We start from the raw sequence: 143314 nt of genomic DNA, 5'->3' as shown, positions 1-143314 counted from the left end.
AACTCTCTTGTTTAAAACGTATTTTTTCTTAAAAATTTATTTTACATAAATACAAAACAAAGTGTAGAGTTTAAAACGTATTTTTAAATATAACTAATATAATGCATATAATCCTTAATATAATTTTTTCATTTTTTCATATGTTTTTTATGCTCAAGTGATAAACTATTCTCCAAATTTATTGTTACCGTTTTCTTAATTTTATATGATGATTTTGAAATTTATCTTCCCAATTATAACAAGCTGTATGTTTATGATAATTTATTATAACACAACTATTTATTTTTGTATAATTTTGGCATTTAATAACTTGTCTTGTTTGCACAAAAATAAAAGCAGTAGATGAGAAGATCATGTTATAATAATTAATAACTTTAAATAATATACTATTTTTGAAAATATGTTAAGGCTAAAAAATTAAATAAGTAAACAAAAACCAGAAAAAAAAAATTAATTGATGTATAATGATGAGATTTCCAAAAGTTAAACCAACTTTGAATAATTCTAAGTGAAACGGTTACAATTAATAATAAGTTATACATTCTCTCTTTTTTCTACAAACTTTATATTGCAATAATATATTTTTCACAAATATTTTTTTAATTACCAGTAATTTAGATAACCAATGGGGTTGAGTCATTTGACAAAGACAAATTCCTTAAACATAACACCTAGGCTTAGTAGGTCTTGAATTCAAATCATACAAATGACATGAATTAAAAAATTGTTATTAAAAAATAACTATTACTAAGTTTTATATAATTATATATTATATAACCAAAGAAAGAAGAGTGAGATTAAATCTTAAACATAGATGATACTGAGATTAAATCCTGGCCGTATAAAAGCATTCAAGTGTCAGTTTTCATGGCACTTACCAGAGGTTTCATTCATCCCTCTTTTTTCGTCCATGTCGTCATGGGTAACCAACCTTCAACCCTAAATATATCTCTACATCTAAATCAGTCCTCACTTAACATTCTCGCCGGTCTTCTGAGGGTGGAAACGTCGCCTATCTCTCTCTGCCAATGAATTTGACCATCTCTTTCTTGATTAGTGTAATCGATGGTGACTCATAACCAATTTATTGTATTCAAGGTAAATATACTATAATCGTGTTAAAATATTTTTAATTATAATTGTATTTATTTGCTTAATTGCTCTAAACTTGCTTAATGTGATAATGTCCATTGTTTTTGAGTTGGTGGGATTACAATTCTACAGTTGGGTTCTTTGTTGCTCCATTCATAATTAGGTAATTTCAGAACTATAATGAAATCCAATGATTGTTTGCATACCATTGATTTTTTATATTAACTTTGATTTTTATTTTAATTACTTTAGGCTATCATACACAGGGGCTTATGATGAGAACACGATGAACAAATATGCCAAATTTTAAAGGTAGGTTTTATTGTTGTAATCCAATAATTAACCTTATATGATATGTGTTTATGACTACCAATTTTTCATCTACAGGATCCCGTTACTGTTGTAGGGTATTCACTCGGTGGAGACACAATTTCAGTGAACGTAGGGGTGGATTGAACCTCGAATAGAGGTTTGTCATATTTTAGTTGTTTTCAGTTTTATATTAAACATGTGTAGAAAATAGCATGAGTGGGTATTTTTAACTAAACAGTTTGCACCATGGCCACTGATTGTATACAAATGGGTATTTGCATCCGAAGAGTATTTTGAGAATTAGAAGCGCAGATTCGGGGTATTCCCAATTGCGTAATTTCATATAAGGGCAATTTAGGAATTTGATCATAAGGATTTGATTGAAACAAAAGGTTAGCAGAAATTAAAAACGACCAATTTGTCTTTGACCAATTGAATCTGGGCTATCAACTTAGGGCATCTCCAATGGGGTGTTTTGAAACCCATGTGGAGGTGTCTTGAAATTCAACACAAGTGCATTATACCATTAGAGGTGGGTGCAAGAATTGAAATGTATTGAAAACACAAACCAGTTTTTGAAGATGAAATAATTCACTATGGAGGGAAAAGTAGGTGATGAGGTGGCAGTTTGAAACACAAACCAGTAATAACCATTGGAGTAGAAATAAAGATTTTTGTAGGTTGGTTTAAAATATGATGTGGCATGCTGAGTTGGCGGTTTGAAACAAAAACATATATACAGCATTGGAGATGCTCTTATGCACAGTATGTGTATACATTTTTTAGATATATTTTTATATTCATTTTTGAGATTGCAGTAGATATATATAACTTATAAGATGATGTATAAAACTCTTGTAGCACTGCGATTTTGTAAAGTATAGTCACCTAAAACATATTGCTCTGCCGGTAAGCATTTGTTTTTTTATCTCTTACCACCACACGAGCTAGATTGTGAATATTAAGTGATAAAAGATTATATTTGATGTGACAATAAGCATTGGCTAGCACGCTTGTGAAGAAGAGATATCTGATCTCAAAGATCAATTTCATGCCATTGATGTAGACAACGGTGGTTCTATTAGTCTTAACGAAATGAGACAGGTCTGTTTGTTTCATATTTTTTATAATTTCATTGTTTTTCTGATTCCATATAAATATGTGATTGGCAATAAATTCTCAAATCTGCACAGTTTATGGTAGACCCTCGCTAAGGATGTTCCATGGAAGTTGAAAGTCTCTTTTTGTATTAAACGGTTGAAAATGGAACCAGTGGCCTCAAGAAGAAGGTCAAATTATTCTTTTGGATTTGCATGTAAGTGTGATGTGTGTGTGCCTTAATATAACCTGACTGCATTCTATGGGTGTACATTGTTCATTTGAATCCATGAAACCGTGTATTGGTATAGGTAAATAAATAATTCTTTTTTAGACTCAAGTTATTATCGAATTTCAAACAAAATCAGAACCTAACTGTTGGTAATGGTTTGGTTAGGTTTCAATTTTCAACGCTTCGGTTTCAGTTTTCGACGACAAAATAACGTTACTAACGACTTAGCTCACGGTTTAATTTAAAACTATTAAAACCAGACCACAAACACCTATATATATATATATTTATTCAGCTCAGAATTTAAGTTGTACACAGTAAGCATACAAATGATAATAATTGGTATATTCACAGTTTATATTCTAATAACCATGATACAAAGTACTAAAACTGAGAGGCTTCTGAACATGAAGGTTATCCTATAGAATACAAGTGTACTAAACTTTTTTTCCATACTCATTGATACCCTTTACTGTAGGTGTGTCTTAAACCATTTAATTTAGAATTAGTAATGCTGAAACAATCTTACTTAAAAGTAATTGATGTTGCTGCTATGTTTGTCAAACTAAGGATGCTCCCATGGGCTTGGATTTGTAGTTGGAGTATGCTAATCCTATGTTCGGGCCAGAAGCAGGAAAGACAGGCGTAAAGATCTAAGTTTTATGTATGGAAGAGTCAGAGTAATTAAGGGATGAAGATTCGTGCTCATGTTTTCTTCACATTTTTTAGTCCGAGGTAAAATAAGATTTTTCAACAAAAAACATACAGATGCCTTTGTTTTCATGGGTTAATGTCAGACTATCTTATGTCTAAATTGCCAAATTCCACATGTATGCTTCCATTTTCTACTTTATATGTATTATATGAGGTTCATATCTATATTATTCAATATGTAGTTAAGTTTTTGACTTTTCTAATTTTTACTGCAGACATTTAAGACTGCACTTTCTCCTTATCGATTTTGAGGAGCATTGGGAGTAAGTGATTTTGACCACAAAGGGAAAAAACAATGAAGTATTGTTTTTATATCAATTAAAATTGTTGTTATGTTTTGTTGTTTATATTTTGATCTATATCAATTATGTTTGTAGAGTATGCACTTCTTTCAGAGCTACATGAGTGAGTGGTTGGGAATTACCGAGTCGACTTATGGCTATGCGTGGAGCGACTTGGGATACAAGAAACCGGTTATCTTGGCGTGCAAGTAATCGGTTATCTATGGATAGTTTTTTTATGGAATAATCTATTTTAGGTTTAGATGGAAATAATTATCGTGTTTATTTTATTGTATCCTAAATATATTCTAACGTGTTTAGGTTAGTCTATATATACCGTGTTTAGGGTATTGGATATTGTATCAAGTTTTTGAGTCAGATTTCTTGATCATCAATAAAGTTTGGGTGTTAGCCATATTGTTTGTGTCGATACGTTCATCTGATTACCATAATTGGTATCAGAGCGGTAAAGCTCCTTTCCGGTGATAAAGCACAGTCGATCAAAGTCGTGATCGTTGTGGAGAAATTAAAACTGGCGATTGTGTTCTTCTGTTGTTTCGGAATCTTGTTGCAAAACAGGAGGAATTGTGACTGTGAATTCAAGAGTGCAAAGAAATTGGAATTCCTCTGTTGGACCCCACCTCCACGTAAAGTTGAAAAAAGAAAAGTATTTTCATTCATTGTTGCTTGGAAAAAACAAGAAAAAAAAGGGAAAAAGGCAACGTTTAAAGATGGGTGATCGACCACCGGCCAAAGAAACGAACACGAACTCGTTTCAATGTCCGAAACTATCAACAACGAATTACACGGTTTGGGCTATGCACATGCGCGTGCTGATGAATGTGCATGGCGTGTGGGACACGATCGATCCGGGTAACGGCGATGCAAAACTAAACAATATTGCAATCGCTTTGATTTTTCAGTCGATCCCTGAAGCACAGATTTTACAAGTGGGTAATCTGCGCACGGCGAAAAAGATGTGGGAAGCGTTAAAGACCCGACATCTAGGTGCAGAACGGGTGAAGGAGGCGAAGCTCCAAACCCTAACGTCAGAGTTTGACGGGTTGAAGATGAATGAAACAGGGACGATTGATGAGTATGCAGCCACGTTATCGAGTTACTCGTCAAAAGCCGCCACGCTCGGAGAGATATTCTCGGAAGAAAAAATTGTAAAAAAATTCCTTACGAGTCTTTCGAGACGCTTTATTCATATAGTTGCATCACTCGAACAAGTTTTAGATTTAAAGACGGTTGGGTTCGATGATGTGGTGGGTCGATTAAAAGCCTATGAAGAGAGGATAAAGGAAGACAATCTTCAAACCGAGAGCAGTCAAAGTCGGTTAATGTTCACCAAATATGAACCGGTTAGCAGGGGTCGAGGTCGAGGATCCTATGCTTCAAGAGGACGGGGACGCGGTCGAGATGATAAGAAAGGAAAAGGTATGGAACGAGATTTGTCACATATTAAATGCTACAGGTGCGATGAATTTGGGCACTTTGTTTCGAGGTGCCCCGACCGATTTCGGAAAGATGAAGTAAATCTAACCGGACAGAAGAAAATAAAACAAATGGTTTAGATGCTTCGTTTTTCATGATGGAAGGTGTCCGGGAAACCGTATACCTTAACGAAGATAAAGTAATTCCGACAAAGTACGATACCAATTCGGGCGAGACCAACATGTGGCACTTAGATAATGGTGCGAGTAACCATATGACGGGAAACCGTGAATATTTTGCGGAACTAAACGAACAAATAGACGGACGAGTAAGGTTCGTAATAAAAGTTCTAAATAAATAGACGGAACTAAACTAAACGAATAAATAAATAAAGTTCTAAAAATGTTGAGTCGGGTTCCCGTAATAAAAGTTTACAAAACGAAAACGACTCGAGACCCGAATTTGACGGATGTCACAGTATCCCCAACTTTTTAGAAATTTCGTCCCGAAATTAAAATAAACTAGAAAGAAAATAATTACTAACGAATACTGTCTTTAGTAAGATAATTGCAAGCAAAAAACTTTTGACAAAAGAATAACGTCAAATCCTTGGATGACTCGGAAAATGCTACAAATGAGAAACATAATAAATGCACTTATATATAGGATGTACCGGCGGCGTATCCACAATGTCCTTATCATGACTTCGCATTTTTATCGTTTTTCTGCCATCATGCTCGGGTCTGAGTAATCGCACACAACCGTACTTACTATGGCTTCCATACGGGGATTTCATTAATTAAGTGTGCACCCATAATTATTTAGATCGTCGTATGGTCCACATGGTTCATTCCATTGTGTGGTTTAAGAGACATATTTATTTGAATTCTTTAAATAATAGATGTGTAAATAAATTTGTTGAATTTTTACCAATATTGACAAAACAGTACTAGCGGTTGAAAATTTCGGGATTGACTTTTTAATAAGTAGGAAAATGGGATACATAAGTGAAACAGTTTATGGTCTTAGAATATAAACCAAGGCGAAAATAACAATTCGTCTTAAATTAAGTAAAGACGATCAAATAGATAAAAAAAATTAGGGTAAACAATATGAAATAAGATTCGAAGTCAAAAGTCATCAAGATAGTTACCAAGGTTTATAAATCGAGGTAATAAGTAAAATTGATAAGATGAAACTCGATAAATAGAAATGAAAAGTCCAATAAATGATCACATAAAGTTGGGATAAAGGATTATACAACTTGAAATAACGTCGTACGATGAATTTCACACGTGAACAAACTTGAGGTTATAAGTATTTGAGGATATGATTACATGAAATGTGATAATATAAGAATGAGGTGAGTTTCTTTGGGGTGACGCATACGTGCATCAATATAAATAAAATAGTATTGATTAACAACCAAAACAATCGATGAAATGTGATAAAACGTGAATACGACCACTATTGTGAAACCATTTATATAATCGTCATTATAATAACGGTTCCTAATAGCGCCAAAACTTGTAGACAGCCACACATAGGCCGTTAATAGATTAGATAAAATGATATAGAATAACGTATAAAATCGTGTTTACATAAATGCTTAAATATAAACAACATAGTCATGAAAATATCGTTTAAAAGATAAACGAGATTTTTAGCGAAGTTAAAGTTTTAAAAGTATTACACAAATTGTCATAGAATAACTTGAATTCGGTCATGAAAATTCAAAACACAAAAATGAAATCTCATGTGCATAATATTGAAATCGAAACATCTCATCAAAAGAAAAGAAAAATCGCAATAACAGTGAGACTTAAATAAATGACGAAATAGGTAAATCGCGTTTTATATGTTCATTGAAAATATAAGAATAACATCGAAAATGAAATCTCTAGTAAAGTCGTTTTATTATTTCCAAGAAAATGAATATAATAATATCAATATACCGCGGTATTGCGTAGCTAAAGAAACGTTTTGATCATTATCAAATGTAAACCTTTTAAGTCCAGTTTGTTAAAGGAGTTTGTATACATTGAGTTATTGCGATGAAAATAAATTATATAAAGTGATGATGGTTGCGATAATAAGAGGTAATAGTCGCGTAAATCGTTATTGAGCAAAAATTTGTGTAGCCATAAACGCGTCCCAAAAGATTTGCAAGGCCATGGTCATTTAGTTTATGAAAAATGATGAAAGCTGTAATTTGTTATTGAATAAAACTTACATTGAACATTCAGAATGAAACCTCGTATTTATAAAGTTATTAAAAGATTTATCACCGTAGGTGACAATATTTTAAGCCTTGAAATTATACATATAATCGTTTAATAAATCTCTTTGAAAAAAAATCCTCATAATCAAATTTTTGTTGTCATTTCCGTATTACATTTTACAAAGGTGATTTATAAAAATGTGAGTATAATAATACGTAAATCATCCCCTTTTTGTAAAAGTTTATAATTTAAAAGCGATTATTTGAATACATGAGGTTGTTATAAATACATTAGTTGTATGTAGGTATACACACACACACATATATATATATATATATAAGAATTAAGGATAAAACGAAGCTTGTGTGTATATGGAGAGGTTTTAGGCTTCGAATGGTAAATGGTTTGGAAATTTGGTGAAGAGTGAGTATGTTTCGGTTGGCTTGGGTAGTTGGGTTTTCTTGAGTTGGATTGATAAGGTTTGTGAGTTTAGGTCGTTTGAGTGGGTTAGACTTGGATGATTTGTGTGAGTAGTGGTTGGGCTAATAGGTGAGGTTTGGCTTATTTAAGCTCGGGTTAAGTTGATGGGTTGGAAAATTTGATCTTGGCTAGCTTGGGTTGAGATTCGGTTTATTCATGTATTTTGTAAGGAGTGTTTGTCAGTGTATTTAAAGTATTAGGATAGTAAGTTTGATAGGTTTTGTGGCGCGGAAGTGTCGATAGTTACGGCATTTTGTTGGGTTGATTTTTGTATATCTTGGACTTGCATGGGGTTTGAGTAGGTGTGGATATACTTTTGGATGTTTAGGTTTCGTTTATATTGAGGAAAGATTTGAGTGCGCGGGAAAACTTTTGACGTGTAAGGATGGTTTAATTTAAGGCGGTAGTTTGAGATGGGATACGGGTGTTTGGGAAACTTGTGGTTGTGTATAGGGAGGTTTTTTTTTTTACTAAAAATATGTATTAAATTTTAAATATCATAATTTATAAATAATGTTTGAAGTATCCATGAAATTTTGATAATAAAAAAATTTACAAGTTAACATATATATGAAAATATATATTATATAAACTGAAATTTTATTTTTTGAGATCCGAGCGTGTGAATTACACAAAAAAATTTTATAAAGATTAAAATAATTTTTTTATTTTTTTAATTTGTTTTTGCTTATGAGGAAATTTGAAATACGTAACTTGAATGTTAAAATTTGTTATGGGGTTTCAATATTAAATGATGAATGTCGTTTTTGGGAATGCAAAGTTGCGAAAAAATCTTTTTTTTTTTACCAAGTCCATTATTTAATATCTTGTGACGAAATTATTATAGTAAGTTAGAATGACCGGCATTGTAAATCGAGAAATCAAAAGTAAACGATTTTTGTCTTTTAAGTAAAATTTCTATGAAGTTTTGCATGAGAGTTTCAAGAAGATTACAAGCTATAAGTTTGTGACTTTCTTGGAAGATCATGGCAAAACTATCGTAAGAATTTTTATTTATTTATTTTTTTTTAAAACGAGTTGTATCATAAGATGCAAGTTTTATTGGTGAAAATTTATGATGAAGCAAAAATGCATAATGAAAGTTGTTGTAAAATAGATTTTAGGTAATGAGAATTCTACCATGGATATTATGTAATATAATTAAAACATCGTGAAAAGTTTAAATAATCAATGTTGTGAAAGGATCGTTCAAAATAAACGGAATAGTTATAAAAATGAAATTTTATACAAAAATTTTTTTGTAAAGGACTTTAAAGAAAATTTAAAGTTTATACAATAGGAAAATTTACTTGAAATGTTGAGGTGAAATTATCATAAAACCTTCTTAATATAATGAAATTTGTATGTAAATCGTTTTAATGAAAATAAATGGCATATTAAAGATCATTATGAATAGATCAAACTATATATATATATATTTATTTATTTATTAATTTTTTTTAATAATAAAGAGATTTTAATGAAAGAAATTTGCAATAAAAATTCTTGTGAAATCAAAATGAGAAAATTGGTGTAAAACTTTGCCATATAAAATTGGGATATGAAAGAATTATTAACAATAAGAAAAATATAACATTTATAAATGAAGACTTGTGATAAGAATTTATAACAAAATAAAGGAAAAATGGTATAAATTTTTGAAATTTGTAAACAATGTCTTAAGAATTTAAAGATGGAAAAATCGTGCATGAACCACCATGACTTGATATTCCAACTCTAAAAAAAATACATTTACAAAACACCACGTTGGAGTCCAAACATGTGCACGAACCACCGCGACTTTTCATGTTTTTGACTCAAATAACAATAATAACACAATAAATCGAGATACAACGTCATGTCAAAACACTAGTCCACGAACCACCACGGTTCTATTGTTTCAACACCGAAAATTAGGATGGCGAGCGGAACGCTCGCATTCGACTACTTAAAGTGGTCATCTCATATGAGACAATATTTAAGGAGATTTGAAACAACGGGATCCAAGTTAAGCTCGTGATCCATAATACACAATAAAAATCTAATGTTTTTGCGTTTTAAGGTAAGGATGCCTTGGAGTACTATGAAAGTGTGTGTATGTGTATATTTATGATTTGATAAAATAAATAAGTATATAAATAAACAAGTGCATTGAACAATCAAGTATATTAAACACGTATAGACAACACGTATAAGGACCCTGAAGTAAAGGCTATACTAGGTCGTTACGTCTAACCACCTATCTTATAGTCTTGTGGCTCTGATACCAATCTGTAACACCCCGACCAAAGGCGGCGGAACATGCCGGGGTGCAACGTGATTGGACAAATACACAAGACACTATTTAAAGTGACAATATTTAATCAACTCATTTATTTCATAAACCAATAATCAACACATCTCGTTCACACAAACAAATTGAATGCAAGTAACAATTATATTGTTCGTTTTACTAATATCCTAAAGGTCTTGGTAACGTTCTCATCAAGTTCTCGAGTCAACAAAAGTCAAACCTGTAACATTTCATAAAATAAAGTTTGTCAACACAAAGGTTGGTGAGCAATTCATAAGTTTGAGCATATAAGTATATAGTAATAAAGAGCCACAAAACTTGTATACAAAACAATAAATATAAGCTATAAATTTGGATAAAATAGTTATCGCTAACAAGTTAGCGACACCCAACTATAAGGGGTTGCCAAATAGTTTAGGATTTTATAGACAGTTGCTAAACACATTAGCACCACCTAGCTACAAGGGGTTGCCAAGTAGTCTAGGATTTAATAGTTATCGTTAATTGCATTACGTTAACGACACCTTGCCATGAGGGGTTGCCAAATGGTCTAGGATTTATAGTTTCACAATCCAAAAGCGATAAACACAAAAGCATAAAAGCATGTAAGCATAGAACACCAAATCGAGCAATTATTCAAGTAAGGTATACAATCACGTTTGTAGGTTTAAGATTCAAGTATATAAAGCATTTAGTTTGATAAGTATGAAATGTCACCCCAAAATGAAAGATGAAAAAAGGGGTATGAAAGTACTCATCTCGACTGATGAACCGAGAAATAAATATATAAATAAATGAAGCTCGAACGGTAAACGAACAGATCCGACTTGAAACGATAAACACCTTAGCTAAAATAAATAACGTAATATATATTAATGAACTTGAAAGCATAATGAAACTATATTGGAAACATTGAACGATGAGGTTCGGTTGTAAATCGGATTACCGGTTAATTTGCTAACGATTAGGGACTCACACTTAATTAATAGTTTAAAATAAAATAATATTATTTTATTTGGGCTTTTAAATAACTAAACCAATATTAAATAGAAACAAGACGAGTTTAATTCAAGAGTTCGGTTTTATAAAAAAAATGAATTGATAATAAGGTTTATAATAATATTATTAATGTTTAAGATAGAAATGATAATAATGATTTTTAAAATATGTTATCTATATATATAGATATATAAGATAATGTTGATGATATATAACTATACTACCACTTGAGGATTGTTGTTAAAATTAATAATAATAACAATATAATAATTACTTTTGTTGTTGATTACGTTATTAATGGCTTTGAATTTTACTAATAATAATAATTATATGTGTCATATAAATGATAATAACTAGCTTATAACATTTTAATACTAATAGTATTAGTGAGAAAAATGTAACTCGAGTATTAATGACGTGAAACGACAACTAGGCTCGACATGGGTTTTGGTTCAATAAAAACAAGTGGATAATATTAACAACAATAGTAATAATAATAAAAACCATCTAGTTAATAACAACAACAATAATAATAATAATAATAATAATAATAATAATAATATTGTTAATAAATAAATGATAGAAATATGATTTTAATAATTAGTAATATGATCTTTATAAATAATAATAGCAACTTTAATATTTATAATAATAATGATAATAATAATAAATATAATAATAATCGTTATAAATAATGAGTTTTATATATTAAATGGTTTTATACTAATTATACAACTTTTAACAACAATAACACAAAATCGGTTTTAACGGGGGACTCGAACTCGGGTCTTGACGAGACGACTCAAAAATCTAAATCCCGAGACACAATATGTTAACAAACCAATTCCATAATTTAAATGACAATTTAAAACCAAACTCGTTCCCACAACGTAAACACCCGATAATCGATATATGGAGTTTAGTAACACCAACACCCAAATTATATACCTTTTTCGTGTTCACGGGTCGTGGCTTGATACCGGGAATGAACCGAGCCGAAATCCACCGGAGATGAGAGAGAGACGGGGAGAGTGAGCCGAATAGAGAGAGAGACTGAGAGAGAGAAAGAGAGAGAGAGAGGCCGAGAGAGAAAGAGAGAAACCGAAAGAGAAAGAGAGGCAGAGAGAGAGTTGCGGGACTGAGTAGGCGGCGGCCGGTTTTTCGGTCGCTGGAAAACGAAGTCGAAGGGGAAAGGGGGAGGAGGGGGCTGCCGGAAAATCGTGGAGGGTAAAAGGGAGGAGGTGGTGGTGCGGCTGGAGTGATGGCTGCGGTGGAGGTGGTGGGTGGTGTTCGGAGGTGGTGCTCGCCGGAGGAAGAAAGGTGGGAGTAAGGTGGCCTGAGGTCGCCGGATACCAATTCCGGTCGCCGGAAAATGGCAAGGAAGGGAGGGTGGCGGCTGGTGTGGTTTGTTTGTGATGTAAATGTTAGGTTTAGGGTTTTTAGTTATATGTATATGGTACATATTTACATAAAAGGTCCCTTAAGTTGCAAACAACGTTTATATGAGATTTAAAGATTTACAAAGCCTATAACGACTTTACGAAAAATTAGTTTGAATCCCTTATGTTCTTTAACGACACTATAATATGACAAAACATCGATTCATTGGTGATCGAAATATATAATATAATATTGTATAATAAATAAATAAAGTTCTAAAAATGTTGAGTCGGGTTCCCGTAATAAAAGTTTACAAAACGAAAACGACTCGAGACCCGAATTTGACGGATGTCACAATTATATTCCAGGTTTGCAATGTAATGTGATTAGTTTGGGTCAAGCAACCGAGTCGGGTTGTGATATTCGGATGAGGAGTAACTGCTTAACGATGCACGATAGTAGTGGAAGGTTACTAATGAAGGTCACGAGGAACTCCAAGATGCTTTATAAAATCCGATTAAATATTGGGAGCCCAACGTGTTTACAAGCAAAATTACCAGGTATGATCTCCGGTGTTTGCGGGCCAATAGACGTCGGATCTGGACGAGTGAAATCGAACTCAACCCTAACTGACAGCAGCAATAGCGACGGTTCAGCCTACAACAGCAACAACGACACAGTCGTCGCTAACGGTAGCCAAACTGTCGCAAACAGTAGTGAAGCTGTCGCAAACAACAATAGCAGCGGCAACGAAGGTGTCGCTAACAGCAGCAGCTTTGTCGCAAACTGCAGTAAGGTTAATAATTCCAATGAAGAACTCGAAGAATTACTAGTGTTATTGAATGATGAAATGAGTAGTTTTGATGAAGCGAAATTGAAACCCGAGTGGATGAAAGCGATGCGGGCCGAGATCAATTCAATCAAGAAAAAGAAAACGCGGAGTTTAACGAGGTTACCAAAAGAAGTTAAACCAATCGGTAAACGGGTATTCAAGGTAAAACGGAATCCCGGCGAGTCAATAAACAAACACAAGGCGATGCTTGTGGTGAAAGGATGCGTGCAACAACCCGGGATTGATTATGACAAAGTGTTCGCCCCGGAAGCACGAATCGAGAAGATACGGTTTTTGGTTGCTCTCGCGCGGATTAAATTCAAGGAAATGCACGCCTTGTTAAAGTTGGAAGATCTCCCTTGTACGACTCAGAAATTCAGGGGATGGTTGTTGGGAATTACCGAGTCGACTTATGGCTATGCGTGGAGCGACTTGGGATACAAGAAACCGGTTATCTTGGCGTGCAAGCAATCGGTTATCTATGGATAGTTATTTTATGGAATAATCTATTTTAGGTTTAGATGGAAATAATTATCGTGTTTATTTTATTGTATCCTAAATATATTCTAACGTGTTTAGGTTAGTCTATATATACCGTGTTTAGGGTATTGGATATTGTATCAAGTTTTTGAGTCAGATTTCTTAATCATCAATAAAGTTTGGGTGTTAGCCATATTGTTTGTGTCGATACGTTCATCTGATTACCATATGAGTTGTGCCGATACATCAGTCCCGATATAAGGTACTAAAATTTAGTTTTATTGCTTTCAATTTTTTAATGCTAAATTTTTAATATTTTTTCATTAGTTGAGATGGTGTTGGTACTCACGAAATTGCTTCTCTCAAGTAACCCAAAATTTTAGAGGCTAAATTATAACCTGAATGACCAGGTTGTCCACAAACAGGTCAAACTGTCTCCTCTATTTGCTCCTTTTGGGTGTTGCATTTATTTCTTCTTTTCTCTTTTAACATGTATTTATAATTTTTTACTTGAATTTTGGTTTGTGTGGTCTTTTGTATGATCGTGTGCTATCTTTATGCAAGTAGTGTTGCATGCTTGAGACTTAACTGGTCCAGTTCAAGCTTGAATATGAAAGCCACTGGTTAGCAACTTGTGAGCTTTTGCATTTTATATTTTGCATCTTTATGGTAAAAAAAGTGTTAATTAAATTGTTCTTTCATAGCTTTTCTTTGCAATTTGCATAACTTGTACTTGTAGACATGAATAAGGGACTAAGGTTTTATACCAAACGGTATTTAATTTTTGGGAAATATCTATGGGGACCACTCATTCATTTCTTCCCTCTAATTACCATCTATTTACTTGCATAATGGGTTGGGTTTATTTTGGGTTATCCTTTGGTAGTTATTTTTTCTTGTATAGTTCAAAAAATGTATAGGTGATGGCCCGACTTTAGATTTATTAATGCCTAATCATAAGAAGACTAAAACATTGAAAAAATATGGCAATTTGGGCAATTTGATGACAAAAAGAGAAGATTAAGAATTATCAATGATCATTGGTTAAAACTTTTGAACTTGATAAACAAATTTGTTTTCCTTTATAATATAAAGATAGCTATGGTATTATGACATTAAACAACTTGTGTGAAATGATTTTTATCATACATACATTCATGCATTAATATGTCATACATGTTTTTATGATGCCTAATGTTGGGTAAGGCAAAAGCATACAACCCATTCACATACCACGGGTTAGATAGTGAAGTAAGAAACAGACCCAAATGATACCGATTAACACGTAAAAATATAACCATGCATACACTTATTCTTCCTCACAACCTCAGTATCTCATCCAAACATGTCTTCTGCCCATTCATGTTACTGAATTAATGTAGCCGTCAAAGTTGATGCATCATGCATTGTGCATCCCATTGTTGCAAAACATAAATATATAAATATGATATGAAGTAATTGACTTTAATTGCTATTCCCGTGAACCCGTACCTCTCAAAATGTGTTAGTAGGTAACCAAGCCGTCACATTTGGTACTAAATTGATGTAGTCATCACATTCCTAAGTTCATATTCCCGTCCACCGGGCGGGTCAACTACTAGTTATTCACAGGAACATAGTAGATTGATCTCTTTCATATTTCATTTACTCTATTGTATTAATGTTTTCAAATAATGAAACTTATGTGCTTAGAAAAATTTAATAAATGTATTATATATATATGTATATATATATATGTAGATACAATTTCACATCTAGAAGAATCTATATCATTAAATTGTGTAATAAAATATAATACTATATCATCAATGTTTATGACTCTAGCCTATATAAAGAGCTCTCTAGTTTGTATTTAAGCACAACAATCATCAAATACTCATCATATAAATTCTTCCCTTCTCTACTTACATAATCTTAAAGGTTAGTTTTCTTTATTTATTTGATTTTATTTATATTAGCTTAATGAATTATAAATGTTTCATGTGCTAAACATCATCATGAGAATTAAGTTCTAAAACACGGTCGAGATAATGAGTCGTCATCAACAAATGTATGCTAGGGAATGCTATCTGTCATTCTTAATTCCTTCCGGAATGTTTGGTGAATTAAACTTGTTTAATTGGTAAGAACCATTTAAAAAGAATTTTGGAAATACTACAAACTTTGAAAGTCTAAACCTCTAATATGTTGAACATCATCATTAGAATTGAGTTTTATAACAAGGTTGTGATAACGAGTTGCCATCAAAAAGTGTATGCCAAGGAATGCTATCTGTCATTCTTAATTCCTTCCGGAATGTCTGGTGAATTAAACTTGTTTATATGGTAAGCCAACCATTTGAAAAAATTAGGAAATACTTGCTAGCTTTGAAATTCTAAACCTCTTATGTGTTGAACATCATCATGAAAATTGAGTATTGAAACATGGTTGTGATAACGAGTTTCCATCAACAAGCGTATGCCAGGTAATGCTATCTGCCATTCTTAATTCCTCCCGGAATGTCTGGTGAATTAAACTTGTTTAATTGGTAACAAACCATGTGAAATAAAAGTTTAGGAAATACTTGCTAGCTTTGAAAGTCTAAACCTCTTATGTGTTGAACATCATCATGAGAATTGAGTTTTGAAGCATGGTTGCAATAACGAATTGCCATCAACAAGTGTATGCCAGGGAATGCTATTTGTCTTTCTTAATTCCTTCCGGGATGTCTGGTAAATTAAACTTGTTTAATTGGTAACAAACCATTTTGAAAAATATTTAGGAAATACTACCAACTTTGAAAGTCTAATCCTCTTTTGTGTTGATCATAATCATGAGAATTCAGTTTTAAAACATGGTTGTGATAACGAGTTGCCATCAACAAGCGTATGCAAGGGAATGTTATCTGTCATTCTTAATTCCTTCCGGGATGTCTGGTGAATTAAACTTGTTTAATTGGTAATCAACCATTTAAAAAAAAGTTCAGGAAATACTTGCTAGCTTTGAAAGTCTAAAACTCTTATTTGTTGAACATCATCATGAAAATTGAGTTTTAAAACATGGTTGTGATAACGAGTTTCCATCAACAAGTGTATGCCAGGGAATGTTATCTATCATTCTTAATTCCTTCCGGAATGTCTAGGGAATTAAACTTGTTTAATTGGTAATGAACCATTTAAAAAGAATTTTGTTTAAACCTCTTATATGTTGAACATCATCATTAGAATTGAGTTTTAAAACATGGTTGTGATAATAAGTTGCCATCAAAAAGTGTATACCAAGGAATGCTATCTGTCATTCTTAATTCCTTCCGGAATGTCTGGTGAATTAAACTTGTTTATATGGTAAGCCAACCATTTGAAAAAATTAGGAAATACTTGCTAGCTTTGAAATTCTAAACCTCTTATGTGTTGAACATCATCATGAAAATTGAGTATTGAAACATGGTTGTGATAACGAGTTTCCATCAACAAGCGTATGCCAGGGAATGCTATCTGCCATTCTTAATTCCTCCCGGAATGTCTGGTGAATTAAACTTGTTTAATTGGTAAAAAACCATGTGAAATAAAAGTTTAGGAAATACTTGCTAGCTTTGAAAGTCTAAACCTCTTATGTGTTGAACATCATCATGAGAATTGAGTTTTGAAGCATGGTTGCAATAACGAATTGCCATCAACAAGTGTATGCCAGGGAATGCTATTTGTCTTTCTTAATTTCTTCCGGGATGTCTGATGAATTAAACTTGTTTAATTGGTAACCTACCATTTAAAAAAAATAAAAAGTTTATGAAATACTAGGAGTTTTGAAAGTCTAAACCTCTTATGTGTAGAACATCATCATGAGAATTGAGTTTTGAAACATGTTTGTGATAACTAGTTTCCATCAACAAGCGAATGCCAAGGAATGCTATATGTCATTCTTAATTCCTTCTGGGATGTCTGGTGAATTAAACTTATTTAATTGGTAATGAACCACTTAAAATAGTATACGAAATAAATCTAGTTTTGAAAGTCTAAACCTCTTATGTGTTGAATCACAAGAACTGAGTTTCAAAACATGGGTTTGATAACGATTTGCCATCATCAAGCGTATGCAAGGGAATACTATGTCATTTTAATTCCTTTAGGAATGTCTGGTGAATTAAACTTGTTTTATTCGAACGAACCATTTAAAAAAAAGTATATGAGAAGTACTATCCGATTTGAATGTCTAAAGGTGTTAATTATCATCATGAAATTTGAGTTTTAAAACATGGTTGTGATAACATGTTGCCATCAACTACGTATGACAGAAATTTGCTATTTGTTATTCTTAATTTCTTCGGAATATTTTGGTGAATTAAAATTGTTTAATCGGAAATCAACCATTAAAAAAACCCTTATATTTCACGTTGGTTTCAAACCTGTAGGTAAGTTATAGATTTGAACATACTTGATGTGATTATAGTGGTCCACATAAACATTTTCATATTAAATTTTATAAAACATTTTATATTAAAAAAGTATTAAAGAATAAACAAAATTATATATAAATTAAAGTTTCCTTCATTGTCGATATAGTAAAAATGTTGGTGTGAATAAAATAACCTGATATGGCAAAACACCAGTGTTTTAAAAACCGGTCGGTTGAACTGGATTTCGTACAACAAGTCGGTATTTTTGAGCCCGGTATTTTTGACCGGTTTGCTAGATAGTCGTACCAGCGATTTTTTTCTAAAATACCGGTTTTTACCGGCAAACCAGTTTTAAGTCTGAGGAATTTTTGATATTTGCGGCCCAATTTTTTTCAAAATTACTTTTAACCCAATAATTAACATTCAAATGTGTAAACTCTATTTATTTAAAATTGAGTGCTTTTGTATTATTTATTTAATACCGATTAACGTTTGGGTTATTTTTTTGTTATGGAGTCATTTACATTTGAGTTATTTTTGGAGTTGGAATTGCATTTATAGGAAATTATAAGTTAAACTATTAAACTGGTTGAACCTCTCGGTATAACCCGGTTCAACTGGTTGTACCATTTTTTTAACTCAATTCAGTAGGAGTAAAAAACCGGTTTTTAAAACATTGAAAAAGACTAAAGTGAAGTTTCAAAATATTTTTATTCTCATCCCTAAAGAAACAATAATTCTTTACCTCTTCCTTGCTTGAATATATATTGTAGTTTGAAACATATGTGTAGTTATCATTACTAGTTAAAAGGTTTGAAACTGCCATATCATTATATCACACTGTCTAAGGTTCGGCATAAGTCTCTAGATAAGAGTTATCTATCCTCTAGTAAGCTCCAGTTCAAGTGCTAAACTGCTAATCCATTTATATATGATAGTTTAAAGTCACAAAAGACAAAATACAATAAAATTTATTTTTATGTTACCCCTACCATACAAGAGTATCGGTAAACCTAAATATCAATCCAATGACACAATAGCTTTCAATACCAGATTCTTGTTGTTTAGTTAGAACAAAAGTTGAGAGTTTTTGTAATAAAGAGACAAGACATAAAAGTAAATGAACGTAAGAATGAAATGGGAGAGAATCAATCTTAGATGGGTATTACTTTGTCTTTGAATCCCCTTTAACTGTTAAATGAAGTGGTTAACATGATTGTATTTTTTATTTTGTAAAGTGTAAATACCGCCAATTATGAGCAGTGAGATTCGACAACTTCTCGGTGACCAACTAGTTGGAGTTAAGGCAATCTTAAAACATGATTATACTTAAGCGTAAATGTTAAGCATATTCCACGATCCCAAAAGGATTGACATTTAAAACTTACAGTTAGGGTTGAAATATACGAACATTTATCAATCAAAGGTGAAAATGAATGACATTTCAAACTGACAGTCAACACTCAAAATTCAAAATAGCGTCATCTTAAACGGCATAAAATTTGTAGAGTCATCGGTCATAAATTTTTAGACTCCACCTCTTAGTCATAATTAGTTACAAACTTTCTATTTATACACACATATTATATATATAAATATTAAACTAAAAAAGTTTGAGCAAAACAAACTGAACCGAACGCGATGCTTTTCTTATTCTTGGCTTGTTTTTAAATTGAACCAATCGATTGGCTCATTTCCAAACCGAGCCGAACTCAAACGAGCATTTTCAGAGAGATTTTCGAGGAAGCGGCGAGCAGTTTGGAGTTCGGACAACCTTAAGTTTAATGGGCATGGCTGGTTATTTTTGGGCCTACAACAGATTAACTACAGTGGCCCAAATTGGGACGCCCAATGGTCATGGAAATTGAATTTTATACTTTTAGTGTATTTATTAATTATGTTCTATCTATTCGTTGTTTTTAATCCAAACTAAAGCCAACATTAAAAGTTCACAAAATTAGCAATAAGAAGCAGTTGTTCCTTCATATCGTCTACTAAGTAACATTTTATTTGAAAGAACACATCTATGTCGTCAGAAAGAGAGGACCCAAATCGACACTAGGAACTTCGCTTCTTTGAATCTCGGCTAGACATACCAAAATCTAATTCACTTATTTTCTTTCTTTGAAAAATCTCCAACAAAAACATCAAGATCTTGATAAACCGATCCACTTTCACCAACGCTTTCTTGGCAAATTACTTGCAACTTCTTGGCCCTTGCCATCGTCTTGATCCTCGCAACACTCTCTGAGTCCATAAACTCTTTTACAATCTCCGCAATATTATCTCTTTTAAATTCTTTAATTTTTTCTCTCATATTCCATCCAATCTTCCAATCTTTAACTATCATTTTACTGTTAAGCGGTTGGTCAATCAGTATAGGAAAAGTCAGCATCGGTACACCCGAAAACAAGCTCTCTTTCACCGAATTCCACCCGCAATGCGTCCAAAAGCCACCTATAGAAGAGTGTGACAAAACCCTAAGTTGCTCACACCATTCCACCACCATCCCATTCTCCCCACATATTTTTTTTAAATGGGGGGTTTCTCCTCTAGCCACCCACAAAAAGTTGACACCACTTTGTGTTAACCCAAAGGCGATTTCGGCCATTTCAACACTTGAAACTGAGAGGTAACTACCCAAAGAAACATACAAGACGGTTCGTGGTTGTTTGGAGTCCAACCACTTTAGGTAAATTGGTTTGTTTGATGAGGACTTTGCTTCTATTTCTATTTCTATGTTTGGCCCACATATATAAAGAGGTATTTTTATCCTGGCTCTAAGAGCATCAATGGCTTTAGATTCTAACTCGTAAATAGTTGATATCAAGACATAATTTGCTTTTACGGTTACATCGAAGAGATCGGGTAGAATGTCCTTAAGCTTATCACCAATACCCCTATGAAAGATCATTGGAATGTCTCCTATTGTTAATGAAGATAATCCAGGAATATAGTTGATGATATCCTCTCCTCTTTCTGTTCAAATAAGATAAAGTGATCGCTTTATGAAAAGTTTATAGCTAAAAGGATAAATGAATAATGTCTACCATGACGTTATTTCAAGGAATCACGCTATCATCATGAAGGATTAAAAAAATACACATTTTTAAATCTCATGTAATACATTCGTCATGCTTTCAATAAACATAACTAGTTATTATCAAATCTTAAATTAATAAAAAAAGAACTTCATATATTCATTATCAATATTAATTATATAAAACTTCAGTTATGTTACCGGTAGATAATAATTTGGGTGTTACATATGTCAACAATTCACAACTTAACCAGTTGAAGTAAGACAATCAAAGACTTTATTTTTTTAAAAAATGGGTATTTTTTCACTTGTGACAAAAAGTAAGGGTTCTAGGTGGAGCTATGTTTTTTTTTCACCGATGATGTGTTTCGTTATGAATGTGAAATGGTGAATCAATAACCCATCAACGATTCAAATGGTCGTTAAATAAAACAAAACAAATCTAACATTCCAATTAGAATATCATATTTTCATACCATAAAGTTTCAAGTTTGAACTATTCAACGCGTGTAATACATGACAATTTTAAGACAAGTGAAGATGTTGACCCAATATATAATATATATTAAAAGTTAAAATTGTGACTTTTGTGCCGTCCTTTGGATATTTTCTTTGTCTAGCTCTCATAACTTTGTATGCACCGGTAGGGGTGTTTAAAATTTGATTCAAATTCGAAACATTCGAAATTCGACTCGATTCGAATTCGATTTCAAAATATTCGAATTCGATTCGATTCGTATTCGAGTATACTAATCGAATACGAATTCATGATTTTTATTCGATTCGATTCGAAATTCGAATTCAAATTATATAATATGTTAATATATATTTAATTTATTAATTTGGGTCAAATCTTACATAATAAATGTCAAAACATAATAATATATCCCAACAACTCATACTGATATTTCTTAATTTTGCTAATACTTAATTTTGAACTTATTTTCATGTGGTATTGTAGCTATTTTAAACTTATATTTATGTGTTTTACATTGATGATTATAATTTTTGAAGTTTTTGACATATGTGAATTTGTATCAATTCAAATTTATTCGAATTCGATTCGAATTCGAGTTTCAAATACGAATATAATCGAATTTCGAATATGGGATGTAATACGAATACGAATACGAATCAAATAATCCAACTTTTAAACGAATACGAATACTATCAAAAAAATAAATTATTCGAATTATTCGATTCGATTAACTTGAAAATTCGTTATTCGATTCGATGAACACCCCTATGCACTGGTTTTGTTTAGTTTCAAAGAAACCGAAATTGATTATGTTAATTTATACTACTATTTTCATTATTTTTTCGTCAATAATTACGAATGAAATACTTGGTTTAAGCAATTAAAATTTATTATTAAAACACACTATGTTGTCCAATAAACCGAAAAAAATCAATATGAAACTGAAAAAAAAAACCCGAGGGTTTGGTTTTATATTATTATAAAAACCAAATTGGCGATTTGGTTTTGGTTTTGCATATAAGAAAAACCGAAAAACGAACCAAACCAGTCTGAACCGAATTTCTAGATTTTTATTGTTTTTTATTTTTTATTTTAAGTATTTATAAGAATTTAATAAGTATGTAGCTCAAATACTTTTGGCTGAATGCATAATGCTCTGTTAGTTAATAATTAACAACCTATTTATACATAAATTCATTATTTTCGACCTAAAATTTTCAAGTTCCATTGCAAAATCGAAAAAACCCAGACTGAACCGAAACCGAAATCGAAAAAACAAAAATTAAATTTGTAATGAACAAAAAGAAAAATCAGACCTGCTACGTCAAGGTAAAGATGATTATGCGATTGCAAGAGATCAGTATGATGCATGACCGAAAACATGGAAGCACTCATGGGCGAATACGCCGCCACCGGAATACTCCTCCTGTTGGCAACCTCAAACGGCCAGAGCATATTAACATCGGCTATGACAAGCTGTACCTGACGATCAACTTCCATCTCAATCCGATCAAGCACCTCCACAAAAGGCCGTTCCATTTTAGTTTGAACCGCAGCGAGGAAACTTAGCATGTCGGACCCACGGTTGAGCTCAGACGGTAGGACATTTGGGATGGTTGCGAACCTGATGTTGTTATGATGCTCCTGAAATGGATCAATTAACCCGAGCCACTCCTCGGTTACAACGACGGTGAAGATGGTGGTGTGAGTGTGGTGGTTTAGTCGGGAAGAGAGGGAGTGACAGAGGTTGAGTAGAGGTGTTATGTGGCCTCTGCCGGGGTAAGGTATGACGACCATGTGGTTCATGGTTCCGGTTAATTGGAATTATTATTATTATTATTATGGACTTACGGTGTAGTGGGAGGTTTTATAGGGAGTAAAAGTAGACTTTGGAAGTTGGTCATACGAATGTCCTCCGACCACTTGATTTGGTTTGTTGGGGATAAGGGGTACCCGGTACCGTAACGGTTTGTTTTCATTAAATTAATCATAAGTTATGTCCCTTTTTTTTTTGTTAAAAGTGTATCTTGTAAAATTCATTTTTTATTTCTAAAGTTAACAAGGCAAGTAGGTAGTTTTTCACTTTTTTGTATCCTAGTTAAATCTTTTAATTATATTAAGGGTATGTTTGGCAAAACTGACGGGAAACTGCTAATAGGGTTGGCATATCGTGTATACCCGTATACGATAAGACACGAACGCGAAATGTGTATACTCGTACACGACACGAAAACTTATCGTGTACTTGTAACCCAAACACGAACATGTTACCACCTGGTATACACGATAGTACACGATAATAGTTGTTTAGAAACACATATTTGACCCTTTATACTGGAATGATGGCCGGAGAGGCGCTGAGGATGGATGAGAGGCGACGGCAGGGATATAATATGAATAATGACGGGATGGTTGTAAGAATGAATAGGGTTAGGGATAATGGGATATAATATAATTATATAGACTTTATATATATATATATATATATATATATATATATATATATAATATATATACATATATATTTAATTTTAAAAATAACCCGGTATTAACATGTATTAGCAGGTAACTAACAGGTAAACAAGTATTATACCTGTTTAGACACGAAATTTAACAGGTAATTTCGTGTCTACTTATTTAGTACACGAAACCTGTTAAGGCCTTACCTGTTAAAGTCGTGTAGGTACGTATCGTGTATTCGTGTCTCGTGTATAAATTGTCAGCCCTAGTTGCTAGCTGAAAGCTGTAGCTTTTTAGATATATTTAAATGTTTGGCAGAGTAGCTGGAGCTTTTAATAAAATATATAAAATTACTAAAATGGGCATAGCTAAAAACTCCTAAAAGCTTAAAGCTTGAAGCTACTAAAAACTCCTAAAAGCTTTCTGCCAAACATACCCTTAATATGTTGTTAATTGCACGACAAGAATATGGAGAAAAAAAATGTCAATAGTAGAAACTCTTTTTCTTACCCTTTTGTCATTCACTTTATGAACAGATCCAAAGCTGTCGAGTTTAACAAAGCTAGGACGATATGTCATCCACCTACCTAAGTATTTCGGCGTCTGGAGGCATTTATTCGTGTTAAGACAATATGCCACCAGTCTAAATTTAAACTATAATTGAGACACAAGGGTCGTCTAATGATACGCCTTACTACTACATCTTGGATAGCCATCTCTTTACACCAAGATTCCTCATTCACCGTCCAAACCTCTAATCGTGACGAACACCAAGAAACTGGACTTAACCTACCTTTTAGCACCCCCCCCCCCCCTCATATGCTTTGATTCTTTCTCCTGTCCCTTCTACGGCTGGAGGGGACGGATATAACTCAAATGTCTCCTGTGTTCAAATCAAAATCATAAATTTCCTTACCAATAAGGAAATACACATGACTATTCACAAATACACCGGCAAGCGGATTATACCATGATATATGATCATCAGGTTCCACTTGCTCAATAGCAATAGGAGTTTGTCCCACAGCTCTCCAATGCGATGTACCAAGGGTGCACACGTCTACCTCAACGACGTGATCTTTACAACCACAAACCCGTCCACCTTGTATTTGCCCGTTTTTGAAACTCCAAAACCATAAATATAAACCAGTGGCTCTGAATTCAAACGCGGTATAGGGAGGGTGATATATTCTTCCAACACGGGATTGAATTTGTAAATTGCATCACGTGAACAACAGGATACCAAACCGTTGACCGAGCCGAGTTGAGCTATAATTAGAAAACTATAACCGTTTAGAGGAGGAGCACAGTGGTTAAGATCAAGTCTCTTGACAAAACAGGTGGATATGTAATCGGTTTTGGCTTCGGCTTCGGGTTCGTGTTTGTGTTCAATCTCTACCCATGCTAAACTTCCTGACCGACTTTTGACAAAAGCATGAATCTGGAAGTTGTTAAGCAATAGAGCCTCGCGCGATCTAGACAGATGAAGATGAACCTGGCTGAATTATAAAATGCCGTTTATGTCAGCTTCGTTGTAAACCTGAACGAATTTTGAATCTCATCCGCTAACATAGGAAGCCAAGAGCAATTGCCCCTTTGAGTTACATTAAGGGTCATGATTGCATCCTTCCAACTTCACTAGCCATATTATTATATGTTTGAAGAATAATCAAAACATTGGATATAGGTTCTTGCAGCAAACTAATTATATGAAAAGGATTGAAGAAAACTTGGAACCAAACAACATTATGGGAAAAAAATAGAATTATCTTTTGTATTATAAATCTAATACAATGCAAACCACTGATTCAGGTTCCTTACATTTAACCATTGCAATTCTTTAGAAGAGACGACCCATAACTCTTTTCGCCAATAGATGCTAGCTAATATTATATCACCTCGCAACCCCTCCCATACAGAAATACCAAGCACACATTTTCTTCCCGGCAGTGGCGGAGGTACACACAACCCACCGGGTTCGGCCGAACCCACACTTTTTTCGGTTTTATATATAGCCTATAGCGTCGTATTAACGAGCGAACCCATTCTTTTTCGACGAGCGAACCCGTTATAACTAAAAAAAACTATTCGAACTCATTGATTTAAGGGTGAACCTTTCTATTGCTTAGAAGTGTAAGTATTAACTCATTAGATCAGTGAACAAAAAGAAAAATGAAGAGAACATATTGAATCTTTCTACAACTGAAAGTTTAAAACTATGGTGGTAGGCTGGTAGCATTGGTAGAGAAGAAGACAACTTTTTCTTATTTATTTAATTATTTTAGGTAGCTGACACATTTACATATTGGACACCATGGCCTGGTTTTTCTCTACATTCACACTTTCATGTAATATTGTAATTTCTTATAATATTTTATGTATTCAGTTTTTTATTCATTTGTTGCACATTACTTGATTTTAGCATTAAATATGGAGGTTGTTTTTAACTACTTGTAATTGTACTATTTATGGGATTTAGAACGATAATGCGGAGGTAGCTTTTTCAAGTGATTCAGTCTTCATATTATCTCATGTAACAGGGTTAAAATCAAAGTATTTTCTTACTTGAGCCGAAGCAACACAGAAATTTTTCTATACGTTTGTATGAAATGAAACATCTAAAAACAATCACCCTATATCAATAAAATTCTTATCCATCAGTCTTCATTACGTATTAGCTCATTATGTTTATATACTATTAGTTCTATGTGGTCGGATCTTCTCTTAATCTAAAATGTTTAATTTTCTCCTCTCCATTGATTTTGAAAAACGTAGTTGTAATATTTTTTAGTAAACTTTTTTTTATAAACTATAAGATGCTTAAAAAAACTATAAGAATTATTTAATAAAAATTAAAAATCAGACAATAGAAAGTACCCGTATATAGATTAATATAAAAGAGCAAAAATGTTAATGAGCTTATAACTTTATAAGTCTAACTTGGTTAAAACTTAATAAAAAAGTTTGAATTATAATATATAATATATATTTTTTATATTGACTTTGTATATTTTTGAATATTGACGATGTACTTTTGTTATGTTAGTGACATGACATTTTATTTATCTAATCCAAAATCTTTGATGCCGAAAATTCGAGCACCGAAAAATCTTGAACCCATTGAAAAAAATTCCTGGCTCCGCTACTGCTTCCCGGGTCTTCGATATCTCTGAACAAGTATAAGCAGAGTTAGCAATATCACCAATTAATATATAATTCAATAAAGACATATAATATATAGCCAGAGTTGCAACAATCTAATCACATAATAGTTCTTAATGTGTTGTGAATTAGTTTTAATCCATTAAAATATTAGTACGTATGTGAATAAGTAGAATTATCACTCATGCATTGTATTTATACACCTTACGAAGTTCCCCCGGCCATGACACAAAGTTGCTGAGTTTAATAAAACTAGGACGATAAGCCATCAACTCCCCAATTTTTCCCCGCATTTCGGCCACTTGTTGAGTAGTATTCGTGTCAGGACACCACACCATCAGTCTTCTTGCATCTCGATCACATAATATCAAATTACAAGTACCTTTTAAACCATCCATGAGACAGACGCAAGGGTCTCCAAATAACCAATCCAAACAACCGCATTCCTGGTAGTACATCTTGGATAGCTATCTCTTTACACCAATTTTCCTCCTTCATCACCCATACCTCTAATCCGGTCTTACACCATGAAACCAGACTTAACCTACCTTTCAAAACTCCCATTATTAATTCTTTATAACACCATCGAAAAGATGTCCCCTTTGCAGAATAGGATAAAGTCTTTCTCCCAAATCTCTCCATGCGGGCGTACCGGGGGTGTAAACCCTGTTATCCGTATCACTTTATATTCCCCAGCTTTTGAGACTCCAAAACCATAAAGTATCGGACGCCAGTAATTAATCGGTGGTCGAGGGAGGGTAATATGCTCTTCCAAAACCGGGTTTAATATACAAATAGAATCATCATCAGGACAGCAACATGCGATCAAACCGTTTACGGAGCCCACTAGAACCGGGGAACCCCTGGAACCCGTGAAACGATCAAGATTAAGGCTCTTGATATTCGGTTGGTGTTGGATTACATCTACCCATTGTAGAGTTCCTGGTAAACCATAGCGATCTGAATGATCGAACTCGTGAAGGATTAGAGACTCATGTGATGTTGATAGATGAAGATGAACGAAGTACGGATCGGTAATAAGATCACGCCAGTATTTGCAGACGCACTTGCACAACATGATTGACTTCAGTGGAAGTCTTAAGAAGATGATGTCGGATAATATATTTGAAGGTAACACGACTTCCATCGATGGCTGTCGTGAAGACATGATTAGGGTTTGGGTTTGGTGGCTGTCGATATGCAGAAGCTGATTATATATAGGATATTCATATAATTATTACTATTAAATGTAAAATTATGATAAATATAGATTATATTATCGAAGTCTATACTATATATAACTAATTACAACTCCTAACACCAATGGTACATATCATAAAGCTTTGTAAGAACAAAATCGCCTTTTACATAATGTAGTATTTCCTAGTATTTTTATTTTCCTAAAATAAAGTTACAACATTTCCCCCTTATCTTAACAAAATTTTTATTAATCTAGAAAAATAGTTACAACTTTGTCTCATCGTCTTTAACCAAATTATTCTTTGTAATTTGATTATGATATTACTAATACTTTTTTTAATTCAGAAAAAACTAACATGTTGCGTAGCGGTTCATGGTCTAGTTTGATAGTTTTGAACTTAAATCGTAAGCCAAACCAAAGAATTAACACTCATAAATTTGTTATATGGTTACTAGGGTCTGAGTTCTCTATTTTATCACGTGAGCACCCGTCTAGTTATAATGATGAAACTTTATGATTAGAATAATTAATCAATAATAAATAAATGATAAACGAGTTGAGATCGAGCTTAAAAAAGTATTCACGGGCCTAGTTCGGACTATATGAACTTCCCTCCGTGATCCAAAGTTGTCGAGTTAAATAATGCTCGGGCGATAAACCATCAACTCTCCGAAGTGGCCCCACAATTCCAGGTCTAGAATAGTATTCGTCTTAAGATAATACACCATCAATCTGGTTATATATTGATCACATAACATCAAAATAGTAGTACCTTTTAAACAATCCATGGCACAAGGGTCTCTGCCCTAATGGTCCAGAAATATGCAGCACTACTTCATCTAGGATAGTTATCTATTTATACCAAGATTCCTCCTTCATCAGCGGAACCTCTAATCCCAATAAACACTAAGAAACCCGACTTAACTTACCATTTGACACTCCCGATGAAAATAACTCAAATGTCTACGTATTTAAATCAATATCATAAATCTCTCGACCAACAAGCAAATACACATGACTATTCATAAACACACCATCAGCACAAGGCTGATACATAAATGACAAATCCCATTTCCCATTTGCTGAACACGGTAAGGTGTTTGTCCCAAAACTCCCCATGCGACCGTAATGACGGTGTAACCCTTGGTATCACTGCATTTGCGTATTCATATGACTATTTTCTCCAGCCGAGAGTCCGAAATCATAAAATAGGGGACACGAAACCAACTGTGGTCAAGGGAGGCTCATATACTATTCCAACACGTGGTTTAGTATGCAAAAGCAGTCGTCTGGACGCCAATATGAGATCAACCTGTTTACATAGCCCACATAAAACAATGTACTTTGAACCTCTGAAAAATTGTTTATGGAATTATTTGTCAAGTCAAATTTCTTGTATGCTTTAAAAATAGAACGAATTACTTTATCTGGATAGCTACCTCGTCTTGAACTTGATACTCGATAAAAAGATTTGAGTCAAGTCCAAACCACAATACATCAAGTTTAATAGCAGATGCACCTTGCCATTTTTAGGTAGCTTTCTTACCGTCTATTCACGGCCTGTGAGACATCATGTAACTTGTTGAACATTTAGCCTTTTGTTAAAAACAGATTAGTCGTGTTGGTTAACATAGAAGTGCACAAAAAACCTAAACCCGGAACAAGTCTCGAAAAATATACAAGGAATCAGTTTTTTTAAAACCCGGGTTCTTAATGCCCGAACTCGTACTCGACCCTACCAGTAGGGAACAAACATGGTATGCATTTTAGTACCAAAACCCGTACCCGAAACCGGACCCAATTTATATGTAACACCCCGGCTAAATCGGAAACGCCTGAGTGTGACGTACAGATTGCTCAAAACATATGCGACACTATTAAGTGACAATATTATTATTAATTAATTTAAACATCAAGTACACAAGTTTATAATAAAAAATACACGGAAAATACAAAAGCAATTTAACAACTTGTCCATTTATTGAAATACCCTAAGTTCTAATGTCTTTTTCTTGTGAGTTGTGTCAACTTCGAATAAATGTACCTGTAGCATATATATAAAATAATGTCAACTAAATGAATAGTTGGTGAGTTCACACAAGTTTGATATAAGTACATAAAAATCATACAATTCCATGAACCGGTGTAAATAAGCAAGTAAAGTCATTTCCAGTTGGGATTGTGCACCAACGTACCCAGATAAGCACAAGTAAGGTCTTTTTCAGTTGGGATTGTGCAACGTACTCGGATAATGAGGCCCCTTTTCACTCATAACAACAAATGTCTTGAGCGAAAAGAAGGGCTATGATCATACTACTTAAAGTAATCCATGCACGTAATCTTTGAGCAAGTAACAAGTAAACACACAGTCCATGTGGCGAATTGTAGTTTGTAATAAGAAATAATAAGCAATGGGTTTGAATACGATATATATGCTACCCCCAAAATATGTAAAAGCGTTAAAAAGGGGGTGTGAGAAACTCACATTTGAGATTAAAGCTAAACTTGGAATGACAACCAAAAGCACGTTAAAGAAAATGATCGATCGAACCTCACGAACTATAAATAAACAAAATATAATAATTAAAGACTAACTAACGGAATTGTAAAGTTTAAAGAATACTAAATAAATGAATAAATAATAAGATAAAAATAAGGAAAAGATCAAAAAGGAAGATAAAATACAAAATCGGTTTTTGGACAGGAAACTGTTTTGTTTTATTTAAGGTATTTAAAATACCAAAAAATTTTATTATAAATCAAGACTTTCCGGTCTACTAAATTAGAAATGGTTTGAACAACTTTCATTTAGAAAAGTTTTACAAATTGGTAACCTAAATAGGCCAAAACAGCCATGCAAATCAGAGGGTATAAATCTGCGCACTGTTTATAAAATATTGATTGCGAATTCATACGAATGAATTAAAATGCGTAAAAATAGTTTTTAGAACCGTATTTCAATGAAGAGGTTAAAAATTTTAAATAGGAGTGGATACACTTTTGATCCCTACGGTTGGTTGAGAATTGCAACTTAGATTTTTTTTTTCGGTTAACACAATTTGTTTTTTAAAACTTTCAATCACTATTTTTGTCTAATGTTCCCGTTAAATTAAAGGGTACTTTAATCTTTTGACATATAGTGCAAGATATCATGCATAATACAAGATATCCAACTATTAAAAAATGGTACTTTTATTAAAATGTTGAAATGAAATTAAATAAGGTTGTTTAGTGCTAGTTATCATATCTCCTAGTTTTATTTATATTTCTTAGTTAATAATAGGTAGAGGGTTAAAGCATACGGAGTGGGATCCCGTAAAGAGGTGGGAGCGCCACCGCCGCCCACCAGCTGGTTTCTCCCGGTGGGTTTTCACCAGGTTTCATGGAGTACTCTTCGGTTTCCCACGAAATGTAAGGCAAATGTAGAACAAAATGGAGGAAGTTGGGATAAATTCGTTGACTTTTAGTCCGGGAAAATGTGGGACCCTCTTTCCCCCTCTTATGAAAAAGAAGGAAAAAATACACTCATATAGAGGGAAAATGAAAGAAAATGAGGATTGAGATTTGAGACTACTCTGTGTGCTCTAGAGGTGTCAAATCGGGTTTTTTAAATACCTGGGTTCAGGTATGACCGGGTATTAAAAAATCGGGTGTTGGAGAAAAACCAGGCCAGGTATTGCATCTAAAAACCATACCCTATGCATCGAGTTCGGGTAGGGTATAGAACTGGGTATTTTAAAACCGGGTATTTGAATACCCTATTTTCGGGTATTGAAAAAACCATATTTGTTGTTATTTTGGGCTTTTTTCGGGGTATTTTCGGGTATAGATTGGATTTTTTAAAATGTTGCACTTTTTAAGGGTATTTTTTGGGTATTTTTAAGGTATTTTCGGGTATATATCGGGTATTGGAAAAACCTGGTTCCGGGTATGGAACCGGTTCGGTTTTCGGGTATTACCAGGTACAAATCGGGTCCGGTTCGGGTTCGGGTTTTAGTACCGAAATGCATACCCTATCCGTACCCTACGGGTAGGGTCGGGTACAGGTTCGGATATTAAAAAAACCGGTTCCAGGTTCAGGTTTTTTGTGCACCTCTAGTGTGCTCTAGTCTAGTGGCCCATGAACATGTTGGTTAGAGGTGATAATCATTTCAGTTTCATGAGTTCTCATGGTTTTAGTACGTTTTGTCGTTTCTCGGCTCTATTGCTTGTTGGGTGCAACTAGCCATTGCGAAGCTAAAACCGACACAAAAACGTTTAGATGTAAACCTCATAACCGAGAACCGAACCTTAAATAGCAAGTTCTTCAAAAACGAGCGTTGATAATTGTAACGGATAGATTGATCCATGTGGCGTATGTGGTCAAGTTTTATTCTAATTTGAGGTGGTATCTAACTATCTAAACCACCGAGTTTATTCCATATATAGAAGAAAACCACAGAATTACAAAACTAAAACGTACGTACAATATCAAAGTTGAGAGGACTATATATTGAAAGCATGGCAACCATAATAGCTTCACACAATTATTTCCGTCGACTTGTTCCTGGTCGACCAACTTTGTCCCCCAACCACCGTCCTCCACCGCCTACAGAAGGAGCGGAACAACATTCCTTCTAGGAGGCGGAGGGGTGATCTTAATTGGACTCGAATTCGAATCAGCGATTATTATGGGGAAGAAAAGTGCGTCGTCCGTGAACACGTTGTTTCTTGCATTGGTCCGAAGGCAATCCATGAAGGTGAAGATCTTCTTAGGTTTGACCGCGATTGTTCTATCCCTTGCTGCTCTCAGAAGTTTCGTTACAAACTACAATAATTTCTTCGTTGCCTCCGAATCCGTACACGCTGTTGGGTTAATCGCGCTAATTTGGAAGCTCACAACCCTCAAAACATGTTCCGGTATGGTTCATATCCACACCCAACAAATGAACGTGAATGAAGCATGTTTCTGTTCGTTTGTTTAACTAATTTAACCAAATAAAATATCGAACACGAACATGGTTCCTTTTATTCATGTTTGTTCATTAAAAAAATGTGTTCATGTTTATTCATGTTCATTCATTTAACAATATAACCAAACAGTAAATAAATTTCAAAACAATATGTCAGGTCAAAAAAGTTATTACAATCAGAGTAATTGTATTTGACCTATTATAACATTTAAATGGATAAGATAACGAGCGTAAATGAATGAACTTAAACAAGCGTAAACTAACACACATAAGTGAACAAAAACGAACACACATAAAAGAATTTGAATGAATGAATGTAAATGAACTTTTACGAACATAAATGAATGGACGATACTTGAGTTCATATTCGCTCATTTAATAATGTCACAAATTTTTGTTCATATTCATTTAATAATGTCACAAATTTTTGTTCATATTCGATCGATTATTTAACAAATTCTACATGTCTATACATGGTTTGGTTTGGAGTTAATATTAATGTATTGTTTATTGTAGGGCTATCGTTGCAATCACAAGAGTTGACAGCATTAGTTTTAGCTGTTAGAATTATCTGTAGATTCGAAATCGGGCATAACATTCACACATTCCTCGACACTGCTTCTTTGTTGTCCACCTGTTGGGTGATCTACATGATGCGAACGAAATTGTATGTGACATACAACGAGCATCTCGACAAAACACCCAAAATCTGTTTGTTGATTCCTTGTGCTCTACTCGCCGTATTTGTTCATCCTAATACTCTTCTTCCTCTTTACACCAAGATCATGTGGGCATTTGGTGTGTACTTGGAAGCCGTTGTCGTTCTTCCTCAACTTCATATGATGCAAAGAACGCAAATGATCGAACCATTTACCGCGCTTTATGTGTTTGCACTCGGTGTGTCAAGATTTTTTGGGGCTGCTTATTGGATTCTCCGGGTTAGTTATTTCCTGTCACGTTACATTGATATTTATAAAAGTATAAACTAACACATTTTATTATGATTTATAGATATATGAATCAACAGAAGCATATTTGTTTTTACTGGGACGTGGGTACTTGTGGGTTCCGATGGTGTTGGTAGCGGAGACAATACAAACGTTCATCTTGTCCGACTTTTGTTATTATTATACTAAGAGGTAAACGAACTCACTTGCCTTGATCAGTCACTGACGGATCTAGAAGAAAAGTTGAGGGGTAGCCTAGCACGGGTTACCTCTTATAACCTATGCTATGCTAGATCCGACTCTTTTGATCACCATTTAATAAATGAATTGAAACTAAAGTATTATTTGTTATAATTTTGCAGTATTGTAAATGGAAATCTTCTTGTGAGAGTACCACGGGTTTGACACGTCATTTGCTATGAAGATCATGAGATGGAAATTCTTTAATTAATTTTTAATGTAAATAATTTGGGTACTTGTAAATTTCATTTTGGTATTTACTACGCCAGTCTCGATTATTTATTTTGGCTCATATGTTTTTTTGTAATTCATGTAATTGTTTGCAATTATAACATTAAACATTTTTGTCCCACTAATATCTTCATGAATCAACATATATGTTTGCTACAGAAGTAGGATGTCCCTAGCAACATTTTTGTCCCATTAAATACTTTTGTCCCACTAATATCTTCATGAATCAACGTATATGTTGGGCTTAGGGATACCGAGTTTGTTATTAGCGGGCTATGTTGAAGGCGGAATCAGGAAAAATTGCTAAGCATGAGAAAGCATGTGCCAAGAATCAACACGTCTTCATCCCTTTTGCTTTTGATACATTTGGGTCCCTTGCCCCCGAAGCTATTACGTTTCTTAAAGAGTTCAACGGGTCGTGCACAGTAACTTATCGACGCCAAAGAACTATAATTTTGTTTTCAGTAGGATCGGGTTTGTCATTCAAAAGGGGGTGGCGGCGCAGCTTGTTGGCCGTTTATTCACCTCTCTATTGTAATTTAATCATTTTCTTAAATATCAATATCCATATTTACGATAAAAAAATTAATCTCTTGACTAGCTGTGATATAACATTCGCACAGGTGCGAGCAGACACTTAAGGTTTGACAAAGGCCGACGGGGTGTATGCATTTGTTGTGTTGTATGAATATTTGTTTGGAGCCGATCGTCATTAGCCTTGTTTGTGTTATCTTACGCCATATTAGTAAAACTAACTGGGAAATTAAACGTTAAGTCCCTAATAATTAACCAAGTATGGCTTAGTATATACGGCCAATTTCCCACAAATTATCGTTCTTGGAGCTCAACATATGGGTGCGTCCATTAAAACTATTTTTCAAATATGTTATAATCCCATTTTCACCTGTCATTTTTTGATCACATACATGGTATTAGTCTTTAGTCTATAAAATTTAGACTTTACCTCTTTTATGCACCAAATTCAAAAGTTCACAACATGAACATTATTAACTCATCACAAAAGAAATTAAATTCGCTAAAAAGTAAAACCGCATATTTTGTAACTAACTTACTTGTGCCTAAAAGTGTTCCCAACATATTTTTATTTCTATAATTATATTAAATCTACATTTCTCTCTTATTTTCAATTAATTAAATAATACTTTTTGAACACTTTTATCATTAATTTTTAATGCTCTCATTCACTCATAACCATTTTCAACAAATATTAAAAAATTATATAATATAAACAGTGTTTCTATAAATTTATTCATGAACAACAACATTTTTTCCTCTTCTTCACTCACTACCCCACTCTAAAATATCGAGGTCACCCTAACATGATATGAAAGAGCTGAGCTGCTGGGAATACTCTAAAATGTCACCATAAGATTTAAAACGTCACATATGAATAAATACAAAACTTAATTATTACATTTATCAAGATGGAAGTTCTTTAATTTAAGTTCTCAAGTACTCTTTCATGTCTTCCAAATAGCATTGCATCTAATGTAAAAAAAGGAACACATGCCTAAGTTTACGTTATGTGAGCGTTAACGACTATAAACACATACATAAACATATATTATAGCAGTACCACCTCAATATATATAAAAATTTTCAGACAAGCTTATCTCATTGAGCAAAATTACTGGAGCGAGACCCTCGGGTCCCTATAAAGCTTCGCCCATGTTGATAGTGGCGTATCCCGTTTTAAGGTTAATTAGCTCTATTGGTTGTGTCATGTGTGAGTGTAGTAGTAGATATGAAGCTAGCAACTAGTACAACACTAAAAGTAGCACAATCAATAAGAACCAAAACTTTAGTTCAAAATAATAATAATAATAATAATAATAGATATTGGGTATTGGCAAGAGATCCGAACCCGAATAACTTAGAAACCGGGGCAGTCGGGTCCTCCGTATGATATATATATATATAATGAATAAATTTCCGCTTCTTCCTCCTTTATTTACCCTGTCTGTCTGTACGTACACACACACACACACACTCGGCTTCGAGGACCAAGATCCGTCGTCACTCAGGTACCAACAAATCAAACCCTAATATTACAAACAAACAAATAAAGAAAGATCACAGATTCAGATTCTATCTTTATTTGTTAATTAATAATCTCTTTCTTTTCCCTACCAAATCATCACAGATTCACGTATTATTATAACTATTAGATTCGTTATTTGGTCTCATTAAATGTTGTTGTTTTCTATTTGGTTAGGGTTTCTATATATTCAACTATGGCGTCTCCGGCACCGGCACAGCAACAACCTGTCTCTGCTCAAGTTGTATGTATTCTATTATTATTATTATATATGTCAATATGCTCTATCATTTTTCACCTTTAAGAATAATAATAATAATAATAATTTTTATAAATTTTCAATTTTTCTTTTTAGAAATTGATATTGAATCGGTCATTGGTTTTGCTTGATTTCTGCCTTTTGTTATTTAGCTTCTTAGAAGTAGTACACTTGGTGTTGGACTGTTGGTTAAAGCATTACCAACATATGTTTTAATGTTTTATTCAAATACTTACATCTCGGCTCGGGGTGTGCATGGGTCGGTTTCGGTTTCTTCCTGTTTTGGTTTTGCTATTTGGGCTTGAAATGTTTGGGACCGAAAAGAGTTTTATGGCCCAAAATAGTGAATTTGGGCTTGAATCTTTTTGTTAGTTAATGCTAATTGATTATTATACATCTGAGGTAAAACTAGAAGATTTTCTAATAAATTCTTATAAATTACTATAAATTCAACATAAAAAATGAGACTTTATTTATTTGGTTTGGTTCGGTTGGTTCGGGTTTATTACGTGTTAAACCAAAAGCAAACTGAAATTTTGGTTTTTAAAGAAACATAAAACCAAATCATCAGTTCTTGTTTCGATTTCACACCTCTAATGATACATCTACAGTTTGTGGCAGTTGCTCACTTTGATGAGGTGGATACCTTTCAAGCATGTCAACATTAACATTTTGTGTTAAACCAATTAATTAATATTCTTATATTGTTTATAGTTAGCTGATAGTATGTTATGTATTGGCGATACATAGGTTGGCAATGCTTTTGTTCAGCAATATTATCATATACTACACAAGTCTCCTGGCTTAGTTCACCGCTTTTATCAGGACATCAGCAAACTTGGACGCCCTGAGCAGGATGGTTCGATTAGCATAACTACCACCATGGATGTATGCCCCTTTTATATCTTTTGTCATTCATATAACTAATAATCATTATGTAAGATAATTACACGTTAATGCTACATTGGGCACATTACATTTGTTATCAGTTGATTTGGTTTTAAGTAAATTTGTAACCTTTTGGATGTGCAGGCTATTAATTCTAAAATAGTGTCTCTTAACTATGATGAGTTCAAAGCTGAGATTAAATCTGTGGATGCACAAGAATCATTGAATGGCGGAGTGAATGTTTTGGTCACTGGGTACCTAACTGGAAAGGACAATGTTGTTAGAAAATTTACTCAATCTTTCTTTCTTGCACCACAAGATAAAGGCTACTTTGTGTTGAATGATATGTTTCGTTACATGGAGGATGTTAATCCTAATGAAGGAAACAATGGTCCCTTTGACGATGTTGAGGATCACATTGTATCTGAGAAAGGTAACTGAAAAACCAAACCTATTAATCTTATTTAGTATTTTTAAATCCATTCATTAATCATTCTGTTTTCATATTGTTGTTATATAAGAGTGACTGTTCTTGTGAACAAAAGCATACATTATATCTATTGAACATGAGGTTGGCGAGTTGAAATGGTGAACCCAAACACAAGTACACGACCCATATATTTATTCGTGTCAAAATCATCAATCCTAACTCGCTGTCCTGCTCACATTTGAATTTGTGTAACCTGAAGTCCTGAACATAACGAATTTTAATCTTTTAGGCATAAATGAATCTAATAAGTTATTTATTACCTTCCACTCGTAATTATAATTCACTATAAACGAGGAAATTCTTCAATTTCCCGGTTAAATTCATGTAGTGTATTACAATTACAAAGAGAACCTGTTTCTATAAAGCTGTCAAATGTTAACATGTTTAGTGGGACAGTATGATAACTTTTTCTAAAATTAAAATGAAGCCGGAAGTTAAATGTGATCCTAGAATAGACATAAAGTTTTATTCAGTTCAAATGAAATGAAAATTGTAGAAATGCTGATGTAATCATAAAAACAAATATAAATATTTTAATATGTGCTGTGTGATTGTAGTACAGTAAGTGTAGTTAACTGGGAAAATGAAGAATTTCTACAATTATAGGGGATGGTAATTTAGAGTGTAAGGTAATAAATAACTTATTAGTTCCTTTATGCCAAAACAATGAAGAGTTGTGCATTTAAAATTTCAAGTTTCCAACTCTTTAAATGTATATGTATCTAATTTAAAATCAGAACTTAAACACACATAATTAAAAGAACAAAAATTAAACGTAATAAATATATATTTTTTCAAATATATAAACTTAAAACGGGTCAACCTGTTTACTATGCGGATCTGCCCGAACACCACCCGTTTTATTTAGGGTATGATTGGGATTGAGTTTGAAAATAGCTTATTGACTTATAGTGAAGCCATATTCGAGATATTTAAAGTAAGCTGAAACATTTTTATCTGCAGTTATTGAAAGTGTGGATGTGGTGGAGAATAACATTCCTGATCAAGTGGCAGAGGAATCTCAAGTGGAAGAAGTGCTAAAAAAATCTCCAGAGAATATAACTGTGGAAGTTGAAGCAGTCACTGCTGTGGAAAAGGAAGAGGTGGTGCCTGAAGTAGTTGCTAAAGTGCCATCACCGCCACCGATCGTTGAACCCAACACCAAAACCGAGGAAACCCCAAAGAAGTCATATGCTTCCATTGTACGTTGTTATTATGATATAGTATCTTAATGTTATTTGTATAAGCAATTTGTTAAATGTTGTAATATTATTATTCAAGGTAATGGATATGAAGCAGAACGGTGTGCCATTTTCATCTCCCACACCCGCTCCAAGGAAACCTCAACCAAGGAACCAAGAACCGCAAGTGACCAATGCCCCACCAACTGTTGTAGTTCCTGAACCAGTATCTTCTAATGTTGATGCTGTTGAGAACGGTATTCACGAGGAAGAAGGTATTTGTTTATCTTTATACCCTCAATGCTAGTTTTAGGTATTTCTTTTAGAACATGCATTTTTTTTCTTTAGAAAGTTAATTTGATTCATATTTTTAGTAGGCTTGTAAGTTGTAAACAAATTGAATGTTAAATGAGCAATGCATGAACCGTTTCACAGGAAGTTCATTTATGTTCTTTTATTAAATAAACAAACGAACATGAACAACAAGTGTTGCTCATTTACTTAAACGGATGAAACTTGAAACATGTCTCGTTCGTTCCTTTATGTTCGTGAACGTCCGTTTACGTTCATTTATTGAAATCCGTTTATGTTTGTTCTTTTACGCTCATTAATCTTTGTTAGTTTACGCTTGTCTAAGTTCGTTAGTAAATTGATTTAAAGTTTTTAGGCCCATTACAACCTAGTATTGTTTTATAAACTTTTAGGCCCAACACATTGTTCTTCACATTACTTTTAAGTTTTAACTAGTTTTAGCTCTGTTATGCTCATTTGTTTATGTTAGTGGACCATTCATTTATACCATTAACAAATGAACATAAACGAGCACAAACATGTTCATTTTATTAACAAACTAACACGAACAAGAAAATCTCATTTGTTTAATTGTTTGTGTTCGATCGTTTGTCTTGTTAAAGGAACCATCAAACATGTTCGTGCGTTCGTTTAAAAGCCTATTTTTGAGGTAAATTGTTAATTGCTTGTTTATTTTTTGTAGCTGATGGTTATTCAATTTACCTCAAGGGTCTTCCAATGAATGCTATACCTGCATTGTTGGAGGAAGAGTTCAAGAAATTTGGGCCTATTAAGTCTAATGGCATTCAAGTTCGAAGCAACAGGGTACATATCCACTTTTTTGAAGCACCTTTTTTTCACTTTTTATTTATTTATATTTTAAACTTTAGTGAAACTCTTATAACAGGTTCAAGGGTTTTGTTTTGGGTTTGTTGAATTTGAGACACCGGATGCAGTTCAAAAGGCGATTGCGGTATGTACCCGTTATTATTAGAAGATTGCATAAATGGTCCCTGTGGTTTGATCATATTGCAACTTTGGCACTCGGATTTTAAAAGTTGCAAACTTAGTCCAAAGTTTGTGAGCTGCACGTTGTGTCCTCTTTAAACTCCAGAACTGGGATTAACGGTGGGGACTAAATATGCAACCCTCTCACTAGTGTTAGTGGACTAAGTTTGCAATTTTTAACATTGGGAGCTAAACTTGCAATATCGTCGAACCGCGGGTAGCATTGTGCAGTTTTCCTTTTTGTTTATATGTTAAAGAGTATATCTTCTATTGAATATTTTGATGTAAATATGTGACATGTACCTTATGATGTTTTAGGCTTCACCGGTTGCAATCAATGGACGCCTTGCTGCTGTTGAGGAGAAGCGCTCAACAAACTCCAAAGGTAAGTTTCGATAAACATATAATGAAATGGATGAAATTGGATCTTTAAAGTTAAAAACACTAAAGAACAGATGCATTATTTATTATTTATATATTTAAAACAGGCACACGTGGAAGATTTTCGATAGGAAGGGGTGGCGGATTCAGAAATGAAGGAATGAGGGGGCATGGAAACTTCAGTGGTGGACGAGGGTATAATCAGGAATTCAGCAGCGGTGGTCGTGGCAATGAACATGGTGGGGATGGATATCAGAGGAACCGGGGGATGGGTGTTGGCAAGAATATGGCACCACGAGTTCCCGCCATCGCTTGATTTGAAGGTTTTGGATTTGAGTTGATTTAATTGGATTGGGATTGGGATTGGGGTTTAGTTAGAAAAATTTTGGGTTATGTTGTGTTGTGTTGTGTTGTGTAGTTTAGTATAGGTAAAGCTATTTTGGGATTTTGGTAGAGATGTTGAAAAACCACGAATTTCAAATTATTGAGCTACTTGTTTTTTTCATATCTCATCTATTTAGTTATTTGCAAACTCAAATTTTGTTGGTTTACTTTGATGTTGCATTCATAACACCAATTTCTAAGTTACTGGTATTGAATTTATTAACACATTTAATTGCATTTACAAACTTCTTTTTGCAAACTCAAACTTCTATTGGTAAACCAGATGTGGGAGGATATGGCAGCTTCCATCACTCAAGTGGCAAAGGAGACGCTAGGGGTAACGACAGGCAGGACAACTGGAAACAAGGAATCTTGGTGGTGGAACGAGGATGTGCAGAGCAAGATCAAGGATAAGCAACAGAGTCTTAGGGATCTTTTAAGGTGCACAAACAAGGGGGAGCGTTGGAGGTTGAGGGAGAAATACAAAAACGCTAGGAGAGAGGCGAAGAAGGCGGTGACAGAGGCAAAAAACACAGCATATAGACGGATGTATGCACGTCTGGAAACAAAGGAGGGGGAGCATCATATGTTCAAGATTGCTAAATCCAGGGAACGTAGAAGACAGGACTTAGGAGTTGTGAAATATATAAAGGGAGAGGATGGGCATGTCCTAATCAAGGAACAAGACATTAAACAAAGATGGCAAAATTATTTTAACAGTCTTTTTAATGGCCGACAGACCGACCAACGAGAAACAGACAACCCAGTTACGCAGAGACAACAATGGAATAACTCCTACTGTAGAGGTATCACACAGGGAGAGGTGAGGATAGCACTGAGGAAGATGGGAAGGGCTAAGGCGGTTGGTCTAGACAACATACCGATTGAGGCTTGGAAGTGTTTAGGGGATGAAGGAGTTCAGTGGCTCACTACTCTATTCAACCTTATTTCAAGAATGGAAAAATGCCAACCAGTGGAGGAGTAGTGTAGTAGTTCCCCTATACAAGAACAAGGGAGACGCACAGTGCTGTGGAAATTACAGAGGAATTAAGTTGTTAGGTCATACTATGAAATTATGGGAGAGAGTAATTAAGACCCGAATTAGGAGACAAACGCAGGTTATGATTAACCAATTTGGTTTCATGCCAGGACGGTCAACCACGGAAGCGATACACATATTGAGAAGATTAATGGAGAAGTATAGGGAGAAAAAGAGGGACTTACATATGGTATTCATCGACCTTGAAAAAGCTTATGACAGTGTGCCACGCAGACTAATTTGGGATAGTTTAGAAGGTAGAGGGTTACCTGGAAAGTATATAGACTTAATTAAAGATATGTATGACAGGACTAAAGCTAGTGTTCGTGCGCCGGTAGGAGATACTGATTTTTTCCCGGTGGAGATGGGACTCCACCAAGGATCGGCGTTAAGCCCGTTTCTTTTCACGGTAGTCATGGATGAGCTGTCCAAGTCGATTAAGGAGCCTGTCCCATGGTGCATGCTCTTTGCGGATGATATTGTGTTAGTGGCTGAGACTAAACAAAGCTTGAACGAAAGGCTAGAGGAATGGCGTGTAGCTTTAGAGGATAAAGGTTTAAGAATTAGTCGCTCTAAGACAAAGTACCTTTGTTGTGACTTCAGTGGTGTTGGTGATAGCGAGGACACCCAGATCACTATCGAGGACCAGGTGGTTCCGCAGATAACGAAGTTTAAATATCTAGGATCGTTTGTCCAAAGCAATGGAGAGATAGACAGTGACATAACCCACCGCATACAAGCTGGATGGTGTAGGTGGAAAGCAGCCACTGGGGTTTTGTGCGACAAGCGGTTCCCATCTAAATTAAAGGGGAAATTCTATAGACTCGCAGTTAGACCTGCAATGTTGTATGGAACAGACTGTTGGGCCATCAAGAAGACATAGGATGGAGGTGGCAGAGATGAGGATGCTGAGGTGGATGTGCGGACACACTAGATTAGATACGATTAGAAATGAGGTCTTTAGGGAAAGATTAGGAATAGTTAGCATATCAGAGAAAATAAATGAAGGGAGATTGAGATGGTTTGGGCATGTGAAGAGGAGACCGACAACAGTAGAGTAGTGGAAGCCTTCATTGTGGAAGGAAAGAGGAGTAGAGGCAGACCTAAATTGACTTGGGATGAGAGAATTAGACATGACTTGACAGAGTTGCACCTCTCTGAGGACATGGTCCAGGATAGAGATTCGTGGAGACATAGGATTAAGGTTAGCGACTTCTAGGGGAAGACACCTAGTTAGCTTAGCTTTCTATTTAGGGTCTAGTTGGCTAGCCTTGATCCTTGTTGTTTATGAATATTTTTTTTTTGTTTTGATGTTGCTTTTTGTTTCTTATGCCCTTTTCTTAGTAGGTTACAGATTCCTTGCTTTTTTGGTAGTTTGTTATCTATGTATTGCTAAGTGTCTTTTGCTTGTAGGATGTATGTTTACTATGATTACCTGTATGTAGCTTTATGAGCCGGGGGTCTCTCTGGAAGCAGCCTCTCTATTCTCTCGGATAGAGGAAAGACTTGCCCACATCCCACCCTCCCCTGACCCTACCGATAGCGTGCTATGCGGTGGGATATACATGGCTTGATTGATTGATTGATTGAAACTTCTATTGGTAATTGAAACTGTGCCCTCATTGTATTGATTAGTCAAATATATATAGTACAATGATCTCATCTAATTACGGAGATGATTTCTACAATTTGAGACAATTACAATTTACTAAATATACACATATTAATACGCCCCCGCAGTTGAAACGTCGGGTGGTCCGATGTTGAGACTGGATCGAAAGTCTTCAAACAGAATGCGAGGAAGTCCCTTGGTGAAGATGTCTGCAATATGGTGTCTAGACGGAACATGTAAAACTCGAATGTGTCCACGACGCACCTATTCACGAACAAAATAAATGTCGAGCTCAATATGTTTAGTGCGTGGATGTTGAACAGGGTTGCCAGACAGATAGACTGCACTAACATTATCACAGTAAACTAGAGTGGCCCGAGAAAGAGGATGACGAAGCTCAAGCAACAGATTACGAAGCCAACAAATGTCTGCCACAACATTCGCAACCCCCCGGATATTCAGCTTCGGCACTAGATCTCGAGACAGTAGACTGGCGTTTGGATGATCAGGAGATGAGATTGTCACCCAAGTAGACACAATAACCAGACGTGGAGCGGCGAGTATCCGGACAACCAGCCCAATCAGCATCCGTGTAAGCCACTAAAGAGAGATGAGGAACAGGACCAAGAAGCAGCCCGTGATCAGAAGTGCCCTGAAGATAACGAATTATACGTTTTAGGGCATTCCAGTGATCCTGTCTGGGGTCATGCATGTGCATACATATTTGTTGCACAGCGTAGGAAATGTCTGGTCTAGTGAATGTGAGATACTGTAATGCTCCTGCAAGGCTACGATAGGTAGCAGGATCATCATGAGGAGGTCCTGAGTCAGTAGGTAATTTGGACTGAGTATCAACCGGCGTTGCAACCGGTTTGCAAGAGTCCATGGCAGCCCGATGAATGATGTCCTGAACGTATGCCTGCTGAGAGAGAAACATCTTGTCGCCAGTTCTGGTGACCTGAATACCCAGTAAATAAGAGAGAGGGCCTAAGTCTTTCATTGCAAATTCACCGGACAATGTGTTCAATAACCGCATACGAAGGGCCTCAGTGGACGTGGTAAGAATGATGTCGTCCACATAAATAAGGAGATAGGCAATATCAGACCCATGATGATAAAAAAATAACGAGTTGTCGGATTTGCTTTGTTGGAACCCATGTATGGTGACAAAGTCTGTGAATCGCTTCGCTGGTACCAGGCCTGAGGGCCTGCTTGAGCCCGTATAAAGACTTATTAAGACGGCATACATAATCGGGGAAGTCTTTGTGAAAACCCAGAGGTTGATGAATATAGACTGTTTCTGCCAAGTTGCCATGAAGAAAAGCATTCGTGACATCCAACTGATGAATGGGCCACAACTTGGAGAGGGCCAAAGATAATACAAGCCGAATGGTAGATGGTGTTACCACCGGGCTAAAGGTATCTCCACAGTCAATGCCCGTCTGTTGTTTACGACCATCACACACTAAACGAGCTTTATAACGCTCCAAACGTCCATCAGACCTGAATTTATGTTTAAATAACCACAAGCAACGAATAATATTCATATCAGGTGTCCTAGGTACAAGCTCCCAGGTCTTATTCTTAATAAGTGCACTAAATTCGTTGGTCATGGCAGCGTGCCATTCTGGAGTGGACAAGGCACCCTGTGGGTTTTTCGGGAGAGGTGCAATGGTGGAAGTATGGATATTAAAGTGTTGTTTAAGTTTGTGAATACCTCTTATAGAGCGGGTGTGAATGGTTTGAGGAGGGGGAGGAGGAGGGGGAGAGGGGGACTGCAGGGGAGCAGATGGACCGGAAGTAGATGTGGGAATTGTTAGTTGGGTTGGGCTGGAATGTGGATCCGGTATAGAGGAGGTGGTGGGTTCGTGATATGGAGAGGGAGCTGGGCCGGTGTTTTGGGCCTGTGTAGCGGGCTGGTGATGTAGATTGTGAGGTTGGAGTGCGGGTGAGGAGGTATTGGGCGGACTGTTAGTTTGTGGGCCGAGGGGTTGGGAAGTAGTTGGGCCAGTAGGGTGTTGTGCGGAAGCAGTGGTGGAGGAGTGTGGTGGTCCAGTACGTTTGTTTTGTAGGTATTCCCAAACAAGGGGGCTAATGGTTGGGTTAAGGAACTCATACGAGGGTGGGTTGGTGGGTGTTTGGATGGCATAGAGAAAGATAGTTTCTTCAAAGTGTACATGGCGGGAATTAATAAGTTGGTGAGTGGTGAGATCAAGACACTTGTACCCACGATGATTGTTAGGGTAGCCAAGAAAAACACAAGGGTGAGAACGAAAGTTGAGCCTGTGGATTTTAGTGGAAGGTGTAAGAGGGTAGCAAAGGCATCCGAAAGTACGAAGGTGTTCATACTCCGGTGTGCAATTATAAAGGAGAGAGGTGGGAGATTTGAAGTTGTGAAGTTTGCTTGGTAAGATGTTGAGGAGGTAGGTGGCAGTTTCAAGGGCATGATGCCAAAGGTTAGGGGGTAGAGAAGCTTGGGCAAGAAGAGTGCGAATCATGTTATTAATGGTGCGGATTTTGCGTTCCGCTTTACCATTTTGAGAAGATGTATAGGGACATGAAAAACAAAATTGCATGCCATTATGATTGCAAAAGTTGTAGAACTGTTGATTTGCATATTCTTTACCATTGTCACATTGAAATTGTTTGATTTTACGTTCAAATTGAGTGTGGATTAAATTGTGAAAGGTGGTGAAGGTATGAAAGACATGAGATTTATTAAATAAGGGAAAAGTCCACAAGAAATTTGTAAAATCATCCAAAAACAAAATATAATATTTGTGACCCCCCGTACTGAGTATGGGAGAGGTCCATAAATCACCGTGAACAATGTCAAATGCAGAACAAGTAGAATTAACGGAATCATAAAAAGGCAATTTAACACTTTTGCCAAAAACACAAGATTGACAAAGTGTATTATTAAGTTTTCCATAATCAATAAACGAAGAAAGTTTTAAAGACCGAAGCAAATTATTTCCAGGATGACCCAATCATTGACGCCAGCGATCTTGAGAGACAGCAACAAAGGAGGATGGTTGGGAGGTCTTGAGTGGTAGAGGCTCAGTGAGCGGATAAAGATCGCCGGTGCTATTGCATCGTAGGATAGGAGCCCGAGTTTTGAGATCCTTCACAAGAAAATCAAAAGGGTCAAATTCCACAGAAACTAAGTTGTCAGTGGTAAGGCGACGGACAGAGATAAGATTTTTAATTATATTAGGAGCAAAAAGGACATTGTTCAGTTTAAGTGGCGGGTAGGGTGGTGGGAGGACTTGGTTGCCTTGTGCCACAACAGGTATAGATGTACCATTACCAACAATAATAAATTTATTAGTACACTTATTAAAGTTAGACGGGGAGTATATACCTTGCTGATTGGCAGAGTGCGAGGAGGCTCCAGTGTCCATGAGGCCTTGATCTGGTGGGTTTAGCGCTAGAGAGTAAAGTGCCTGTTCAATATCTGTAGGAGAGTAATTGGTGTGATGGGCCTGATCAGGTCGTGGGCCAAGAATTGTGACATCTGCCCCGATCCGACCCGACCCAGGTACCCGTTTCTCTGACCCGATCTCTTTCTTTTATGATTTGATATTTATTTATACTTATATTTTACTTTTAATAATAATATATAATTTCCTTCCCGCCTCTTTCTCTCTCTTTCTTTCCGCCGTCCCGTCCCTCTCCTTCTCTCTTTCCGCCTTCTTTTCCCTCTTGTCGTCGTCCCGCCCTTAAGCCTTGTTTCCCTCTTTTTCTTCTAACTCTTTGCTTGTCCTTTGTTCCTTCCCGCCTAAGGTTGTCTGCGCAGCTCCACTCGCCAGACCCCTTACAAGGAATCCTGCGTGAAGACCACCTGTTTCAGCGATACGCGAGACGAACTCTTCTCGCAGCGCGCTAAGAATTGTAATTCTTCTCGCAGCGCGCGAAGGACGGTAGTTCTTCCCGCGACGCGCTAAGGATTGTAGTTCTTCTCGCAGCGCGCTAAGAATCGTAGTTCATCCCTCGACGCGCGAAGAATTATAGTTCTTCCCGCGGCGCGCTAGGAATTTTTAGTTCCTCCCGCGGCGCGCTAAGAAATGTGATTCTTCCCGCGGCGCGCTTAGAAATGTAGTTCTTCCCGCGACGCGTTAAGGTTGGTTCTGTCTGCCTTCGCGCTCGCGCTCTCTTGACCTTCTGTGTCTGCCTTCTCACGTTTAACCCTTTGAGTTTTCTTCTGTTTAATCTAGCCGTTTGCTTTTGTGTTGTCTTATCTTTTGTGCTGTTGACCTAATCTGCTTTATGTCTGAAAAGCCACTTTTGGCGCAGCATGCGTACCAACCCCATTGGTTGGCAGAAAAAGTGACTGACATTATCTTTGGAGATCTGCTTTTGCCATGCTTGACCAGTACCTTTATCTGAACTGCCCATGCCTTTTTACTGTTCCCTGTCAGCTTTATCTTGCCTCTGCAGCTGCCATATCTTTCCATATCTTTTGCTTTTGGAATCTTTTGCTTTTTGAGATCTTTTCCCCTTTTCTAGGGATTATGTCTCCTAGGGTTTTCCTATAAATAATAATAATGTTTTAACACTACACACACAAAACACTTAATCTTTCCTGTTCTCTTGCTCCTTGCTCTCTCTGCCGTCTTCCTCTCTGCCTCCGTCTTCCTCCCTGTTCTGCCCTGCTTTTCCGGTAATATATATATATTATATATAATAATTTACTTATTAATTATGCTAACTTATAATCAAGACCTAAAACAGATCATTAAAACAATAATCTTAATTATAGGTTAACTTGTGCTTGTTTAAAGTTGGTTCTTGCTTTATCTTACACCGCATCGTTTATCAAGTGAGTAATCTCGTACCTAATCCCTTTTTGCTTTTAATGTTTTGGGATGTTCATGTGTTCATACAAACTTAGAGTCTTAAACTGTTTATGAACTTTAGTCGCGCAGTATCCCATGTGTTGAGGACGTAGACTTGGCTGTTTATTTGTATGTGTGGATCATTAACCGTCTTGTCGGTCTATTCCGCAGTTCTCATGGTACCATTAGATGAACACGGGAGAACTATCGTTTATGATTTTCTCTTTTGTTTACACATGCACAGTTTGTCTTGTTTGTGAGCTCAATTGTGAGCACTGGCAGTCTTATGAATCTTAGAGTTGGTCCCGATCAGATTACACCCTTGTTGAAAACCAGACATACACATGTTGCGCGCAGATTTATTATTATCTATGTATTGTATTAAACTTGATTTCTCACCAACACGCAAGTGTTTGACGTTTATTTTAACACATGTTCAGGTTTGCAGTAGCTGTTTTGGAGCTTGTGGACACATAGGAAGTTTTCTTTATTTTGGACCTAGATTAAAATGTATCAAGACAAGTTTTTACTGTTCGAATATTATGATTTATAATATATTGATGATTTATGTTATCTTATGTCTACTTTGCGCGTGCGCGAATGAATGTATTTATTAAATATTGACACCCAATAGTGTCACGAGTAATGAAACAATATGTGGCGCCCCGATGTATAATCCGCCTTTGGTCGGGGTGTTACAGATTGGTATCAGAGCTTGTTGACTTTAGGATAGGTGGTTAGACGTAACGGCCTAGAATACCTAAGAGTCCCTTCTCGCGCGTGAGAGAAATCTCATGTTGCGCGCTTATTGTTAATTACTCGTTGTTTATAAATATGCTCGCGCTTGCGCAGTATATGATTTTATGTTTTATTCCGCGATATTTCGATTTTTGTGAATTTCGATTTTTATTGATTTTTCTTACATATTCGTTTGTTGGGTTTGAAAATCCGAAAAGTCATGGTGATACATGAATAGTTGATTTTCAATTTCCATTTACGATTATGTTCTGAGGTTGGAGACTTGAAAAGTCATGGTGATACATGAATTGTCAACCTCCAATACTCATTTTCTTGTATATTTTATATTGAAGATTGAAAAGTCATGGTGATACATGAATCGTCAATCTCCAATACTCGTTTGCTCGTCTATTTTAAATTGGGAATTCGGAAAGTCATGGTGATACATGAATTGTCGATTCTTGATTCGAATTTGTTACCTTTATTAAGTCTGCATTTAGGGTCATTTAATCTACTTTAACTTTTGATAGTATCTAACTCCGTGAAACCAAGCTTTTCGAGGTTATACTTTGTGCTAAAACCAAGATATTAACTAAAATTAAAATTTTTATAGAATGCCTCCGCTATCTCGCCGATTTCAGAGAAGAGAAGCCTCGCGCATGCGTAGACAGCAACGTTCCCAGGAAATGGCCGCCGCAATAGCCCAAGCTTTGAGCCAAAACAATACCAACACCTCTGGTTACAACATTAAGTCCTTTAACGCGGGTAACCCTCCAAAGTTCACAGGTCTTGAAGGAGCCACCGTGATGCTCCAATGGCTCGAAAAGATTGAAAACACTTTCCTCCATACCCAATGCCCTCCTGACAGACGAACCCTATATGCCTCCAGTGTCCTGGAATCCAGAGCGCTTACATGGTGGAATGGAGTAGCCCATGCGCGTGGCGCAGAAGCTGCTTTCAGCATACTCTGGGAGGAATTTAAGGATCTCTTGACGCGAGAATTCTGCCCTCCCAACGAAGTAAAGCGCCTGGAGGAAGAATTCTGGAACTTGAAGCAATACAGCGGTGAAGCGCGCGAGTACGCGACGCGCTTCCATGAACTAAGCCTGCTTGTCCCTCACCTTGTTACCCCTTCCCGCCGAGCCATAGAGAAATTCCTTGGGGGTCTCCCCATGGAAATTCAAGATTCTGTATGGGCCAGAAACCCAGTTACCCTCTCTGACGCCATCGAGTTGGCCGCTGTGCTCAGCGACAACCATGTCAGAGCAGGAACCCTGTTCCTGCGGGGAACTGAGAAGACCAAACCCACCAAAACTGTCCATGAACCCGCAGAAACCAAACCTGAACCCTCAAACCATAACCAGAAACGTAGGCGCAGACAAGCTTACGCGCTTACCAACCCGCCCATTGTCCAGCAACCCATTTATCAACCTCCAGTTTACGCGCCTAACCCTCTGTCAGCTTACCCAACACCTCCTGTAGTCCACAACTATGCCTTAACCAATCCCGCACTCCCTGCCCCGCCAACTAAGAAACCTTACACAGGAAACCACCCCTTTTGCCCAACCTGTAGACTCCACCACCCACCTCAAGTCCCATGTCGACTTTGTACCCGATGTGGCCGCGCTGGTCACCTTGCAGAAAACTGTAGAGTCCTTCCCGCCAATCCAATTGCGCCAACACCACCAGTCTACCCGCAAAACCCTCAACCAACCTACCAAAACCCACGACCCAGATCGTGCTTTAACTGCGGTGATCCCAGTCATTTCCGGAACGCGTGCCCGAGACTACAAGTTCAGATTACGCAAGCGAATCCGGTGAACCAGATTTCGAACCAAGTGACACGCGGGCGAGCTTTTAACATAACCGCGCACCAAGCGCAAGCGAATAATGACGTAGTTAATGGTACATTTTTGCTTAACGGATTTTATGCTTCTATACTTTTTGATACTGGCGCCGATCGAAGTTTTATCTCTCGCGCCTTCGAGCAGAAGCTTGCGCGACCGCGCAGCGATTTAAAAGAAGATTTTTCAGTTGAATTGGCTAATGGCGAAACTGTTTTAATTAACTCGGTGATTAAAGATTGCACACTTAACCTTAACGAAAACGATTTTCTGATCGACCTCATCCCCATGCCTCTTGGGAGCTTTGATGTTATCATTGGTATGGACTGGCTCTCGAATAATCGCGCCGAAGTTATTTGCGCCAAGAAGTTGATTCGCATACCTCGAGAAAATGGTGATCTTCATATCTACGGCGAAAAACCCTCCAGTGGTCTTAAGCTTATGTCTTGCGCCGAAGCCCAAAGGCTTATGCGGAAAAGGTGTATTGCATTTCTAGCCCATGTGGTTAAACCTGCTGAAGAGAAGAAGCTTCGCGATATCCCTGTTGTGCGTGATTTCCCTGAAGTTTTTCCTGATGATCTTCCTGGTATCCCTCCCGCTCGTGAAGTCGAGTTCCGTATTGATCTTGTCCCTGGTGCTTCCCCCGTAGCTAAATCTCCTTACCGTCTTGCACCCGCTGAGATGCAAGAATTGGCCAGTCAACTTCAAGAGTTGACTGCTAAAGGATTCATTCGCCCTAGCTCTTCGCCCTGGGGTGCTCCGGTGTTGTTCGTTAAAAAGAAAGATGGATCGTTTCGCATGTGTATTGATTACCGCGAGTTGAACAAACTCACCATTAAAAACCGGTATCCCTTACCGCGTATTGACGACCTCTTTGATCAACTCCAAGGTGCCTCTTGTTTTTCTAAGATTGATCTCCGCTCTGGCTATCACCAGTTGCGCATCCGCGATGAAGATGTTCCGAAGACTGCTTTTCGAACTCGTTATGGCCATTTTGAATTCTTGGTCATGTCCTTCGGTTTAACCAACGCACCCGCCGTTTTCATGGATCTAATGAATCGGGTGTGTAGGCCTTTCTTGGACCGTTTCGTGATTGTGTTTATCGATGATGTTCTGGTGTATTCTAAGACCAAGGCCGAGCATGAGCAACATCTCCGGTTGGTGTTGCAAAAGCTTCGAACCGAGCAGCTCTATGCTAAGCTTTCCAAGTGTGAATTTTGGTCTGATGAAGTACAGTTTCTTGGCCATGTTGTGAACAAGATGGGTATTCATGTCGACCCATCCAAAATTGAAGCAATCAAGAACTGGATTACGCCATCCTCTCCTTCCGAGATCCGTTCCTTTCTGGGCTTAGCTGGTTATTACCGGCGCTTCATTTCGAACTTCTCAAAGATCGCATTGCCTTTAACAGCTCTAACGCACAAAGGTAAACCGTATATTTGGGGCTCGAAGCAAGAAGAAGCCTTTCTGACGCTCAAGCGTTTGTTGTGTGAAGCTCCTGTTCTTGCGCTACCTGAGGGTAATGAAGATTTTGTCGTGTATTGCGATGCATCCAACCAAGGTCTCGGTTGTGTTCTTATGCAACGAGGCAAGGTTATCGCTTACGCATCAAGGCAACTTAAGATTCATGAAAAGAATTATACAACTCACGATCTCGAACTTGGTGCAGTCGTATTTGCCTTGAAGATCTGGAGACACTACCTTTATGGTACTAAGTGTATCCTTTACACTGACCATAAAAGCCTTCAGCATATCTTTGATCAGAAGGAACTTAACATGAGGCAACGCCGATGGAACGAACTCATCAGCGATTACGATTGTGAGATCCGGTATCATCCTGGTAAGGCTAATGTGGTAGCCGATGCGCTCAGCCGAAAACCCTGCCAGCTTAACTGTATTTTGCCGCGCACGCATCTTCACTTTGCGCCGATTCAAAGCAACCTTGAATCGCGTATTCGTGACGCGCAGCGCGCATCCATCAGTAATGGTAACCTTCGCGCCGAGTTAGCGTGTGGCGCGGAAGCACTCTTTGTCTCTAATCTGAGTGGAATTCTCTGCTATCTTAATCGCATCTGGATTCCCTTTGATGAGAATCTTCGCGCCGATATCCTGAGTGAAGCGCACAAATCTCGATATTCTATTCATCCCGGCGCTGATAAGATGTACAAGGATTTGCGCATAACTTATTGGTGGCCCGGTATGAAGAAGGATATTGCTGTGTTCGTAGCTAGATGCCTGACTTGTTCTAAAGTAAAAGCTGAACACCAACGCCCATCTGGTTTGCTCGAACAACCTGAAATTCCTACGTGGAAATGGGAATGTGTAGCGATGGACTTTATTACCAAGTTACCTTTGACAGCAAGCAAACATGATAGCATTTGGGTAATAGTGGATCGTTTGACTAAGTCTGCTCACTTTCTGCCCATTCGTGAAAACTACCGTGTTGAGCAACTCGCGCAGCTTTATGTCAAGGAAATTGTCTGCCGCCATGGTACTCCTTTGAGCATCATATCCGATCGCGATGGCCGTTTTATATCTCGCTTTTGGAAATCTCTCCAATCTGCGCTAGGAACTCGCTTGGACATGAGTACTGCATATCATCCTCAGACTGACGGACAGTCTGAGCGAACTATTCAAACTCTTGAGGATATGCTCCGATCTTGTGTTCTTGATTTTGGAGGTAATTGGGATTCACACCTGCCTTTGATTGAGTTCTCTTATAATAACAGCTATCATTCCAGTATCGGTGTGGCCCCATTTGAAGCACTTTACGGTCGTAAGTGCCGCTCCCCGATTTGTTGGAGCGAAGTGGGAGAAGCTCAAATCACAGGACCCGAACTTGTTCAAGAGACAACCGATAAAATCGCCAAGATCCGTGATCATCTGCTGACTGCCAGAAGCCGACAGAAGAGTTACGCAGATCGTAGGCGGAAGCCTCTCGAATTTCAAGTTGGTAATCTTGTTCTCCTCAAGGTGTCGCCCTGGAAGGGTGTTGTCCGCTTTGGGAAGAAAGGTAAGCTTGCTCCTCGTTATGTTGGACCATTTAAGATTCTCGCGCGTGTGGGAAAAGTTGCCTACAGACTTGACCTGCCGCCCGCGCTCAGTAATGTGCATCCAACGTTCCATGTATCCAATCTCAAGAAGTGTTTAGCTGACGAGAACCTTCACATTCCACTTGATGAAGTTCAAGTTGATGAATCTATGCATTTCGTTGAGAAGCCTGTTGAGATTATGGATCGCGAGGTAAAGCAAACCAAGCGCAGTCGTATCCCTATCGTGAAAGTTCGCTGGGAGTCCAAGCGCGGAGCCGAGTTTACATGGGAAAGGGAAGATCAAATGAAGATCAAGTACCCGCACCTGTTCTCTGCGCAACCTACTTCGAGATAAATTTCGGGACGAAATTTCTTAAAGTAGGGGAGACTGTGACATCTGCCCCGATCCGACCCGACCCAGGTACCCGTTTCTCTGACCCGATCTCTTTCTTTTATGATTTGATATTTATTTATACTTATATTTTACTTTTAATAATAATATATAATTTCCTTCCCGCCTCTTTCTCTCTCTTTCTTTCCGCCGTCCCGTCCCTCTCCTTCTCTCTTTCCGCCTTCTTTTCCCTCTTGTCGCCGTCCCGCCCTTAAGCCTTGTTTCCCTCTTTTTCTTCTAACTCTTTGCTTGTCCTTTGTTCCTTCCCGCCTAAGGTTGTCTGCGCAGCTCCACGCGCCAGACCCCTTACAAGGAATCCTGCGTGAAGACCACCTGTTTCAGCGATACGCGAGACGAACTCTTCTCGCAGCGCGCTAAGAATTGTAATTCTTCTCGCAGCGCGCGAAGGACGGTAGTTCTTCCCGCGACGCGCTAAGGATTGTAGTTCTTCTCGCAGCGCGCTAAGAATCGTAGTTCATCCCTCGACGCGCGAAGAATTATAGTTCTTCCCGCGGCGCGCTAGGAATTTTTAGTTCCTCCCGCGGCGCGCTAAGAAATGTGATTCTTCCCGCGGCGCGCTTAGAAATGTAGTTCTTCCCGCGACGCGTTTAGGTTGGTTCTGTCTGCCTTCGCGCTCGCGCTCTCTTGACCTTCTGTGTCTGCCTTCTCACGTTTAACCCTTTGAGTTTTCTTCTGTTTAATCTAGCCGTTTGCTTTTGTGTTGTCTTATCTTTTGTGCTGTTGACCTAATCTGCTTTATGTCTGAAAAGCCACTTTTGGCGCAGCATGCGTACCAACCCCATTGGTTGGCAGAAAAAGTGACTGACATTATCTTTGGAGATCTGCTTTTGCCATGCTTGACCAGTACCTTTATCTGAACTGCCCATGCCTTTTTACTGTTCCCTGTCAGCTTTATCTTGCCTCTGCAGCTGCCATATCTTTCCATATCTTTTGCTTTTGGAATCTTTTGCTTTTTGAGATCTTTTCCCCTTTTCTAGGGATTATGTCTCCTAGGGTTTTCCTATAAATAATAATAATGTTTTAACACTACACACACAAAACACTTAATCTTTCCTGTTCTCTTGCTCCTTGCTCTCTCTGCCGTCTTCCTCTCTGCCTCCGTCTTCCTCCCTGTTCTGCCCTGCTTTTCCGGTAATATATATATATTATATATAATAATTTACTTATTAATTATGCTAACTTATAATCAAGACCTAAAACAGATCATTAAAACAATAATCTTAATTATAGGTTAACTTGTGCTTGTTTAAAGTTGGTTCTTGCTTTATCTTACACCGCATCGTTTATCAAGTGAGTAATCTCGTACCTAATCCCTTTTTGCTTTTAATGTTTTGGGATGTTCATGTGTTCATACAAACTTAGAGTCTTAAACTGTTTATGAACTTTAGTCGCGCAGTATCCCATGTGTTGAGGACGTAGACTTGGCTGTTTATTTGTATGTGTGGATCATTAACCGTCTTGTCGGTCTATTCCGCAGTTCTCATGGTACCATTAGATGAACACGGGAGAACTATCGTTTATGATTTTCTCTTTTGTTTACACATGCACAGTTTGTCTTGTTTGTGAGCTCAATTGTGAGCACTGGCAGTCTTATGAATCTTAGAGTTGGTCCCGATCAGATTACACCCTTGTTGAAAACCAGACATACACATGTTGCGCGCAGATTTATTATTATCTATGTATTGTATTAAACTTGATTTCTCACCAACACGCAAGTGTTTGACGTTTATTTTAACACATGTTCAGGTTTGCAGTAGCTGTTTTGGAGCTTGTGGACACATAGGAAGTTTTCTTTATTTTGGACCTAGATTAAAATGTATCAAGACAAGTTTTTACTGTTCGAATATTATGATTTATAATATATTGATGATTTATGTTATCTTATGTCTACTTTGCGCGTGCGCGAATGAATGTATTTATTAAATATTGACACCCAATAGTGTCACGAGTAATGAAACAATATGTGGCGCCCCGATGTATAATCCGCCTTTGGTCGGGGTGTTACAAGAATCCCTTGAGAAGTTTGTGTATTGGGCTTAGATGGGTAAAGGCAGGGGGTTTGGGCCACGTTGTTGGATTTAAGCATGGAGGCCCATTGTGCAGTAGTCCAATTACTTGGAAACACAATGTAGGGGTGAGTTGGTGTGTTTGAGTTCTGTGAGGTGGAACGGTTTTGGGAATTAGATTGCCGGCCTCGGCCGCGGCCCCGACCACCACGAGGGCGGCTTTGGCTTCGGTCCGAGTTGGGTAAGGGAGCCGGCGAAGGTGTTTGAGAGGAGTAGGTTGAAGTGTTTGTGTGTAGGGCAGCAGCGGCCGTTTGGGATCCCCGGGTTACTTGATGTTTCTTCTTGATTTCTTCCTGATTCAGACGTGAACGAACCTCGCTGAAGGGGGGTAGCGGGTCACGGTTCTGAAGGACAGTTGAGATACTGTCGTATTGTTCCGTCAATCCGGTTAAAACCTGTAAAACGAACATGCGCTTATCGACTGGAGAGCCCACGGCTGCGAGTTGATCAGAGAGTTGTTTGGCATGATCACAATAGTCACCCATTGAAGCAAAATTCTCAAGAGAAAGATTGGCGAACTCTTGACCCAGAAAAATAGCACGGGTGTTCTGATTATCATTAAATTCATTCTCAACAGCCGTCCAAGCATCAAGAGCAGTCTGGCCAGGTTGAATAATTATGCGGAGAAGAGGCTGCGAGATAGTAGCATAGATCCATTGTTTAACCAAGGCGTCCAGCCTGGTCCAGAGGTGTTCGGCAGCGATTGCGGTTGCCTCAGCCTTGGCAGCAGCAGCGTCAGAAGAAGATGGAGCGGGTGTGGCCGGCTGTCTGGGAGAAAGATGGTCTATGACTTCATATGCCTGACAGTGAACCTGGAAGAGAGTTTTCCAGGTACTGTAATGCGTAGAGTCCTTCTCAAGCAGGATGGGGTTTTGGGATTTTATATTAGTCACCGTGAGGGTTGGGTGAAGAGGGTTAGAATCCATGAGGGACAGGTGGTGAGTGATCGGAGAAGAGAAAGGGAAAGAAAAGCAGCCGGCAGAGAAGATGCAGCGGCGGCAGGGATTAGGGTTGGGATCGATTAATTAGGCTGATACCATATTGGTAATTGAAACCGTGCCCTCATTGTATTGATTAGTCAAATATATATAGTACAATGATCTCATCTAATTACAGAGATGATTTCTACAATTTGAGACAATTACAAATTTACTAAATACACACATATTAATAGTTACAGTCATATTCAGTTAGATTAGATTACCTTAACATCTTAAATGGTCAATCACTTCCCCCAAGGCTCATTTGTTGAGTCGCCATCCCCATCGTCTGTTCAGGTGGTTGTATGAGAATGCAAACACGACCGGATCATAAGAGTGTGGTCCTAGGGTCGGGTTACTTTTTTTTTCTTTTTTTTTTAATGGAGAAATTTCTTTACGTGGAACTTTAACTTAATATCTTACAAATTTTTCCAACCCATGATGATTGAAGGATAAAGGCTTTGTCTTTATCAATGTGTTACTAACACTAGCCGTGTGCCCGCGCGATGCAGCAGGGCGCGCACGTAGCTCCACATTGAACGTATAGTTCGTGTCGGTCCATACACGTAGCCTAAAATTGGGCGTGTAAAACGTGTAAGGTCAGTTGCGTGTAATCGAAGATTGAACACGCGTAACCGGAGGGGAATACACGTTACTAACATTAAAACATGCTTAACCAACACCACACGTGTAATTCATGCCGATTAATGATGTAGGGCATTGGGTTGAGCGCTTACCAAGATTAGGTTACGTGAGTTACATGGTGTTGGACACGTGTTTATCGGCCCCGGTACATGTAAACAACGGTATCTACCTAACCTGTAACGAAAATCAAAAGGCAAACCTGAAATATACAATAATTTGAAATAAATTATTTTTTTAAACCAACCCATTTTGGCCCCAAACCCGTTCCGACTCGATAGCATTCTGACCTAACCCCTTTTTACTCGAGCCCAAACCAAATTAACTATTTTTTTGTATCGATTCATCTAGACCCTAATGTACTTTTACAAATGACCCGAGCTCGCCCGACTCGACATGTAACCCGGTTCTAAAAGGTAAGCACGTAACATGCTATCTTTTTTAAAACTAAAAAACTATAGCAATATCATACTCGAATTAAAGAGAATTAAATTCTCTTTTTTATGATGTAAATTTTTGGAAAAACTATTAACGTTTGAAAAAGTTATGGACGTTAAAAAGTCGTGGGGTAGTTGGTTTAGAATTAGGGAGCATATGTGTAACTATTATTAAACTTTATAAAAAAGGTAGTGGAGTTAAGGGATCAAAGTTGTAAGTATATTTTGAGATATGTAAAGACTTAATTACCCATAACTTCTATATTTTTTATGTATTATGTGTTGTATATAAAACAATGAGTTTAGTACCTCTTAAAATTTAAGAGGTCCTTAACTCATGCTTTATATGTAGTATAAATTGGTATTGTGTTACCGTAATATATTACATAGTAATAATTAATTTGTTAAAATTTTAAGAGATTTTATTACATATTTTCTTAAACCAAAAAATCAATTACATATTTATCCATTTCATTAAATCAATTACGTGTAACATATTTCCTTTTTCTAAAACATATATATTACATATATACATATAATTAAAATTAACCTATTAAATGATTATTTTACCCCATTTTTACTAGAAGTAATTTTTTTCATATTTCCCTTTCTAAAACATGTATATTACATATTTAGCCGTCGGTTACACATCTGGTTATGCGTCTGACGCCAGTTACGTGTATGGCAAGAGTTATGCATCCGACGCGTGTTTGACGTTGTTCAACACACCTGAAGTTTGTACCACATTCGATGCCAGTTAATGCGTACAAAATCAAAAACGTGTTCGATGCCAGCTGTGCATTCGATGGCAATTAATGCATCAGTCGTACGCCATTGATTGCGTGTCTAATGCTGATCAGGCATCCAACATTTGTAATGTGTCCGGTGTTGGTTAACATGTTAGGCGTCAGTAAGGCGTCCGTCACAATGTTGGTTAACATGTCAAGCATTAGTTTTGATGTTCCCAAGATCACAGTTTTGATCGCTTAGAACGAACACGACTTTGATCGATAATGGCTTTTGTTTTCGACCTTCCCTGCCTTGAATTCTTGATTTTCGATTCCCTTCTTGATCTTGGTTTCTCCAAAATTCGATTCCTCCTTATCAATCATAACCCTTGATAGATGTCTTCCGTCTCCTCCTTATCGATCACGACTTTGATCGATCTACCCCAAGAGCTTAACCTAAATTTGACACCCATTCAAGAACGAATTGACATATTTACCAAATTGAAATAAATACTCAGACGATATACTGGATGACTTCTAATATAATTATCTTAAAAGAAATATTACTCAAAAGGCTTGATGAAACATAACTCGTGTCTCTTGTGACGCTCATATGAAACCTTAACTCGGTTGGTTACTATGCCTGACTATAACTCAGTTTATATATGCCTACCTTAACTTGCTAGTCAAGAGAGACGTTACCAAATTCTATTTTGAATGCAATTAGAAAACTTAACCAACTTTGATTGAGTTGTCAACTTCAATCCTCTCATGTTCAACTATTTATGAATAAAGTGTGTAATTACCAACATGAATATAATAAATGAATATTATTAATGGCTAAATAAACGGACAGAAACAAGTATTTACAAATAAAACATTTGTCCATTTTCATTCATTTAATTAAATATAAAAACATACATTTATGTTAACTCATTTATGATTTATTAAATAATACTGTTCCTTAAAGGGTTCAGAACCACGTTCATAGTTTCATATATGGTGGATATTACAATTTTCTATTTAAACCCTACACAATTGACATCGTCGCATGAAAACAAAACATGAAAAGAAACATGTACATGTGCAATAAAATGACATATTTGAAGGGTTTCAATTAGGTAAATAAGGCAAAATATAAAGGGCAGTTGTGACCAAGTAGACACAAAATTCAAAAAAAATGAGCACCACCGTCAAGGGTAAGTTGGTAAGTTATCAATGAAAAAGAAGACCCACAAACACAAAGCTCTCTTTACAGCTTAAAACTTGCTGCAGTACACAAATACCCTTACTCAATACATCATAGTTGAGTTGGAATTTAATCACTTTTTATATATTTCACTTCTATTAAAGGCTAAATTAAATTAGTACTGGAGCCCACGTTTGCGACGAGGTTGTAGGTGGGTGTTGGCGATAATGTATTTGTTATTAGGTGGTGTGCGAAAATATATATAATAATCACGAATCGCAACTAAGCTTTAAAAACCAAACAATCTATCCTAGTTCACACACACGGCAAGTGCACCCGTCGCGTATAGCAAAGAAAAGGAAAGTCCGGATATCGAACTCGAAGACACGTGAGAACGGCTCAGATTATAAACCCTACTTCAAGTCCTACCTTAAAATATTTAATTGATTTTATTATATTTTATTTTTTTATTTTTATTAATTTATAACTAACATAAATTAACTTAACGAGACAAACGAGAAAACTTAACAAAACTTAACGAGGTTTTAACAAATATGGAGAAACGACTACCTAGGCAAGAATCATATTGACAGTTCAACGGCTAACGGAATTAACTAATCACACGACACCGGGATCTTAAAATAATCAACTAAAGCTCATTAAAGTTCGCTAGATCACCTCTCGGTCTCACCAACTAACCCTCACAAATCTAAGAAGATTGAATAAATGCATCGGGAAAAAGATTATTAAGGTACCCAAATGACGCATCTCCTCTCGGACTCAACGACACAAAACCCGCTTAAAATTGGTACTAGCAATTATAGGGATAAAGGGGTAACAATATTTAAATTAATCTAAGACACATATTTGCACGCAAAACTAAACCGGATAAGACCAAAACTCGCTCTCGCGCAATTCTAACCTAACTGAATAAAGAAGCGAGACAAACCAACTCCCTATAACCACTCGGTCGCAAGGAAGGTGAAACTATTGAATTTTAATAATTAATTGCACTCAAGATTCTTATGGTCGCGCTAACCACAAACAGATCAAAAACACCAAGTCTAAGACCTAAACGTAGAACCCTAACCGAACGACACACAATCAATCAATCAAAGTAATACGCGGAATCAATAAGCAATAATTATATAAAGAGAATATTTAACACATCAAAGATTAAATTATATAAAGCTTTCAATAATAATACGTCGTTTAACTCGTTAAAACCAAATAAACCGCTAAACAATGTCAATAATCATCTCAACCTAGGTAGTTTAGATATTTAGCTACTCATAATAAGAAACAAAAACAAATAAATTCTAGTAGCAAAACTCTTGTTCACAATATTCATGAATTAAAATTAAAATAAAGATGAAGACCAAACCAAGTAATCAATATATCACTTCAAGAATAATGGCAGTCTCACTTGTGTTTTCTTGCGTCACTTTCCCAAAGGTGGTTGCTTTCTCTACCAACAAAAATACCTCCTTTGCAGTAGCAGACCTCCGAAAATATTCTCTCTTTTGTCTCTCGTATGCGACTGTTGTCCCCACAATCTCTATTCTCAACCTCCGATCCTTGCTCCTTTAGGGTTTTTTTTATATATTCCAATGATAGTCGGTTAACATACTTGGTTCATGTGGGCTACAAACTTTTATTCCACCGGCCTATTACAATTCCCTAGCTCTCAATCTTTAACAGCCCATATAACTTTTATATGTTTACTGCCATTATACCACCAATGAGACATATTAGTTTACTTTAAAATTGAAATGACTGAAGTTATGCACATAAATAAACTTGGTTGACTTCCATTAATTAAGAAATACCTTTGATTCAATTTCTTTATATCCAACGTAAAAGAAATTTCACTTATATTATATAATAATATTAATGAATTAGTTAGTATTAGACAAGAGTAAATAAAATGAACCAACTAATGGCGTTAATTGTTGAACCGATTTACTATGTTGTCTCAAGCTTAGTTTAATACATCGGTTAAGCCCGCTATCTCATGAAATTCTTAAAACTCAGATACGAACCAGTTAACAATAACATTCAATAAAACCTGACTCAAGAGTACTTAAAATGTAAGAAATATTTGTATAATAATATGTATATTTTATACCACATCATTAGGTAATTCAATAACTTAATATAGATCATCTGGGCTTTAACCTAAATGACAGTGAAATTAAACAAGCCACAATGCCACATGATTAACAAAACATGTCAAGTGTCTAGAGCTAAAAATTAGTTTTAATTATAAAGGAAAAGTTAAAATACAAAGAGAGACAAAAATGAGAAAGTGGTGAGAAGGATTTGTGGCAAATAAAAAAATCATAACTCAAAATATAAATAAAAAACAAAAAAAAATAAAATGTTTTCCCGTTCCCAAAAAACGACGAAAAGACACAATGACGAAACAACAAACACAATGATAAATAAAAAAAGACGCAATAGATCGTAAATTATTATACAATTTTGATAAATATAACACCACATAAAAAAAGAAGACACAATGTCAAAGAAAAAAGACACAATCAGAAACGAAAATAAACAAAAAAACACAATGATAAATAAAAACACACAATGATTTTTTTTCCTCAAAATTGTGTCTTTTTTTAACGAGAAATGCGGTGAAAACATTTTTGCGTTTGTAATTTTTTTTTGTTTTTTCATTAAATTTGAGTTACGATTTTTTTAATTAATTTTTCATTATTTTTTTGATGGATTTTTTTTTTGTCTACAAATCCTTCTTATCATTTTTTTTTTTTTGTTATCTTTTATAAAATAACCTGACACCTAACTATAAAAGCTAGATAATAACTAACAAAAAAAAATAAATGTATAAAAAAACAACATTCCATAGAAAGCATACATTAAAAAAAATAAAAATTGATGTAATTCCCATTTTAATGAGATGATCAAATTGTTAGGATGTTAAATAAATACTCAATGGTTTGATTCGTATAAATTGTAACATTTAATCGTTAAATAAAAATAAAATTTATTTTTCATCCCTCAATCATGTTCTCTCACTACAAAAGACACTCTAGAAAACATTGCAATTAAAACATGACCCTCAAACATAAAAACAAAAGGTGGTAGATGCATGAGCAACTACACCCTCTCTCTCTCTCTCTCTAAATTAACTCTTTTCTCTCTTTCTCTCTTTCTCTCTTTCTCTCTCTACAATAAAACATATAATCTATATCACCACCTCATCTTTCTCTCTCCAACCTCACCACCTTGCCTTTGTAATCCTCCCATTTCTCTTCACTACCATCCAGATCAAACACCAAAACCCCATTTTCATTTCACCACCTTTTCAGGTATATTAATAATAATAATTAATTCACACCAACTGCCTTTTGTTCATCAACAGTTATTAATTTCTAATTAATCTTTGTGGCCTTTTTTTTATTGGTTGATTGCAAGTATAAAAGGTGGTGGTAGGTTGGTGAGTTGACTTGGTTTTTATGAACCCAAATGGGGGTTTCTTCCTTACTTTAACAACTTGATTGAGATGCTGTTTGCTTTTTCCTAGGATGTTTGTTCAATTTAGGTTAATATTTGTTGTTGGGTTCAGTCTTTTTGGGCTTGATTTAGCAATTTCTAGAATATTACAGGATTTTGTCATGTTTTGTAACCTGTTTTTGTGGTAAGATTGTTAACCAAGTGGCGTTGACTTCATATTAGTCTTGTTTTTTGTAATATTTTTTTTCAAGTGTTGGATTAAATGCTTCATATTATTTTTTAACAACCTGTTTTGGGCCTTTTGGCACTCATCACTAGTTACTTAATGTGTTTGGTTAATGTAAGGTACTAAATTGAAATAATTGAATACTTATTATTGTGACATGATTTAGTGTCTATTAATGTTAACATACAAGATTAATTGATTAATGAATAATGTGAAAGGTTGTTGTTGTGACTTTATATTGGATGGTTTAGGTTTGTGGCAGGAAGGTACGGTGAGCATTCGTCGACAACGATTGATCAAGCTTTATGATATTTATTTTGTTCTCTTGTTATTTGTTAACCTGCATATGTAATTTGTTTTTCAACATTTTATATATCCGTGTATTATTAGGGCGAAGTCCTCCTTTAGATTTTATATCATCAATTGAGAATGGCCAGTCTTCTAGTGGGATCCATAGCACCCGACACGTCACCGTGCTTCCAACACCTTCACTTGCCATTCATCGAGCTGCAGAGGTAATAATAGTTTTATATACTTGTTAAGTTTAGGCATTAAGAAGTAAAAATGTACTTGTATACCCAACTGCAATTGTAATTTGGTGGTCATATTGAAACTATTGATTTTATTAGTATTGTATTATATAATAGTTCACTTTGTGAAGTTGGTTTTGCATATTAATTATTAAGTTTAAATGTGTACTTTGTAGTCCAATTTGAAATTTAACAAAGTTTGTTTACACTTTGAGTATCTTGAATCTCTGATCCACTAAAGTTTTTGATTTTTCAATAAACCGTTAAACACGTCTATAAACTTCAAAATTAGGAAGAACATTTTCTCATACATTATTCTTGTTTTTAGCAGGACAAAACAAAATCTGAAGAACCCGAACCGTCAAATGTCAATGAATCAAGCTCATCTAATAAGCAGCCGATTCAACATCCAGGTGTGTCCACTCAAATTTTATTCTAGATGTCATAAACTGACTAAAATCATCTCAATATAAATACAGGCTTCTCATATAAGTGACATTTTTAATGTTTTGACCATTTTCATCTGAAATTAATTAATCTAGTGTTCAAAAGGCGAAAACGACACAGAAGAAAACATTTTGAGAATCAAGAACCGTGCATAATGAGAGGGGTATACTACAAAAACATGAAATGGCAAGCTGCCATTAAAGTGGACAAAAAACAAATCCATTTAGGCACTGTCGGCTCCCAAGAAGAAGCTGCTCGTTTGTATGACAGGTAATTTAATCCACTTACTTTTGTAGTAGGCGTGGCAAGTTCAAAATATACACTTATATACGAATCAGTTTGTATATATATATTTTCTCTTTTTAATCTTTGGCGGATCAAATGAGTTAAAGAGTCGAATGATTTTAACTAAAAGAGGAAACAGGTAAAATGGATCAAACGGTATTATAAAATGTTCCATTATTTTATAATAATATAGTTTTTATTATCTTAAAAATGTGCATTTTATAAAATGTTCCGTTTGGGTATAGGGCGGCTTTCATGTGTGGTAGAGAACCCAACTTTGAGCTAACAGAGGAGCAGAAGGAGGAACTCAGTAAACTGAGTTGGGATGATTTCTTAACCATGACTCGGTCAGCAATCAACAGTAAAAGTATCCTCTCACTCTTAATTACTATCTTTTTCCAGTGGTTGACTATTTGACCATCATTCTTGAAAGAATTTTTAAAAAGTCAAATACGATGAGTCAAGAAGTCAACTGTTGACTCTTTATTTACCAAATGAATACGTTTTAAAAATGAAAATGATATTTTGTTAGAACATCAAAGAAGGATTAGTTCCCGGATGAAGTTTGAACATCCGTCACAGGATAATAGTGACATAAAAGCCGAGGTGGATGTGGATCAAGGAGGAAATAGCTTATCAGGATATGAGACGTCAGACTCTTGATTATTAAAAGCTTTAGCAAGTCTTAGGTTACAGTGCACACATGCCCCGATCAATATTATTCGTTGGGGGACTATTTGTGTACAAGAATGTTGGTTCTTACATTAATTTTTATAAAGATTATTGTCGCTGGCGTTGCCTCTTGGCGTTAGGGATGTTTGAATATGTGTTTTGTATCTTGCATTATGATAGTAATCACTTAATTTGTAATGTTTGGTAAAAGATTTTGCTTAAGGAGTTGTAATTGGCTCATAGCTTCATACTAGGCCCAATAACCACCAAGTTACTATTTTGGGTTTAAGCCCATTATGTGCATAACCCACTTTTAAATTGTGATTGCCAATAGGTCCCTCTGCCCTTGTCGACCGTCGTACAAGAATAAACCGAGAGCTATTGTTCTCGGCTTTTGGGGGATTGAGTAACAAACTGAGCCGAAGGTGTTCCGTGATGGTGATTCGCGAGCAATTGGCTAGCACCTCTTTGACCACATTGTATCATATGAACCATCAACCAGGTTTCATTCTGTGATGGCATCTGATTTCTCTACCAAAAGTCTTATGTTAGAATTCAACTTCGACTCGCCTCTGCCTTGTCCTCCATAAGACATATGTCCCACACAAACTGCTGTTTATCTAGGGAGCCAAACAAGTTGGGTGTATAAGTTGATATCAGGGCAGGAAAGCTTAACCTACTGGTAACTGTCTTAACTGATGATTAAAAGCATGAAACAAATGATTTATGAAACAATGGAAGTTGGCGTTGATTTTGAGCTGACTTAAACAACGGATGTGATCAGATCAACCAACTTTTTGGGAAATGGTCAAATCACGGAAACAGAAAGTGAACGGCTTATAAATCATCGGCATATTGCCACAGTTTAACATAATAAACAAAGAACTGTAATATAATCAAAGTAGAAACAGCCTAAGACAGGTAGGTTAGTTTAGAGATAAAATTTATATAGTAAATACAGCAATCTCATTATCATTACACTTCTAATCCTATCACTCTCATTGAGAAAAAAAAATTGACCCACTAAATAGACTTGTACCAGTTCAAAACACAAGATCATGCTTTTGATTCCAATGCCAGAAGAATTTTCTTTCTTGGACCCTACATTAATAAGATCCATTGAGTAGTTGGAAAAAATTAGTCGGCATATACACATTCAATAGTAGAATACCTAGCATCATATGTATTTAATTTAATATATAAAATCCATGGTTTATAAAAAAAACTAAAAAAATATATATCTATACTGATCTAAACAGACAAGATCGAAATTAACTTACCATTGGAATTCCTATAGCTTTAAGGTCTTCCTCAGTCATGTGTAGAAGTGCAGTCATATCAACCTGCAAAACAGTAGATGTATAAAACCTCATTGCAAGTTCGATTATAACTAATAGTAGAAAAGAGAGTAGAATTCATACTTCCTCTGCTTGAAATGTAATTGAATACTTTTCAAGACCTAGTGACTGTAAGAATGTGTCCACTGTTTCAGCCTGCATGAGAAACATAATGTTAACAAAAGAATCATGATTATAGTAAAAGTAAAAAATTGAAAAAAGGCCCAGTTGATAACATATATAGATCGCCTAGATTGGAGACTTTATTCAGTTGCAAAGAGTTACCAATTTTGACGCATTTACTTATGACAAGGTCAATTCGGTATCTCTATTTTAATTCTAACTGTTCATTCCACTAAACTTGAAATGCACCCATGGTTTATCTTTATTGCATGAAACCTTCTAAACCGTTTAATTTTGAAAAAAGGTATTGGAATTAAAATAACTTATACCCACAGTCATATTTAACTCATATACGACCACAATATATTGAAATACATAAAGAAAATGCTTTGCTTATTTAGTATAACCATAAAGAGGAAACCTTTCTAAATATAAATATAAAAAGTAGAGGCGGCACATACGACCCATTTTTTATTGATGAACTGACATAGGTAACGTTTAATCTCTATGAAGTCAAACGAGCGTAAATAAAATAATAGCTTACAAGAAAACGGGTCATATAAGTTTAAAGTCACAGTATTAGTTTTTTTATTCAATACATGAGATTACTATTGAGATAAAGTAACATCTGCAACCATATTTAACACATCATCAAATGAATAGTAGCAAATAACATACCTTTTTTTTCTTAGAAACAGTGCTAGCAACTTTTCTAATCTCTTTAACAGGGGCTTCAGCTACAATGCTTTTCCTAACAGGTTTACTGCCTTTTGGCACTGCTTTTGGCTTTGCAGGAGCCGATACTGCCGACTGTGCATAAGTTAAACCCGATAGCTTTTCACGCAGATCTCTTACCCCTACATTATTCTTTTTCTGAAGCTTCAAACGAAGGTCATTGGCACCTACTCTGCGATCTGCAAGACAATAATAATATCATTGTAAAAACAACTAGTAGATGTTTAACAAGTATTCAAATTCATACCCGATGCTTGTGGATCAGATTGTTCAAAAAGATCATGCTCCCATTTATCATCAGCTGGCCTCTGCCTGAACAAGATACACACTGGTTTTTATCAGAAAAATAACATGGTACATACATGAGTCACTGGAACCCTAATTTTCAATTAATATCAAACTTAATGCCTCAAAAGTCAAAAGCAAGTGGTAAGTCGTTTATTAATCAATAATACGATACATCGACAGTATTATTTTTCTAAATTACTAGTTTCATTGTTATGTTGATACAATTAGTTAGGAAAGACTAAGAAAAACTCCCTACAGGCTACAGCATACTTGATATTACTAATGCAGTTAAAAAGCCACAAGGCTTTTAAGATTGGCAGTTTCAGCTTTCAAATAATCTACTTCATTATACAACTCCCACTACAAACATACATCAACCATCACAGACCATTCACATTAACTGATCTTTTGTGTGTGTGTGTGTGGTTTGCTGCCCCTAACAATGTCGAAAACTAACTTTCTACTTATTTCATATTTAACCCTCAACAAAGTGTTCCGAACATCCTTCTAAAATTCTATGCAGTCGATATCGCCGATATATCACCAACTGATATATCGGTGATATACGATTATCGGTCCCTTGGTAAAATATCGACGATTTTTGGCCGATATATCATCGATATTCCTGATATCATTGTTTTAAGTCTTAATTATGATTTTTAGTATTAAATGTTAGTGTTTAAAGTCTTAATCAGTTCTACGATTGTTAGTATTATGCAAGTTGAAAAACGTTAATTTTTTAATGGTAGGAGATTATACTGAATTAGTAGTGTTAAATTGTTATATATATGAATTTTACATAATATTGAAATTACAGAACCGACATCCGATATTTTTCCAGGTTAACTGCTTAGCTAAAACTATCTTACAATGAAACAATTCACATTACTTGAAAATCTAAATCTACTCACTTTCACTAGCTAACACAGCATATCAGCATACTTAATAAAAGCAAACACAAATTACAAATCTAAATATTAACCAAAATGCATATGTACTAATTTCAAAAGCAATATAAGCCAGCTTAAAAGATACTCAACTATAAACAATAAATCACAATGAACAGTCCAATAACATGTAGGGCTTATGTACGTATTCCATACGAGGCGATAATTATATACAAATAGAGAGAAGCGCACCTCTTTCCGGTAAGCTGTCTACGGCGGCCGGAATGATTATCTAGGGTTCCGCCGTTAAGACGGTCTTTAACAGAGGTCTTCGGTGCAGCATCCACCCGATCAGCATACATTCTCGATACGATTCACCCTCTATATAATAATGATAATAAGTTCGCGATAATAAAACCCTAACCCTAAAGCCTCTCTCTGTAAACAAATCCAGAGGGATCGAAAATTGGGGGAGGAAGAGGGACAAGAATCGAATACAAAACTTATTATTATATTCTTATATTTTTTATTAATATGTTTCAATTAACTTTTTTTCAATTTATTTATATTTTAGTTAATATTTTTAAAATATGTTTAATAAAACTAGACGAGTGCCCGCGCGATGCAGCGGAAAATACTGGCCTTAATAATCACGTAAGAGATTTTTGGATGCTCATCGTTCCATTTGAAACCGTGGATTAAGAATTCTTATTTTAAACTCAATTTAGTAGCGAAGTACAAATGAAACCGAAATCTAACCATTGTTAATGGTTAATTTGTATTTGTTGGGTTTTATTTTTCAACGGTTTGGTTTCAGTTTTCGATGACAAAAAACGGCTTGGCTCACGGCTTAGTTTAAAACCATCAAAACCGGACTATAAACGCCTATACGTAAAATATTTTTTTTAACTGAAAACAAACTATGACAATATCATACTCAAATTAAAGAGAATTAAATGCTCGTTTTTATAGTGCAATTTTTTTAAAAAAAATATTAACGTATGAAAAAGTTATGACCGTTTAAAAATTGTAGGGGAATTTGGGTTAAAAGTGAAATTATAAATAATATATAGTTAAAAGATGAGGATGTAACTATTTTTAAAATTTCCATTAAAGTTGAGGGGGTAATATTGTAAATAATTTGAAGAAATATGAAACAAACGTTAAATTTAGTGTTAGAATGTCTATTATACCCCTATTTTAAGTTGTATCATGTGTTTGAAAAATTGTAAATAACTTAAAATTAAGTGTCTTAATTTGCCCATGAGTGGTGCATTATATATAGTATAAATAACAAAAACATTATATGTGAACATAACTAGAATCTCTTTAGTTATAGCTTGGGATTATCTTTGTCTTTCTTAACGATGGGATTATTATTTCACACTTGCGACGGTTATATAATTTCTTTGCTACAATTTGTTTATCACTTGTTGTTAAAAAAAACTCGACATTGCTTCTAGAATTGTTTAACTTTGTATTGAATTTATCATTTTTCACATTTGTGTTGGTCACGTACTTTCTTTAGGACTACTATATACCAATTATAGTTAAATTCCTCGACATTGCTTCTAAAATTGTTTAATACTGAATTTATCATTTTTACACTTGCGTCAATCACATTCTTTCTTTAATATTAGTGTTTAATTCTTCAACATTGCTCCTAGAATTGTTTAAATACTTTGTATTGACTTTAAATATAAAATTAGGCAAATTTGATAATATTAAGATTGGTGATAATGTTGAAATGTAGGGATTCATAGGAAAGTTGATAAATATGGAGAGAAACTTGGTGTTTTGGATGTATTAAGTGGATTTAAAAGAATGTTTGTAGTGATAACTCTCTTCACGAGACTCCCATAATTTGGTATTGACTTTTCATTATAGAAAATGAGTCAATTTGTCTAGCCACGACTCATTTTTGTCTAGCTCAAATTCTAGCTCGGTTAGAGATAAGTCGAGCTGCCTACACACACATTTGATATTTCTACTGTCTAGAGACCAAGTTGATGTTCACCCAATCACGTTTTTCTTATCATCTGTCAATAAAATTGGTAAAGAAAAAGGTGCAAACACTTAAAAAGACTACATTCTTGAAATTTTTGAAAATTTAAAATATAGCAGTTAAACAATTTGGATAATCTACCCGAAATAATATTATATATTGAAAAATTCAAACAGGATAATTGATTGCGAGATTCAAACTATATGAATCATCATCACATTGTAACATTAAACATTAATCATTAATCACCAAAATTTTGGATCGTAGGGATGGGTTGATTACTAGAAGTGTCTTTCTTTCTTCAGGTCAGTCTTTTGTTCTCATAATTGTAATACTACCTTTCCCGCCTTCTGTCCGGATCTTGGTTTTACCAACAATCGGCTTCCCAGAGAAAGCAAACGTCGGGTATGACTTTGGTTTTGATGGTGGCGGGGTGTGGATCCTCTGGTTTATGTCTTTAAGAGTAACGGCCCCTTCACCACACGGTTTTACAAATGCAAATGGAAGAACAACTGTTGATGTCATCTTTGTTGGTGTCTTCATGAAAGACTTTTTCCTTATGCATTGCAAGATTGAATGATCTGATTTCAAGAGTCAATCATCAGCTTATTGTTGTAAGAAAATTAAATATAACAATTTAAACTTGCATAATAAAAATAATTATATAACTTGAGAAGACAAACCTTCAGAAATGATGTTTCGACAAATAAGGGTGTGGTGCTCTGGAACCATATTATTACCTCCATACTTGGTTTGTGAATTACTTGAATCTATAACTACAATTAAGCACAAAAATATTGAATAATACATCAAACATAATAGAGCATTTAAATGTTTAAATGTGCAAATACCTGCATGATGCATCTGGATGTCAGATAATCTTGATACATTCCTATACTCAAAATATTGAATCGAACCAATCATTTATGTGAATAAAGATACCAAATTATAACATAAAGCTTAGGAACAAAACATACATGTCATCAAGAAAGCAATCTGGTAGCCAATCATCTGTATATTGATCCGAACTAGATGCAGATACGCGTGTATCATCTGAAAACACAAATTATTACTCACTTTAAAATCAAACAAACATTGTTTCATCACTTTATAGAAATTTTCAAGAGTCAAACCAGCAAATCCAGACACCCATTGTGTCATGTCAGCAAAAGCCTCATCTAATGAGTCTTCATTCTCCTAAACAAGATAACAAAACACGTGTGGTTAAACAAGGGCTACAAAATATTCATACTTAATATAAACGAGTTGAGTTCGAACCTTGGACTTTAAAAAGTCAGATGAAAAATCCTCATCACAAAGTTGAAGAACATCAGCATCCAAAACTTCATCATCAAAATGCAGCACGCGACGTCTCTTGGATCTGGAAGATGGCTCTAGCCCCTTGTCTGCATATTCTGGTTAACCAGTTCGGTTAGAAAACAAGAATAATAATAATAATGATAATAAATTTACTAATAATAATATATACAAACGACCATTATACGCCAAATCCTCGCAAGACTTCACAGGGGTGGTTGTTTCATCCAACATATAAGAAAGATCGTCATCGTTCCAGAGGCTATTAGATGCATCTGTTAATAATCCATTTTAGCATTAGATATGAATTAAGAACAACACACAAACAATATTATAATTAAAAATTGTGTGTAACAAATAAAAAGAGTCTCGCCTAGTAGAAGACTGTAATCATCGTCTGTCCAGCCGCACATTCCATCGCTAGAATTCATATCACAGATAATTCAATAACAACATAAGATGACCAACAAAGAACTAAACTAGGATCAGGCAGTATAAAGAGTTGAATGCATGATAATTATAGCAATTAATTCCTTGATTTGTATAATAAATTGGTATAGTATATGCAGGAGAGAATTAATAATAACATTTAGTGATGGATGAAGATAATAATAAATCTTAATTTAAAGGTAAGCCAAAAAATTAAAGATCTATCTATCCATCACTAATCACTTCACTAGTGATAGTCACAAAATTAACCTAGAAAAACGACTCATCATTAATCCAGACCTTCATATGCAGTGCTAGGGCTGTCCAAACAGTTCGAATTGGTTCGATATGTACATATAAACGAAGCTGAGCCGATCAGCTAGGGTCGTGAACAGCCCTAACGCACATCAATGATTATATTCAACTAATAATAATAACAGTAGAGTAAAAAAGGGGATTAGATTAGCAGAGGCACGTACTTGTAGTGGTCCATGGAAGTAAAATATAAATAATAATGTAATGAAATGAAATCTGGTAGCAGCAAGCAACTGAATCAATGAAATCAAATGAAAGACGAAGCAAATAAGTAAAACTAGCCGTTGAGTTGAGATGGATGGATGGACGGTGGAAATGAAACAAATGCGGTGGGCTGTTTATAATTATGATTTATGAGTGACTCAATGGGTTGTAATAATAAGTTCCAAACGAGACCAGATTCACGGCTTTAGAAATTATTCATTAAAACATTTCCCTTTTTTTACTTAACGGATAATTTATATCCTTTCTTTCTACAAAAAAGAATATTACACTTTTCCTCTTAAAACGTTTAAAAAATCTCTCTCTCAAATGGTGGTTCGTCTTTAAGTGGGTCGGTGGTTCGAACTAGGCAGCCGCACAATGCTCATAATCGGAACGGAAGGGAAGGGGCCCGTCAGAACTTTATTAGCAGCCAACATGTCTAGTAATATCATATAAAACCTTATTTTATTTGGCCCAATTTTGAAATGGTTACCCAAAGAATTTGAAACAAATAAAAGACCCTCCTGTATAAATATAAATCGGGTTTTTCAAATATTCGGTTCCGGGTATGGAACTTGGTTCGGGTATGATCGGGTATTGGAAAATCATGTATGACCAGGTATTGGAAAATCGGGTTTAACAAATAAACTCAGTCGTAATTCGCAAGCCACCCTCGCGTGAGGGGTTGGGGTGTATTTGGGGAGAAAAAAAAAGACAAAGCTGCCCCTCATGTGAAGGGTACGCTGATGGGTTTAACAACCATACTTAACGGGGTTAATGAATTCGGGTTTAATTGTATGCGAAATGAAACCACATGGACGAAAATCACAAATTTTAAACTATTTGACTAATACTACTGATTTGGACAAAGCACATGGACGAAAACCTCAGTTTACTTTTGATTAAATGAACGGGCGATTACGAAGTGTTATTATGATTTGAAAGTTAAATTTATTTGATTAGGTTTATTCATCTATAGATGCACTTAAATATGTGATTATTTGAAAGTTTAACTACAATATTGTTGTTTTATTTAACGTTAATATGTTATCACACTTATCGTTTAATTACTATAATTAATTTATCTCATGGCCCATTTTTCATTTGCATGGGGTCTATAAAGGCCCAACGCTTTCTCAAGAACGGCCATGGTTCGAACAACTATGATTTATGTGAAATGAAAAGAGGCCTGAACAAGGTTTGTTGCAAACACAACTTTGAAAAGCCACATTGTCTTCTTGAATTGTTGTAAAGCGTTGAAAGAAGAACAAACTCAAGCGCCAGTGACAAATGATGTAAATTTGTGGGCTTATAGCATTCATGCAGTTCGGAAGCGAATGACGCATTTCATGGTTCAACAAAGCTTGCCATTTAAATACGTTGACAACGAGCCAGAGGCGGATTGACACGAAGAAAAGAAGACCCATATCCTGACTCAAACTATCAAAAAAAATAAAAAAAAATTAACTAACATTTGTCAAGTACGCTTGATGTTTATCTACAAAATATGGTACAACATCAAACATTCACAAATCAATGACAAAGTAGCATCTTCAGAATGGTCAAGTAATTAGCCGTGAGGCCCGTGATCCTATGTTTAACTTGTATAATACTTTAGTGAATGAAAGTACTAAACGACAATGGGGTAACACTCCTAGTAGCGAATTCACGACTCACAAGGTATGATGGGAGAGACTTTTTATCCGGCATGTATGCAAGACATTTTGATATGTTTGCTTGGTGGAAAGGTAAGAAAGATCAATTTCTGATACCATATGCTACTGCATGGTAAGAAAGGTTGGAAAGGTAAGAAAGGTAAGAAAGCCTCTCAGAGGACATGGTTGAGGATAGGAATTCTTGGAGACTTAGAATTAAGGCTAAGGATTTTTAGGGAGAAAATAATACCTTAGCGGTTTTTCTTTACATGTTTTTGGTCACACACCATTATGTTTTCTCTTCTCATATAGTTCTATATGGTTATCTATACATGTATTAGTATTATTAATTTTACTACGTGCTATTATCAATTTTATCACTATTGTACTTTGATGCCCCTTATTTTCTCCCATACAATGTTATCTTGAGCTGAGGGTCTCCCTAGAAGCCATCTCTCTATCCCATCGGATAGAGGTAAGTTGTGCCTACATCCCATCCTCCCCAGACCCTACTTATAGCTTTGCTATTGGTGGGATTCCACTGGGTATGATTGATTGATTGATTGATATGCTACTGCCCGAAATCTTCTAACCGCTTAATCTTTTATGGTAGCTTCGGAATCTTAGACATGAACAACACTCCCATGATACTTACGGATCCTCTCCCCATATGCGGTTTGTTTTTACACCAAGTAGAAACTTTACTACGCACAGTGTACTTCATAGATATAATTTTTTATAAATATAGTTCAAACGTTTATTATGTCATATTGTACTTTACAGATGATTCTTTTTTTCTTTTATAGTTCAAACGTTTATTATGTCATAGTCATGGCGCATTGTTTATTGGGACGTTCAAGTTAGTATACCAAGTTACCAACATTCACAATTTACAAATACTATTATTCATTTTAGGGTGTGTTTGGGATTGCTTATCATGTTAAGGCGTCACTGAGCGGAGATTCTATAAAAATAAACACCGAAAATGAGGGTTATCAGTTATCACAGTATTGATTCTGTGCTGCAGGATGGCAAGACAACAAGAATGTTTATGGACATTATCATTTTAAGCTAATGAATTCACATGACCGTTGTTGCGGTATGTTTTTATACATCTACTGAAAGAAAATTAATTAATGAAAGAAAAAATGAGTTAACATTGGATCCAAAGTTACTTTACTATAGGTTAATCAACAAAAGCTCATAGTTAAGTATCATAACCAATACAAGACAAAATCTTACAGTAGAAGTAGGACGATAAACCTTACTTGTTCAAGACTAAAGTAGCCATGATTAAGCATATTTGATCCTTTTAGCTGGACCTTGGTCAAGGATGGGGTCAACCGAAGGCTCTGCTTGCTCGGTTTCAGGGCCCTGTTCTCCTTCTGCGGTTGATGGTGGTGTGTAACCCTCTGGGAATGGTGGTGGCGGCGGCGCAGCCGGAAGCTGTTTGCAAAGTTCAGTTTAATAAAGAATATTGTAAGCATATGAATAAAAACAAATCGACCCGTTTGACATTTAGCTAAGTTGACCTATGAAGTATTGAAGCAGAAAATAAGTATAAAAAAGGCACTGTTTACCTTGCGTTGCAAGGAGGCAAGAATGTGGTCAACTCGTTTGACTTCCTTAACGTCAATAGTCTCCTTAGCAGCCTTTGGTTCAAGTGATGTGCTCTCATCCTCAGGATCCACTACATAATACTCATCAATGATATTTAATACATTTACTATTTATTAAAAGTATAAAAAAACGAACAGAAAACGATTTCTGGATCTGACAAGAATACTTACCATACCCAACTTTCTCCAGCTTTGAGGCTGCAGTTGTAAAAGCCTTTGATATATAATATAATGTGCGTCCCTGTATATACAACCAGATTAAACCACACAACATTTGCAATGTAAAACTTTATATGAACTAACAGTACAAACGACGAAAGAAATAGTACGTACAACCCGAGCTGCAAAGACATTGCAAAGCTGCGGTGCTTGATATATTGAACCATCAAGCACATAATATGTTAGCATTGGGGTCACCTTCTCAGGACCGTCCCTCTTTTGCTTACGCATCACAAACAAGTGAGGCTCCATAACTTCACTCACCATGAACTCTATTCCTGTCATTTTACTATAACACCGGCTGTCATTAATAATCGGCTAATCGCATTCTACTTCAAATGCAATTAATAATATTAAGTTATATTATAACTTACGAAAGATGGGAAATATCTAAAGGATGAATTGACCGCATCCTGAGCTGTTCATTGTTGCAAGTGTAATCATAGAAAGGAGAGAGTGCAAAATAATCAAAGACAAGATTGCGGTCCAGTGGATATGTGTTTAACCATAACTGATCTCGGAAGCATATTCCCGTCATGTCGGTCCCGGGTGTCGGCGGGGCCACTGCTGCTGCAGGATTTCCATCCACCATGTTGGGCGGCAACATGGGTGTACCCGCCTTGGCCTTAACTCTAAAATTTAGCAACACAATAATAGCCTTTTCACCTGTTTTAAAACAATAACAGTAAAATTTAAGAAAGAATTTCGATCATGGAATTAACATTTAATCTCGTGCAAGATTCTTAGCTGGTTTTATTTCAGACACATTATAGAACAATGTTTTAAGTTGTATAACGGCATAATCAAGAAATCGATCACTGAAATTCCTAAATCATTTACCTTTTCATTCGTTTTAAGTTTGCACTACAAATTGATATTGTGTATTTTAAAAATGGTACATAAAAAATGTGTCTTAAGCCTGATACAATTAAAATAGAACATGTAGACAAATCATCAAACACCTTATGGGCATTCCAGCAAAACTCAACAATTACATATAACTGAAGTGAAGTGTAGCTATTAAGCAGTATTAATTTGAATAAGATAACCCTAATTCTCAATCTTGAAATCAATTGTAAGTAAACCCAATTGAGAATAACACAGACAACTAAAATCGAATGTCAAAGTAACCCTAATTCTTAATATCAAATCCAAATAAATTGAAAACTCTACAACTAAATTATGTAGATGAAAAGATATTAGGAATTTATTTACCTGGGTTCAATTCAACTTGGCAACCGGATGCAACAAATTACGCAATTTCAGGCTTCAAATCACTACAGACGCTTGCTTAAAACGTTAAGCTGGATATAACCTAATGAACTACAGAAACTAAGTAATAAATGAGTTTTAAAGGCACAAAGACGGTTTGGCCGAGTGGTCTAAGGCGCCAGATTTAGGCTCTGGTCCGAAAGGGCGTGGGTTCAAATCCCACAGCCGTCAATTCCCTTTTTTTCATCTTCTATTTATTTAAATATTTAAAGTTCAAAATCAAGCTTCATGTGGTTTGTCCTGTTTTAATAATTCTATTTTTGTTGTATTTTAGTTTGATGAATAAAAAAAACTTTAAACTAATATATAAATCAATGGTGTTTAGAACTTAGGTAACTACCATAATAGGTATGAAAGATTTACCGTGGATAGCCTTACTACCATATGACAACAATGTTTGTCTGTAATCATAGTGGTTTGGGCGTTGGACACTTGGACTCACCAAAAGGTGTGGTAACAGGTCATGACAATTCAAAATGAGTATCTTAACTAACTCCTATTAATGGTATGTATGATAATCGTCTCGGGGTGGGGTAATTGTTGATACACATGTGACCATTCCTTCCACACTTATGATATTGTATGATGTTTTTGGTATAATTAGTGTGTACTTATAGCTAGAACATCAAGCTCTTCATTCTAGCAAATCTTGCTTAATCTTGTTTTAGTAGACCTTATATCGTTTGACATACCTTATACTCAAAGATCATGGGTTAACTTACAATCATTCAATTCCATATACTTAGTTCGCCTCCCTTAAATTTCTGATTGTGGAGAAATCGTAAATTAAAGATGTAGATTATGCAAAGCCTTTTAAGTTGGGTAGTGTAACATTTTGAGAATGTTTATCAATTATCAGTATTTGATATTTAATATCCAATCATTTGTAAGAATTTGTACTCACGTCACTTCCGTGGGAAACAAACAATATACCACTAAACCACTAGATCATGAGTCAAAATATTATTTTAGTCAAAGTTTCCACTTATCAAGCTAGTTAAGTTACAAATCCATGATCAATTCTTTGGTGAGTTACATGATATCATGATAGCTTATTTTACTATCTTATTGTTTCTACTTTTGGTTTATAATTCTTCATTGGTGTCTATGTTAATTACTTTTTCGTCGGTTTGTATCTTTTTCATCTTTTTATCTTTTTATTCTTTTATCACATCTCCTGAATTAAGAATATACACATTCTCATCCCACATGCCCTAAATCTAGTATTAGATTTTACCATGTGTTTGTTTATTAGAGTTTTAAAATTTTAATATTTTAACATAATCAGAATACTAGAATTACTAGGTTAATACAGGTCAATAAAGAAAAGAATATCAAAGGGTTAAAATATTAAGTTACGGCTTTAAAGATGACCTTTATTCTGTTCTTTAAAAGAAAAGGTTATAGCATCATTCAAAAACCTCAACAATAAGTAGATTATTACATCTAAAACGACAAGAACTCTGTGGCCCAATGGATAAGGCGCTGGTTCGATCCCCAGCAGAGTCGTTTGTTTTTTTATCTATTTAAAAAGAGCAAGACAATCTTATTATAATTTTTTTTTTCTTTTTTCATATTTAAACTTAAAATAATTGTAGTTAATGTTTTGTGTTTACTGACGAGAGAGCAGACCAGAATTAACATATCTTCATCAAAATATGTATTGAACTTGACATGTATTGCAGTTATCAGTTATGTGATTGAATAAATATATAACGGTGTCAATTTTTATTTTTTCTTAACATATAAAGGTTGATCTAATATCATAATCATAATCATCTAAAAGCCGTGACTTATAAAATGTATTAAACTTGCCACCTATATCAACATTTTAAAAAATATTGATTTTGTTAAAAATTACAAATAAAAATACAAAAATTAATTTAAGTATTCAGCTATCTATCATACAAAATGATAAAACATTCCAATAAATTGTATAAATGGTTTCTTTTGCAGACACAAAATAAAGAAATAATTATGTGTTTCTTCCATGAAACTTGGTTCTCCAAAAGAGAACACGCGGCTTCTTGTAAAAGTTTCCAGGCTGCAATAACATGCTTCTCTTCTGTCAATGGAGCTCCTACAACGAACCTTAACACGTATTTACCAGACAGAACCTGCAAAATGAGTCGAGTTGTGTTGACGGTCAAAACTTTATTGTCCTTTTTTTTTCTAATTTCATGAAGAATTATACTTAATATTTTTATAAAACGGTTACAAGAAATTTAAGCGGCCATAAGCACTGAATTATGTTATGGTATGGATGACTTTTAAACCCTTCGACTAGTTTGACCGTTTCTTTTTAGCAAATACTTTTAAATTTTTACGTGGTTGCTCAATTAGCAATAGAATCATTCAAATATCATTTGCACAATCGAAACAACCATGTAAAAACAAAGAGATTTGAATCTCTACAAACGGAAGAATTATACCGTATGAGAGATGAACATCTTCCCGGATGAGTTGACCGCATCCAAGAGATCACGGTTGACTTTGTTGACATATTCTTCGGTTTTGTTAGCAGGTAGAAAACGAAAACAAACTAATGAAAATGTCCGGGTAGCAACGACCTGAAAATGGGAATGTTCATGGAAAACAATTTTCTTCTAAGAAAATAGAGTTATCATCATGTTCATAAACTTACAATATTTAAATTAATCTATAACTTAAGGATATTATTTTATAAATCAAATATCCATATAAATTGCAATGTTTAAATGGGAACACCAACTTGCTTATTGTCATAATTACAAGTTGTTAAACAATCTTATTCATTTGTTTACAGTTTTCATACAAAATATTGCCCTTAATTAAGAAAATATGACTTCATTTTATTTGTAATGATGATGATGGTGAGCAAATAGGTAAATTTATCTTGCAAACATAAAAAGTATAAAAAAAAATATAGTCTTACCTCAAACCTTGAGTCTTGAACAACAAGATCTTCAAATTGTTGAGCTAATTTGATATGGTTTCTAATGTAAGACTGAAGATTTTCAACCCCATACAGCCTTAATACCATCCATAATTTCAGAGATCTACGAAACAATACACAAATGAAAATTACAGAGTTTACCCTTAACATGAAACACACTCTTTTTACCATTTTACCATTAACATGAAAACTGAATAGTGGATAGTTCTTACCTAAATCTGCGTCCAAGCGGAATTTGCCAATCTTTGTAATCTATAACTGTACTACCTTGAGAAGCCTGATTTACAAGTGTACAACAAGTCAACAACATATAATAAGTTTCTAGAAAATTTTATGCTAATGTGTAGGATGGATATGCTTACTTTATTCTTTAAATACTCGGGATTTGTTGACAGAGATTGAATGAGGGCACTTCGGTCCTGTTTAGATGAGAAAAAGGTCGGATCGTTATTTTAGATGATGATATGTTTTATAATATAAAAATGATAGATGAAATTAAAAATAAAGTCCAAACAAACCTTTATCCATAGTGCTGAACAATCGAAGTTGGTTAAAAACCATTTATGGCAATTCATGTTAAACGAATTGGCTTCTTCTATGCCATTCAAATGATGACGATATTCAGGGCAAATACAAGCACTTCCTGCATACGCAGCATCCACATGTAACCATATTCCATATTTCTGTCAAACAGTTAACATAGACAACTTCATTTTATATACATACAAGTATACAACACAAAATGAATATAACTTATGTGTGTGTTACCTTTGTAATCTTTCCGAGTGCAAGCAAAGGATCCACAGCTGTTGATGATGTAGTACCTACCTGTGTATATTAGTTTAATCCATGTATTAAACATCATATACAGAACCATAATTTTCATATAAATGAAAAGGTTAATAATATAAGAGTGTTATTGTTTCTTACTGTAGCACAAAAGAAAAGAGGGATTAAACCAGAGGCAATGTCATGTGAGATTGCATCGGTGAGTGATTCAGGAGAGAGAGAATACCATTGCAGCTTTCTGTTTTTAGCAGCCTCAAATTCTCTGCATGAATTCCTGCTATCTACCATATAAAATACATCACTTCAAAAGTAAAATCATTTTGAGAATAATAATATGATAACGTAGAAAAGAAACATACTTGACACGCCTTCTGTAACGCCGCGTGAGTTTGATCAGAACCATAAACCACAAGCCTTCCAAGCCCATCCTAACCAACCTCTCTCAAAACTTAATCTCTAGCAGCCAAAAGCACAACAAGAATGGCTTCACTTGCTGTCCCTTGAATAGCACCGCCACCTGGCCCTATAATTAACCAACTTTTTATAAGTCTAATCACACACAAAATAATGGTATAACTACAATCTATATTAATATTGGTGTATGTGGATTTGTGCTATAAATAGTAAAGTGTTTCATTTTTTTGAATTGACCCCAAAATTTTGTGGCCACAGATTTTTTTTTATAAATTTAAATTAGTATAGTTTTTATATTTTATAAATAAATCACAAAACTTGTGTGTTTAAAAGTTTGACCGCAAAGGTTAATTAGAAATTTAAATTAGTATAGTTTTCATTTTTTTATAAACTGACAACCTTTTTGTACTTTGAAGTCTAGTCACAAAGTTTTTATTTTTAAATTTTGATTAATTAAAAATGCTAAATACGCGGGAGTGTGTTTAAATTGACGTTCTAGTATAAATTCTGTGATGAACCGGACGGATACAGACATCGGTGGCGGTATTCGTTTTTATGGTTTTCGATCGATATAAAACACATGTCGGTATCCTTTTGGGCATATCACAACGTTATCCGTTTCTATGGTTTTTGATCGATGTAAAACACATGTTGATATCTTTTTGAAATTCGGTTGTCATACCGGGTGCCACATGTTGGTATCTTATATGACTAAATTAATCAAACAGAACTGAATGACAAAGTATTAGTTACCCTTTGAAAGGAAATCGTGAGGAAGTTTGAGTAAATTAGCAAGCCAATCAAGAACAATCATTTCAAGTTCTGTTGCAGCGGGAGAAGTTATCCAGCTAAATCCCACAATGTTGATTCCAGCACTAAGCATTTCTCCAAGAAAGCCTGCAACACTGCTGTTTGATGGAAAATACGCAAAGTAATCCGGGCTTTGCCAGTGGGTAACTCCTGGTAATATCTTTGTCTCAACATCTGGAACAGATAAACGTTAGGTGTTTGGATGTTTGTAATTGTTATAATCAGATAATTGTTATACTGAGATTGTGTGGTGTGACCTTGAAGAAGTGTCTGCAAGGGTTCAGGGTGCAGTGGTGCAGAATCAGGAAGAAGCTTTTGTAAATATCCTGGCTGGTAAATTAACAACTTTTATATCAGGGAATGAAGAATTACAATCTAACCTACTTTCATTTATATTATATACAATGACAAAAAAAATTAGGGGGTCTTAAAACCTTACTTAATAATATATATATATTGCATTTACAAAATAATGACATAGTAGAGATGAAACTGTACACTTTATGTATTATTTATATATATATATATATATATATATATATATATATATATATATCGCATTACCTCCTCTACATTTAACCAACAAACAGCCATTTAAAGCTCCCAAGTATTTGTTAGATAACATCAATACATGTTTTGTTATCTGTTATGCAACTGACACTTGGTTTAAGAAAGCGCTTGAGGCTTTTAGGTCCCAAAACGAGGCATGCACAACATCACGTAGGGGAGGCACTGCTCTATGTACAACTAAATAAGCTTTATTTTACAACCGGAAGTCGTATCTCTCTCATTTGTTTTACATATTAACCTTTTTTTATCTAGTAAACCTTTCATAATTTCCACATTGTTCTTACATATTAGCCTCCTACATGCCCTAATTTTGACCAGTTTTGACACAGAAATAGTGAGAAATACATACGCCCATGAGGCTTTTTCCAGGCGGGCCTTTTAAAACCAGATCATCTTTAATATTGGTGTAAAATAGAATTAAATCTAAAACATATAAACAGATTTAAACCTCACTATTAATTTTGGTTTAAGGCCTAGAATTACAAAGGTGATTTTATTTTACTATTGATTGCACTAATTTTGACGTTATCTTACTAATCTCGTGAAAATAACGTTAAAAATGTCGGAAGGTTAACCTGGCATCATGTGGTGACGTTGATAGCCGAAAGACAAGGGTACATGCACCAATCGTCGGTGTCCCGATGGTTGAGTGTTATGTGCCTTATGTCCAAGGCTTGATGCAAAACTACTATCGAGCCAGGGTCTCATCGGAAGCAGCCTCTCTATTCTTAAAGGGTAGAGGTAAGGCTGTCTACATCTTACCCTCCTCGGACCCTACCATAGCTTTGTTACTGGTGGGATATACCGAGTACTGAAATGTTTTAAGTAGGTACCTCAACTTGGCTGAGAACAGGGAAAGTCTCAATATTCTTGTAATAATCAGCAATGAAATCCACCATTTTGTGTGCATGTTCTCTCAGTTGTTCTGCATCCATTGCCTTCAGACTCAACCCATTATCCTTGTCACTTAAGCCATTCTCCCTGTCACCAAATACCCAGTCAGACATTTCATCAAACACCTTACGTGCATCCACAAAAAGATTGAAATATACTAGTCACAAAAAGCTTACATATTCTTGATGGTTATGTGAGGGAAGATAATGGGTTTTTCTGTATAATGAGTGAATGACAATGGCAATGGGGTTAACTACAAAAACTCTCGTTTTATCTGTGTATCGTCAACTGATCTCATCAATTGGCCTGCCTGCCTGCCTCTGACTCTTTCAACCTTTTCCTTTGGAAGTTGTGACGCTTTATCGTTTTTGTTTTCTAAACTGCCGACGAATATTCACTATATCGGGAACACTCGTCTTTTGATTCTTATAAAACCATCACTTAAGGCAAATGTTCGTAAACACTCGTCTTTTGATTCTTATAAAACCATCACTTAAGGCAAATGTTCGTAAACACTAGCCCAAAGGCATTATGGTGTGATGAGGTAAACCCCGTCCAGTTCAAAGATACAACTAATGACGTCTCATGCTCGTCTAGTCTCTCATCATCACTCGATGTCGCCGAAACTAAATGATGGGGGCATGAGTTGAACATAGATCCCATTAAACACCAATTCTCTCCCTTATCACTCCACCACTTGCGCAATGGCCAATCACATTCTAAATGAAAAGAAACAAGAGTATTGAACATAAGTTAAATCTTTTTATTTAATTTTAAGTTTTTAACCGAATACATAAAAAAAATGGGGTTTTGTTGTTTGTGTTCGGTGGTGTGTGTTTGTAAATGATATAAAAGAACATTTCATGAACGTGAACGAACGACCGCAACTAAACATATAGATAATTTAACACAACTAAGTGAATATAACAATTATAAGCGAACATGGAGATAAATCTTAAGGACAACCCCAAAAAAATTCAATGCACTGGCGAGAAAAAAAGAATTGGCCTCTAAGTAGTTATACGTATAAACTGATTGAGACTTTTCTGGATAGTCTTTTCCTAGATGGGGAAGATAAAGCATTTTATATGAGTTATTTTATTGGTCAACTTTATAAGTTATTAGTTCATATAGGTTTAATGGATACATTTGATGTTATGTTTCCCGAATACTATCCAGGTGTGTCTTTTACTAGAAACCTTGATCAGATATATATATCATGCAAATATAGTGATCTTGTGGTGTTTGATGATGAAAAATGTGAAAACTTTCTTAGTTTCCTTGGAATACAAGCTGATTATCAGTCTATAACACCAATACCTGGTAAATGTCTTGAGAGTGTTTATAATAAGGGTGTAATGATAGATTTTATCAATAAAAAAAAAAGTCAATGACTTAAAAAAGGGTAAGTTCTATAGGGGTTGCTCCGATAAATCCTTTCTTTCTCGTCCACTCAGGGGGGTGCGGACACACCTGCGCGGATTACAGGTGACAGTTACAAGAATGGTGGGGAAGTTAACAGTACCCGACGACATTCATGGATGGATGTAGACCCATCGGGCAGGGATAATCATTCCGGTCCTGGGAGAGGTGGCGACCATTCTCAAGAACCAAAAAGACTGAGCTGAGGGGAAGCCCTATGACTCACTGAAACGACGGCAGGAGGGCCCTTGATCTATCAATATAGGGAGAAAAAAAGGGCTTTGCTCCCCTTTACAATATAATATGAAGAAAGAAATAAGGGTCGAAGTTTAGACCGCTCACAGCAGTTCTACCTATAGAAAGGATCATGAAAGAGGCGATCAGAATGGTACTCAAATCCATTTACGATCCCGAGTTTCCAGACACATCGCACTTCCGCTCGGGTCGAGGCTGCCACTCGGCCCTAAGACGGATCAAAGAAGAGTGGGGAACCTCTCGCTGGTTTTTGGAATTCGACATCAGGAAGTGTTTTCACACCATCGACCGACATCGACTAAAACTTTAAAAATTAGTCACTCTTAACATTTGAACATGAAATACTTGTTTTCATAAACCATACCACTAAAGAGTCATTTCGTAACATTTTGTTTTATAACAAATTTATATATAAAATACCAGCTTTTGTACTCGTATATTACACGGAGTCTGTTAAATAATAAACATAATTAAGGTCCGTTATTTGAAAAAATGAACAAACTTAAAGGTAAAAAGAAAATACAATATATAATACAAACAATAAAAAATTTAGAATCTCAAAATTTACAACTTCAAAAGAATCTCTATATATACAACATTGTCATAATTGTTTTGACCCATTACCCATTGATAGCTATGATGAATGAGATGAGATATTAGATAATTAGAAGAGAAAATTATAACTCATTTTTAAATCGTTTTGACACATGACCCATTAATATGCAAGTTAAATAAGTTTAAGAATCAGAGGATTTATATAACCCGTTTTCCAAAATTATTTTGAACAATGACACATAGATAGTTTGGATGAATGAGGTGACATATTAGAGAGTTAGAAAGGAAATTATAACCCATTTGTCAAAATGGTCTTACTCATAACCTATGGATAAGTAGGATGAACGAGAAGAGAGATTAAGCCAAGAATAAATGTGAGATTGCCACATCATCGTCACTATTTTCTTTTATTAGAGCACCCACAACAGGGTGCAATGTATAAAGTTTGAATGTGGTGGCAAGAAAGACAAACAAGCGGGGACTCAATTTGTTGTTGTGGGAGTAAAGTATGAATGGTAGAGTTTGTTTCTACAAACTTGCAACAAACAAGGGGTGGTGGGTCCATTTTTCCAATCCTCTCAAATGGATATATATTATATGGTTTTAATAATATTTTAATGAGGTTTGTAAATGTTTGTTATTGTGGCAGAAAGTTGGGGTTTTTGAAAAAAAATTGGAATTTGATGTGATGTTGATGTGTCAGTTTGTTGTCGTAGATGCTCTTAGTATAGTTAGATATATACAGCTTTTAAACAATTGTGGGAGGCAACCACCCACCTCGCTCCTATGGGTCGTCAATGATAAATACGTTGGACCTGAAATTGTATTATTGCAATGACTTGTATTTTAATCTACCATTACTCATAAATACGTTGCTCATAAATACGTTGGACCTGCAAATTTATTTATCATTGCTCATAAATACGTTGGACCTAAAATTTTATTATTGCAATTTACTATTTTGAAAACTCAAAATCTATCATTGCCCATATTTAAGATTTTAACCGGTGATTCCATGACTTCATATAGAGGTGCACAAATCGGGTTCAAATGGAAAACCCGAACCGGTTCCAAACCGGTTTTTTCACACCGGGTTGTAAAATGGCACCGGTTCCAATCAAGAACCGGTTCGGTTCCCGACCCGAACTGATGCCCAGATATGCGAACTTTTAAGAACCGGGTAGGGTATGAACCGGAACCGGTTTTTACGTAAAAACCGGTTCCACCGGTTTTTTTTGAAATTTAAATATTAGAGCCGTTAGGAACCGGTTCCAACGGCTATATAGCCGTTTTTGACCGTTGGAACCGGTTTTTTAACTATAAATAGGTTATTTTCTTACTATAAATAGCAAGGTGTGTTTGTTTACTTGTTAAACCACTTCCAAAACTATAAAACACACTCCAAACCACAATTAACCTTAAACCGACAACAAATGGCAACCAATGATGACGTTGTTATGGTGATCGAAACAACAAGATGCCCCGATGTTTGGGTTCATTACGATTTGTGTCTCATGACCGACTCACATGAGTTGGCACGTTGCAAATATTGCTCGAAGTTTCTTAAAGCAGGGTCCAACTCGACATTACGAAAACATACGAATAAGTATTGTCGAGAGAAAAGAATATTGGAAGCTAAAAAAACGGAAGTGGGAGAGTCGTCCGGCTCTACAACCCAAAAATAAGTATTCCCGGATTAAAACGACGGACTTTGTTTTTTATGTTTTAGTTGTTATGTTTAGTATCGTTTATGTTTTAATAATGTTTGTAATAGTTAGTTTTTAAATATAGGAAACAAGTTATATATAGGTTTGTAATAGTTAGTTTTTAATGGAAACAAGTTATATATAGGTTTGGGCATCAAAAACCGGTTCCAACGGCTATATTACCGTTGGAACCGGTTCCAACGGATCTATTGTCTCAAAAACCGGTTCCAACGGCTATATTACCGTTGGAACCGGTTCCAACGGCTAATTGGTGTCTAAAAAACCGGTTCCAACGGCTATATTACCGTTGGAACCGGTTCCAACGGCTAGTTTGACTTTTGTTTGACCCTTCAAAAAAAACCCGTCGGAACCGGTTTTTCCGGGTACGAACCGAACCGGTTCCAATTAAGAACCGGGTAGGAACCGGGTTGGAACTGGTACTGACATACAAATAGGAGAACCGGGTACGATTTTCGGGTACAAAAATACCCAAACCGGGTATTGTTCCAACCGGGTTGGAACTGGAACCGGTTCCGGTTCGGTTCCACCAGTTAGGTTCCGGAACCGGTTTTTTTGTGCACGTCTAACTTCATATATGTAAATAATTTTAGCTTATAGTTTTATAACGATCCATGTAAAACTTCTTTATTTGGTTTCCATTTTGTTTTTATGTTCCATCCAATCGGACTTGTGCCCCACAACAATCCTCATATGTGATCTTCCCATCCACCCCATTCAATGTCATCCAGACGAGTGGAAAACCCCATTGTTGTGGGTGTGCGTTTACATTGCATTCATGATTTTTTTATTTAAAGGATTAGAAATGAAAAAATAAGAAAAATTTTCTTTTTTCATTCTTGAGTTTTTTCATTAAAAAAAAGAAATAGAATGCAAATAAAACTTAGACCTTTTTTTCTTCAAAACTTTTATGCCAAATATGACATGATTGTAAATGAAAGTTTATAGCTCATTACAATATTACTAATTTATTTTATCTCAATTTTCCTTTTTCATGTTGCTATGAGAACATAATTGTAAAGTTACAATTTTTTTCTCTATCATTTCCTTCCGATCTAACTCAATAATGTAATTAACACTTTCTTTTATTTTCTTTTATTTTAATACGAGAATTCCTTTTAAGTATATTACTTCTTTTCCTTTCTTCCCCTATCCAATCTTATCATTTTTTTTTCTTGTATTTTAAACCTAAGAATGCAGTGTTAGGGTGTTACTGAGTGTGTAGAGATTTGTGGGTGAATAGAGAATGAAATTGATCAATGAAATATTGTCACCACAAAAGTAGAAGGTTTACGAAGATTTAAAAGAGGTGTGTGGAAATTCATAGAGAAACTTTTGTTTTTCATTTTAATATAAAACTAAAGTTATATAATTAAACACACAAAATTATCGTATAAAATAAATTGAAAGACATAAATTTCAATAATTTAAAATACAAAAAAAAATCATTAATCCACGATTAAAAAATATATATATATAAATCACAATCCCATCAATAGTATTTGCTACTTCTTATTTTGGGTTAAGCATTAATTCTAGCATCTTTATGGTTAAATAATTGTACAAATCCATACATGTTTTTAAATCCCGGTTCATACAACCCACTTTGGTAGCCTCCCCCGTTGGACATATACACCATTAAATTTTCATATTTCTTCTCTTTTATTGTTTGTTTTCTCTTTTAGAAGACTTCTTCATTAGCTTGTAGGATAATATCCCACATCAGTATCTTTTGATGAGTCAACCGTTTTTTTTTTCTTTTTAGGTCGGGGTTGAGTCTTCGTTAAGGTCGGTAGTGGGCTTGAAAGCGTCCGCATAACATGTGTAGTTGTTGGAATTATATGATTTCCGTTTTGTTTTGGAATAATGGAAAACTCATCGCCCATAGATGAGACTCCCATATATCATGGTTCTTCAAACCTTCCATGAATATAGCTGGGGAACATGCTTTTTATAGTTGTTTGGTATAGTTTAATGTTTTCTGTCACGTTAACATCGGCCATTCCACTAGCCCTTGCATGTTCGTATATAACAATATCAATAAGTTTATTTTTTTAAGAACTTAAAGAAAACACAAATTATACCGTTTGAATGTATAATCCATTGAGCTGGTTCTTGTTTTTTCCTCGATTCCATTTTACATATCTGTTGTAGAAAAACATGTAAAAGATGGTATAAATATAGTAGCAAAAAGTGTATGTTTGGTGTCAAAAATTTGAAGAAAAGTGTATCGATTTATATGTTTCTTTCTAAAAAAAATTATTATTAATTTAAGGATTCAATCGCTCATTGGTCATTAGACCGTTGCAATCCCAAAGCCCTTTTCCTCTAGACTTCACCAACCTGAAAATCAATACCCTATCTAATGACGGTTGTGCACTTGATGGAACCGAACAATCAAAGACGAATACGAGGAACGCCCGGGGTACCTGAGTTGAATTTGGTTGAGAAAGTTAATAAGTATAGAGTAAACTGCGGTTTTTGTCTCTGTGGTTTGTTCAAATATGCGGTTTTAGTTCAGTAGTTTCAAATTTGTGATTTTCGTTCATGTGGTTTCATTTCACCTGAAATAAACCCGAATTCATTAACCCCATTAAATCTGGTTGTTAAACCCATCAGCCCCCTTCACATGAGGGGCAGTTTTGTTCATTTTTCCCAAAAATACACCCCAGCCCCTCACGTGAGGGGCTTGCGAATTACGACTGGGTTGTTTGGGGAGAAAAATGACAAAATGTCCCTCACGTGAGGGGCACGCTGATGAGTTTAGCGACTAAATCTAACAGGGTTAATGAACTCGGATTTAATTACATTGAAATGAAACCACATGAACAAAAATCGTAAAAATTTGAAATTATTAAACTAAACCGCCGATTTAGACAAACCATAAGAACGAAAACCAACCGTCAATTACAATTACAAGAATGTGAAAACAGTAAGGAAATAATAAAGTACATGACTTGTTTCACACAAACACAACACCACTAGTAGTTTAGTTCCATCAAAATCAAAATCAAAATAATAATAATAATAATAATCAATGGAGGATGAGGAGGGAATTAGGGCTCATTTTCCTCTATCCTTCGGCAAGAAATCCAAATCCCAAACCCCAATCGAATCCATTCACAACGCCACTCGCCGCCAGACCACCACCAATGACTCTACCAATAACAATAATACGCCTTTTCCTTCATTATCATCCTCCTCTTCCTCATGGTTAAATTCTCTACGAAAAAACCCTAAACCTAGCACTCCGGTTGATGATGACGTGGCAGTTGGTCCTCCTCGACCTCCACCGTCTGTTGACGGAGAAGATGATGGTGATGATGCGTTGATTGGGCCTCCTAGACCTCCTGCTGCTGATTCTGATGGTGATAATGATGATGAGCCAGTTATCGGCCCATCACGCCCTCCCCCGGCCGCTTTCGATAGCGACGAGGAGTTCTCTGATGACGGAGAGCCGGAAAATCGACACCGGATACCTCTCACTAACGAGATTGTTCTCAAAGGTCACACCAAGGTATCATTATCATTTCACTCACCCGTCTTTCGTGTTAGCATCTGCATATTGTATAATGGTGTATTGAAGTTAGGCAATTGTTTGTTTTTATAACTAGGGTTGTAAATGAGTCGAGCGCAGCATCACGAAACGAAACGGATTGAATTTAGGTTAGTGAGTTAAGTTAGTGAAATAATATAAACTTAAGTTAGTATATCAGAAGTTTAAAAGCCTTTAATCAACAAATATAAACATATAGACACATGAACAAACACCTTATCGAATGTTGACAAACATAAATCACCTGAACACGACATATGTTCATGTTCGTTCGTTTATTAACAAGCAAATGTAAATAAACCTTCCGCTGGACGTTCATTCGTTTGTTTACAACCCTAATGTTTACCCTGAACAAATGATGATCAATCAGCTTTGATCCATTGCAACTAGTATCAATCAGGCTATCAAGTTTGGCAATTGTACAACCCTAATGTTTTCTTTAAAATATTGGTTCTTTATAAAATCTAATAGTATTGGCTCTAAAAATGCAGGTTGTTTCTGCTCTTGCAATTGACCACTCTGGATCTAGGGTTCTTTCTGGAAGCTATGATTATACACTTCGTATGTATGATTTTCAAGGAATGAATGCTCGTCTGCAATCATTTAGACAAATCGAACCCGCTGAAGGACACCAAGTTCGTAGCATAAGCTGGAGCCCAAGTGCTGATCGATTTTTATGTGTTACTGGATCTGCACAAGCTAAGGTACACCAAACTAACAAGTTAGCTAAAAAGGGTCTAGTTTGAGCTCAACCATTTACTTCTTTGTTGGTGATTTTTCAGATATATGATCGTGATGGGTTGACACTGGGAGAGTTTATAAAAGGTGATATGTATATTCGTGATCTAAAGAATACAAAAGGCCACATAACTGGATTGACATGTGGAGAATGGCATCCAAAGACAAAAGAGACCATTTTAACCTCATCTGAAGATGGTTCATTACGCATATGGGATGTTAATGACTTCAATTCTCAAAAGCAGGTATTTTACCTTTTTTTATATCATTTTACTATTTAGAGCTTTAAAACATTACCTGAATTGACTAGGGTTAGTTCAGCGAGTCGAATTTTGTGTACTCGAATTATTCATATTTTGGAATTTTGAAGTTGGATTTTAAGATTTGATTACTGAACTCGAATCGAATCGAGTTTTGAGGTTTTCAAGTCCGATTCGAACACTTGAACACTCTTTAATTGACAACTGCTCTAGAAACCAAAATCAATTAGCACACCATTAAGCAAATCAGCAAACTAATTGCATTAGAAATTAAATAGAGAAACGCAAAGCTGATTACTGGTTTGGGATTAAGAATTTTACACATTTAGTATTTGAATATAAAATGCATATTTTGAATTCGAATTTCGAATAGAAGTTCACAAATTCATGTTCGATTTGAATTTTGAGTTTTTTCGAGTCTGATTCAAATATCAAACACCACTAGAGTCAACCCATTCATAAGAAATGAGTCACAAATGTAACATCTGGCATTACGAAAAGAAATGAATATAGCTGATTGTGATTATAATTTTGTCTATATTATAGGTGATAAAACCTAAACTTGCAAGGCCTGGAAGGGTTCCTGTTACCACGTGTGCTTGGGATCGTGAAGGGAAGTCAATTGCAGGTGGTATTGGTGATGGGTCTATACAGGTAATTGCAGCGTTTTTTGATTGTTGTTATCTATATATTTATGGAAAGATAGTTTTATAAAATAGTTTATATTTGCATATAGGTATGGAGTATAAAGCCTGGGTGGGGAAGTAGACCAGACATTTATGTAGCCAATGGTCACTCTGATGAAATCACCGGTCTTAAATTTTCTAGTGATGGACGAATATTACTCTCCAGAAGTTTTGATGGTTCATTAAAGGTAATAATGTGTATGGCTTAAGTTTGGAACTGTTTACCTTTTATCCAACAATCTGTTATTATTTTACTTATAACTTGTTATGTTTACTAGGTTTGGGATTTACGGCAAATGAAAACGTCACTAAAGTCATTTAAAGACCTTCCAAATCACTATGCACAAACTAATGTGGCGTTTAGTCCCGATGAACAACTAATATTAACGGGTACATCTGTTGAAAGGGATAGTACAACTGGCGGGTTGTTATGTATATTTGATAGACAAAAGCTTGAGATTGTATCGAAAGTAGGTATATCACCAACTTCGAGTGTTGTGCAGTGTTCTTGGCACCCAAAACTTAATCAGGTACTTTGCACCGAATCTTATTTAAATTATTTTATGTTAGAGCAATTACCATAAAAATCCAACATACTTTCTGTCTTTTTCTTGTAACAGTCTGTTGACAATTTTTCGTACACAAAAAAACCAACATACCTTTCGCTTTTTTCGTAAAAGTCCCTTAACATTTTAAATTTGAAATAAAAAATCATGATTGGATGAAATCATGAAACGTTATATGACAAATTACATTACAATAGCGATAGAAATCATTTGTTTTTTTATTTAAGATCATAAAACCATCTTATATGATTTTAGTTTTTCATTTTATTGTGACACGCGCCATCCATACTTGTGTATTATTACTTTATATTGTATTCGAAAGATTATTATTGAATTAAAATGGAAAAGAAAAAATGAACATTGAACAAACTTTGTCTTGCCTCGTGTCGTGTCCAAATTCATTATGTTGAGGGACTTTTAATGTTTAAATAATTGTCAAGGGACTTCTATGACAAAATACAGAAAGTAGCCTATACTTTATTGATAATGTTTGCGATTTTGTACTAAAACACATGTATGTTTGTAGATTTTTGCAACTGCGGGTGATAAACACCAAGGCGGGACCCACATATTGTATGACCCTACACTGAGTACAAGGGGTGCGCTTGTGTGTGTTGCGCGTGCACCTAGGAAAAAGTCTATTGATGATTTCCAGGCTGAGCCTGTGATTCACAACCCGCATGCGCTTCCGTTATTTAGAGACCAACCGAGCCGTAAACGTCAACGTGAGAAGATCTTGAAAGATCCACTCAAGTCTCATAAACCTGAGGCTCCAATGAACGGTCCCGGGTTTGGTGGTAGGGTTGGTGTGACTAAAGGAAGTTTGTTGACTCAGTATCTTCTCAAGGTATGACCTTTTGTTTTTTGATTGTTTGATCATGAAGTTGTGATTATTTGCACCTCTGTGTTAAAGTACTAATGTTCTAATCGGTGTTACAGCAAGGTGGGATGATTAAAGAAACATGGATGGATGAAGATCCAAGAGAAGCTATATTGAAGTATGCTGACGTGGCAGAAAAAGATCCAAAGTTCATTGCTCCAGCTTATGCTGAGACTCAACCTAAGCCTGTCTTTGCAAAGTCTGATTCTGAGGACGAAGATAAGTGAACTAGGTAAGCCTGTTTATTTCATGGTTTTAGGGGGTTGGTTGGAAATGAAATAATCTTTTGAACTTGTAATGTTATTAATGTGTTAAGGATGATTACAAAATCTATACCGTAAGGCGGATGGATGTTCTCATTAATTTTTCATATTTTATGCAGATATACATCTTGTAAAACATTTGTAGTTCTTGACTGATCCTTCATCGCCAAAGATGTTTGTGATTCATACCAAATGAATGAAAGGCTGTTTTGAATTTGTATCATGTACTTAACTTACACTACATGTTTCATCTTTAAAACCTCTTGTTTAGGCATGCGAGTACATAAACAGTTTTAGATAACACTGGATGTGTACTGGTTTGCGTGTATGTTAGCGAGTCAACTTTACGTACACTCCTTGATCTTTGATTTGAGATTTGAGAGTTGCTTTTCACCATCAACACACCTCTAACTTAGAACAAATTACAATTATGTCAGTGATTAGGTAAAATTATATGTAAAGACTTTGTTTTCCTTAACAAATCCTCTTCTCAAATTCTTTATATGCTGTACCTGTAAATAGTCATAAACAGTCCGTTTCTATTTAAACACCCAAACGCCTCTGTATACATGACATAACATGAAAAAATATACATACATGACACACCAACTTACAGACCAAAATGGTGGTGAAAAGTGTTGTATTATTAGCATTCTCAATTAGATACTTACAAAAAGCTTAGTATTCAATTGTTAACTTAACAATAAACCCATCGCACAGGGCCATAATTAATACTCAGGTCTAGATAGTCGAGTGTCTGATAGAACCGAGAACATCTGTGTATCTACAAATTCCTGCAAAACTATAAATTTTCAGAACTCCGACAATTTGCAATTGAGGTAGTTACACAAATTCTAAGGAACTAATAGGTTAAAGAACATGATTGAACGAGTTAATTAAGATTTAAGGAAGAATGATGGTACCCTGACAAATTGGCGGTCTCTATAAGCGAATGAATCAACATAGCTTTCCTTGATAAGTACAGGAACCTGCAGATACAACACACCTTAAGGATCATGCAAGTAGCCATCAATGGTTGAGTAACCATTATAATTCAGAGTTAAGAGTTAGAGTTAGGTCGTTTTACTCGTACATTATCGTATTGCATGTCAGTCATTGCATGGCTGGACAAGTTTGAACAAAGGTACTCCAAGCGCTGTCTCACGCCAGCTAAGAATTGTGTTGCAGCATCAATCTGTGTCACAATTGATGTGCATATTTCACTAATATACTAATGGGATTATAAGTAGAGAAGTGTACGAGCCGCATAAATAGTTATGATGTTTGGTTAAGAAAATGACCTGCCATTTATTGCACTTGTATACCGGATGCTTTTTAGCAGCAACTTTGTCACTTGATAGTCTAGCATGAAGTGGCCCGAGTCTGGTCATCAGTTCTCTTTGCTTAGGAAGTGCTGGCAAGGAGGACATCTCAACCTGCCGCAAATAGTTAACGTGTCAGGTAAATTTAATATACGTCTTCCTTATTTAAATTTTATACCTGGTCATCGGCCAAATTAACATGAAAAAGGTTACTAGATTTCATCTTGTAATCAGTTGGTTTATGTAGTATCCCAACCTGCACGACAAGTACAAACACAAGGATGCAGTTCAAAATATTATTCTTATTTAAAAACCACCCAACTTCATATATATTTAAAAAAATATTATTCTTACAACAAATGGAACCGGGGCGTCAAGAAAATCAAACATTTTCCTTGGAAGAACCTGAAAAATGAAAACAGTTATAATAAAAATACAAATAATTAAATTAAACAATTTAGAAGATTTATGAATTAATAATAGACTTACTGGAAGGAACAAGCTCTGCCATTCAAATGGAAGAATCATAGGAATAAGAGATAACACTGTGGCTGATAACACACCCTATATATGTAACAACTAGCAATTAATAAATTTGAAATAACAATCATTAACCAGTATTCATCAATAGTTTTCAGAAAAAAATTACCAGATTCGGAGACGTGATGATAACTTGCTTCTCCAAAAGCACCGCAGCAATCAATATTAAAACCTGAAATTTATATATTAACATTATTCCCGTATATAACAGTATAACAGTTATAATTAAGATGATTATAGTTCTATGTAAGCATTTACATTTTGAAGGGAAAGAGCTCTGCAGAGTGTAATAGTTGTCCAGTTTGATAACGAGACAGCTTCCTCAATCGCAGCAAGCTTGAATTTGACCTGGTCAAACACGACACGTCAGCATGCGTGAATCCGAACAACGCATTAACAAGACGTTTTACCTTATCAGGAATCATTGACATGTCAGCATTGGGATTTTCTTCAAAGGCAAAAGCGATTCTATAATATTCAATCGCGTGTAGATGCTCGAGTGGCTTGAAATGTACTTTGCCTCCATATGATGGAACTGGCAAAGCGTGATAGCTGCAAACTATCTGTAACATTTCATTTTTGTTTTCCTGCCATCACCAAACACTTGGCATAATTATTTATTAATTAAGAAAAAGACTTGATAATGTTTAAGCAAGAAAGTCAAAGTCAACATACCTTAGCCCATTCCATAATCGTTTTATCAGAGGCGTATTTATCACTGCAGGAAAGTACTCCGTCTTCATCTTCTGTCACAACGCCTCTCACTGAACTGGTTAAACACAAGAACACGGTTTTTAACAACCGAAAAGTTATAATATTAACTGAATGAAGTTTGCTAACCTGAAGAGTGGTCCAGAACTGCGAATGCGTTCTAGTGAGCCTTTAACAGGAACAACGCATGCATTAATACTGGCTTTGCGGATGCTATCATGATCACCAGTCATTTTTCCATAACACTCGCGTTTTGAAGGTGAGTTTGCAGCAGAAGTAGGCGAATTAAGGGCTAGTGTGCCATCAACTGGTATTGCAGAATCCATCCACGGCCGGTGCTTATGTGGACTGCCACGCTCATCATCTTGGATATTTAGTTTGGGTGATGAAGGAATATGATCAAGGCTCACTTCACTAACAAACTGCGTTATTCGATTCAGACGTTCTTGTGCAACAAGACTGCATGGTACAATATTGTTTTATTAATATATATTGTGTCAAGCATGACTAAAAATTCCACTAAAATAAACTTTTTAATTATATTTGGTATAAAAATTAAAAAGAGTTTTTTTTACTAATATTTCAAATACCAAACAGTTTAAATATTACATAAGCTAATTTACAAGTTATTATATTATAAAATAAAACTTATTTTATAAATAATTAAAATTGCCACCTATAAAGTTTTGATATGAGTGAAGATGGTGAAAAACTAGCCTGTTTAGCATCTCATAATGTAGATCAAAGAAGGGGACTCTTGTCAATAAACAGTAACAACGAGGTGCAGTAATTAAAAACCGACTGCCATGTCCCGGTACTCTTGGAAGGGATGATGCCACACCAAGCATCCCGGGTGGTCTTTGAACAAATTCTTGTGTGTGTAAGCAAACACCATAAAGAGTTGCACTGTCTGCCACCTGCATTGATACAAAGCAAAGCCTACTATGGTTACTATGTGCATTCATGATGTGAAAAGAGAGATTATTTGAGTTCTTGTAATGGCAGCCTAGTGATAAACCAACCAGATATCAAAACTAAATACACCTGCCTTGAGTGAAAATATAAATGATAAGTCATCTCTGCTTAAGTGGTCCTGTTCATGAAACATAATAAAAGAATGTTAACATAATTTTCAAAAAATTGTTTTTCAATATGAGGAAATAGAAATGATTTTCCACATACCCATACCTGTGCGTACACGAGTTGGTTTAGCTCACTTAGCGATGGGGACTTCGTCAACATACATGCCTGAAAAAAGTACAAAATATTCTTTTAGAAAAATACCTATCTATACTATTCGGATCATAAATAAACATTATAAACCACAGTCTACTAACGAGGGCCGAAATAGTCATATACGCTGATGGAAGACAACATTGTTCTTATGAGATATATCTAAACTTTGTCATAGCAGAAAATTATAGAAAAAGACAGCTGATTCGGGTTATGTTTTATCTCTAACAAGTCAAATGGTAAAAGTAGAAGAAATTAAACTGGTTGAAAGTTGCTTTAAGTGTATTTAAAGCGTAAAAATTCCTACATCATTGTTATATAAAAACAGATTATTATTATTATTCAAATGATATAATCTTCATAATCATATATCCAACATTAATTATTTATAAAAGAGACTTGGAGTTAAGCAATACATCACCTTGACACCTTCAGGAAAACAAAAGGATGCTAAATCTGATAAGCCCATAGGTAACATCTTCCCTGGAGGGTACTTGAAAAGTATCTGAAAATAATAAGAAAATAAAAGAAAATGAAAAGACGCATTTCATTTCAAAATTATAATCTCAACTTATACAAAAAAAACATGCATAAGTAGATGTTTTCCAACAAGAATAAAAGAAAAATGGTTGAAATGGACCATAGTTCATATATTACTCAAAACTTATAGTTAATATATATTGCAAGAACTGCATACCTGAGGTTCCATCATCGCAACAGGAGGTGATCGAAGATTCATGATCCTAATATCTGCTTTGTCAGATTTGGCCTCCCATTTCTTCCTTTTGGCAAATGCATCCTCCACGGGCTCAAGATTCGCATTTGGATGAATACCCGCGATAAGAAAATGTTCAAAAAGCGTCGTTGTATCTTCAAACTTCGTGGTATCCTATTTCAGGGACAAACATGATATATGTAAAGAAAAAGTCAAGGCAAATTATGAGAAATAAGTATGATAATATTATTACCAAGGGCTTAGAGTGAAATTGACCCCAGTGGCGTTTCGGATGAGCTAAAACATCTGGATTGTAGAAGGCTTGATCCTGACCAGCACCCCAATGCAAGGCTCTTTGCATATGCGTCTTGAATCTTTGAAAACCATTGCTTTGATTATTATTATTGTTGTTATTATGATTATCGAATGATGTCACAATTTCGCTTCTACAACGTCTATGGCCTGCACCTACACTTATCATTCTAGAAAGATATATATAATCTACACTTGTGTCATATATACTAATTAATCCTCAAATTAGAAGAGCTTGATGAGAAACCCTAATATTAATGTGATTAACATTAAACCACAACATATCATTGAATAATAATAATTATTATAATCTTGTTTGATCATGCAAACACCATAACTGAAGTTGAATCATCATCTGCAGATGCATACTGCTTCACATTGCATGGATTCATGGAGAATAATAACATGTTGAGGTTTCTTCCACAAATTAATATCCTGAACATGCATACAATATATAAAAAACATGTGAATAAATGTCTCGGATTCGCCCGAAAACAAAAGGCATGAAATTAATACGCCAATGAAAGAGGTAAAAAATCATAAAAGGAAAAATGGAAGCAAAAGATTGATGTAAAATGCACCTGTAATTAAGGACAAACATGAACAGAAACTAGGGTTTGTGAAGTATTTCTTGATCATGAGATTACTAGGGTTTTTTTTCGTTTGCATGATCATTCGAATGCATGCATGGATAAAAACTTGGCATGCAAATGGATTAACGATGAACAGGAATTGCGCCAAAGAAATATGCATGTATGTATTATTATGCATTTTGTTGCATACAAAATTACAAATTAAAAATGACTATAGAATGCCAATAACTAATAACCTTTTAACTTTTTTATTTATTTCCTATAAAATGTTAATATATACTTAATTAATTATTTTTATAAAAGCCCAATTAAATTTTAATAATTTGGATTGTTAGCTATTGACTGATAATAATACATATTTATAATATCTATTGACGGTCATAGTTTTCATGTTCGCTATCAACAACAATCTCACTCTGGTTTGCCCCTACTGTCATTAATTGATACATTTCTATCTTAATCAAGATATCATAAGGCATTAATGAGATTTTTATCCTAAAAATCGAAATTTCTTTATTTGTGATATCAGGGTTGTTTTAGAGACGAGATAGATACGGTCAAGGTTTTAAATGTGTTAATTAATTAACTAATTAGCCTTTGCTACAAATCTATTTTTCTTTTTCCGCCCTACTTTTCATACATGTATCTTTATAGTAAGCATGTCGCAGGAGGAGGATGACATACCCGAATCATTTAATTACAATAATGTCCCCGTCAAACTTGGGAAAATCTATGAATTTGTACGACTAGTACATTTATTTTGTTTGTATTTGATATCTAAAGGATGAAATAAGATAAAAAAAAAAAAGAATTTCAGATCCAGTTGTTTAATTTATCAATTAGAGATTAACATTTAAGCATGCATCTCTATCTCTACAATTTAACTAAAAAAACACATTATTCTCTCAACACTTGAGCCCCACACCCAACAAATTATATAGAATACGGGCATCTAGAAACATATAGATATACTCTAGCTTTTTATAAACTTTTCTCTATTATAAAAATCCAAGGTAGCAGTTTTAACTGAATTTTTAAACCTTTTTTTATATCATATAGGCCTTTTGAATTCAGAAACCACTTAGTTTTTTTTTAACGGTTAATTTGAATCACTGTTAAATCATTGGCCCATCCGGCCCAACCTTTTAAAACTCCTAAATTTTTAAAATCGAAATTCACCCGTCCGTAGGGGTGAGTCACCGAGTTAATGAGTGAGTCGGTGAGTCACGAAAAGCTGTAAAACCACGTAGCGAAGCAAGCTAGGGTTCTTTCTTAATCCTAACGTCACCGCCGATACGATCACTCTTTTTGATGAAACTTTGGGATGTCGAACAATACGGTGGTGATGGTGGAACTAAGCTCCGATGAAGAAGCTGATTGTAATTGGCTTCATCACCACAAGCCCAAATCACTTGTTGACTCCTCCGATGATAATGACTGCGTGGTTCTAGATAATGATCCTAATGAGCAGCAACTACTACTTCACAATCATAATAATAATATTAATTCCGGTGACGGCAATGATGATTCCGGTGACCTCCTTGTTGTTAGTGAGAAGGGCCAGGTTAGATAGTCTTTCACTCATTCCTTAATTTCATCTTTATTATTATTATTATTATGTTAGGGTTTATGTGATTCTCAATAAAAATTTAAACTTTATCGGTTTCGATGCACTCTGTATAAAGAAATACCAAAAGATAGTCGTAATTTACCCAAAAAGGTTTCTTCTTTATCATGTAATGTCCAAACTCATATCGCACACCCCCAATAGTTATAATGTGTTAGATTAACTGGTTACTTAGACCGTTCTCTATGGGGGCTCCATTGGGGCTTCGATGCCCCTGCACACCGCAGAGGGGCGCCGAAGGGGGGGGGGGGGGTTGGAACGCTGGGCGTCTTTGGGTAATTTTTGTGGGCCCTCTCATTCTCCATCTCTCACACACAAATACATACATATGCGCGCGCGTGTGTGTGTGTATAATGGACGCCCAATGTGCATTAAACCACGGCGGGGCATTATATGTTAGGGTTTATGTGATTCTAAATAAAAATTTTAACTTTATTGGGTTCGATGCACTCTGTATAAAGAAATACCAAAAGATAGAGTCGTAATTTACCCAAAAAGGTTTAAACTTTATCATGTAATGTCCAAACTCACATCGCGTGACTAAAAGATAAAACCTTGTTAGATTTACTAGTTACTTACATATGTGAGTTCAATAAATAAAACAAAAACTTAGGTGGTTTTGTTGCAAATGTTAACTTTTTGGCAAATTTTCAAAAGGTACTAGCTTTTCATTAATTTATTTAGATATATAATGTGTCAATCACCTTATAATAAAAATTCCTTAAAAGTCCGCACACCTTGAATGAAGTTCTCATGACTTGAATCATTTGTATAAATCCACACAACCCAAATATCTCAACTGAAACTTGTAAACACACGAGAACAAAAATTTCCTAATAAACACCATAAATCGAAACAAATATCATTGATTTAAGTTACCAGCATATTTTGTCTTCTTTCTTAAATTTTCTGAATGATTGATTTGATATATTAAATAGGATTAGTTTTAAAAAACTGTCATCAAATATCTAATGATATGAAGACACTTTTGTTTTGTAGGTTGCATGCAGAGATTATCCCCATTCTAGGCATCTTTGTATCAAATTCCCATTCTCAACTACCCCAAATCAAAGCCATTGTGAACAGGTAATTTTATTTCAAAGCTCACTAATTTTTACTTTAACCGTGGTTAATATCGTTACATTAAAATCAATATACTTTCTTATTACTTACACTTTTGATATGTTATCAAAGTTCCCTTTTCTGTAAAAGTAGATGATTAAGTCATTAAACTAATTGTTGTATATTGAAGTCCCTATAGTTGTCTAAAAGCATGTAGTTTTAAATAAAAGTGTATATTGATTTGTTAACTCTTTAGAGTTTAGATTGGTTGATATAATTTTTTAGCAAAAATGTAGAATGCCACTTTGTCAAATTGTGATCAATTAAGAGGTAACAAGTCATTATACTTACTAGCTTTTTTTGAAAGACTCAGGGGCTTTTTTTTTACAGACTCATACAAAAATTAGTCCTGCTTCCAATTTACTTAGCTTTTTACAGTGATCTTTTCATGAAAAATAAGAAAAATGTATTTTTTTTTATCATAATGACAAACAAATTGCAGTATTACCATTAAGCTCTTTTGACCTCTGCCTTTTAATTTTTTTTAGTGTTACTGTTATGTCTGTGACTCACTGGCTCCGTGTGTCTATTGGGGCAATGGCACTGCAGCTACAGACCATTGTCACGCCACTGATAAAGACGAGTTTTGGAAACTCGAGAGGAAAACTGTCAAAAACGGTTCTAAAATTGCCCAACCCGTAACTCAACTCACACCACCTCCGGTTCATATTCCAAACCCGGGCTCTAGAATTGCCCAACCCGCAACTCAACCCACACCACCTCCGGTTCACATTCCAAACCCGGGCTCTAGAATTGCCCAACCCGCAACTCAACCCACACCACCTCCGGTTCACATTCCAAACCCGGGCTCTAGAATTGCCCAACCCGTAACTCAACCCACACCACCTCCGGTTCACATTCCAAACCCGGGCTCTAGAATTGCCCAACCCGCAACTCAACCCACACCACCTCCGGTTCACATTCCAAACCCGGGCTCTAGAATTGCCCAACCCGCAACTCAACCCACACCACCTCCGGTTCACATTCCAAACCCGGGCTCTAGAATTGCCCAACCCGTAACTCAACCCACACCACCTCCGGTTCACATTCCAAACCCGGGCTCTAGAATTGCCCAACCCGTAACTCAACCCACACCACCTCCGGTTCATATTCCAAACCCGGGCCTGATCCACGCGCTCCACAACCCGGCTAACCTTCAACACCCGAGAAACAACACATTTACATCAAGAAAAAAATCACATCCTGATTCGACATCTCAAGCTTTAATTAGGACTCACCAGAAGTTTAACCTCGGCTCTACGGTTAACAAACCAGTTTTCAAAAGAACAGGTGCAGTTAGGGTGGCAGCACCTAGTGCGGTTAGGGTGGCACCAGCAGATGCTGTTAATGTTGCACCAACAGGTGCTGTTAGGGTTGCACGAACAGTTGCGGTTGCACGAAGAGATGCGGCTAGGGCTGCGCAAACAGTTGCGGTTCCACAAACGAATGCGGCTACGGCTGCACGAACAGCTGCGGTTGCACGAACAAATGCGGCTAGGGCTGCACGAACAGCTGCGGTTGCACGAATAAATGCGGCTAGGGCTGCACGACCAGTTGCGGTTTCACAAACAAGTGCGGCTAGGGCTGCACGAACAAATGTGGCTAGGGTTGCACAAGCAGTTGCGGTTGCACAAACAGATGTCGTTACGGATACACCAACAGCCAATCAAAACCCAATTAGGGTCAGTTTTGAAAATGTCAATAGATCTTTAGGTACTGTACAACCAAATGCATCTGTTAATCATCAACAACCTCAAGTCTCCAATCATTCAAACTTTAACCTGTTTCTGGGAGCCACGCTTCACCAATCGGCCCCACCATTTCCTTCGATACCCCACCCGATGCCACCTCAGCCAAGTTATCATGCTTCTGGTAAAACTGTTTCAGATTTGACCCGTAATGAAGCTCAGGATTTGAAAGATGGCGGTGTGGGCCAAGGTTCAACAGACAACGCATCATTGGCGGGTGGGTTAGCCGGCCATCAGTATCATTGGTTTTTTGATGGCCCACCTATTGACCCGGGGTTCGGTGACTACTTATTTGATTCTGGTTTTACGGAGACAGGCCCGATTTTCGACTTTTTTGATTCCTAATGCTTTTTTGCTTGGCAGAGAATGGTGAAGCACTCAGCATTCAACAAGTGCTTTGTTTAAGGATCTCTTTTTATGTTGTTTCTTTCTTTTTTTTTTTTTTACCCTCTTTGGGTATTTAACTTGTGGCTCACTTGGCATGGTAAGCAAATATTAGGGGCGGTAATTCTTGACATGATTAAAGTTAATTATTTGATTTTTAGTTTTTTTTATGACTGAATTTAAACGCGAAATTAATTGTGTTTTAAATCTCTTCGATTATTCTCATTTGCTTATTCTATTCTCGAGCTAAATAGGTTAATTGATAATGGGAGAGAAGTATATAAAAACTATGGAAGTAGTCTAAATCACCAAACTCAACTAATATTTATATGCTATATTCATAAGTTAAGATGACCTAAAACACATGACTCATGGGTTCATGTAGACGTGCACAAAAAAACCGGTTCTGGAACCTAACTGTTGGAACTGAACCGGAACCGGTTCCAGTTTCAACCCGGTTGGTACAATACCCGGTTTGGGTATTTTTGTACCCGAAAATCGTACCCGGTTCTCCTATTTGTATGTCAGTATCAGTTCCAACCCGGTTTATACCCGGTTCTTAATTGGAACCGGTTTGGTTCGTACCTGGAAAAACCGGTTCCGACGGGTTTTTTTTGAAGGGTCAAACAAAAGTCAAACTAGCCGTTGGAACCGGTTTTTTAGACACCAATTAGCCGTTGGAACCGGTTCCAACGGTAATATAGCCGTTGGAACCGGTTTTTGAGACAATAGATCCGTTGGAACCGGTTCCAACGGTAATATAGCCGTTGGAACCGGTTTTTGATGCCCAAACCTATATATAACTTGTTTCCGCCACTTGTTTTACCACCAAACTCAAAAACAAACTAAAATACTACTCCTTTAGCAAACCCGTTCCTTTACCCGACCATCCAACTAAATATTATTATGGCACCCATCAAAAAAACTAACAAGAAGGCTAAGAAGAGTGCTTTTGTTGCCCTCGTTCCTGTTACGGAGGACCCAAGGGTTGTTACGGTAGTCAACCATAACCGCAACCAAGACATATTGAAGAATTGGGATTTGATTGTGGATGACGAAGGTTATCAAAATGCTCGTTGCAAACTATGTGGTTCAATATTAAAGCACGATTCCAACTCTACTTTGAGAAAGCACATCGAGAAGCCATATTGCAAGGCGTTGAAAGGGATTGGCACGACCGATCAAATTGACTTGGGTAAAGATGATACACTATTTCGTTACAACACGACTCAAGTTCAGGATAGAATGGCAAAGTTCGTTATTCAACGAGGTTTGCCGTTTAACCACTTTGATGACCCGGAGTTGACGTCGTTGATTCGCGAAACTCTACAACCGAGATACACACATGTAAGTCGTACTACCTTAAGACGTCATTGTATCAGGTTGTGGGAGTGTGCTAAAAAAGAGATAATCGAGTCTTTTCATTCTTTAGAAGCCATGGTTAGTTTAACTACCGATGTTTGGTCGGCACCACACGGGTTGCCCGAATCATACATATGTGTCACCGCTCATTGGGTTGATCCGGTGACATGGCAATTGATGAAACGCACCATCGCTTTTGAAAACTTCCCGTTCCCACATACCGCCGAAAAATTGTTTGAATTACTTGATGAAGTTATAACGACTTACTACTTGAGAAATAAAATATTTTCGATTTCGTTTGACAACGCTTCAAACAATACTAAGGCGGCTGAAAAATTTATCATTAAATATTCACCACCTTGTTTCGGTGGATCGTGTACAACACAAGGCGAACTTTGAAGACGAAATACCAATAGAGCGTCATATTCATGATGAGGAGGCGGAGGACGGGGTTTCTTCCGATAACGAAGACGAGGGTGAAGACGAGAATGAAGACGAAGAAGAGTTGTAATTATTTGTTTTGGTAAAATTATTTGTAACTTGTTCAACTAATATATAGTTTTGATTTGTTTTATTATAATTACTTTTGTTACTCATGATTAATCTTTGTTACTTTTTTAATAACGACGAACATTTTATTTATTTAAAAATAACTATTACAAACATTATTAAAACATAAACGATACTAAACATAACAAATAAAACATAAAAAACAAAGTCTGTCGTTTTAATCCGGGAATACTTATTTTTGGGTTGTAGAGCCGGACGACTCTCCCACTTCCGTTTTTTTTAGCTTCCAAACTTCTTTTCTCTCGACAATACTTATTCGTATGTTTTCGTAATGTCGAGTTGGACCCTGCTTTAAGAAACTTCGAGCAATATTTGCAACGTGCCAACTCATGTGAGTCGGTCATGAGACACAAATCATAATGAACCCAAACATCGGGGCATCTTGTTGTTTCGATCACCATAACAACGTCATCATTAGTTGCCATTTGTTGTCGGTTTAAGGTTAATTGTGGTTTGGAGTGTGTTTTATAGTTTTGGAAGTGGTTTAACAAGTACACAAACAAACCTTGCTATTTAGAGTAAAAAAATAACCTATTTATAGTTAAAAAACCGGTTCCAACGGTCAAAAACGGCTATATAGCCGTTGGAACCGGTTCCTAACGGCTATGATATTTAAATTTCAAAAAAAACCGGTGGATCCGGTTTTTACGTAAAAACCAGTTCCGGTTCATACCCTACCCGGTTCTTAAAAGTTAGCATATCTGGGCATCGGTTCGGGTCGGGAACCGAACCGGTTCTTGATTGAAACCGGTTCCATTTTACAACCCGGTGTGAAAAAACCGGTTTCGAACCGGTTCGGGTTTTCCAGTTGAACCCGATTTGTGCACGTCTAGGTTCACGTAACAATTCTTGAAAAATCAATTGTTTTCATTTCATTGATGTGTCTTGAACACAAACTCAAAACTTGGATGTTCTTGACTTAAAACATTGACCAAGACCAAGAAACGTTTACGATTGCAAGTATCGTCAATGATATACAAACTTTAGCCATTAGAAATGACTACCTTATAGGTCTACAACAAGGTGATTACTGTTCACTATATAATGCACAGAATGGGTGAGGCGTAAAAAAGAAAATAACAAAAAGCGGTGAACCTGACTTCATCTGCATTGCCTTCAAATACTTGGTGCAAATATAAAACTTGAAAGTGCTCACTTTGACCTACAAGGTCAATCATTTCATCGTCATTAAGAGGGTCGTTTTGTGTTTAACTAATAGTCTAAGCACATCTTTATTCTATGAGTGTGAATCTTGTAACGCAACATGAAATTCGTCGGTTTGAATTTAGTCTTAAAGACGAGCCAGACCCGTTTATTTTAAAAATTTTGAAAAAAAATTCTTGTGCCATAACTTAAAAGATTAAAAGAGAAATGAGCACGTTTTATAGTTTAAGCGTAATAATTTTATACGTGTTTGTGTTTTTGGTTGAATATTTTAACTACCGAATTATGCAAAGTAAAAAAGAAATTATTCGGTTATGATAATCTACCCCAGATGTGAAATCTCACTGTGGGTGTTTTTAACATTCCTAAGCGTATGCCTGAACCTGCAACATAATCAAATACAAAACTATATCACCAAAAGATTCAATCATTAGCACCTACAGAATCAAAAAGTTTGTAATTGCTAAACTTGTTTGAGAGAACGTGAAGAAAAGCTGTCGATTTTACTATAATACCCTCATGATATCAAACAGTAAATAAAATAAGCATAAAAGTCATAATTATGTGGAAACTAATGATAGAACTTTTACTTTCTTTAAGAAAACAAAATCTAATTTCAGACTTCCAGTAACAGGACCAATACTGAAGAAAAGACGAGTTTTAAAAACAAAAACGTATAACTGAAGTATTAAGATTTTCAGACAACCTGTATTACGGTTCTACCTCAACTGCTTGTAGTTGTGCTTCAGAAAAGTGATCAGGCCCGGTAGCATGAACACCGTCATACTCAAGAATTCTAAGCTTGCCTTCCTGCAAACATCGTTTGAAACACATCATATTTAACACGGATCAAAACAGGGGTCGACTTCAAACACTTTTAGAGATGAGGTGGGCCCACATGCAGACCTTGGTTCCATAAACAAGACCACCACCAGCAAAAGGATGAAAGCAAGCCACATTGACCTCATCTTCTGCGCTTGGAAGCACACTCACAAGTTCCATATTTGAGACCCTATAAACCTAAAACCCAATTTCAAAGTGTAAATAACCATATAACTTATAAAAAACATGTACACTAGATCATAAATTTTGCATAATATTGAGCTCAAGAGATGATATGTGCAAAGTTAAATACGAATTTACCTCTAGAACGGTGTAAATAGATAATGAGGAGTCCCCATTAATAACAATGCTTTTAAGAAGAGAACTGTGACGTCGACCATAAGCAAGCAATATGTGATCAGAAGTGGGCGAAAACTGCAAAAACACAATGATTTTTTATAGTTATAATTTCTCGTAAAAGTCCCTTAATGATTTTTTTGCACATAAAAAACCAATATTTTGAATATTTTAGGGGACTTTCATGAGAAAATATAGAAAGTATATGAATTTATATAGTATTTGCCCTAAAAGTTATTATAAGATTATCTGACTAATGACAGTGATTCAAATATAAACTTATAAGTAACTTACCTGAATGGATGTTAAACAATGAGCAGCTCTAACCGGCCTTGATATAAGCACCGAACCAAAACTACATGAGATGATAATAATTTTTCAGATTACAATAGAAAATGTTAAAAACTTAGAAATTTAATTCTTACGTTGCTTCCTCAAGTGAATATATACTAAGTTCATACATAACTTGGCGAGCAGAAATCGGATGCCTTGTTGGCGAACTTGCAGCCCGTTCTTGATGAAGTTGGGTTGGTAATCCCGGGCCAGATTCAAACTGAGGAAGCACACATGCCACACAAGCAGCTAAATATCTCCCACAAGGTGAAAAGTGGGCACCCATTTCACTGTTCAAACACTTTGCAACATAAACAACCAACATCTCACCATACAATAGTTCAGTTCATACACTTCAACTGCCTGTAAACCTTACCTACAAAGAACTGCATGTGGTATTATTAACCGACATCTTTCAGCTTTAAGAGATGCACACGGGTTTTTAAAATCATGAGGCCAAATTCTTAGCTTTACAGTACAAGGTAATTCAGCAGCAGCAGTTGCGGTTAATGATGCAGAAAGTTGAGACTGTATTCGACTCATTATCGAGAATGAATCACCATCATATTGTGATGCAGATGTCGATGCACCACTTGAACCATATGGCACCTCAGCTGACTCAGATGGCAATGTGGTCGATGAAGTGCCGGCCTGGCTTTGACCAACTAACCACCCTTGCATAAAAGGTAACTCCAAACACACAGGGTCTGTAAAAATTACTTGCCTAGTCTCGTCTGTGGGCCCGCCACCAGAAGTATTAATGGTAGAGGCCATCATTTGTTCATACAGTTCGGTTGCGCTTGCGAGAACTTGAAGTCGATCAGAGGATTCTAATTGTGTGTTGACCGGGCCAATACTGACAATTTGTAGGTGGGGCGTTGAATCAGGATTTGGATGAGGAGAGCAGAAGAGAGGTACGGGCATTAATGGTAACTCTCCAGCTAAACTTAAACGATCAATGGAATGCATGTTTCCCATATATACAGATGGAGGGGGATAATGCAAATAACCCAAAGATGTTGCAGGTGCCATTGTAGAATCGGAAGAGTCAAGATCATTAACCTGTTAAAATACAAGTCAAATAAATAAATCAGATTATCAATATATTGTAATAAGATAGTTTTTGTGATCTTGGTTTTAAAATGCGCGCATCAGAAGCGCATGATGCGAGGATGATGCGCTCTAAAACGCATAATGCATGATGCGGTCTGATGCGCACATTTCTGAGTTAAAGTGAATTCCTGCATAGATTACTTGTAACTTAGACATAGACTACTTGTACACATAAAGCCTCTTTGGTAAAAAAACTTATTTTGGTTATACATAGGACTTCTTTGGTGGTACTATAGCTAGTTTTTACCTTATTTACTTTAATTTCTTATTTTTAGCATTTAAAATTTAACGAGTTAAAATTTTTAAGTATTTGTTAAAAATAAACGGATCGCATATGTGATGCGTGCGCATCACGAATTGGCTTTTTGGATCAAAACGCATTGGAGCGCATCGTGCATTTTAAAACGAAGTTTTTGATCATATATAATGAACTTTTATTTAGAAACAGTTTTAAGAAATGGACAAAGAAAGTGTTTTGTGTCAACCTGAGCCGTTTTGAGTGATCCAAAAAACTGCATGTTTTGACCCATTTTGTTACATGACCCTTCGTGAAAAGAATCTTACCTCTGCGGTTAACAAAAATGGAGCAGAATGTGGATGGAAGTGCACAGCACGAAGGGAGCGCCTTGTCCTCAATACAATAGCAGGTGAGGTAGCCTCTCCTCTATTATTGTAATCCCAATAATACAGCTGAAAAAAAAAAGAAATAAAACTAATGTCAATCTAATCAAATGTACTGAGTCGAATTGAATTAAAAAGAAAGGGATCGAACAGGTCACCCCTAGCGTATTATTAATGAATAAAACCTCTTAAATCATTTTTTCTCAGGGGTGTGATTATTATTATAATAACAAACTTCTTGTACTCATATACCATACTAATAATTTATATAAAATTCAATAATTTTGAACCCATTCTAACATGTCTATAAACTTCAATAATTTATACAATTAAAGTTCAATAATTTATAGAACTATTTATATGAAATTCGATAACACCTTATGCCCTGCAGCAACTGCAAGGAGTTCTCCTTCAGCATGAAAAGCTATAGAAGCAATAGGGCGGTCTGCAACAAAGCAAGAACACATATATAAGAACATGCACATATGCATATCGAAAACTGTGTTATACAGATGATAATTAAAAAGGATTTTCTTTGATAAAATATAACTTGTTCTCGAAAGAGAAGAGAGAAAATATGGTTAATGATTACAAAAATCACGGGACCCGATGCATTCTGATGTAGTTGCATTCCAGAGTCGAACTTCATGATCCAAACTTGCACTTGCAAGTATCTCTGAACGCAATGGATGAAATCTAACCTGTAAAAGCATAATTAGCACATAAATAGAAAAAAAGACCATCACAAATTCTAACAATAACATAAATAGTGACTAATGAGTTAATGTCTTACCACCCAAGGAGTTCTGCGATGCCCATTCAGCACGTTTTCACATTCTCCAGTTTGGCAGTTAATTATTTTAACAGTATGATCACCACTAACAAATTAAAAAACAAGTGACTTCAGTAAGACAAGTACAAGTTGAAAAGAAGAAAAGAAAGACTACTAATAAGCAATAACATACTGAGTAGAAGCAAGAAAATTGCCATCTGCACTAAATGCTACTGCAATTGTTGACCTTGGAGAAGGAACGAAAGGACAATATTTGGCTGATAAACACTTCAATGACTCAGCCTCCACCCTGAAACCATACAAACATGTAGTTTAACAAACTTAATAACTAAACTTCACTTTTTAGTTCAAAAGAATCAAACTAATAAGTTAAGTACCATGAAAGTAGTTCACTTTTGGGATTCCTCACTCTTCCACTTTCAGGTTTTTTAACAGATGACTGATGCTTATGAGTAGAAGCTTCTCCCCACCGCCTTTTGGGAAACCACTTTGCTGATCTTGGAGCTATCTCTCGTCGTGCTAGGAGACGAACCACACTTGTGTCACTAATAACAATAAACAGTTGCATGTGAGATGGCTGGTATTAAGTGCATCAATAACTAAGAACGCATGTGGAAGTCTCTTTTAATTAAGCATTACAACACACAACAGTCAAAACCTACAGATAATTCTTAACCTAAACATGTACAGCTTACAAGAAAGTAAACAATACCCAACTATTGACTTAAGTAGAAAATCATGTTAAACCAATAACGTGTTAAGAACCGCAAAATGTATTTGTACTTATTGCATTAAAAGTGATACACAAGACAGTTGTTTATTGGCCTCTGCTTCTGTCTGTCACTACTTGTGATATTATTACTTTTATGAAGTAGGAAGAATTTGTAACCAGATGAGATCACTAAATTGCATACCCTAACCTAGATTAATCGATTCAAACACCGAAATTGAACATTGATCAATACATGAAATTAAAAAGATAAGATCAATCAATCAATCAATCGAATTCAAATAATAAAGAACTAATAATCTTACTTTTGATGGAATTGAGATGAAGAAGAGGGCGTGTTGAGATCATCGAGGCATGAAGAACTTGTTGTATCCATTCATTCAATTCATGTAAATCATGCCTTAACTGAGATTATTAAGAGCAGATGAATCTTGAAAACCCTATCTATTCTAGTTGTAACCGTCGTCCTCTTCGATCCGATTGGATTAAGAAACCCTGGCAAGCAAGTAAGTAAATCTGAAGAATCAAGTGCCACAAAGACAAATAAATGTTCTTTCTTTGATCTAATTATAATCTGGATAAGCTAACTTACTTTCTTCTTAATCATTTTTACAGGCTGAATTTATATAAATATATGATTTGCACCCCTGTGTTTTACGTGTGGACGCATTTTACAGGTCTAATTTTAAAACGGATTGATTTTCAATTTTACACCCTCATGGTTTTCCGCCAGGCAAACTGTGCCCTTCCTATACAAGCAGTATATATATATATATATACACGAGTTGTATAGACCTCAGGGACGGCTCAACGTTTCTTATGCTTTCATGTATACAAACAAAAACAGTCCCTATATGAGCAAAGGTGGAGCTTCCTAAGAGCCAGAAGTGGCCTCCCCTACCCCTTTTAAAAAAAACTTTTTTTAACTTAGGAAAATAGTTGAGATATAAAGAAAAATATGGAGTTTGAACTTGCAGATGTTTTTTCGATCAAGGACGGTGACGGAAAATTTATTTACTAGATGGATGAAGAAGATGACTCGATTTTCAAGAGACTTAGTCATTTTAAACGCACACTTTTCTCATTTGGTTATTATATTAATTACTGGGATGATGGATCGCTTCACTTCAGTCTAAGAAGTCTAGAACTGTTATACAATCAACTAACTTATAGGTTTATCCTTTGATGCAGTTTACATTTACTTTTACGTTTTTATTAAAACCTTTTCTATTTATCATTTGATAAATATAATTAAATTAATAGTTAATTTGTTAAATATCAAGTAGCGTTTGGTACGACGTAACAAAAGAATAAATGAAATGACTCATCCAAAGACATTGAAATTATGTATGTTAGGTTGAAAAATGGAAATAAATCAATAATTACAAAAAGAATCACCTTCTTTTATTTTATTTCATTCCATCCTATTTTTGGTTTCTCTATTTTGTCCTCCTATATCTGAGCTATAATCTCTAATTCATCTTTGATTTTCCTGTTATCAAAATATGAGATTCCTATAAGACAACAAAACTATTTTCCCATCATAAATATGTGATTCATTGTTGACCTGGATCACACTAATTTTTATTATTCTAGTGGGCAAATTTAAATGACATTTTTTTGTGGTTGAAAAAGTTTGAATGACTTTAGTTGAGAACTATAATTTATTTTTTAGTTAAATATATTTGTTTAAGATAAAAAATTAGCATAAATTAAAACTGAATGATGTTGTAAAACCCGGTAAAAAAAATACTTTTTGATGTGTGGGCATTTATGTCATTTTGAATAAAATGTATTCCATTTATTCATTTTTTTTCATCACAATCGAAGTTTTATATAATTTACTATAAAACGATTACAATAAAGTGGCAGGCAAACGGGCAACAAGCTGCACCGCAACCCCCTTTTGAACAGCAAAGCCAATCCTGCTAAAAACGAAGCTTTGGGACCTAGAAGCTGAAGAGGTTCCGTGTACGACGCGCTGAACCCTACTCAAAAATTTCACAGCCTCTGGAGCCAGAAAACCAAATGTATCAAAGGCAAATGGTAGAAAGACATGTTGATTATCTAAACAAGCTTTCTCGTGTTTAACAACTTTGCCCGATTCAGCCTTCAACGCAGCCTGACCCACAACAAACTCACGGTCCCTGAGCCCAACAAGAGGAGACACTCCTGTAAGATCCACACAGGCGTGTTTCCCCCCTGCCCACCCGAACACAAGAATATCAGCTGGTCGTAAAGTAGACCTCCCTTCAAGAGGATCCGTGAGAAAGTTAACAGGGGCCTCCTTTTTAGCAGAAATCCCTGCCCGTTTAAGAACATCACACAGAACATCCCTAACAGATCATGTCTGTATTTAAAGCCAGACAATTCTTTGCAATGCACCGCATGGTCACCAAAAGAATCCAAACAGACCTTGCGACAAATTGGGCAAGGTTCATCCGTCGGGAACATAGGGATCATTAACCGGTACTTAAGGATAGCCCGATACTCCAAACCCGACATACGTTGGCCTAATCCTTCAATGGGGATGGCCGTTAGAAAATCCTGAGCCCGAGGAGCCCGAAGGCATTCAAACACCGCCTTTTGGCGAGGGGATAAATCAAACTTCACTTCTAAACTCTTGACGATTCCACTAAATAAGGCACTCGCCACAACATGTTGGGCTTTAGGGGGGGCGGTGTCCTTATTAGAGAACCCGCTAAGATCAAAATCTGAAAGTGAAGTACGTAAACGATCCACCGCACACCCATAATCAGAGTCCAACCCATAAATATCACAACCCCGAAGAATATGGTCTTGCAAACACCACGACTGTGCTCTCGAAGTCACAAAAGCATATGTAGATACATCCTCGGCCGAACAGAGACCCAACCCCCCATAACGGATCGGAAGTGATGCCAACCTCCATTGGAGATCCCCAAAGAACGGACCTCCACAAACCACGATGTCCTCAATCGCCCTTCGAAGACCATTGTCAAATATAGAAACAGCTTCCCCCACATACATAGGTTGGCATGTTCTCAAACCGAACAAAAGCTTGGCGACTCCCATACATGAGCGAAGCAAAAGAAGCTCATATTGAGGATCCCGAAGTCTTGGGAAACAGCTCATCAGTTCCACAGCGCTAGATGCCCAACTAACACAAGGTAAAACTTAATTTCATTTTCATATGGTATCAAACATGATTAATGGAATGGAAATTATTCATTTTATTCTCTTTAAATTTCATTACCTCATACCAAATAGACCTTTAATTAAAGTATTATTAATAAAAGTTGACAACGGTCATTCATTACATATATTTCCAAGTGTAAAATCTAGTTCAGACACCACGATCAAATTGTTTTGGTTCCGTCACTGCCTATCTAGTTATGCCCCACCTAATCCGAAAGCCCAATACAACTTATATTTTCGGACCCCAATTGATGTGTTTAAGATCCGCCACCGTATATGAGTATGGTGTCCGGATCACCACCCGGGTGTCCAAATATTCCATGCCATAAAACTTATATTTTAGCATTTATGGTATTTAATTACAATATATATACTAAGAAAAACAGAATCGAGAGCAATTAATAAAAATTCTGAAAAACTAAACGAAGGAATAAGAAACAGTCGTCACCAAAGATCAGGGTTTTCATTTGAGGCGCTTCTGGTCTAATCCATTAGTTTCATTCCAAATGGTACGTATATATATATATATATATATATATTGTACGTACTAGCTATTCTATATATTCATTATCATCATCATGTATTTTTGGTTGTATGACATGCACTCATTAGTTAATAAGGATCTAGTTATAGTTATTATTATTACTCATTTTACTTCCTGGATAATTGTTTTGAATTCAAATTTGCTAATTACACACGCGCGCGCACACACACAATGTAGGTGGTAGTCAGGGTAGGGGTTGGGTCGGTTGCTTGGGTGGAGGATCCAGAAGAGGCTTGGATAGATGGAGAGGTTATCGAGGTTACCGGTGAACACACCAAGGTTAGTACTTCTAGTTCAGGCAAGACGGTAATTGCCAAGTCATCAAATGTATATCCCAAAGACGCTGAAGCACCACCGTGTGGAGTTGATGACATGACAAAGCTGGCTTATTTGCATGAACCCGGAGTTTTGAATAACTTGAGATCTAGATACGATATTAACGAGATATATGTAAGTTCATTCTTATATTTTTCTACAAAATTCTCCCTAATGAACTTAAATTGTGGTACCAGACTTATACAGGGAGTATATTAATAGCGGTAAATCCTTTCACAAGATTGCCACATTTATACGATAGCCATATGATGGCGCAGTACAAAGGGGCTGCATTTGGAGAATTGAGCCCCCACCCGTTTGCAGTTGCAGATGCAGCATACAGGTACTTACTGTTTTATTGCATACATGTTAACATTGTATTTGACAAAAAAAGTGAATATATGTTATTATGGTGCGTAGAGTTATGATGAACGAAAGGATAAGTCAGTCAATTTTGGTTAGTGGAGAGAGTGGTGCTGGTAAAACCGAGAGTACAAAGCATCTGATGCGGTATCTCGCTTACATGGGAGGTAGAGCTTCTACAGATGGAAGGAGTGTTGAACAGAAAGTTCTTGAGGTTTTTATTTTTATTTTTTTCATTAAAACTATATAATTTAATATATATTAACGATTAAAGTATTAATCAAACTATCGTCATGCTTTACTGCTTGCTCTATGTTATAGTCCAATCCTGTTTTGGAAGCTTTCGGTAACGCTAAAACTGTCAGAAACAACAACTCAAGGTGGGAATAAAGTTCCTTAAAATTATATCATTTTCTACAATGACTGTTGACATTTGCTTGTTGCTATTGCTTCAGTCGTTTTGGCAAGTTTGTTGAAATTCAGTTTGATCAGACGGGACGAATCTCAGGGGCAGCCATTAGAACTTATTTACTGGAAAGATCTCGTGTTTGTCAACTATCAGATCCCGAGAGGAACTATCATTGCTTCTACATGCTTTGTGCTGCACCGCCAGAAGTAACGAGTTTTTCTTCATTACTCTTGGTGTTGTTTTCATATTAATCTCATCTTTTATTCTTTCAGGATCTAAAAAGATACAAAGTGGGAGATCCGAAGACATTCCATTATCTTAACCAATCAAACTGCTACCAGATACACGGGTTAGATGAAAGCAAAGAATACGTTGCGACAAGGAAAGCAATGGATGTTGTTGGGATCAACTCGGAGGAACAGGTACATTGAAAGAGATAAAAACTCAAAAAGAAAAGTTTGATTTGAACTACCACATGTTTGTTTTCCTTTGCAGGATGCAATTTTTAAAACCGTCGCTGCAATTCTTCATTTGGGTAACATAGAATTTGCAAAAGGAAAGGAAATTGACTCTTCTACCCCCAAAGATGAAAAATCTTTGTTCCACCTAGAAGCTGCTGCAGAGCTTTTCATGTGAGTGATCAAAGTCATAAAAAGTAATAAAACCGTGGCACATGCATATATTAGAATCTCACTGTTATATACCGAGCAATCTATTATGAGTAAGAAAAACAATCAGGTATTCTAATGAGCTAAAGATTGTTCAGGTGTGATGCGAAAGCTTTAGAGAATTCTCTTTGCAAACGTGTAATTGTAACACGAGATGAGACCATCACCAAATGGCTAGATCCAGAGTCGGCTGCTGTCAGTAGAGATGCATTAGCAAAAGTTGTTTACTCAAGGTTATTTGACTGGTAAGCTGACTCAACTAGTTTTTAAACTGCTTAAAGGAGTATTTGATTATGTGTTTTGATGAAAAGAGTCATTTTGTAAAATGAGAGTAGAAGCTTCTTAAAATTCACAAGAATGGATAGTTGGCATAGAAATAATTTGGCCTGTTAATAACTTGGTAATCAGAATGAAAAATCTGTTCATCTAAACATTAAAAACTGATTATGGTGAATTTGCATTGCAGGCTAGTTGATAGGATTAACAGCTCAATTGGTCAAGGCTTAAACTCAAAATACATAATTGGAGTGCTTGATATATACGGATTTGAGAGTTTTAAGACAAACAGGTGCTTCACCGGTATGCCTTTTGTTATCATTGCTGACCAACTATGCCACGCAAGATGGAAAAAATTCAGCTTTTTACCAGAATGTTACCTGAAACATGATATCTTATACAAAGTGCGGATTTTTTTTGCAGCTTTGAGCAATTTTGCATCAATTTGACAAACGAGAAGCTTCAACAACATTTTAATCAGGTTGCATAGATGGACTTAAATCCTTTTAAGACCATTCCTGACAAATATAAAAGACAATATACACATACTTATCTGTCAAGGTAATTTTTTGTTTTGCAGCATGTCTTCAAAATGGAGCAAGAAGAATATACTAAGGAAGAAATTAACTGGAGCTACATCGAGTTTATTGACAATCAAGATATCTTGGATCTCATTGAGAAGGTATAATGTTTATATGTTTCATGTATCTAATAAAAACACTTATCTGTATTTTAGTTATATAAGTTATGTACCAATGTTTCATATGGTTTCACTTCTGACATATCATCTTTATGTTGCATAGAAACCCGGTGGCATCATATCTCTTCTTGATGAAGCTTGGTAAGTTGATCATGTGGTTTCATATATAATAATGTAAATTTACGATATTCTGTATGCATTTACTTCTGTTGTGCAGTATGTTTCCCAGATTAACACATGAAACATTTTCACAAAAGTTGTACCAAACTTTTAAGAATCACAAGCGTTTCGCCAAGCCAAAACTGGCTCGTTCTGACTTCACAATATGTCATTATGCAGGAGATGTAAGTTTTGCATAATAATGCATATTTCCTAAGTTTGAGAATGATGACTTAAACCAGTTTCTTTTTAACATTAGGTCACATATCAAACTGAGTTGTTTTTGGACAAAAACAAAGATTATGTTGTTGCTGAACATCAAGCACTCTTGAGTGCTTCTAAATGTTCCTTTGTTGCAAGTTTGTTTCCTATTTCATCTAATGAACCCTCTAAATCATCAAAGTTTTCTTCAATTGGTACACAATTTAGGGTATGCTTTCTCTCTGTATTTCACTCTCATTCGTGCGCACACACACACACATGCATGCACAGAGACACTCACACTTCAAGTATTATTTTCTTATTTGGCTTCAGCAACAACTGCAACAACTTCTTGAAACTTTGAGTTCAACCGAGCCTCATTACATACGTTGTGTAAAGCCTAACAATCTTCTCAAGCCTGCTATGTTTGAAAATCATAATGTTCTGCAACAACTTCGATGTGGGGTAAGTATATATTATATACATAACTGATTCCCAAAAACTAGCATTATTCTTTAATTTTCTTTCATTTTTTTATTGTTGCTGCATATATATAGTTGACACGTGTGATGTGCTATAATCCAGGGAGTTTTGGAAGCAATCAGGATAAGTTGTGCCGGATATCCTACCAGAAAACCGTTTGCTGAATTTGTGGATCGATTTGGCATCTTGGCTCCTGAAGTTTTGGATGAAACGTAAGTGGAACGGTTTTGTTATAGGTGGCAATTTTGACCCGTTTACTTATGAATGGGTTAGTTCAGGTTGTGTTTACTTTGAAGGGTCAAAGGGGTTAAATAAAAAATAGCTGAAAAGAAGACAAATACAAGTCAAATGGTAGGGGTGTGCATGGGACGGTTTTAGGCTCAAATTTCGGTTTTTAAGATTTCTAAACAAATTAATTTTTGGCCTACATCTTTTGTTAGATTATAATTAATTGATTATTATACATCTGTGCTAAAAGATTTGGGTTAAACTATTTACAGATTCTTCTAAATTACTTCAAATTGAAAACTAAAAATTGAAAATACATAAATTCAGTTCTGTTATAGTTATGTGCGAGACCGAAACCAAACCGAAAGTTCAGTTTTTACAGAAACATAAAATCAAATCATCAGTTTTTGTTTGGCTTCGGTTTTTCGGCTTAGTTTTCTTTTGGCTTTTTGGATCGGTTTCATGCACACGGCTATCCAGCGGATCAAAAGTCTCCCAACGTATATCTTGATTGTTTACAGCTCCTGATTTATTATTTCAAAAACTGTGGACGATTTTCGAAAAGTGTTTTAGGTAATTTTGACCTGAACCATTTTGACCACTTGCAACCTCACCCATTGTGCTACTCTGGTCTTGTTTACTATTCTATGAAAACTTGAGCTTAGACCTTTTTTAACTAACTTATAATAGTAGTGATGAAATTCATGCTTGCAAGAGGCTTTTAAAGAAGGCTGGACTTGAAGGCTATCAGGTTAGATGGATTTATATACCATTTGTTGAAAGCTTTCATACATACAATATGTCATTTAACAACTACATATTTGCTTGTTTGTTATTACGTTACACACAGATTGGCAAAACAAAGGTTTTTCTAAGGGCTGGGCAGATGGCAGAGCTTGATGCACGCCGGACCGAGGTGTTAGGTAGATCAGCTAGCATTATTCAAAGAAAAATGCTCTCGTTTATCGCTAGGAAACATTTTATATTGCTAAAACGTGCTGCTTTGCAAATTCAATCTATTTGCCGAGGTATTGTTTTGTTTATGAACATATTAAGTTAATTTGTTCTTTTAGATAGTTCGAATTATGTTTGCTAGTTGGTCACTTCTTTTATTTTTTATGTCTTTGTGAACAGGAGAACTGGCTCGTGAAGTTTATGAAAGCATGAGGAGAGAAACTGCTAGTTTAAGGATTCAGAGTAATTTGCGAATGCATCTTGCAAGGAAAGCTTATGAAGAGCTTCAATCTTCAGCTGTTTTAATCCAAACAGCTTTACGAGGAATGGCTGCACGTAATGAACTTTGTTTTAGAAGGCAGACAAAAGCATCAATCCTTATTCAGGTCTTGTAACTTTTTCCTAAATGTTTATGATTGCTATAAATCTAATATGATGTTTTCTTTAGAACAACAAAATTGGAAGTTTGAGGTGGCATTTATTTAACCTGAAGCTGACATCTGTATAAAATATATATAATTTACTTATTATTTTTTGACTTTAGAGCCATTGCCGCATGTTCTTGGCCCGTTTGCACTTCATCAAGTCAAAGAAGGAAGCGGTTACTATACAATGTGCATGGAGGGGAAAAGTTGCTCGTAAAGAGCTTCAAAGACTTAAGAAGGTAATTATTCCATACTTTTTGACCCTTTTTAACAATATAGTTCTAGTCATTTATAAGGTATACATATATTAGAAATTAGTAATTTGTACTTACTCTTGATATTTGGATGTAGGCTGCAAATGAAAATGATGCTCTACATATTGCTAAGAATAAACTAGAAAAGCAAGTTGAAGATCTGACTTGGAGACTGCAGCTTGAGAAGCGTTTAAGGGTAAGATTAGTAAATGAGCTTTTGTGTTGTAAGTAAACTCTATAATTACGCGTTTAAGGGTAACTTGACTCTTGCAGTCTGACATGGAAGAAGCCAAAACACAAGAAAACGCAAAACTGCAATCTGCTTTGCAGGGTACGCAACTTCAATTCAAAGAAACTAAAATGTTGCTCATGAAGGAACGTGAGATTGCCAAAACGGCAGTCCCAGTCATCCACAAGGTCTCTGTTTTTGACCATGAGTTAACAAATAAGCTTGCTTCTGAAAATCAGAAACTCAAGGTAAGTTGGCTCAAGTTTACCGGTTAATTTTCAAGATTCACTTTCGATCACCTGGGGTTTTATATAGGGGTCAAACTGTCACAAAGACTGTTATAATGCATACAAACTTCTAAATCGTTTATTCAAAGATTTAAATTATTTTTGTTATAATATTGTTTTTCAAGCATAGTTATTCCATCAGATTTATAAATTGAACACCTCTTAATTGTTGAGATTCACTTTTGATTCATTTACATCTAAAGTGGTTGCTTTGAGGTGTATTTGATCTAAAACAAGTTATATTACAAAAATAAAAAAACTAGCTAAAAGGGGAATGGATCAAATGAGTTATAATCATCTTTATCCAATCAATGTTTTATAATTTGACTATATGGACAGAATGTTTGCATGCCAACATTACTCGTTTTAAATTGTTTCTCTGTGTTATGTGGCTGTTTTTTTTATACTTGAAGCAATAATTTGTTTGATAAACAATCCAGGCTTTAGTTAGCTCTCTAGAGAAGAAAATAGACGACGCAGAGAAAAAATATGAAGAATCAAACAAACTCAGTGAGGAGAGGTTGAAACAAGCTCTGGAGTTTGAGACGAAAATTATTGAGTTAAAAACTGCAATGCAAAGGTTTGCCCAATCATTTAAACATTATATTCTTACTCATAGTGTTTAACTTTTTATTTTTATAAACTCACTATGTTCACTCATTCAGTCTACAAGAAAAGGTTTCTGACATGGCATATGAGAATCAAGTTCTTCGACAGAAATCACTTTCTATAACTGCTGCACCCGTGGCCGAATATTCACAGACTCCTGGAACTAAGGTGTACTAATATTGGATTATTGTTATTATCGATTTCTTTTAAGGGGCAATTTCAACAAGTTTACTAAACTAATGATGTTGTAACCTTTTCTTGCAGAGCATGACAAACGGTCACTTTGGAAACGAGGTACATAAACCAATTTTATACATTATTTTCATATCAATATATACAAAGCTTGGACATATACTTATCATGTATATTTGCAGGAGCCACAAACACCTGCTACAAATTTGACTACTGAACTTGACAGCAACGCTAAAAGACCATCAATAGATAGTCAGCATGTATGTCCTTTCCTTTTGCCACTGAATTTGATTATAATGTTATGCTTGTTTAAACTTGAATGTTGTTGCAGGAGAAGGTGGATGTTCTTATGGAGTGTGTAATCAAAGACATTGGATTTAGTGAAGGCAAACCTGTTGCAGCCTTTACTATATACAAATGCCTTCTACAATGGAATTCTTTTGAATCTGAAAGAACTAGTGTCTTTGATCGTCTTATTCAGATGATTGGTTCAGCAATTAAGGTATGTTTCCTCAAGCACAACACTGTAAATTGAGATTTATCCAATTTATAACAAATGCATCTTCGTATTTCAGGATCAAGATAATAATGAACACATGGCGTATTGGTTATCAAATGCATCTACTTTGCTGTACTTACTTCAAAGGAGTATTAAACCAGATGGTTCAAGTTCGGTTCGTAAACCTTCACCATCAACTTCACTATTTGGAAGAATGACAATGGTATTATTCATTACTTAATCTTATTATTCAAAATCTGCGGATTAAATTAAAGTTACACTTTGTGCCACCTCAGCATTGTAACTTGCTACTTTTTCTAGGGATTTCGGTCATCCCCGTCTTCTGTGAATCAGGCTGCAGTTGAGGTAGTACGTAAAGTGGAAGCCAAATATCCCGCCTTGCTTTTCAAGCAACAATTAACGGCGTATGTAGAGAAAATGTACGGTATTATCCGTGACAACTTGAAAAAAGAGCTGGCTTTATTCCTCACTTTATGTATTCAGGTAGTTGATAGTTTACTTTCTTGAATTAAGTGATTTAGAAGATGATATGCATTGAAATACACTATGGGTGACTTTCATTAGTAAATTGGTGGAAATCAAGTGTCAATATGAGTTTGTTTTCCAATTCAGGCACCAAGAGCATCAAAGGTAGTGCTACGTTCCGGGCGGTTGATCAGCAAAGATTCACAATCAAATCATTGGCAAGGCATTATAGACTGCCTAAACACCCTCCTTAATATACTGAAAGAAAATTTTGTAAGTACCTTATCCATTGCTTCTTTTTTGCTCTGTTACTCTACACACATCATCATCATCACCGTACTGATATATCCCACCAATAGCAAAGCTATGGTAAGGGCCTGAGGGGGGGGGGGGGTAAGATGTAGACAGCCTTACCTCTACCCTTTAGGAATAGAGAGGCTGCTTCCGGTGAGACCCCGGCTCGATAGTAGTTTTACCTTGGACATAAGGCACATAACACTCAACCATCGGGACACCGCCGATTGGTTCATGTACCTTGTCTTTCGGCTATCAGCGCCACCACATGATGCCTGATTAACCTTCCGTCACTTTTAACGTTATTTTCACGAGATTAGTAAAATAACATAAAAAATTAGTGCAATTTCACTTTTGCCCACCCGAGGGTTCACACATATATACATTATCACCGCAAGCAAGGCGTTGTCTTTCTCCACACACACACATGTGTGTGTGTGTGTGTGTGCGCTACAGTATATATATGTAGGGTGAGGTTCATTAATGAACACCGATTATTGTGAGAACAAAAATAACAAATCTAAATCATCCTGGTTTTTTTAAATCAATGTTCAAACATGTTAAAATATTTACTTCTTACATACAAATGCATATCATATAAACGATTAAACTATTTCTTTCATATGCTTTACTTATATTTAACCGTTTACCTACACGGCACATGTGTAGCCGTGTAGGAAACATAAACAAAATTTGTTCATTTATGTTTTTTTTTTCAAATTTCGTAAGATATGAAGAAACATTGCATTTCAGGTGCCGCCCATAATTGTTGAGAAGATATTTACTCAAATTTTCTCATATATTAACGTACAACTATTTAACAGGCGAGTTCACTCCACTTTGCTTTGTTTTCCACATTACATGATTTTAAGTTTTTACTTGGCATCTAATCACTTTGCTTGCAGTCTTCTTCTTCGTCGTGAGTGTTGTACCTTCATCAATGGAGAATATGTTAAAGCCGGGTTGGCAGAGTTGGAGCTGTGGTGTTGTCAGGCAAAACAAGAGGTATATATACATATATATACACACATATAATATTATTTTGTAAGCCTTGTACATAATGAGGTTCAGAGTTTTGTTGTATTGCAGTATTTAGGCTCAGCTTGGGATGAAGTTAAGCATATTAGACAAGCTGTTGGCTTCTTGGTTATACATCAGAAATACAGAATATCATGTGATGAAATCATCAACGATCTATGCCCTGTACGTCTCTCTTGCTCTCTCTCCCACACACACACATTCGTAATATCGTATTTCTTTCTGATATTGACTTGATGACGTAGATTCTAAGCGTCCAGCAACTGTATAGAATATGCACACTATATTGGGATGAGAACTATAACACCCGAACTGTATCTCCAGATGTAAGTTCCAATTCAAAACTATAATTATGATTAATCAGATTACTTTTTTGTATATTAATTACGGACCCGCTTTCGTTTAACCAGGTAATTTCAAGCATGGGGATTATAATGACCGAGGAATCCAACAATGCGGCCACCAATTCCTTTTTACTGGATGACAGTTCTAGGTAATGTGGCAAGAATCCAGTTTATTGAATAAAATGATTTTGGAGGTTCTATTTACGTATTTAGCCAACGTTTTGATTTCGACTAAAATTAACTGGATTTTGTGTTTGCAGCATCCCTTTCTCTGTTGATGATCTCTCAAGTTCTATGCAAGTAAAAGATTTTACAGACGTGAAACTTGCAGTAGAGCTTGCCGAGAATCCGGCTTTTCAATTTTTGCTTGAGTAATGAGTAAACATGCCATGGAGAACTTGGGCATACGGTTTGATTATTGTAAAAAGGTACCTTTTTTTGAAGTGTTATCTTCTTTTTCTCAAGGCTTGAATAGTGCAAAATTTGGGAGAGTTATAGGAGTTGGGATCTAATTATAAGTATTGCTATTTAGTCAAATGACTCAAATGTATTCAACCCATTTTGACTATGGTATATTTGAACAAATAGGAAATAGTGCATGCATTTTTATCATACATCTTTTTTCTCTCCCACATTTTTTTGTTAAAAGTATTTCAGATTTCTAATAAAATTTCTATTAAATATATATCTATGATCGTTGAAGCCCTTATTTTCTTGCATGTATCAATTATTGGCCAAAATCTCAGTTGATTTGTTTGTTAAGGTAGTAATCATTCAAATCAAATTTATATACATGTTAGTCACAAAACGCTAACCTATATCAAGAATAAAAAAACTTATCGTTTTAATCAATAGTTCATATATATTTTTTAAAACTTTATGCTTTTTACATACAAATGTGTATTCCAGACGCCTATATACATAAAATACCATGTACCTACACATGTATTTGGTTATGAGAAACAAATAAATATTGTATTCTATCTTTTTATATTTTAAAAACTATTAAAATTAAAATAATGAATAATTTATTTTGATATACGTATTTTCGCAATAATTAGTGTTATACATAATTAATCTGGTCAAACTAAGATATGGTTATGAAGATTAAATATACTAATATAGTTGGGATTATTAACTATTGTGATGATGAGGAAGTATACATCATATATCATTAAGATACAAGAATAGACTAATCATTTATTTTTGTTACTAATGAAGATGCACATGATAGTATGGACCATAGAATCGTGCTATATTTTGCAATAATCTTCTTGTGCGAGTTTAATTGGTTAGTTTCACAAATATTTGTGGGATGATACCCAACCCAAAAAAATATTGGTTCAACATCATTAAAAAAATAGGTTGATTCATCTTCAAAATCCATTTTGACCAACTTATCATGTGGTGTCATGTGTTTCCACTTTCTTAATTATGGTCAAATGTTGTCTACATGAGAGGATTCTAAAGAATCTCAACTATGTCATGTTCTTAATATTCTTGCACCTCTAGCTCTCTACATATAATTAGATTAGCACTATCATTATTTTGACAGTTAATATGGTTGATTAGGTGGTTGTTTTATTACCTTGACTGATACATAATTTTTAGAATAAAATCTATTATATAACAACTAAAAGATATTTGAAAGATTTAAAGCATAACTTGCTACAATTCTTTAGTCAGTTTACAGGGGGTTCTCACCTGTTTATAGATGCAATTTTTATGAGTAATCTTTAAAGTTACTATAAAAAAACAATTCTAGTCAATTAATAGAGAGTTTTGCATATCTATCATTTTTTTATTTTTTATTCCAGGCATTTTGACTTAATTATTCATTCACTATACTATGTAGCTTTTTTTTTAAACTACTTTAGTGGAACTGGTTGTTGGGGGTCTGTGAAAGATTTACCACTCGCATACAACTCATCTTACTTAAGTTCGAATCCTAGAACACTATATCCGGTAGCTACAATATGATGTATAATGATTCATCTCAACATGGTTGTTGGTAGTCGAAATGCGCCATAAAACTAGAAAAAGGATATTTCTAATCAACTGGGATTGTTGTAGTTGATGTATTGCATAAAATATTTCAGGTTGATATACCTAATTAAACAAATTAGAAAAACAATAGTTGGAGTTGAATTAACTGAAATTATTTGATACAATAATAAATATTCTGTTTTATTTAATTAAAAATTCATATGTAGAATAATGAAATATGATTGAAGTAATATTAAAAAATTAGTGTGTGTAAAACGAAACATATATTATATGAACCAATCAATTTACTTCAAAAGACATGCATCACTATAAAATGTGTGTATATACTAATAATCTCCGAATAGAAATCATTAAATTCTTTGTATTTTCATCATACCTATCAAGTTACGTGTGAAAGTCGTTTACGATAACTAAAAATACTTCTTTTTGATACAACCTCATTTACAATTAAATTTATGTTGGATGGTATAAAAATTTAAGTATTATTAGAGTTGGCTCACATGATTTAGCAGGAAATTTGTACATTTACAATTGAACCTATCAAAGCACACGCGAAAGTTGTCTAAATACCAAAAAAAAATTATGCATCGTTAGAGTTGGCTCACGCGATCCTTTGACGTGTCCTAATATCGTTTCAGACATATGCTGCGATCGATTTCAGAACTACAAGGAAATAATATTAGACCATAGGTGCCCTGTTTCATTTTTAAACCTCCATCGACCATCATCACTTTCCCAACTACAGCCTACAACAAAAATACTTCCCATCTATCGACTTAGGATTTGCGTATATTGTTACAATGTGTCATGTTGATCTTAATTTCGTTACAAATTTAATAAACTTATATGTAGTCATGTAATTTTATATTATTCGTATGCTTTGACTTTTAATTTTAGTATCAAAACATCATTATAGAGATTAAATAAACTAAGGATTAAAAGTATCCTATGAGATTCATGTTAAATTATTGAGTAAATACAATACATAACCATAATTGCTTGCATTATGATTTACTATTATTATTCTAAATAAAACATTTAAAATGTTGGTTTGTCTTATGATGTATATTGACCCTTCAACAAAGCATTAATTGCCCCCACCACCCATGTCACATACCACCCTCACTAACCCTATATATACACCTCTCCATCCTCTATTTCCTTTCATTCAAACTCATTCACTACTCTCCACAAAAAACATACACAATTTGTAGCAATTTGGCACATCCATTTGCTTGTGTTTCATACATATTTGTTAAAAAAAATGTTTAGCTTTTCAGAGAGAAATAACTCGTTTGGCCGTCGATGTGTGTGGGTAAACGGGCCAGTCATAGTAGGAGCTGGCCCATCTGGGCTAGCCATCTCAGCTAGCCTTAAGGACCAAGGGATTCCATTTGTAGTTATCGAAAGATCTGACTGCATTGCTTCTCTATGGCAAAAACGCACTTATGATCGCCTTAAACTCCACCTCCCAAAGAAATTTTGCCAACTTCCGAAAATCCCATTCCCTCATGATTACCCTGAATACCCTACAAAGAAACAATTTGTCGATTATCTCGAAAACTATGCAAAACACTTTGACATCAAGCCACAATTCAACGAGTGTGTTCAGTCAGCTAAATATGACGAACCATGTAAGCTCTGGCGGATAAAGACCGTCTCGACGACCGGATCAATCCGGTCAGAGACGGAGTATATCTGCCAGATGCTTGTCGTGGCCACGGGAGAAAACGCCGAAGGGGTAATACCGGAAATAGAAGGGTTAAAAAACTTCCCTGGTGAAGTAATCCATGCAAAAGATTACAAGTCCGGTGCGAAATACACTGGAAAGAAAGTTTTGGTTGTCGGTTGTGGGAATTCCGGCATGGAAGTGTCTCTTGACCTCTCGAACCATAATGCAAAGCCATCGATGGTGGTTCGAAGCTCGGTAAGTAGTTAACTAACCTTTGTAAACTTGAACAACTTCAAAAAATCAAGATTGTAATTAATTTCTAAACAATTATTTTTCTTTTTCAGGTTCATGTTTTACCAAGAGAAATATTGGGTAAATCGACATTCGATTTAGCCATGATGCTAATGAAATGGCTGCCTGTATGGATAGTTGACAAGATTCTATTAATCTTTGCTTGGTTCATGATCGGAAACATCGAACGTTACGGTATAAAACGACCATCCTTAGGTCCATTAACACTCAAAAACAACCATGGGAAAACTCCGGTTCTTGACATTGGAACACTTGAGAAAATCCGGTCAGGTGACATTGCAGTGGTTCCTGGAATCAAAAGATTCATTGGGAAAACAGTCGAACTAGTAAACGGTGTCATCCTCACAATCGATTCGGTCATCTTAGCAACCGGCTATTTTAGCAATGTCCCATTCTGGCTTCATGTAAGAATCAAAATTATTCATTAACTTATTGATTTTGTAGCATCATATTAATTCTTAGAGTTGCTAAACGAGTCTTGTTTGTGGGCTAGTGGCTCCAACAACGCACGGTTTTACAGGTTGACATGGACACGACTTTTTAAACAGATATTTTTTAAACTTTTTGCTCATTAATTTTTAAAAAATATCATTTAAAAAAAAGTACTGTTGTTTATAAAACAATTACATTTTAATTATAAAACACATTTTCATAAAAAACTAATTGAGAAACGGGTTAATCTGTTAACCCGTCAAGCTAACATTACACGAACTATTTAGCTAAACGTGTTTGCTAGATTTGACCATAAACTGACCTGAAAATTTGAATCGACTGATTTAAATTAAACTTTTTAATTGAACAGGAGAAAGAATTCTTCGCTGAAAATGGATTCCCGAAAACACCATTTCCGAACAGTTGGAAGGGAAAAGGAGGGTTATATGCATCAGGGTTTACAAGGAGAGGGCTGGCTGGTGCAACTGCTGATGCAATGAAAATATCAAAAGACATTGGAAAAGAATGGAAAAAAGAATGGAACCAGAAAAAACAGAAGGTTCCTACACACAGAAGATGCATTTCAACTTTCTAAATTTTATTAGATGTTGTATGCATATATGTGTATTACTTTATCCATCAATATATTTACTTGTATATTATATACATACAAATAAAAATAAAAAAATATACTTATAAAGAGTAGAATTGAAGTAACACACAGAAGAAGACCAGCTAGCCCTCTCCAGAAAGCCCTGGCATGAGTTTTTGAAGACTGCTTGGTGTTTTGCATACTGAGGATGAAGAGGCTTTCTTTCATATATACTTTCTTTTATTTATTATATACTTACGTTTTTACACTTTGAAATATAAAATGACCAGTCTAATCATTTTTTTAATGAAATTTGTACTTTTACTTTATATAAATTGTTTAATTTATTTTTTAGTCATCTTCTAATAGTAAATCTATAAACTGTGATCCACATTAATTAGGGAGACAAAACATGTTCTCCTTCAAACCAAAATTACAATACATGTTTTAACAGCAATTCATCACTTGTCGCAATATTGTTCTTGTATGCATGTGCCTTCACAAATTGTTTCATAAAAAAAGCTGATTATTAGTTTACCAATGCTTTTGCAAAACTTGCGGATCGATATTCATATAGTCAATACTTTTGTGAAAATCAATCCAAGGGTGGCTCGTATCTTAAAGGTGAGTGATGATTGATGGAATCAGATTGATATGATGATCAAGAACAAAAATGAATAGAATGGATTGAATACTATTGATAGCAAGATTACATAAATTATGAGATCAGTGATTACAAAAATTATGTGCCCTGCTTGTGGTGCCCTGCTTGTGGTGCGCACATATGATGTATATATGTGTGAACCCTCGGGTGGGCAAAAGTGAAATTGCACTAATTTTGACGTTATTTTACTAATCTCGTGAAAATAACGTTAAAAGTGACGGACGGTTAATCAGGCATCATGTAGTGGCGTTGATAGCCGAAAGACAAGGGTACATGCACCGATCAGCCGGTGTCCCGATGATTGAGTGCTATGTGCCTTATGTCCAAGGCTTGATGCAAAACTACTATCGAGCCGGGGGTCTCACCGAAAGCAGCCTCTCTATCCTTATAGGGTAGAGGTAAGGCTGTCTACATCTTACCCTCCTCAGACCCTACCATAGCTTTGCTATTAGTGGGATATACTGAGTACGTTGATGATGATGATGATGATGATGATGATGATGATGATGATGAGTGATTACAAAATAAATAGATCAAAACTCAAACGGCTAAAACCCTAGAACTCAGATTTGTAACATCACATAAATATCGGGCCAAAAATGTCAATTTTCAAAGTCAAGTGACTAATTCTGTCAATTTCCAAACTAGAAGGACTAAAATGTAAATTCTGATTTTCCTGACTTATCGCGATACGCGATAGGGTCAGAGGAGACACCCATCGCGTACCGCGATAGGGTTGTCTGACACATGGGACACGTGTGCCACGTGGCACACGGTGGCAACGTCTGCCGCCACGTGTCACCACGTGGCAACACGTCTGCCATGTGCCGCCACGTGGCGTGGTGCCTGCCACATGGCAGGTCTACGCAGTGACTCAGCTAACCTATATCGCGATACGCGATAGGTTAGCCAAGGAGTCCATCGCGTAGCGCGATGGGATTCAAAATCGAGTCTATAAATAGCGGCCATGGGGTTGTTCATTTGGCATAGCAAAACCACAGCTCTCATCTCTCTCTCTCTAAAATTCCTCATAAAACGTGCCACGATAAATATCGATCCCCGTACCTATTATCCCGATAATTGTGCCACTCCTCGACAACATTCCAAACAAAAAGGAGGTGTTGTCCCGACGTCCCAACGACTATCTCGAAGTACGTGCCGCGAAGTGTTAAGTGTCTCGAGTTGCGTGCCAAGACAAAAAGTCCATCAAAGCGAGAGTTAAAAGAATGGAAAAGCGTCGAAGTGATGCCCGAGTGTGAAGGGTATATTGAGCCAAGAAAGGTAGGCGTAATGCCCGAATAAAATATTGGAAAGACTTAACACCCCAAGTCGAATTATTCTCGATAAACAAAGAAAGATATAACAAAGAAAATAAAGAAAAGAAAGATAATATATATATGAATATATATATATATATATATATATATATATATATATATATATATATATATATATAAGTATATAAGATTGTTCTTCGTTATGAAATATATTATTTAAGTGTAATGAGTATACTTAAATAATAAAGAAAGAAAAATATGTTTCTTAATGAAGAAGAAACGTCGGGTTTTATAAATAAACTAAAAGTTTATTAATATTACTTTTCAACTAAAGGTTTTAAAGTAAAAAGAGATTATGAACTAAAGGTTCATCGAGATAAATAAGACTAAAGGTCTTATGTCGGATCGTGTATCCGACTAATGAAAGTTATACTCGTACTATAGGTGCGAGATAGCGAGAAAGACTCAACGGACGGTGTTGGAAGCCGATCCCATTTGAAAGGTGAATACGCCCCACTTTGACAAACTTGTTTTCAAACAAACAAACATGTTATGTGTAAAACTTTACATGAGGCTACGTGTCTCTAAAAACATTGTAAATAAGAGTATAAACCTAGACCTCAGGCTGTGGTATACGTTTGTCTGGATCCTTACATATGTGGTATGCGGTGGTCACATCGCACCACGCCTGGTCACGACCTCCAGCCACGATGGGCCGAACCAAAGTATGTTCGAGTGAGAATGACCTTGTGTATATTTATGGTACCTAAGTACGTCGAAACGCTGCGGTGTTTTGCTGAGGTGACCTAGTGTAGAGACTCGAGTTTATAATGATTGTTTAACTTGATTATTCCTAAGCCAAGATGGGCCGAGACTTACGTGGTCTTGAGAGGTAGTTAAGTAAAGAAAATATTTTAGCGTCAGCATATTCACCAACATTCGTTGCTGACGTATTTTTATAACATTTTACATGTAATCAAGATTAGAGCTTGTGGAAACGAAGAAGCTCAAGAATCCGATGGCTCGGATAATTTTGTTTAAATATTAAAATATAAACTTTTTGTAAAACATATAAAAAAGTAAATACTAAACGAGACTTTCGTCTCGTTCTTTTGTAATGTAAATATTTATAAATCGATCCTTATGTTTTATAAAGTCTTCCGCATTAATTCGCAACTCTGATTAATTTACAAACATGGTACCAACTAGTGATCACGCTCCTAGGCCCGAAATGGGGGTGTGACAAGATTCAACAAGAAGACCGAGTAATCAGGGCTACTTATTCAACACACAACTTAAATATAACTGAAAATAACAAAAACACACGACTAAATTCAGCTGATCTCACGTGAGGAATGCATGCATGGGTTATATTTCCTTACCATCCCTTGATCCATGCTCCTTAACTCCAAGCCAGTCTCTGTAGTACACAAATTTTTCACGAGTAACAGCTTTCGTCAACACATCAGCAAGCTGTTCATTTGTTTTACAATACTCCAGCTTCACAATTTCTTCATTCACCTTTCTCTCACAAAGTGATGTTTCAACTCAATGTGCTTGGAAAGACTATGCATAACATGATTCTTACTCAAACTGATAGCCGATTTATTGTCACAAAACATCATGGTGGCTTATTTTTGATCAAACCCAGGATCCTTCAATATTCTTCTGATCCAAATGGCTTGACATGTAGCAGTGGTTGCAACTATATATACCGCCTCTGTACACAAGGCAACTGTAGATTGTTTCTTTGAAGACCATGTCACAGCACCACTACCCAAAGAGAAAATATTTGCTGACACACTTTTTCTATCATCAAGGCATGAAGCCCAATCACTATCCGTGTACCCAACAAGCTCAATCTCGACACCTCTTTCATACCACATACCAAAAGATAAGGTACCGGCAATATACCTCATAATTCTTCTTGCAACCCAGGATGAAGTCTAGAGGGTGATTGCATAAAACGAGCCACAATTCCCACTGCATAGGCCAAATATGCTTTTATTTTCATTAACTGTATTAACACATTTTCCATTAGGATTCTTGATTATTATATTATTTGCTAACTTAAAAGTCCAAGGGATTCTTTGTAATTAAATCATTCTTTTTCTAAATCCGAGGACTGTTCTTGTCCTTATATTAAACTTCTAGTTCGTTACTTGGTTCTTTAACGAATTGGTTTGTCATAACGAACTGGTCCTTGCAGCGAATTGAACCCTCTAACGAACTGGTCCTCTGACGAATCAGTCCATGTAACGAACCAGTCCATATAACGAATTGGACCTTCTAATTCGTTATCTCTTTTAACGAAGGGCCATAGTGCATCGGGAGTAATTCGTTATCTTTTTCATAGCGAATTGGGACATGAACTAAGGCTAGTTCGTTATTCTTTCCTTAGCGAATTGGAATACGAATTAAGCTAGTTCGTTAAGCTTCCGTTAACGAATCAACTTGACGAATTACCTCTAGTTCGTTAACTCTCCGTTAACGAATTAGGGTTAGGTCAGAGAATGCCAGAACATTCTCTAGCATTCCCCTTTTTCCTCGTACCATTTCCGGCGTTGCCTTTCTGGCGCCGTCACCGGAAAAACGCGGTTTCACCGGAAAACGATTTGACTCGTTTTTCACCGTTTTTTGCCCCGTTCGATCCATATATGAGCTAGGGTGATCCTAAGCTCATCTTAGGTTCGGTTTATACCCGATTCCATCCGGATCTCATGACTTAAACGGTTTAACGGTGTCGGCTCGTCGTTTCGTGACCATATCTGTCACACCCCGACCAAAGGCGGCGGAACATGCCGGGGTGCAACCATTGCTCATAAGCGCATGACACTATTTAAAGCGACAATATTTAACAAACTCATTTCATTTCACATCATCGAAAATGTCACATAACCAAATATTCATAACTCAAATACAACAAAATATAACAAAATATAGCAAATCAAATATTGTTCAGTTTTGCTAATATCCTAACGGTATTTGTGACGTTTTCTTCACCGAACTCCATAATCAACCTAGATGCAAACCTGTAACATTTCATAAAATAAAGTTTATCAACACAAAGGTTGGTGAGCAATTCATAAGTTTGAACAATAGATATATAGTATGAAAAGCCACAAAACTAGTATACAAAACCATAAATAATAGCTATAAACTTGGATAAATAGTTATCGCTAACAAGTTAGCGACACCCAACTATAAGGGGTTGCCAAATAGTTTAGGATTTTATAGTTATCGTTAATTGCATTACGTTAACGACACCTTGCCATGAGGGGTTGCCAAATGGTCTAGGATTTATAGTTCCACCATCCAAAAGCGATAAACACATAGTCAAATAAGCATAGAACACCAAATCGAGCAATTATTCAAGTAAGGTATACAACAACGTTTGTGGTTTAAGACCCAAGTATAAAACATTTAGTTTAGATAAGTTGAAATGTCACCCCCAAAATAAAAGATAGAAAACGGGGTATGAAGTTACTCGCATTCAAGTAATAAACTTGAAAGATTGATTATTTGGAGATTTGCCGGAACGACGAGTTTAACGTATGAAGCCTAAATAAAAGAAAGTCTTGGATTTAGAAAGGTTGTCTTGAAGATCTTTAAATAAAATAATGGTTGCAAAAACTAATCAATTAAAGTTCAAGGTTTAAAATGTAACTATTTAAGAATTTATAATAATAACCCTTTTAAAAAATGTAAGTTTGCTCAAAACCGGGTTAAAGTATCTAACCTAAATATTTACTTAACCAATGTTAAGTAATAAGGTGGGGAAAATGCTAAAATGCAAAAAGATACTAAAACGGGTTTTTAACGAGTGTTCGGGTTGTCGGTTCGGGTCTTGACAAATGGTCAAACCCAAAGTCAACTTTACAAAATATTAATTGTTATGAGATAACTCATTAAAACATACTAACACTTAACCAAGTATGTAGATCTATTGTTTAGAACTAACAACGCACGTTAAGCGAGTGTTCGGTTTTGTCGGTCCAAGCTATGTTATGAGATCAAGTTGGATCCAACTATTCCAAGTACTTAAGAAAATAATTAAAATCAGTTTGTAAACTATTTTTTTTAAAGAAATATACAAGTCTTGATAACTAAAAACACACTTGTGTGTCTTAAGCGAGTAAAAGTCGGTATAGTTCGGTCTCCATCTCACAAATAGTTCATAGATGGTTTCTACATGCCCAAATATCATAGAACTTGTATATCGGTTTATAAATGAAGAAAACTTAAATTTTACAACAAAAAAAGTTAACTACAAGTCTTTTAAGCAAAAGTTTCGGTTTAGTTCGGTTTCCATCTCCCAACGAGTTCATAGATGGATTCCATATGCTTAATATCAAAGAACGTGTAAATATGATTTTTGAAACTCAAATATAGCAATAAACATGTTTAAACAACTATTTTAACAAAACTAGTAAACAAAAGTTCGGTTTCTGATTTGGACTAGTTTCGGTTAAACCGAGGTTAGTCTTATACAAACCCACACCATGGAACTTGTAAATAAGATGAACAAACTAAAGGGTTAGAAGTTAGTCATAAGTGATATGTATAATAAGTTATGTGTGTGTAAATATATATCAAGAACACGAAGTCCTCCATGAAGCCTTGCCTTATGACATTCGAAACTTAACCAATCAAAGTCGGTGAAGTAACAAATAAAGGAAACAAGGGGTGTGTATTATATATATGTTGTACCACCATATTTAAGAGTTAGTAATGTTAGATGAACAAGTTAGAATGAAAGACTATAGTTAGTTTGACTTGAGAAGTCAAAACTTCAAGAATACATAAGAAATAACAACCTTGAATCTATGGAGTTTGAGAGAGTTTTTGGAGATGTAGCAAGAGTAAAATGAAGAAGATGGGTGTGTATATATAGGGAATGAGTGAAGGGTTGGGTATAAAGATTCTTTTATGGTTTGCATAAAAATGGGTATGTTTAAATGGTCAAACAATGCATAATATAAAAAAATATATATTTTATAAATTTTAAATGACAAGATCCAATATTTTATATATTTGAAATGTTCGGGTTACAAACGGGTCGGGTTTACATAACAAAAGTGACCCGAAATTGACGAATGTCACAGTATTCCCTACTTTAGGAAATTTCGTCCCGAAATTAAGATGAAGACGACGATGCAAACAAATGTGGATACTTCTCTTTCATTGTGTCTTCTCGTTCCCAAGTAAACTCCGCGCCACGCCATGATTCCCAATGAACTTTTACTAGCCGAATACGACTACGCTTGGTTTTCTTCTCGTTGTAATCCATAATCTCAACGGGTCGTTCAACCGTAATCATAGACTCATCAACATGAACTTCATCGAGGGGTATATGAAGATTACCCTCGGCTAGGCACTTTTTGAGATTCGAAACATGAAATGTCGGATGAACACCGGCAAGTTCTTGCGGTAGTTCAAGTCGATACGCTACTTTCCCAACACGCTCAAGAATTTTAAAAGGACCAACGAAACGAGGAGCTAGTTTACCCTTCTTTCCAAAACGGACTACCCCCTTCCAAGGAGATACTTTTAGAAGGACAGGGTCGTCAACATTAAATTCGATCGGTTTTCGCCGTTTGTCGGCGTAACTCTTTTGACGATTTCTAGCGGTTAGGAGATTTTTACGGATTTGATCAATGACGTCGGTGGCTTCTTGGACCATTTCGGGTCCCGTGATTTGAGCTTCACCGATTTCGTTCCAACAAATCGGGGAACGACATTTACGACCGTAAAGAGCTTGAAAAGGAGCCACATCAATGCTAGAGTGGTAGCTATTGTTGTAGGAGAATTCGATGAACGGAATATGAGAATCCCAATTCCCACCGAAATCAAGAACACATGCTCGTAGCATATCCTCGAGTGTTTGGATTGTACGTTCGGATTGACCGTCCGTTTGAGGATGATAAGCGGTGCTAAGATCGAGACGTGTTCCCAAAGCTTCTTGAAGTGAACGCCAAAAATGAGAGGTAAAACGGGCATCGCGGTCGGAGATGATAGACAATGGCAAACCGTGTCGGCACATGATTTCCCGAACATAGATTTGAGCAAGCTGCTCGACAGAATACTTCTCGCGGATCGGAATGAAATGAGCAGATTTGGTTAATCGATCGATGATCACCCAAATGCTATCGTTGCCTTTTTGGGTTTTGGGTAATTTGGTGATAAAGTCCATAGCAATGTCTTCCCATTTCCAAACGGGAATCGGTGGTTGCTCGAGTAGACCAAAAGGTCTTTGATGTTCGGCTTTGACTTTCGAGCAAGTAAGACATTTAGATACAAACAACGCTACGTCCTTTTTCATACCCGGCCACCAAAAGGTAGCACGAAGATCGAAGTACATCTTATCCGCACCGGGAAGAACGGAATAGTGCGAATTATGAGCTTCGTCGAGAATACAAGTACGAAGGTCATCACGATCGGGAACCCACAAACGATTGAGAAAATACAAAAGACCATCGGGTTTGGTTTCGAGTTGAAGTTCGGCTCCACATGACATTTCATCATACATGTTACCTTCTTCAACGGAGGTGCGTTGAGCTTGAAAGATACGAATTTGAAGATCGGTTTGAACAATGACGCTTAGAAGTAGAACGGATTTAATATTAACCTTTCGACTTAGGGCGTCGGCGACAACATTCGCTTTACCGGGGTGGTAGCGAATCGCAGTCGTAATCACTAAGTAATTCGGCCCATCGTCGTTGTCTCATGTTGAGATCTTTTTGGTCAAAAATGTGTTGAAGGCTTTTATGATCGGTAAAAACCACACATTTTGTTCCATAAAGGTAATGTCTCCATATTTTGAGAGCTAAAACGACGGCACCAAGTTCGAGATCGTGAGTCGTATAGTTCTTCTCGTTGACCTTAAGTTACCTTGATGCGTATGCGATGACTTGACCTCGTTGCATGAGAACACAACCAAGTCCTTGATGGGATGCATCACAAAATACAACAAAATCGTCGTTTCCATCAGGAAGAGTTAGAATAGGAGCATTGCAAAGCATGTCCTTGAGAGTACAAAAGGCTTCCTCTTGCTTCGAACCCTAATCGAAGGGTTGTCCCTTATGGATGAGAGAGGTAAGAGGCAAAGAGATCTTGGAAAAATTCCGAATGAAACGCCGATAATATCCGGCCAAACCGAGGAAGGATCGAATTTCCGTGGGAGTCGTTGGAGTTTTCCAATCCTTAACAGCCTCAATTTTAGCGGGATCAACATGAATACCTTTGTCGTTTACGATATGTCCCAAAAATTGAACTTCCTCGAGCCAAAATTCACATTTGGAGAATTTGGCATAGAGTTGTTCGTTTCTAAGGAGCTCAAGAATGGAACGCAAATGATGTTCATGTTCGGCTTTGGATTTAGAGAAGATAAGGATGTGATCAATAAAGACAATAACGAATTTATCAAGGAATGGTTTACAAACGCGGTTCATGAGGTCCATAAACACCGCGGGTGCATTTGTTAACCCGAAGGGCATAACCAAAAATTCGAAATGTCCATATCGAGTACGGAAAGCGGTTTTTGGAATGTCTTCTTCGCGAACACGCAATTGATGATAACCCGATCGAATATCAAATTTGGAGAAACAAGTTGCGCCTTGAAGTTGGTCGAATAAGTCGTCGATACGTGGCAATGGATAATGATTTTTAATAGTAAGTTTGTTGAGTTCTCGATAACCGATGCACATACGAAACGAACCATCCTTCTTTTTGACGAAGAGAACAGGAGCGCCCCAAGGAGAAGAGCTTGGACGAATGAAGCCTTTATCGGAAAGTTCTTCGAGTTGGTTTGATAGTTCTTGCATTTCCGACGGGGCTAGACGATAAGGAGCCTTGGCCACGGGCATCGCGCCGGGCACAAGATCGATTTGGAATTCAATATGACGAACGGGAGGAAGACCGGTAACATCATCGGGAAAGACATCAAGGAAATCACGAACAATAGGAATATCTTGGATCTTCCTTTCCTTTTTGTCTTTTGTCACCGAGAGAGCTAAAAACGGAACGTACTTTTGGCGTAAGTACTTTTGCGATTGAGCACACGACATGAGATTTAGCCTTCGAGACGTTGTGTTTCCAAAGACCTTAAGAACCTTGCCGTTGACAAGCGGAATGCGAATGAATTTATCAAAACAAACGACTTCGGCACGGTGCAAAGACAACCAATCCATGCCTACTATGACATCGAAGCTACCCATTTGCATCGGGATGAGATCGATGGAGAATTTATGCTTAGAAA

At 35.7% G+C, this 143314-nt stretch overlaps 14 protein-coding genes, 1 long non-coding RNA gene, 1 other non-coding gene and 2 pseudogenes across 20 annotated transcripts; 10 read left to right on the top strand and 8 right to left on the bottom strand.

Moving 5' to 3' along the window:
- Positions 1 to 4553: 4553 nt before the first annotated feature.
- On the top strand, positions 4554 to 5306 carry LOC143615290 (uncharacterized). The gene has a single exon (XM_077088458.1). The coding sequence runs from the start codon at positions 4554 to 4556 to the stop codon at positions 5304 to 5306; it is 753 nt and encodes a 250-aa protein (XP_076944573.1).
- Positions 5307 to 19857: 14551 nt separating this feature from the next.
- On the bottom strand, positions 19858 to 23559 carry LOC143615280 (UDP-glycosyltransferase 87A1-like). The gene is made up of 2 exons (XM_077088446.1): positions 23059 to 23559; positions 19858 to 21203 (listed from the first exon to the last, which is right to left on the bottom strand). The coding sequence occupies exons 1-2, from the start codon at positions 23546 to 23548 to the stop codon at positions 20332 to 20334; spliced, it is 1362 nt and encodes a 453-aa protein (XP_076944561.1). The 5' UTR covers positions 23549 to 23559; the 3' UTR covers positions 19858 to 20331.
- A 4379-nt stretch (positions 23560 to 27938) lies between these two features.
- Positions 27939 to 28511, bottom strand: LOC143615289 (F-box protein At3g07870-like). Its single transcript, XM_077088457.1, has one exon. The coding sequence runs from the start codon at positions 28509 to 28511 to the stop codon at positions 27939 to 27941; it is 573 nt and encodes a 190-aa protein (XP_076944572.1).
- A 4416-nt stretch (positions 28512 to 32927) lies between these two features.
- Positions 32928 to 34713, top strand: LOC143615286 (uncharacterized). Its single transcript, XM_077088455.1, has 2 exons — positions 32928 to 33464; positions 34034 to 34713. Exons 1-2 carry the CDS (start codon positions 33236 to 33238, stop codon positions 34504 to 34506), a joined length of 702 nt encoding a protein of 233 aa, XP_076944570.1. The 5' UTR covers positions 32928 to 33235; the 3' UTR covers positions 34507 to 34713.
- A 2199-nt stretch (positions 34714 to 36912) lies between these two features.
- Positions 36913 to 42001, top strand: LOC143615277 (nuclear transport factor 2-like). Its single transcript, XM_077088442.1, has 10 exons — positions 36913 to 36980; positions 37172 to 37238; positions 38004 to 38141; positions 38286 to 38574; positions 39595 to 39833; positions 39913 to 40087; positions 40807 to 40928; positions 41011 to 41076; positions 41430 to 41496; positions 41600 to 42001. Exons 2-10 carry the CDS (start codon positions 37191 to 37193, stop codon positions 41806 to 41808), a joined length of 1353 nt encoding a protein of 450 aa, XP_076944557.1. The 5' UTR covers positions 36913 to 36980; positions 37172 to 37190; the 3' UTR covers positions 41809 to 42001.
- A 158-nt stretch (positions 42002 to 42159) lies between these two features.
- LOC143615288 (uncharacterized) lies at positions 42160 to 42861 on the top strand. The gene has a single exon (XM_077088456.1). The coding sequence runs from the start codon at positions 42160 to 42162 to the stop codon at positions 42859 to 42861; it is 702 nt and encodes a 233-aa protein (XP_076944571.1).
- Positions 42862 to 65402: 22541 nt separating this feature from the next.
- On the top strand, positions 65403 to 67073 carry LOC143615281 (uncharacterized). 2 transcript variants are annotated; one of them, XM_077088448.1, is made up of 5 exons: positions 65403 to 65654; positions 66001 to 66082; positions 66212 to 66386; positions 66647 to 66768; positions 66934 to 67073. In XM_077088448.1, exons 1-5 carry the CDS (start codon positions 65445 to 65447, stop codon positions 67062 to 67064), a joined length of 720 nt encoding a protein of 239 aa, XP_076944563.1. In that variant the 5' UTR covers positions 65403 to 65444; the 3' UTR covers positions 67065 to 67073. The 2 variants fall into 2 exon arrangements, with proteins under 2 accessions (XP_076944563.1, XP_076944562.1); XM_077088447.1 differs by having other exon boundaries at positions 65998 to 66082.
- A 782-nt stretch (positions 67074 to 67855) lies between these two features.
- On the bottom strand, positions 67856 to 70912 carry LOC143615283 (uncharacterized). The gene is made up of 6 exons (XM_077088450.1): positions 70696 to 70912; positions 69516 to 69580; positions 69212 to 69447; positions 68495 to 68566; positions 68354 to 68416; positions 67856 to 68174 (listed from the first exon to the last, which is right to left on the bottom strand). Exons 1-6 carry the CDS (start codon positions 70803 to 70805, stop codon positions 68130 to 68132), a joined length of 591 nt encoding a protein of 196 aa, XP_076944565.1. The 5' UTR covers positions 70806 to 70912; the 3' UTR covers positions 67856 to 68129.
- A 1824-nt stretch (positions 70913 to 72736) lies between these two features.
- LOC143615285 (uncharacterized) lies at positions 72737 to 73996 on the bottom strand. Its single transcript, XR_013150446.1, has 5 exons — positions 73727 to 73996; positions 73582 to 73645; positions 73426 to 73501; positions 73300 to 73340; positions 72737 to 73218 (listed from the first exon to the last, which is right to left on the bottom strand). It is a non-coding gene; the product is annotated as an uncharacterized LOC143615285 (long non-coding RNA).
- Positions 73997 to 77399: 3403 nt separating this feature from the next.
- Positions 77400 to 79523, bottom strand: LOC143615279 (mediator of RNA polymerase II transcription subunit 6-like). The gene is made up of 6 exons (XM_077088445.1): positions 79422 to 79523; positions 78581 to 78872; positions 78321 to 78495; positions 78159 to 78228; positions 77949 to 78058; positions 77400 to 77814 (listed from the first exon to the last, which is right to left on the bottom strand). Exons 2-6 carry the CDS (start codon positions 78811 to 78813, stop codon positions 77662 to 77664), a joined length of 741 nt encoding a protein of 246 aa, XP_076944560.1. The 5' UTR covers positions 78814 to 78872; positions 79422 to 79523; the 3' UTR covers positions 77400 to 77661.
- A 46-nt stretch (positions 79524 to 79569) lies between these two features.
- TRNAL-UAG (transfer RNA leucine (anticodon UAG)) lies at positions 79570 to 79649 on the top strand. Its single transcript has one exon. It is a non-coding gene; the product is annotated as a tRNA-Leu (tRNA).
- Positions 79650 to 81298: 1649 nt separating this feature from the next.
- Positions 81299 to 86048, bottom strand: LOC143615274 (phenylacetaldehyde synthase-like; annotated as a pseudogene). The gene is made up of 12 exons (XR_013150445.1): positions 85830 to 86048; positions 84684 to 84756; positions 84370 to 84600; positions 83562 to 83725; positions 83344 to 83483; positions 83182 to 83241; positions 82932 to 83096; positions 82776 to 82832; positions 82626 to 82690; positions 82393 to 82516; positions 81911 to 82048; positions 81299 to 81595 (listed from the first exon to the last, which is right to left on the bottom strand). The product of XR_013150445.1 is annotated as a phenylacetaldehyde synthase-like (transcript).
- A 6815-nt stretch (positions 86049 to 92863) lies between these two features.
- On the top strand, positions 92864 to 97216 carry LOC143615275 (uncharacterized). 2 transcript variants are annotated; one of them, XM_077088441.1, is made up of 9 exons: positions 92864 to 93363; positions 93894 to 94106; positions 94185 to 94385; positions 94947 to 95054; positions 95137 to 95274; positions 95365 to 95616; positions 96179 to 96499; positions 96592 to 96764; positions 96915 to 97216. In XM_077088441.1, exons 1-8 carry the CDS (start codon positions 92884 to 92886, stop codon positions 96757 to 96759), a joined length of 1881 nt encoding a protein of 626 aa, XP_076944556.1. In that variant the 5' UTR covers positions 92864 to 92883; the 3' UTR covers positions 96760 to 96764; positions 96915 to 97216. The 2 variants fall into 2 exon arrangements, with proteins under 2 accessions (XP_076944556.1, XP_076944555.1); XM_077088440.1 differs by lacking the exon at positions 96915 to 97216 and having other exon boundaries at positions 96592 to 96892.
- A 307-nt stretch (positions 97217 to 97523) lies between these two features.
- LOC143615287 (uncharacterized) lies at positions 97524 to 101797 on the bottom strand (annotated as a pseudogene).
- A 1724-nt stretch (positions 101798 to 103521) lies between these two features.
- Positions 103522 to 107349, top strand: LOC143615284 (uncharacterized). Of its 2 annotated transcripts, XM_077088452.1 has the most exons (4): positions 103522 to 103785; positions 104848 to 104934; positions 105459 to 106542; positions 106609 to 107349. In XM_077088452.1, the coding sequence occupies exons 1-4, from the start codon at positions 103546 to 103548 to the stop codon at positions 107061 to 107063; spliced, it is 1866 nt and encodes a 621-aa protein (XP_076944567.1). In that variant the 5' UTR covers positions 103522 to 103545; the 3' UTR covers positions 107064 to 107349. The 2 variants fall into 2 exon arrangements, with proteins under 2 accessions (XP_076944567.1, XP_076944566.1); XM_077088451.1 differs by having other exon boundaries at positions 105459 to 107349.
- Positions 107350 to 109927: 2578 nt separating this feature from the next.
- Positions 109928 to 115365, bottom strand: LOC143615282 (uncharacterized). The gene is made up of 15 exons (XM_077088449.1): positions 115273 to 115365; positions 114615 to 114782; positions 114410 to 114526; positions 114238 to 114322; positions 114037 to 114145; positions 113822 to 113889; positions 113388 to 113513; positions 112087 to 112772; positions 111803 to 112000; positions 111672 to 111732; positions 111342 to 111455; positions 111105 to 111218; positions 110922 to 111008; positions 110525 to 110581; positions 109928 to 110196 (listed from the first exon to the last, which is right to left on the bottom strand). Exons 1-14 carry the CDS (start codon positions 115341 to 115343, stop codon positions 110564 to 110566), a joined length of 2022 nt encoding a protein of 673 aa, XP_076944564.1. The 5' UTR covers positions 115344 to 115365; the 3' UTR covers positions 109928 to 110196; positions 110525 to 110563.
- A 3490-nt stretch (positions 115366 to 118855) lies between these two features.
- LOC143615273 (myosin-6-like) lies at positions 118856 to 128613 on the top strand. The gene is made up of 35 exons (XM_077088439.1): positions 118856 to 119138; positions 119201 to 119346; positions 119424 to 119580; positions 119688 to 119746; positions 119822 to 119981; positions 120048 to 120197; positions 120271 to 120407; positions 120542 to 120688; positions 120910 to 121011; positions 121143 to 121200; positions 121300 to 121401; positions 121523 to 121560; positions 121637 to 121763; positions 121838 to 122008; positions 122113 to 122244; positions 122365 to 122474; positions 123181 to 123241; positions 123341 to 123518; positions 123625 to 123830; positions 123989 to 124108; positions 124221 to 124319; positions 124397 to 124600; positions 125080 to 125219; positions 125305 to 125416; positions 125513 to 125542; positions 125623 to 125700; positions 125772 to 125942; positions 126016 to 126162; positions 126261 to 126443; positions 126573 to 126698; positions 127473 to 127724; positions 127809 to 127922; positions 128003 to 128083; positions 128168 to 128250; positions 128362 to 128613. Exons 1-35 carry the CDS (start codon positions 119061 to 119063, stop codon positions 128474 to 128476), a joined length of 4374 nt encoding a protein of 1457 aa, XP_076944554.1. The 5' UTR covers positions 118856 to 119060; the 3' UTR covers positions 128477 to 128613.
- A 2643-nt stretch (positions 128614 to 131256) lies between these two features.
- Positions 131257 to 133119, top strand: LOC143615278 (putative indole-3-pyruvate monooxygenase YUCCA5). The gene is made up of 3 exons (XM_077088443.1): positions 131257 to 132035; positions 132125 to 132496; positions 132895 to 133119. Exons 1-3 carry the CDS (start codon positions 131373 to 131375, stop codon positions 133117 to 133119), a joined length of 1260 nt encoding a protein of 419 aa, XP_076944558.1. The 5' UTR covers positions 131257 to 131372.
- The last annotated feature ends 10195 nt before the right edge of the window (positions 133120 to 143314 follow it).

This window comes from Bidens hawaiensis, unplaced genomic scaffold (assembly GCF_021521415.1).
Source record: "Bidens hawaiensis isolate Kalapana, Puna unplaced genomic scaffold, B.hawaiensis_p1.1 tig00042392_1, whole genome shotgun sequence".
NCBI lineage: Eukaryota > Viridiplantae > Streptophyta > Magnoliopsida > Asterales > Asteraceae > Bidens > Bidens hawaiensis.
Note: the sequence above shows the minus strand (reverse complement) of the source record. Positions and strands in the feature narration are given on the sequence as shown.

Coding starts and splice junctions, on each gene's coding strand:
- LOC143615288 (XM_077088456.1), top strand. CDS start 42,160: ATGTGGGAGGATATGGCAGCTTCCATCACTCAAGTGGCAAAGGAGACG.
- LOC143615280 (XM_077088446.1), bottom strand. CDS start 23,548: ATGAACCACATGGTCGTCATACCTTACCCCGGCAGAGGCCACATAACA. Junction 21,204..23,058: donor TCTTTACCTTGACGTAGCAG/GTCTGATTTTTC, acceptor TTATTTGAACAG/AAAGAGGAGAGGATATCATC.
- LOC143615289 (XM_077088457.1), bottom strand. CDS start 28,511: ATGGAAGTCGTGTTACCTTCAAATATATTATCCGACATCATCTTCTTA.
- LOC143615284 (XM_077088451.1), top strand. CDS start 103,546: ATGTCGAACAATACGGTGGTGATGGTGGAACTAAGCTCCGATGAAGAA. Junction 103,786..104,847: donor TTGTTAGTGAGAAGGGCCAG/GTTAGATAGTCT, acceptor TTTGTTTTGTAG/GTTGCATGCAGAGATTATCC. Junction 104,935..105,458: donor ATCAAAGCCATTGTGAACAG/GTAATTTTATTT, acceptor AATTTTTTTTAG/TGTTACTGTTATGTCTGTGA.
- LOC143615282 (XM_077088449.1), bottom strand. CDS start 115,343: ATGGATACAACAAGTTCTTCATGCCTCGATGATCTCAACACGCCCTCT. Junction 113,890..114,036: donor CATCGGGTCCCGTGATTTTT/GTAATCATTAAC, acceptor GCTTTGTTGCAG/ACCGCCCTATTGCTTCTATA. Junction 111,009..111,104: donor GTCTTGTTTATGGAACCAAG/GTCTGCATGTGG, acceptor CGATGTTTGCAG/GAAGGCAAGCTTAGAATTCT.
- LOC143615281 (XM_077088447.1), top strand. CDS start 65,445: ATGATATTTATTTTGTTCTCTTGTTATTTGTTAACCTGCATATGTAAT. Junction 65,655..65,997: donor CCATTCATCGAGCTGCAGAG/GTAATAATAGTT, acceptor TCTTGTTTTTAG/CAGGACAAAACAAAATCTGA. Junction 66,769..66,933: donor GTCAGCAATCAACAGTAAAA/GTATCCTCTCAC, acceptor ATATTTTGTTAG/AACATCAAAGAAGGATTAGT.
- LOC143615275 (XM_077088441.1), top strand. CDS start 92,884: ATGGAGGATGAGGAGGGAATTAGGGCTCATTTTCCTCTATCCTTCGGC. Junction 95,055..95,136: donor TTGGTGATGGGTCTATACAG/GTAATTGCAGCG, acceptor ATTTGCATATAG/GTATGGAGTATAAAGCCTGG. Junction 95,275..95,364: donor GTTTTGATGGTTCATTAAAG/GTAATAATGTGT, acceptor TATGTTTACTAG/GTTTGGGATTTACGGCAAAT.
- LOC143615273 (XM_077088439.1), top strand. CDS start 119,061: ATGACAAAGCTGGCTTATTTGCATGAACCCGGAGTTTTGAATAACTTG. Junction 126,163..126,260: donor TATTTGGAAGAATGACAATG/GTATTATTCATT, acceptor TACTTTTTCTAG/GGATTTCGGTCATCCCCGTC. Junction 126,699..127,472: donor ATATACTGAAAGAAAATTTT/GTAAGTACCTTA, acceptor ATTGCATTTCAG/GTGCCGCCCATAATTGTTGA.
- LOC143615290 (XM_077088458.1), top strand. CDS start 4,554: ATGCGCGTGCTGATGAATGTGCATGGCGTGTGGGACACGATCGATCCG.
- LOC143615279 (XM_077088445.1), bottom strand. CDS start 78,813: ATGTTGCCGCCCAACATGGTGGATGGAAATCCTGCAGCAGCAGTGGCC. Junction 78,496..78,580: donor TTAGATATTTCCCATCTTTC/GTAAGTTATAAT, acceptor CCGGTGTTATAG/TAAAATGACAGGAATAGAGT. Junction 78,229..78,320: donor ATGTCTTTGCAGCTCGGGTT/GTACGTACTATT, acceptor TTGTATATACAG/GGACGCACATTATATTATAT.
- LOC143615286 (XM_077088455.1), top strand. CDS start 33,236: ATGGGGAAGAAAAGTGCGTCGTCCGTGAACACGTTGTTTCTTGCATTG. Junction 33,465..34,033: donor AACCCTCAAAACATGTTCCG/GTATGGTTCATA, acceptor TGTTTATTGTAG/GGCTATCGTTGCAATCACAA.
- LOC143615277 (XM_077088442.1), top strand. CDS start 37,191: ATGGCGTCTCCGGCACCGGCACAGCAACAACCTGTCTCTGCTCAAGTT. Junction 39,834..39,912: donor AGAAGTCATATGCTTCCATT/GTACGTTGTTAT, acceptor TTATTATTCAAG/GTAATGGATATGAAGCAGAA. Junction 40,929..41,010: donor TTCAAGTTCGAAGCAACAGG/GTACATATCCAC, acceptor CTCTTATAACAG/GTTCAAGGGTTTTGTTTTGG.
- LOC143615278 (XM_077088443.1), top strand. CDS start 131,373: ATGTTTAGCTTTTCAGAGAGAAATAACTCGTTTGGCCGTCGATGTGTG. Junction 132,036..132,124: donor CGATGGTGGTTCGAAGCTCG/GTAAGTAGTTAA, acceptor TTTCTTTTTCAG/GTTCATGTTTTACCAAGAGA. Junction 132,497..132,894: donor ATGTCCCATTCTGGCTTCAT/GTAAGAATCAAA, acceptor TTAATTGAACAG/GAGAAAGAATTCTTCGCTGA.
- LOC143615283 (XM_077088450.1), bottom strand. CDS start 70,805: ATGTATGCTGATCGGGTGGATGCTGCACCGAAGACCTCTGTTAAAGAC. Junction 69,581..70,695: donor AGACAGCTTACCGGAAAGAG/GTGCGCTTCTCT, acceptor TATCTTGTTCAG/GCAGAGGCCAGCTGATGATA. Junction 68,567..69,211: donor CTGTTTCTAAGAAAAAAAAG/GTATGTTATTTG, acceptor TTTCTCATGCAG/GCTGAAACAGTGGACACATT.